Genomic DNA, 144,179 nt, shown 5'->3' on the forward strand with positions numbered 1-144,179 from the left:
ACTCATCTTCAAAGCAATCTGCACAAATCCCATTAACAGCAATAACAGAATTTGTGTGAGTAACTCCCCAAACACCACTTTGAATGTTAAGCCCTTTACTTAATCCAATATCAGATAGAAACGATCTAAGGAAATGCAAAGACTTGATATTCTGGTTTGTGTTTCACAATGGACTGGAGACTCTCACACACAGAGACACACGCACATAGATACTGCAGCTTAACAGTTGTAAACGGAAACAGAAAAGCTGTTTCTTATTAAAGGAATTTAAAAGAAAAAAAGCGGGGGGGGAAGTAGAGAAAAAAAAAAACAGAAAGCAACTCCAAAATGTCTGTGCAAAAGCATCTCCATTCCCAGAAGATAAATAAAACCTTGAAACACATTTCTGAATATATCGTATCAGGTTTCAGAGGAATCGTGGTGGAAAACAACATCCCCTAACATTGGGTGCATCATTCAGCAGTCTATGATTAAATTTGCAGCCTCTTATCCACTTTCCATCATTTCTCAAGGGGGGGGTGTCAAGAGGATGGATCAGACTCCTTTCAGTGGTGCCCAACAATAAGATGAGGGACAATGGGCACAAACTGAAACACAGGCAGTTCCATCTGATTATGAGGAGAAACTTCTTTCCTTCGAGGTGCCAGAGCCTGGCCCAGGCTGCCCAGAGAGGTTGTGGAGTCTCCTTCTCTGGAGACATTCAAACCCGCCTGGACACATTCCTGTGTGATCTGCTCTGGTGACCCTGCGTTAGCAGGTGGGTTGGACTGGGGGATCTCCAGAGGTCCCTTCCAACCCCAAGCATTCTGTGATTCTGTGATTCTTTAGCCAACATAGATGTGAGCGAGTGGGTCACTGATTTACCCAGGCACAAGATGAGAACTCTGTGTTACGTAGCTTTATTTCCACAGATGACTTATTAAGAGACTCAAGGACAATGATGGCAGCACTAGGTATTGCAGGAGAGTTGGCATCATCTGCTGTAACCTCCAGAGCATCTGCTCTACATGCCCAGCTAAGGACTCATGATGGGAATTATTATCACAGTTGCTTACCTGAGATCTAATCCATCTGCACTGCAAATTCTCTGCTTTCACTTACATTAATTGCTACATTAGTCACTATTCATATTGAGCTTTTCAAAATGAAATGGCCATTCACTGGCAACAGCTCCCTGGTTTTGCCTGAGAATATTATGCTTAATCATCCAAATGTCATCACTTTTTTATACGCTGTAGAAGTGCCGGGGAACCGCTTGTTGCTGGAGGTGTTATTTTGACACCCATCCGAAGGTCGGGTTAAAGAAATGCCAAATACGAATATGATTTGTCTAATTGGTCCTGCCTTGTAGAGGGGAAACAGTCAAGCTAACACCTCAAGGTGTCCTGCAGCACTATTTTTCTCTGGGTTTAAGATTTTATGACTTATTAGAGAAGACAATGTAATTACAACTTCACCTGAGATGCAGTTATAAAATCAACTTATGGTAATTGAGTACAGACACTACAGCAAGAAGTGTATCATTCTTAAGTAAATATTGTAGCAGTAGAGGGATTTTGCAAATCATTACATTTCACTGAAAGGCATGAATCTTGAAATTAAAAAAGCAATAATAATGCCAACAAAAGTAGCAGTAGTAGCAACAATATGGTTATTAAAAACAGTAATTATTTGTCTTGAAAGTCTTTCTAAAAACCCTAGGAATTAAATATAGCTACCTGTTTTCTTTGTTGATGCTGTATGCAGAAAAGAAAGATGATGTTTCCTCAGAGACCTGAAAATCCAACTTTATTTCTGTACGTGTTTTTTTATGGGATAGCTGACTACATGTTGGTGTTCATACTGCTGCTTACATGAGTGCTTGATTGTGTCCAGAAATCAGGTGAAGTATGGAGAAATCTTTCTGAAATTAATTGTGCATTAAAACCTGCAGCACTAAAAGTGGAGGTGTCTCCAAAATCTTGGCCTGTGATGTCAGAAGCAAGGCTGGTAGATCTTTGTATTCCCTGAGGAAATCACATATGGCAACTATATTTCAAGTGTTGGTCATTAATTTCAAGGAGCTCAGTTGGAACACCCTGCCAGCGTTTTGCTAAAATCACTTTGCATTACATTCTTCAAAAATTAGCTCTTGCCAGAGCTCTGAGAATGTCTTCCCTGAGTTTGGGCAGAAATTTAAAAAACGGTGTCTGACCTTTGCATTGCTTTTAAATGACTACGCAATAAGCTACAGGGAGATTCATGGATTTATTTTCACCCCGGATTCTGAAGAATATCATAAAACATTCAAGCTTTTGCTCTTTTAGTTTTATGTCACCATCAGACTTAGCTCAGAATTATTTCCTTGTATAAATCCTTCCCGTTCTCTACATCACCCTTCAGTGAGGACTTCTGTGGTCTAGCAAGCCATAAGTCAACGCACATCACCATCCATTGTTTGGACAAGCCATTTCTCTGACCATCTGAAGTTTTGTCCTTCCCAAAGCACAGGCTGTGGTTACAGTGTCATAGTAAGTAACACAGGATTTCCATCCCAAGACTTTGTAGACATCATAAAAAATAATCTCAGTTGTTTGGTCCTTTTGTAAATCACTCTGAATGCATTTGCTTGCCCATGGTTGTATTTTTGCCAGCTAAAGAATAGCCAGCTTTGATGAACTAAGAGAAATGGTGGACCACAGAAAGACAAATTTTGTTCCTCCCTTTTTGCTGTATCCATGAGAGGAATCCAAAGGGGACTGATGGAGAAAAACAACACCAACCAACCAACCAACTAACCAATCAATCAACCAGCCAACCAACCAACCAATCAACCAGCCAACCAACCAACCAATCAACCAGCCAAGCAAGCAAGCAAGCAACCAACCAACCAACCAGAGGATCATCTGAGTTCTTGTTAGCCAATTCTGTAGACTTTGTGCTCGCTGTCTCCCATGCACACATCAATGGATGCTGTCTTGGGGTGTGCACTACCCCAGTTTCACTGTGGCAGAGGGGATGGGTGATGAGACCAAGGCCAAATGCCTGGTTGCCAAGCTACTCCAACCAATAGAGATTTTCCAAGCAGGACTCAGGATGCTATTGAGAGATCTGAAAGGCGAGATGACTCACTTGGAAAGCTGGAACTTATGCTCCTCAACACAGCCTGTAACTGCAGAGAAAATGTTATATGAAATGTAGGAAATACAGGATTTTCTTTTGCCAAGCATGTTGCTACCTTTGCAGGCCACCTTTTGGACACCACAGAAAGATCTGTTCCACCACTGCAGGATGGTCCTCCTCATGTCCAGTGGCTGCTGCATATCTTGGGAAGTTTTGCTTTCTGTGTCTCTAATCCATGTGCTGTGGCCCTTCTCTAATTCTTGACCTCCCATCAGCTCATCTCTCGTTCCATCCTTTGCTTGTTGCTCATTGCATTACCTTCATTCCTGTCTTTCACCCTGCTCTGTCACTCTCCTGAAAGGTCCTCAAATGCTCTTGTGTCCCCTCACCCACCCACCATCTGTCTTGTTTCATGTTTGAGGCTCTTAAGGACATGGTTTAGTGCAAGAGTTAGGTTACGGTTGGACTCAATGATCTTAACGGCCTCTTCCAATCAGAATGATTATACAATTCCATACTGGGTAGAATGTGGACGTAAACCTGAACCCCGCAGCTTGGCATCTATGGAGGGTTGAGCTAGAGGTTGTGTAGCACCTCCCTGGAGGTTTGGGGGCTCAGGGAGGGCAAGACTGTGGTCCAGTTTGGACACATTTATCAGCGTTTGGGGTGGGGTGTATGCAGAGCACACAGATGTGGAGACACATCTGGACAGGAACCTTCACTGCCTGGAAGTCACGCCGTTGTGTGTCCATTGTGCTTTGAGGGATGCAACCACAGCTAACGTCTATCTACGCCCATCCATGTAGACTGGCTACTGGATCAGGTTCACCCTATCTTAGTATTAACCTAAACCAAGAGTTCACCTCTTTTAGATGTCCTCCAAAGGCACTGATAAGAGGCAGTTCCCTACAGCGATATGATTTGGTCAATGCAAAGCTTAACTGTAGGTGCTTCTGTAGGTGTCTAACACCTCAACGGACAAATCCAGACTGGCCCATCCTAGAAGATGCCTGTGGCCACTCAAGATGAAGATAAGTTGGCATTTGCAGTGAACCCAAGCGGATGACTTTCTCACCTTATCTCCTCAGGGATGAACCAAACAATAAAACAACCCTCACTGCCCAGCCCAAGAAAAAAACTACACCAGAGAGAGAGATATGATTTATTGTTACTTTATTAACAATGTGGCTTACAATTGTTTCAAGTAAAAAGGGGATTTATTTGATTTTGAATAAAAATTAAAATATAACTCTGAATATAGATTTTCACTTATTTACATGAAAACATATATACAGAATAGAATCTTACAGCAAACTAACATGCCCTTTGCCCTGTGAACTTTAAAAAGTAAAAACACCAGCATCGATTGATTTATATGTATATATATATACACATACATATACACACACATATATATATACATATATATCTCTAACACACCAAAGGGATTATATACACAAAGTTTGAATCAAATCTTCAGTACAAACTGGAATGCAAAACAATTTGAGGGTTTCCAATGTGCATCACCATGAATTGACCATAACTGCTGGTTGTGGAGTTAGTTTCTTTTGTTCCCTAAGAGACAGGAGTGTTTAAGTGCTTGTCTTGTCCCACCATGGTACATAACAAGACTCAACTCTATTCACAGCCTGCACTTGAGACTCTCACTTCTGCTGGACCATACTGCACCAAATATCTGGTTGTATTTGACATCCTTGCCTGTGTACATGAAACTGTTCCCCAGGTAAGTGTTTTCTAGCAAGCAGGTCCCTGAAGGTGAATAACTGCACATATCAGCATATCCTGACCAGGTTTGGTGGAATAGGGATTGGGAAACTCAATTAATACATTTATAAGCAGATGTAGTGACCATAATCTCCAGTGAGACTGGAGCAGCAACAAGCAGGTGGGGTGACTTTGGAATGATCATTTTCATCCTGTCACATCATAATAGAGTGTTTTGTAGACCCACAATTTGAACTCAGGGTAATGGCACCTTTTTCTATGGGAGAGAGCTTGAGTTTTAGCCCTGACATTTCCTATGGAGGTCTGAAAAGGTGCAAGAGCAAGTTCTTCAGCCCCCACACCCAAAAGACACACAGGAGTTCGGTATAAGGAAGAAAGTGCTTTTTCCCCTATTATTAATTCAAGGAGCTTAGAGCCACCTGAGCCAAATCTGTGTATCTCCACTGGGAAAATGGAATATGAACCTTTCAGCATTGTAGCTTTGAGTGTACTGCCGAATTCTTTCCTTCATCTCATGTGGCTCCTGTTGGGGCTCAAAAGACCTTTGCTGTGAAAAAAAGCCTTCAGGAATGATGCTCGTGGACCACAGCTGTGCTTCCCTGTCGTGAGAGGTCCCTCTCCACAAAGATCTCTGAAGTCTAGAACTCCAATGTCTCCCCTTTGCTGAAACTCTTCCTCCTCTCTCCCACATCCTTGGCAGTCAACAAGACAAAGAATATCTGTGGGTAGGTAGCCATACAGCAGTCGACCTGCTCCATTAGGCTACGTGACCTCTCCAGCAATAGTGTCACTGGAAACATCTGTCCTCCCACAGTGAGCTATGGGGAACATCTGCCCTTCAGGCTGCACAGACTCCTTCGGCAAGGTGTTGAAACAAGACCTCCTTGTCTCACCTGACCTAACTGCTTGTCAACAAAATGACTCCATGCTTATCTACAGCGTGACGATGGATAAAGATGCATTTTGCTGGTTTGTTGTGCCACGGGGCATTACGGATGCTGGAGTTTTACATCAGGAACATGAGACATTTTTCAAGGTAAGAATTAACATGAGAGACTAAAACAAGAGAAAGGCCATGAGTATTTTAAACTATGACCCATGCTGGTTTTGTGCAGTTCACATGTCGTCTTCTGCAAAAGAATTCCAGCTCATGGCACCAAACCACTGCAAAACCACTCTTCTGCAGGACAGCTGACATTAAAAGGACTACTGGGCTATAGAACTTCCATATTTGATGACTGACTCATATTCTAAATTCGGCCATTAAGAGTATTTGCACTTCTCACTGGAGTATTGTACCAAAGTATAAATGAGAATAGTAAATGCTTCTGCTACTTTATTGGGAGTTCATGAGCACCTAAGGACACTAGTTCCCTCTTCTTAAGTCTGGCAGCTTTCAGCTGGATTTCTGCCTGCTAGGAGAAGAAGTGATTTAAATCCTATGTTAATTAACTGCACATTTTTTGACTTTCAAGCGAAAAAATGTGATGCAGATCCGGTCCCACAGCCCATCCACCAACCTCAGTTACTCCTGGATCAAATCCTGAGTAACAGATTCCCTTTGTTCTGGGTCAGTTGATGTTATGAAGAGTATTATTGAGGAGAATATATACATGCACCCCATTTTGAAAGAGTTTTTACGTAAATACACTGTAGAAAACTTCTCCAAAAGTCATGACTGGGGTTGGGGAGGGTGGTATTTGTTGAGTATATCTCAGTTAAAAAAATCCACAGTCACAAGAAACAAATAAAATCCTAATGCTTAAGATGTTGCTGATTACAGAAAATATTTCCTGGAGTAGAGAATCAGCTTCTCAATCCTAAGCAATGGAAAATACAGCGTGACATGTCTTAGCACCAAAATGGAGCCCTTGAGACTACACTTATCCACATGTTATAAAGCTGGTTTTGATGGTGCTCAGTTGCAGCATGTTCTTATCTTTTGGCACTTGAATTTGGAGATGGGAGGAACAGTCTGAGTTCATCATCTTCCAGACACACTGAACCAGAAAAGCAAAAAGTATTTGAAGTGTCCTGATGGTACTGAGCTTCTGAAACACTGAGATGGCACCGCAGCTCTGCCAAATTCAATTCTGCACCATGAAAAAACAAAGGCAGGCTTTTCAAGCGGCCAAATGTTGATTGTAGCAGCCCAGTAGTCTCTGGTTTGCCTCCAAATAAGAGCTCCACACCACGCGACTGAGGACTGCAAAAGGTTGAAGGTTAAAGCCAAGGAATGGTGACTTTCCAGTTTAAGGCAAATTAACTGTTTACCCAGAGTGAAATACTAATGGGGTTTAGGTGTCTAACTTACTGAGAAACTTTGTAAATTCTCAGAGACATTCAAATACCTCTGACAGTGTGGGCCAGGCCACCTCAGCTAAGACATGCATCTGGTAGATGCTTCACTATGGGAAGGGTGTGTAATAACTGGCTTTGATTTGAGTGGTTACCCAAACCACAAGTCACTTCTAGGAGGTTTTCTGCAGCCTGCAGGACCAAACTATCAAGGGCTATTGGATGTGTTTAACACAGTGGAGCTGGAAATTGTGATATTCTTCTCAGAGCTGAGAGGCCATCATGGCTTTGAGAGGTAGAAAAATAACGGGTTTGGTCATCCTGGCACTTAGGAAAAAAAAATGGGAGTGTGGAGACAGGAGCTGTGTTTTCAAGTTGGAAAAGAGAGTTCTGAAACCAAGGAGAGCATTTTTCTTCAAGGTGGAAGAAGAGCATCCATGACAACCAGAGGAAGGCAGGACAACCAGCTACAGAATCATGGACATGCCCCTTAGTTAGTGCTTTAATCTAATTTCAGAGGCTGGTGCCTTGGGCCTGCAGACTGGGAATTGGCTGATTTTGTCAAGGAAAGTGTTGAGGGCATCGGGAAGGGAGGAGGGACCTGCCCATGGACCTGTTCAATCTGAGTGCAAGCTCAAAACAAGCCAGTGCAGATGAAGATGGGCAGGTACCACATACTCTTCAACCCCCTACTTTTGCTCCAGAAATGCCCATCCTTGGTTGTATGCCTGAAGAGAGGCAAATAACAGATGCCTACACACCCTTCTTATGGGAACAAAGGGGTCTGTGAGAATGTGGTGAAATTCAGCATCCAACAGCCCCAAAACGATGGCAGGGTTGCTCCTCAGCCCTTGGTAATGGTCTTGGAGAACCATGAGTTCAGCATTTCCCTTTTGTAGCTAATAACACAACAAAGTTCAGGCCTGGATGCCAAATTCAGAAGAGCTGGGGAGAAAGATGTGGCTTCACCAATGTCATCGGTGTATCTGTGATGTTGCACCAGCTCTGAATTTAACTTAGAACCGGGGCTAAACCAAGAAATCTTCCAGTGGCTTATACTTCTAGGTTGCAAAGTAAAGTGATATTTTACCCCAGCAAGATCGGGTTTCCAATCTCCTTTGAATTACATTACGCCAAAGCCTTGCTAATGTTCCAGAATTGAAATGAAGTCCAAGCAAGAGTTAAGTAGTTTGTTCTGATCTCTGCTCAAGCTGTAAGTGACAATCCGAGCACACTGTCCAGTTAAACTATGCACCATCCTTTTTCCACATGCTTAATAAGTTGTCCAAGAAGTTCAGCTCCAGCTTTTCTGGAAGGCAATCAGTGCAACAGATAACAGTAGCCCAATCCCCTATTTCTTCCCAACCTGCAGACTAAAAGAAATAATAAAGCGTTTACCACCCAAGGTAAATGGACAGAAAGCAACACGACACTGAAGAACAATAAACTGAAAGACAAACAATGAGGAGAGGGAAACCTGAGGAAATAAAAGAGCCGGTGCAAGATAAAATTAAAACTCTTTTTGTTTGTTTAATAGGTTAGTTTTAGATATGATTTAACTTCCCTGAACAATCAACCAGTAAAGACTCCCATGTGCTGGGCTCCATGCTTCACACATCTCTTGCCTGGTCAACATCAGAGCTGGTTGCTCTCAGTCTGCGGTTGTTTGCTTCCCAACCGTGCCTCCATGAGTAGTTAGCTGCCATAGGAATATCTACAGTTACAAGGCTGATGGAGAAAACAACGATGTTTTTGCAACGTGTCCCAGGAAGCGTCAAATGTCTCTGACAAATCCCAGTAGCCAGAAAGTCTAAGAACGTCAGAGCAGCCAAGGATGCTCAGAAGAAGGTGGATGCGGTAAGTAAAGGACCAGGGCTGGGATGCTGTTTAGCAAACAGCCATTCTTCTTCCCTTCCTTGAAATGTCCTCCTGTGCCCATTCTCCTGACAGCAGTCTTTCAGGAGACTCATTTTGCTCTCATTTTTCTGGGCACAATCCTTTTGTCTTCATAGACGAAAGAGGGAGCAATGTTTTTAGGGGACTCTAAGAGTAATCTGAAGTAGTAACCAAACCAGATGCACAGAGCCCACTGCTCCTGTCTGTAGAAAAGCCAGTCTGAAGCCCAGTTTTTGAATGTCTACACCAGTACAGAACCCTATTCCTGGAATTCTGAGAAAAGAAAGAAAACTATTTGATGCAGAAGTGACTACTTTTCCCTTCAGTTGATTAAAACTTGAGCAACGAGATCTTCAGTGCAAGACAACAGCTGAGAACAGATCCAGTCCTGCTGATCCCCCATGTGAGAAAGTTTTGGTGAAGTCTCAGGAATTGGCTGCAGTGGTTGCACCCATCACATTCCTCAGTGGCAAATCAGGAAACTCACTGAAAAACAGACTAGAAATTCCCCAGTGATGCGTGGCAAACAGAGTCAATGCTTCTTGCCTAACACATGCTCTAGGGCAGATTTGGATGCAGTCCACAACATTTATTTCTGAGGCTTTCCCACTTTAATCCAAAGAACTTAAGGAGGAAACTGATGAAGGAGAAAGCAGCAGCTACAGCCTGATGTTAGTCAGTGGGTTCTTCTGAGCACACGGTGGTCAGCAGGATTATCTGATCCAAGTTTGCTGTCACCATATGGTACGTGCTTGAGGTGGGGGTTATGTGGCCATGAGCACTGTTTTCAGATTGAGGGCGAGAAATGACATTTCTTCTTGAAGAGGTCTTCACCGAGTGGGCTTTGGCATCACAGCATGGTAACACAACTCTGTACGATTTCCAAGCTGAGTTCCCTGAGGCCAGGAAACAGGTCTGTTTATGGTTTGAGAAACAAAGTCTGCCAAAATCAGTGTTTTCCTACGAAACCAGGCTAAAACTCAGCACAAACCAATCAATTCACTTTCTGAGGGAAGGATTCACTTGTACCTTAAAGTGAGAGCAAAATTCAGATTTGGTCTCAGTTTGGTTCTTGCTTTTGGGAGAATTTTACATCACCGGGACACTGCCCACCTCTGCTGAGTTACAACAAATTCAGACTCAACACGTGAGACGAATGGGGTCGTATAACCCTGTAAAGTAAATGTGAAATACTTCTCCTATAAATACAACTGAATCAAACTCAAGGCGTCCAACTCATTTCTTCACCCTCTCTGATGCTCACCCTACTTGGCATGAAGCAATCCCCCAGTTCCACTAGCCAAGGGTGGCAACAGGACAATCTGGGGGCTTTATTGTGTTGGGCTGGATCCTCAGCTGGTCTAAAGCACCATGGTGTACGCCGCCTGAAAAGACAGATGCTTTTTATACCTACCTAGCAAACAGATTCACGAAGGTGCAAATGAAACCAGAATTCACTCAACAGTCTCATCATTGAATCTGAACAGACCTTTTTTTTTTATTACCCTGTGGGGCTCAGAGTCAGGTCTTTAAAGTGACTTGGATTTAAGAGGATGGGCTTGACTATGAAAGCTTTCATGTATGTTCTGTACAAGACAGCAGCACTGTACAGACCCCATCACAAGGACAGTCAGCTTATTGTGCACAGCCAGCACAGCTCAGGACATGTTCCTGTGGTTCTGCACCCCTGTCAGTTCACTGAAGCTTTGTCTGATACCGTACAGAGACCATGGGTTGATTCCTCTTTCATAAACCACGCAGAAATAATAATCAGTGTGTGACTGGTCTAACACTTTTTCCTTTAGTAGGATTGGAGAGGCATGAAAAAAACCCAACATTGACGACTAAGATCAAATTTGCAGTAAACCCCAAGTAATGCTACGAATGATCACTTGTATTTCAATATGAAAGAAGCGTGTCAGAGTTGGCTAAAAGAATTGTTCAAGTCCAGAAACTGACCTAGACAAATCATCATCATCCAGAAATGTCCGACCCTTCTTGGGAATGTGTCTGCCATTGGTGGCTTTGTTTTAACAAACAACAAACCATCTGATCCATGCTGGCTTTGCACCGCTGCATAACGAGTTGGCTCGTGAGGAGAGACGCCAGCAGTCTTTCAGTGTGCTTTACAACTACAGAAAAATTAGTTCAATTTGTTGCTAGTTTTTTTGCTGTGTTTTTGTTTTTTCTTTCCCTACGGATTAATTCCCAGTGCTTCCAATTCCATGTGTTCTTGGAAAAGAAAAGGGATAAGGGAAAAAAAAAAGAAACACCTTGAACAAGTTGAAATATTAAAAAAGAGAAGGAACAAGGAGAACGGAAAGAAATGGAGAAGTGCAGTCAGTTGGCGTATTGTGCATAGAAAGCAACTTTTACTCGCTCGATCTGGTGGCACAGTTTGATGGCTGGACCAAGCTTCAGCTCCATGCATTCTTGCACCGTGGGCAGTGTCAGCAACAGAAGGGCTTGGCCATCGATGTCCTGGGGAAGGAAAAGACAGGGAAAATGGTTTTGTTTGTGGGCTCTGCAAGGCAGAAAGCATATCCAGGTCAGTGTTTTCAGCACAAATGCAAAACATAGCCCCACACTAGCTACTATGAACAAAATTAACTCTATCCCAGCCAAAAGCAGCACAGGGAGGATCAAGGTCTAACTGCAGAAAAAACACTGTAACTCACAGGCAACATAAACTCCCAGGACAGCCCTGATTAGGTTGCATTAAACACAAGGGGGATTTGGACACCTTAAGCCCTGCTTTGATCAGGACTGTCTACAGCTCAGGTTCTTCCTCCACCTTAGCTTGATGTCATGGCCCATTGCACCAGAGCTTCCTCGCAAATCACAAGGAAAAGCTCCAGTCATCTGTGTTTGATTAAAGTCCCCATAAAACTCTTTGGCAAAGGAGAGATGGGGTTGGCTTTCAAGCTCTGGGCTTTATTCCAGGCTGATTAAGAAATGGTTGGAGCACGCTGTGACACCGCGACTCCAGCATCTTGCTACAGACTGTTTCAGCCTTGCTCTAGACTCGCACTTCAACTTCTCCCAGCAAAAGCAGCTGCACTTGGGCACAGAGTTATTCATGGTGAAGAACCAGAGATAGTTCAATGTGTAGTTGGCCATTTCACTGACTGCCATCGGCTATGGCCTAATTAACCACACTTGCTTCCTTCTAACTATGATTTCTTTGCGCTGCCCTTTACTTTCAGCAGTGGCTGTTACTCATTAGCCAAGGAATGGCTGTTTCTATATAAATTTTACACGTTCACACTGACTTGAGATAAAAAGCATTGGCTTCTGCTCCTGCAAACTTACGTGCTTAATGAGGAGATGCTTGGCATATCCTAAAATTAGATCATCCAAGGACCTGACTACCAGATCTTCAGAGGGATGAAGATAGTAAGTAGGTATCTACATAACTGGAGCATCTAGGTGTTGGTGCCAAAAATCAGGCAGCAAATTTGGGGTTCAAGAAGTAGTTTTCTGCTTCCCGGCCTGCTATTTTAAACCAGGGTGGAATCCATGTGGCCAGGAGAGACAGCTTGCTAGGCACCAAATAACCACTACCTGTTGGTACAATGTGCCTGTGTGACACCAGGATGGTGCTGCGGACCTTGGCATGTGCAAGGTCCAAGACTCCTGCTTTTCACAAGCACTCCATCTGGGGTGTTTCTGCTCTCTCTGAGGATCTGGCAAGGCTCTGACTCAAGCTTGCAAGGGCTTCCATGCTTTGCCAAAATTTGTACTACAGCTTGGTCTGAGGGGATCTAAAGTCTGATCCTAATCTCTCTGTCATAGCTCAAGGCCCAGCTAGTAAGGTAGTATGTGCTGCCCTTTCTTTCGTGATGTGAATAAGCACCACAGACACAGAGAGAGGAGTTACATTAAGACCTCTACCTGCTCTTGAAATATTTTGGCAAGCGGTGCACAGTCAGTCAGTTTAATAAACCTCACAACATCAGTCACAGTCCACTCCAATGGATTACTGTCCAGGATGAGCTTCTCTTCCTCTTCTTGCTTAATTTCCTACAAAAAGAGAGAAAGCTCTCATAAAGAAAACTACGTTTGTGGTGAACCAGGGCAGGGATGTCCTCCTCAGATGAGCAAGGCTTGGCACCGAAGGTTAATTTAGGAAGAATATTTCTATTGATTAGGAGGGGGAGCCTCATACTCACCTCCTTGACTTGCACACACTTCTCCGTCTCGCCGTAGGAGTGGGGTTGTGGTCTCCGGCTCCGTCGGGCTCTCTCCGTGGGAGCAGGTCTGTCCAACTCGGTGCTGCTCCGCAAGGTGACGGCTCGCCGGGGCCTGGCGGAGGGGACCTCGGCGGAGGAGGTATCCGTCTGGTCATCCCGGAGCTCTGAGCTCGTTTCTTCGCTTCCCGTCTCGTCCTCCATCGCGTCCGGCTCGTCGTCTTCGCTCTCCTGCACAAGGACCACCAGAGAAACAGCGTCCGGGCTCGGAGATTAATACAGCAGCAAATCGAAAGGCACCGGGTCAAACTGCATGCCCCTGCCCACGACAGTCCAGGGTAACATTTATTTTAATGGAATTACCTCATTTTCATTACAGTGCTAAGCAGATTAGCCCTCAATTTAGATTTGTTACAAAATGTAGAACTAAAAAAGAAAACCACGGTGGACAAATCCTTTTTTTCCTGATTCTTACAAAAGGTCAACAGCAATCACTCATCTGGCATGAAATGTTCCTCTGTTGGGCTTGTCTCTCAAACCTTGTGGCGCTGCAGATGTGCACAAGGAAGGGAAATTAAAATATTAAAAGTATGAAACAAAACTCAGGTCACTCAAGATGAAATACAACCAGAAACAGGCTTGAATTTAAACCTTTGCCTTGCTTCAAATTGTCATGGGTGTCACTGCTGTTGAAAGGAAGGAAATTTTAGTGCCTCTTAAAAATATCTAGATCCACAAGTGCATATTTGTACTTAATTTCTTAGCTGTATTTCTGTAAAACCCAGGACAAAGGATTTCACCCAGATCTGCTTTCAGCCCAATAGCTAACTGCTGAAGGTGAAGCACGTATTTCCATTTAGAGGATATTATACCAGATTCTTGTTATTTCTGTCACACAGAAGCTGCAAGCACACGCAAACTGATGGAAACTGTGTATTTTGAGCTTTATATATACATAAGTGGCCTAAAAGGCTTCGACAGCTTAGCTCTGATCAAAGTGTGAGCACGCATCCAAGACATACGCGTAGGTCTTAAATGAAAGAGCAATTTTAGACAAAGTTAGTTATGTTGGCTGAAAGGCTGAAAAACTTGGCTCATGGTTGATTTAGGCTTAGCGTGAGTTTAAATTCCTTTGAAGCACGTATAATTTAAGGAAATGAAGCAGAACTGCACCTAAATGAGGACCAAGTCATGAGGATGCAAGCAATCAACTGGAAGCTGACTAAAATATCCCTTTCCAGCTGAACCAGAGGGATTTTAAGTAAATCAGTTTTGCTTCACACTGCACAGGGCAGAAATCACTGACACTCAGCTAAAGCAAGGAAACCACACGTGAACTTTGTCATTAGTATCGTGGGAAAACCACCTGGGAACGGTCCACACAGAACTAAGTCTGCTCTAGGTTGCATGTGGACATGAACCACTGCTGAAGCTGGGATCCTGTCATGTCACCCAGCACACTGGAAAGAATGAGGCCTCAAATACCATACATTTGGGACACAAACCATTTGCTCGCATTCTACAGCTTCTAGAACTTCTCTTGCTTTGATGTTGTGAACCAGAAAGTATTACAAATGATTAATGAAAAAAATGTAAGTACTTGAAACCATAACGGTCCACGAGTTATTATAACACTTGGAGATCCTAGACATGAATCACAAACCTCCTTCACTCTGCTAGATGCTGTGCAAAGCATCTAACAGGCTCATCTGCCTGCCCACGGGCTTGTAAGGAAGCAAAAGAAAACACAGATGTAATATTAGACAGCATGTGAGCATTATGAAGGTGGGAGCAAAAACTCCTTTTAGTTATCTCTAGAATAGACAAAGGTAAAAGTTGCCAATGTGTACCAATAAAACCAGTCTGACCTTAAAGAACAGAGTACCAAGGAGAGATTCAAAATGGAAAATGGAAGTGTTGAGGTTTGCTGAGAACTCCCTCAAAAGGAAGATGAAGATGGGTGGGACAAAAAAGCACCAAGGGGCTTTAGCTGATTTATCCCAGTGCAACACGTACCTCTGCAGAGCCTGCAGCATTCAAATCGACAGCTGATGACCTCCTTTTCTTCTGCACAAAGATGGATTTCCGCCTTTTTCTGCGCCTGGCTGGCTTGACATGTCCACTTTTCATGTTGTTATTTTCCCCAATTGGTGGCTTAATGATTTTTTTCCTCTTCCCATAATAATAAGCTGGAGAAATGAAGCAAAACTTTACCCGCCAAGAGAAGGAAACTTTGGCTTGCTTCTTGCTCCTGATTCAGTACTGCACTCTAGGTGCACTTTTATGAGACACTTTAAAACACATTGATTTGGAAAAAATGTGCAGTGTAAATATAAGATGTCATCTTGGACTAGCACAAGAGTGTTACAGCTCTCGTGTAATACACATTTATTGGTGATGAGTGAGGAGTTCAGAATTTAACCCTATAATATGTATTCAGGCAGAGCTTCCACTAAGCCAAGCAGCGGTTTGGAAGGAGAGAGGCCAAGATGTTTCAGATTTGATCCATTGTCCTTCTGCATGAGTTAACAGTCTTAGAGACACTTTCAGTTGCTTATGTTTTCAGCAAAGGGTGAACAGGGCCAGCTACCTTGATTTATGTATGTTTGTTGAATGCATAGAGGAATAGGCTCTTCAACTTTCAACCTTCAACTATTTTGTGGCCCGAGTTGAAATTAAGCATGTGAGAGGCCTTTGACTCTTACCTGTGCTACTCAGATAGGGTAACAACTAAAATGACACTTGGCACCCATGTCAAAGTTCATAACTGAACTGAGCCTTTCATCCAACTGATGGAGTTTTGAGGAACAATTCATCCAGCCACACACAACCATCAGCTTTGAGATGACACAATCTCAGCTGAAGCTTTCCTAGCTGTGTTCCTCCAGCTCTTCTTTTGCTACCAGTGGGAGCCAGGGGTCTAGCTCAGGTGTAGACCTCTATGTAAACCCACATTCAGTGATCTAAATATCTCCCTGAGCCCATTTCTCCTTCTTCTCTGGCACCAAACAGAAGATAATTCCATTGAATCAATCATATTTTCTTGTAGCCTTTGTGGAAGAAGGACAGCACTCGCTTTCACTTTCCTGACTTAAGGGTCAGTAATATCAGTAACACAGAGAACAAAAAGTGCTGAACACACACCTAACTTCAGCCTTCCTGAATAGGAAGGAACACGTTTAATTATTAAACATTCTAAGCAGAGAGATTCAATGCTCCCAAACTGTGCCAAGCACCTGAGCATTTTGATACTGGCCTGTGCTGGTGCATTTGCTGGAAACTCTTCAATGAGTGGGACAAGTTTCATTTCACCCAATGAAGCTGCCGCAGATGTAAAAGTTTAAATCTCAGCTGGCCACTGCAGGTTCCTTTTATGTGCTCCTTATATTAACTTGGCATATAAATAAAAGACTTCCAAAAAGTAATTACTTTAAAATAGATATGTTGGGATGGAGAGAGATGGACAGTTTTATGGACAGGTCTGTCTCTCTGTACAGAATACTAAGGGACACTATGGTGGGTCTGGTCAGGATTAAATAACTGCTCCTAGATGAGATGAATCCTACTCAATATCAATGTGTTACACAACTCCTGTTCTTCATCACTAGCTCATGGACAGTCTGCCATTGCTCTGACTCTCAGCTAGCGAGAAGAAGTATTTTGGCTGATACTCACTGTACTTGGTTTTAGTATGAATGGAGCAGTTTTCCGGGCAGACTTCAGCCACCAGCACAGGACTGAACAAGTTGGGACAGCACTCCAACTTTGCACAGACTCTTCTGCAGAAATCCGCCACCTGATCCGATGTCCGCACAATCTTAACAGTCGCCCTGTATGTCTTCCCTCTGTATCTAGAAAAGAGTGCAAGGTCGCATGTCACCAATCACGCAATGTCCTTTGATGCTACAGACCAGACTCTCCTCTGTTAGGGAGATACCTTCCCTAATGACTTTTGGGAGAGCGCCTCTCTTGGGAAGGCAGGCAGAACAGGTCTACTTGTCTTAGTGGCTCCATTTCAGAGGGACTTAGGGAAGGAAAGGCAGGGTGAAATGAATCAGAGGTGTGGACACGATTCAGGAAGGAATGCATGTGCAGACTGGACAGATCTGTTGATAGGGCAAGAGATGAAAAACATCACAGCAGACTTGGTGAGGATACTACACAGGACAGCAAGCTCATACCATGAACTGATGCAAAGTTTTTGGGAGAGGGATGTAGCCTCTCTTCATATATTGACCTGTGATAAGAAGTTTTTAAGTCTTGCAGAGCTTTGTGGTCACCACTGTGTGTGTGAGTTGCATTGGACACTGTCTCTATAAGCCCCCAATATACCTTTGGTCGTCTTCACTGCCATCTTTCTCGAGGCAGCTCTCATATCATGTTCCAGCTCAGAACAAGCCCACAGTTTCATTGTGGCAACTGCAGTCCCTGGGATACAGACATTGTGTAGAAGCATCCAAGGGAAACTGTACTGACTGCCATATGGGGACCTGATGACTTCGCCACTATGAGATGTGGGCAATACAAAATCCAAGGAGCTCATTGGGAGTCTCTTGAGTTGTTTAATGCGATCACAGCAACAGACCCTAAAAGGTCTGTTTTAGGGCCATAAAAATCAGAGAGATGGAACACGTCCCCTGTGAAGACATGGGAGGTGTTCTCAGCCCAGAGAAGAGAAGGCTCCAGGGAAACCTTACTGTGGCCTTTCTGTACTTAAATGGGGCCTATAAAAAGATGGGTACCGACTTTTTAGCAGGGCCTGTAGTGATAGGACAAGGGATAATGGTTTTAAACTTAAAAACGGGAGATTCAGGCTGGACACGAGGAAGATATTTTTGACACTGAGGGTGGTGAGAGCCTGGCCCAGGTTGCCCAAGAGGTGGTGGATGAACCATCCCTGGAGACATCCCAGGCCAGGCTGGATGGGGCTCTGAGCAATCTGAGCTGGTGAAGATGTCTCTGCTCATGGCAGGGGTGGCACTGGATGAGCTTGGAAGGTCCCTTCCAACCCAAACTGTTCTATGATTCTAAAAACTGATTCCTACCGGGAATGCTCAGGGCAGAAATCTGCAATGAAAGGTTTGTCTTAAATTTGCTGTCCATATGCTACTAAAACATTTACTTCAGTGTTTTATATGAAGTGTTTCTGAGTGATAAACAGCTAAGAAAGATACAGTTACATCCCTGCTGTAATACACTGTAGATGTGAACTCCGAAAAACCAATTATCCCCATAATTTATTAAACAGCAGCACCAAGCTATTGTAAACAGGGAGATAAGGTTTTTAAAACATCTCTTAGGTGTCCCGAGGAATGCAACACAAGAGGCAATCATGCAAGAGGCTGGTGCTAAGGAATTATAAATGTGGTTAGAGGAGAGAAAAGTAACACACACAAAAGAGGGAGAGACAGCGAAAGAAAGATTAGTGGATGGGAGGGAATGAAAGACAAAGATACAGACATCAGGGAAAATGAGACAAGACATTTGGGAGTGTATTAAAAGCCACAGTTCCCTAGCAGGGAATCAGCTGCTGACAGTCAGATATGGAAGAGGAGAAGAAGGTGAAACAAAGGAGATGTGTCCGGACAGGTAAAATACACAGCGTGTGTCTGGACTCTTCTACCTCTCCAAAGGTTTTACTGAGTTGCACAAAGCAACTGAGAAACCACCTTTTGCTGCTCTCCCTCCCAAAATCTCTTTCTGGAAACACTGGGGTATGGGAAAAAAGTTGGAAACTGTGGTACATGAAGTGTTATAGAGGGGTATCCAAATGAAACGTGGGTCTGAGAACAGCCCAGTCCAACCAACCCCATGTCACAAAAGACTTGATCCAAACTATCACCTCAACATGAAACTCCCCCATTACCTACATGAGCATTTCTGCAAGGCACCAGGATCTGATACCCCATTTGGTGCCTGACCAAGGACTCCAGGTCATGGAGGCAATCCTGGTTTAATTGATCTGAATGAATGAATGAATGAATGGATGGATGAATTAATTACTTAATCAGTCAACTCTTCATGCTCCCTGGCAGACCTGGACAGATGATGTAAAATGGAAAAAGTGTTCCTTCCAGGTACAGAGCACTGTTATCCCAGCTTCCCTATGAAATAGCTGCACAGACAGGCTGGCTAAAGAGGGTTTGGCAATACCTAATACCAAAAGAGCAAATTCCACAGTCATTTAAATATATCTACTTATAAGTATTCTACATTTCTTCTCAATGTGTTTGAAAAGACTCCTGCCTTTATTACTTCTCCAGGAGCCATCAAGTTTAATGATGGACTAGATCATTAGGTCAGTAAGTCCAACTCCTGTGACACGTTGCAGAATTTCATCGTGTTACCTTCAACTCAACCCAAACAACTTTGGCTGGGCTAAAGCATCACTTCCAAAAAACCACCAGCCTCTCCTCAAGGGTCTCCACACTGGAAGAATTCCAGCAGCAGGACCACCTGTACCTAAACCTCATGAGCTGATGCCTCATTTTATGCCCAGATGTGTCTGAATTTAACTTACATTTATTTGTCCTTGTTCTGACTTTCACCACTAGGATGAAAAGACTGCATCTGGTTTTGTTTCCCTGCAAAAGCTCTGTAATCAAATTGCCTCTTGATCTTCTTTCTTATGAGCTAAGAAAGCTGCCTGATGGGTATTATTCAAGGATGGCTGACTTTTTCTAACTGTGCTTCCTATTGTGTTTGGCTGCCCAGAAAGGACTCATTGTACTGAAGTGCCTGGTGAAAGAAAAAGATGAAACTAGGAAAATGAACAACTGACTGATTTCACAATCTGGTTTGAACGCAACACACACACTAATTAACAGAATGGATGGCAAAATGGAGATCAACACGACTGCAGAAATCAGTCTCAATAACCCAAGGTGTTAGTACTGGCCGCAATAATATTTTTTTTTACATGATTTTAGGCTTGGCAGCAACTCTTGCAACTATAAACCAGGTTCTACTAATATTTTCCATATTCCTCACACACTAAAGGTTTTCAACACTAACACCACCAAATGTAATCTGAGCTGTTCTAGAACAGCCATGTGGGAAGAGTTCCTTTGGATATAATCAGAAAACCCTTTTCTGTTAGCATCGCTCGAAAAATTACCAATTACTAGTATTCCTATTCATGTTTTCATACTAGGACTCCTGTCTTCCCAACCACTTGTAAGCAGTAAGTAACCTGCACACACAGCATGGAAGCACTGGAAACTTGGAAAACAGCTGTGTCAAGCATAGCATTTTCAGTTTTCTTAGAAATTACTGTTCTTTTAAAAAATGCTTTTCAGCTAAAGCTAAATAAATCTTCCTTTCCTCTTCCTCCGCCCTCAGATCCCCAAACTGGAGAAACTCTTATGGCTGAAACTATTTCCATGAAAAATAGACACAGTATCTTTGCTGATCCATTAGTGACAATATTAAGCTAAGAGCACTTTGCTGGCAATATCATTCTACTGTTGAAGGTTCCTTTGGTGATAAAATAGATCAGAGGCTCCTGAGAACAAAATGACTTCTAGGAGCCACAGTGAGGGACCATTGTGTGATGCCACAAAAAGTTGTGTGCTAAAGACACTTCAAACAGCCAGAAAATTAAGACTACCCTCATTTTCAAAAGTCAGTTACGACAATCCTTGAGATCAGTTTGAACAACTCAGTGGCTAAAAGCCTCAATTGCCTTTTGAGGGACCAAAAAATGTCTATTTTTCTGCAAAAAAAAAAAAAATCCAATTTGTCTTACTAGCTTAAAGTCTGCCAAACATGAGAAGTTATTTTCCTCTAAAGTTATTTAATCACCCAGTGACATTCTGTACTCTTGAAGGATTCAGAAAGGGCTCTGGAATTGTTCTGGTTCTAAGGACATCTCTCATTAAGTCTCCTCCTGATTAAGGAAAGAAGGGGTTTAAGTAATTTCATTGGTGCTAATGACCTCTACCTCCAAGATTTCACACAGAAGGCCACCTGGTCACACTAATTCACCCTCACGGTGCCTCAAGAAGTATGTGGCAGAGCTGATGTGGAAGGCAATCCAAATCATATGAGCTGTAGTTTTATATTGACCTTTTGAGGAGCACCGTTAAGAACTGGCTGTCACTTGGACTTCATATAATTGATTGCAACCCTTTGGGTTCAGTTGTCCAGTGCACCCACCATGCACATGTTCAACCCACATCTCCAAAGCTTGGCTATAAGGACACTACGGGAGACTGTGTCAAAAATCTTGCGAAGATCAATACAAATAACTCCCAATGTTTTTCCCTCAACCACCAAACTAGTTATCTCAGCACATCAGGCACAACGTGCCCTTTGTAAATCCATGCTGGTTCTTGCCAGTCGCCTATTGGTCCCGCATGTTCTTGGAAATGGCCTCCAGGAGGATTTGCCTAATAACCTTCCCAGGAATGTTACGCTGATGACCTGCAGTTACTTGGATCCTCCTTCTTGCCCTTCCTGAGAAGGGGTGTGATGTTTGCCTTTCTCCAGACATTAGAAAGCTTCCCTGATCATGATAAACTTTCAGATGTGACAGTGAGTGGCCTTGCAATGACGTTGGATGGTTTTCTCAAGCAGATCTGGCTGCATCCCATCTGGTTCCACGCACTTGCACACATCCCATTTGCTTATCACCTCTCTAGCTTCTTTACCATTTACTGTGGGTAACACTTCACTCCCTCAAACAGTAACAGGGACCTGGGAGGCCTGAGAGCAACCCTTGTCAGCAAAGGCTGAGGCAAAGGAGACTTCAAACACCTCAGCATCACCCATCACAAGTGCAAGGCAGTCTTCTGAAGCATCTACAGTGAAAATACTTCCTTTGAAATGCAGCCTCATAAATAAGCAATGCTGTCTGTGATTGGGGTAAGCATCATTCCTGAGTTCAGCTACTGGATTTGGCCAGCTCTCAAAATTTCATTTAATGGAGTCCAGGAATATTCATCTTTCTTATTTTGATGAACTGAGCTTCATACAAGATCCGGGAGATAACTTTCTGTGCACACTGATACTGTTTAAGCCCAAAGTCCTGAAAAAATGGGTAAGTCCAGACAACCCCACATACAGCCCTTAGAAACAGCCCTTAGAAAGCATAAAGTCCCTTCAGCATTTTATGTACAATTGGAAAGTCAAATCTAGATGTAGGCACTGAACTTAAAGCATCAAAACTATAAGGGTTGAACGCCGATAGCTTTGCCTGGTCCTCATGGGAATTCAGAGGATCAGGCCTGACATTTCCAGCTCATCATCACCAATAAATCAGGTTTGACTATTTTCACAAAGTGCCAGCAGCGCTGATGGGAAGCGACTACCATCACACACTGCAGACACATCTCTTTGGACAATCTAAATTGTTTATCTTCTTTGCAAGGCTAGTATAATTGATTCTGCGCTGGTCACACCTGACAGCGGAGTAAACTAAATGCAGGTTGCCCCAGGACTGAGATAATGCATTCCTGGCAGTGCACGGTTTGCCGTTTGGGACAGTGGGGAAAAACAACCTTCTCTTCACCGTCTTCCTCCCTCCCCTTCTGCAGCCATCACTGCAAACAAACAACAACATTGTCAAGATCCAAGGAGTTGTCAGCTTACATCAGAAGGGCGGCAGTGACACGACATGTCACATCACAGCGCAGACGCTCCAGCTGGCTGTTGAGCTGTCATCATTAGCAGCAAGACACCATCGGGAGCTGGTGTAGGTGGAAGTTGGTATAGACAGGCGTTTGCTCGTTACGGGTCTCTGTTTAAGATTCTGGAGCACAACTGTCTGTCATACCTGATGTCATGTGTCATCTGCCGTTTGCGCATCCCAGGGTATCCGATTTCACGAGCATGTTTTCTTTTCTGCTTCTGCACAACCTGATGCAATTAAACCCCCAATACACTTCTTGATGGAGCTGCTGAACCAAACTCAGGAAGGATAAAAGAACAAAGTCCTAGTGTAGTCAAACAGTCTTAGGTCATGTCTGGCCCCTGTCACCCACTCTTAGAAGTACTCAAACTACCCGCAGGCAAGCTGGTATGACCAGCCAGCACCACTCTATGAGTCTCAACAGCAACAAGCTGCCGTCCAGCCCCGTGAGCTCTGTCTCCTCGGAGGACAATGCCACACTGAATGAGAATACATTTGGATGCTTAGAAGTCACTCCAAAACCTGCTATCCCAGCTCTGAGCCTGTAATGATCCGTTCTGTGGCTTGATGAAGTTGAAAGAGGCTGCTTGACTGACTGAAGAGCTGAGATTGCTGCCTCCTGGGGTAGCCAGCACACAGGAACATGTACACAGTCTGTGGCTGGCTGGCCAACACAAAATACAACACCTCTCTGCTGGAAAGCATTGGTATATTTTTAGCTGTCAAGTTATGTAAATATAAGGTATATCGCAGCAGGCTGGCTGCCCCGCTAAAGAGATGGGAGGAGGAGGCAGACAAAGGAATGAATGGGTCATGGGGGGAAGTAATGGGGATGGAGATGCTCATTACAGGATGATTAGCACATCAGGTAACAGTGAGGGAGAGTAAGTGGTTGATGTGATACAGATGAGTGACAATCTCTAGAGGCCCACGTACTCATAACTGAGTTGGTCTTGGTGTATCAAGCTGCCTGGGGTTCTCAGTGGACTGGGCTGTAGACATAGCTGACAAGACACCCCAGCACTTAATGATCAGTTAAACATTTTCCAGGCTGTCTCCCATTAGAAATAAGGATTGCAGCCTGTAAGCTCAATTCTTTGCAGGACAGGACATTAAGCTGGGCCATTACATCTTGATTTCACAACTGCTAAGTACTTGTAGAAGTGCATTATCTGATATTTGCCAGTACAAGGTGTGGGAGCTTGGAATCAATGAAGAACACGTCATAGACAATGATTTGTTTTTAATGAAAAAATGCATGCGCAAGGATGACTTTCAGATTTACATCCACAAAAACACAAAAACATGACTTTCTGCATAGGTGAAAGAAGCAAATTAAAAATAGGATTTTCTAGTAGCTTTTCATTTCTGATTACAATCTTCCTTTAGAAAAGCAGTTTCTGAGTACGCAGAATATAACGTTCTCAATTCTCTCCCTCAACCAGAGCACACATGAGTGTTCTGCAAGATCTGCATGGCCAAAGATCAAATACAATAGCAATCAATAGCGCCGTATTTGACAGCCAATCATTTCAAATAACCGAGAGAAAATTGCTTGTATTTGAAAAGGAGTAACAGCGCTCAGTACAAAGGATGAGATTCACTCCATTTAACTTCAGTACTCAAAAAGTCAAGGTGACCAAGTTAGTCAATGGAGAGATGTCTCCAAAGAACTATTTGTTGACATCCAACTTGAAGTGGGTAAGAATTGCTCTTTGGAGGGACTCTGGAGAGAGGTGAGATTCCTCTCCTTCAGAAAGACAATGGTTGTTGAAATACATCCTAAGTGTAGTGCCCGTTATAAAAAGAAGACATAAATGGATAAATTTTGAAGCTGGAAGGGGAAATTGAGTATTTTCTAGATACACATATTTCTTAAACATTATTTAGATGAGAATTGAAGCATATATTCTAGAAAGGCCTCCAATCTTGATCTGAATCCCAGATCTGCTAGTATTTTGTCCTAATCCCTCTCCTGCTTTAAACTGTGCCCCAGCTATTTTGTTTGCACTTGGTTTTTGTGGCATTCATTCTTGTCAGGTTTTTCTGCACTAGAGTGACAGGCTCTATATTAAAAGCAGTAATACTCCTACATTTTGGAAGCCAGGAAGTGAGTTAATTCAACAATAGCCAAGCTTATAGGAACAGCTTATCATGAAACTCAGGACTCCCCTGAGTAAACATGGCATTTTTCATCAAAATCTGGATGGATGCTTAGAGAAACACAATAGAAATGAACCATTCAGGTGAATATTTCATTTGCTTAAGTTGCTACAGAATGAGATGACTAATTCAATGAAGCAAGATGATAATTAGAAAAGTGAAACTCTCACAATAAAAAAAACCCTTTTGTTCCTTTTTTTTTTTTCCTCTGCCAGTCAGTTCCATTTTTTAAGCCTTCCGAATAAAAGAACACATGCTGAAGACTTACTTTGCTTTAAGTGTTTCCTCTTGGAAATTCCACTGAGGGTCTTCCACTAGCTGCAGTTCTCGTAAAACACTCCCTGGCTTGTAAGCTGCATTGATCACCATGCTGAGAACCTATTGAGAGACAAAACCGACAACACCGATGGGTTCAAAAAGTCGTTCTTGACCACACTGAATATGATCCCAGGTGCTGCATAGGCAGGAGCAGCTTCCAGGTGCCACCTTATGTTCAAGGCTGCACAGGGTAAGTGCTAGATGCAAAGAGAAGAGGTCCCAGATTGGATCAATGTGCTAAACATACTGTAGATAACACATTGATCTGATACGGTGACTGCATTAAGTGCTGCCAGCTAAGCCCAAAGAACTCCTGATAATCAGTATTTTCCTTTGAGACAGACCTTCTCACCCATAGAAGATTCCATTCCCTGCATCCGCACTGGCTCAATTTAATAAAAAATGAAAATAATTCTGATGGTTCAACCAGGTACAAAGTCACGTGCACCATTACGCACTGACTACTAAAGAGGAAACTCACACACACACCTGAGGTCAGCAATATGCTTAAGCATCTGAGTACTGCGTGCCTTGGCTTCATTAACAGAATGTTAATCAAGTTTACACAAAAAGAGCTTGCAGGAAGTGTCCCTGAAACCCAGTGTGTGTCCACTCCGTACAACAAAACGTGCCAATCCATTTAATCCAAAGTCCCTGAGAATAAAAATGATTCCTACTATTGACTCAGGGAACCCCAGCTTTAATAGTCTACACTTGGCCTAAGGAGATAAATACAAGAAAAACAAATCTCTTAGCAGCACCAGACCATGTGTTTGAACACTCTGCATCGTATGTATGTGAATGACCCCATAGCGAGTCTGGATTGGTTTTGATATAATTTAGCTCTTTACCTAACACCTGTTCTTAATTCTTCGGAGGCTCACAAATGATGTCGGTAGGATGAGCTTTAAGCTTCCCCAGAACCCATAAATGTGGTTCATCAGATATGAAAACCTGACGAGGTTATATTGCAAAGAGCAAAAACAGCAATGTGTTCATGTTTTGGGCATTTATTCCTGGTTTTTATGACTTTTTTTTTTTTTTTTTAATTCCGCAACCTGAGGATTTTCTAGTGTTTTGAAAACCTCATAGGATTAATTATTTTCAGGCAAAGGCTTCATTTAATGCTGCATAGTACCATGCAAAATGGCAGTGGTTTGAGTTGACTGTCTAGGTTATTTATTAGAAGCAAACTTTCATTTATCATTGGGCCCTTGGAAACATTACTTGAGCCGCTTTTAAGAAAGTGCAATTAGAGACACCTAAAGCAATGCCCAATAACAGCACCAGTGTTTTATGAAGCTCTGAGCACCTGTACATCTCAAGTACTCTATGAGGAAGGGTAGGAGCATATTCCCTTTCTCACACAAGGGGAAACTACAACACAGATTCACCCACAGCTCTTCATCTGGTTCCCATCTCATCACATAACCCACTATACTGATTTCTAAGAGACATGGATTCCCAAGAGAAAAAAATAAAGCTCTGAGTGAGCCCATCCAGTTGTTCATCCACATGCTTTCTTGCCTGCTACTCAACATATAAAATGATGGGGCAATGGGCTCTGACACAAGACACTACGATGGACATGAGGAAGAAATTTTTTAACATGAGGGTGGTGAAACACTGGCCCAGGTTGGCCAGAGAGATGGTGGATGAACCATCCCTGCAGACATCCCAGGCCAGGCTGGACGGGGTTCTGAGCAACCTGAGCTGGTGAAGAGGTCCCTGCTCATGGCAGGGGTGGCACTGGATGAGCTTTGAAGGCCCCTTCCATCCCAAGCCATTCTATCATTCTATGACACGGAGATATGATGCAGGGAAGCCAAAGATGAGTTTTCAAAAAAGCATCACATGCCAGGATAGCTCCCATGCTCATTCACAACCCATCAGACGTGCTCTCCTCCCGAACAGCACATCCAGGGAGTCATCTAATGCCTACATGGGAGCTTGTTGGGAAAGTTCTCCTTCAGAATCCTTCTCCACCCAGGAGCAGAAAGCAAGCATCTCTTACTGACCAATTCCCACAAACAAGGCTGCCCTGCTCCGTTTTCAGGTTGATGGTGTTTGTAAGAGTTGTCAGAACAGTTAGGAAATGAGCAAGAAAATAAAAGCTGACCCTGCAAACAACAGTGTGGCCCTGCCTGGGCATTATCCCAGACACCTAATCAACCCCAGCCTTGCAAAGACACCCACACCAGGACTTTTGTCAAAGCTGGCTTGTCATCAGCAGGATTCTGTAAACTTCTAAACTCATTTTACAAAAGAGTGTTTTGTAAGAGCAATAATTTCCCTTTAAAGGAATAAAAAAAAGTGTTGTTTTTATATTTTTTAAAAAAAAAAACAACACACCAAACTTCTGGTTTTTACTCTTCTTGTATCTCAAAAAGTCACTGAGTTTGGCATTCTACCCTGCAGCAGGAGTCCATCATCATGCTAACAGTGTTATCTTCTAACAACATTATCACTTCATATTACACACTATTAAACACTAGGGAGAAAAAAGAACACTTAGATTCTTGTGGAGAAAATAACCATGATTAAAGCAAAACAGTGAAGAAAACAGCTTCCAGCTTTCTCTGGAGAGGGAAAGTCACTTCACCCACAACAGACTGGTCAAATCTTGATCTGATTCACTCAATTCCCTTTGGCTGGAGTGTGACCAGTCTGAGATTTTGGTAGCTGTATTTTTAGCCCTCCCCATCAGGAACAGCCAGCGATGCCTTGGAGCAGAGAGATGGATTAGACAACATCAGCATTTGATGCTACGCATCTATGAAGATTTGCTTTGACACAGTTGAACTTTGGATTTTCAGGGTCAAGTAGGCTGGAGTCACATCAGTGAGAATGAAACGTGAGAATGATCACACAGCACCACCACAAGCCTCTACCCAACCTTATAGCACCTGGCATCTTAGCTGTAAAGATTTCCATGCCATAGATTTTCAAGTGCACAAGGGCCCTTTTCTGAGCATGTCATAAAATCGTAGAATCATCAAGGTTGGAAAAGACCATTAAAATCATCAAGTCCAACTGTAGATGCCTTGGAACTGGATCTTCCAGAGGCCAATAACAGGTTTAGATGTGCCTGATGCCATCAGGCAGTTCAGCACCTTTCTTCCCATCATAGGTTTTTGGTACTCACACATTTCCCATCTCTCCACCACTATTAATTAATGGTCCCAACGCTGGATGAAGTTTTCTCAGGAGATATCACTGATGAACTGCAGTTTAAAATACCATTACACTTCTCCTGATGTTCAAGATCAGCATCCTTGTGAGGAGAAACTAAATATCCCCCCTCTTTCTGAGATGTGAGCCCACATCTTTTACTTATCAGGATAGATCCTGACTCCCAGGACAGCCTCAGGTAGGAAAATAAGAAGTTATTTTATTTTCCTTTGAATAATGACGTGCCTGTAGGACAGAGAGGGAAGGAAAAAAAGAATTCTTTGGGATTTCTTCATTAGAAGGTCAAGCACCCAGAACTGAGCTTTTGCCATAGTCAAGGCTGTAGGACTGTTGACATGTTTACAATAGTCCATGACATTTCAAAAATATCAATAGCCAGTTCCTAAATTGAAGGAACCATTAGAGATGAAGTCCAGAGAGCAGTCTTAAAGAGGATGTTATTTAATCCTCTTTCAGAAATGCAATTTATTTTCCAGACTATAGAAGGTTTCTGCCATTCCAACATCGTACCTGATCACTGAAGATAACGCTATCAGCCTGGCTCAATCATACACCTAAGGCTCAGCACAAGCTACTTAATTTTCTTAGCACCATGATTTAATTATGCAAATTTCTCCTAGGAAGTCATAATGTGCTTCAAAATAAACCAGTTGCAAAGTGCAATAGCCTTCCTTCACAAACGCTGGCTGATTTCTCCTGTTTGCTTCAGCTGGACAGTCACATTACTATTAAGTCCATTTACTTTTTAAATAGAGAATGAACAAAGTGTCTTAAAAATAGTAAGAACAGTAAGCAATGAGGCTAATTAATCCTTACAGTATATTCCCCTAAAATATGGTGGCTTATAGATCATCTGAAGTCTTAAAAACGTCTCATTTTGGCTAAACAGCGTTGCCGTGGTAAGTTGTTGGCATGAGTGGAAGAACCGTTAAGACTTTTTATTTTTACATTCTGACCCAAGAACTGAATCTAAAGTTGACAATGTGTTTATTTTAATTTAACTTAGATTTAGCATTTATTCTGTATTTTAGCTACTACACAGTCACCATTTCTCAGCCCAGCTGCACTTGTTGGATGGCAATAGTTGATGTCTTCACTGTATTTGGCTCTAAGTTTCAACTTATTTTCCAAACAAGCATCTCAGGAATGAGATAAGCTTTGCAGCTATTAACAGGAATTACCACCTCATTTGCCTCTTGGGATGAAAGAAACCACAATAAACCACCGGTCTCAGCAGAGACTTGCGCTGGCACCAGGAATAATGAACAGCCAAGCTTAAAAAAATAAGTTTGGCGCTAGATAATACAAGAGGTACCTGTCGCTCACCTAAGGCGCTTACAGATGCAAGGATACATGAACACAAAGGGAATTTAAATCAGTATTTTTGAACATACTACCAAGTAAGTTCAACTGCTATCAAGATTTTCCAGGGAAATGTTGCTCACAGGCTGCCATTCTGGAAGGTACCTTAGCAGCTTCCTTCTGCTGAGCTCACAACCTCTGGACCCAACACTAGGACAAAGGAACTGGGCAGAAATCAGGGAGATGCACTAACAACACAGAACTCGGTAGAAACGCCTGTTCTTTTGGAAAAGAGGTGCTGCACAAAAGCAAACCTATCTGTTCTGCTTTTGTCCCAACATCCCAGGTGACAACAGCCCAGACTATTCAAACGGAAGGTGTTCCTACTCCACACTACAAGGGTATCTCCCAACCTTGTGTAATCCAGAGCTAGGTAGCACTGACCCACAGCTATCTCACTACCAGCATGCAGGCGAGTAGCACCAGGGTGTCTGGAGCTGGATTCACAATGAACCTTCAAAAAAAAAGAGGCTGAGGGGAGACCTTCTCACTCTCTACAACTACCTGGAAGGAGGCTGGAGCATGGGGGGTGTTGGTCTCTTCTCCCAAGTAGCAAGCGCTAGGACCAGAGGAAATGGCCTCAAGTTGCACCGGGGAGGTTCAGACTGGATATTAGGAACAATTTATTCACGGACAGGGTTGTCAGGCATTGGAACAGGCTGCCCAGGGCAGTGGTGGAGTCACCATCCCTGGAGGGGTTTAAAAAACACACAGATGAGGTTCTTAGGACATGGTTTAGTGCCAGCGTTGGATTAATGGTTGGACTCAATCTTGAGGGACTCCTCCAAACAAAATGATTCTGTGATTCACTGCACCAGTGACTGAGCTAAGGAAGGAGAAGACCTTGTGGGAAATGAGGGCTGAGGAGCATCATGAACTCCAGTTGTGCCACATTTTTTGTTACATCCCTCATGACTGTGTGTGAAGGAAGGCAGAGGATGGGAAGCTATAATACTCCCTCAGCACCCAGGCAGGACCAAGGTCTCCCACCACCTGGTGCTAGTGGGCAGAAGACATCTGCTCTTTTCTTGCTTTAGTGCTAACCCAGGAGAAGGAATGGGATAGGAGGACTAAGCTGTCCAGCTGTTTTTAGTCTGGAGTTTCCATCAGTGCCAAAGAGAGCAGCATCTCCACCATGGAGACTGCTGCCCACTGTGAACTTGCTGGAGACCAGCACAGGTTTTTACTAGACCATCTCTAAAGGCAGTGAGTTGTGGCTGGAGACCAGGGTGATTTAAACAGCTCTCGCCAGACCACTACTGACTCTGCTCTTCCTTCATAGCTGTTGTTTTGAGTTGTCTTCCCCACCCTCCCCTGTGTGTTACTTAAGTAAAGCACATGTATAATTTATCTATTCCAAACTAGTTATGCTGATGCATAATTTACAATGGCCTGAACTTTTGCTATGTAGTGGAAGAGAGATAATTATAACGTATTTGCAGTCTTGGGGCCACATTGTCAGCGGATGTAAAGCAAGACAAAAGCATCAAGCTCAGCACTGAGGTTGGGTTTAGAAGGTTGCGGACCCTTGTGAACTCGTCAACTGTGCAATGCCTTGTGGCTGTGGTCTTGGGCTGGAGGAAACCTCTCCTGTGCTGCTCTCACTGCTCAGCTCTGCAGCCCTTTTTGGTGCTCTGGCAGCTGCTACAGATCTTTATAAGGTTCAACAAGGCCAAGCACAAGGTCCTGCACCTGGGTTGGGGCAACCCCTGGTATCGAGGCAGGCTGGGAGATGAAGGGATTGAGAAGAGCCCTGTGGAGAATGACTTAGACGTGCTGGTGGATGGAAGATTGGACACAACCCCGCCATGTGCACTTGCAGCCCAGAAGCCAATGGTGTCCTGGGCTGCATCACAAGGAACATGGGCAGCAGGTCAGGGAGGTGATTCTGCCCCTCTGCTCCGTTCTGGTGAGACCCCACCTGCAGTGCTGGTCCAGCTCTGGGGTCCTCAGCACAGGACACACTTGGACCTGCTGGAGAGGGGCAGAGGAGCCACAGGAATGATCCGAGGCTGGAACAGCTCTGCTGGGAGGACAGGCTGAGAGAGCTGGGGTGTTCAGCTGGAGAAGAGAAAGCTCTAGGGAGACCGTATTGTGGCCTTTCTGGACTTAAAAGGGGCCGATAAGAAAGATGGGAACAGACTTTTTAGCAGGGCCTGTTGTGATAGGATGAGGGGTGATGTTTTTAAACTAAAAGAGGACAGGTTCAGGCTGGACATGAGGAATAAATTTTTTTACACTGTGGGTAGTGAGAGCCTGGCCCAGGTTGGCCAGAGAGGTGGTGGATGAACCATCCCTGGAGACATCCCAGGCCAAGCTGGACGGGGCTCTGAGCAACCCGATCTGGGTGAAGATGTCCCTGCTCATGGCAGGGGTGGCACTGGATGAGCTTTGAAGGTCCCTTCCAACCCAAACCATTCTGTGGTATCAATGCAGGAGGGTCATCTTTGCCACTTCTTCCCTATTCCATGTGCTGGGTACCCCTATCCTCCACATTGTCCATGTTTCTTTGAGCTGCTAACACCTCCCTCATCTCATCAGCAGTTGACATGAACCAGGTATATCACCCAGGTGTACCCGTGAAAAGGCACAGCAAAAGAAAACAGGCTTTCTGTAGGAAACTCAGGCTGTTTTCCACAGTTGGTAATTGGTCCCACTGTTAGGAATCTAGAGAAGCTGAGGTCAGTCTATGCAGCAAAGTCGTAAGATACTACGGGAGGACCTGGCAGAAGCTTTTCACTGCTTATGTTTTCAAAATCTAAATTCCATGAGGAAAAGAGGAAGAAACATTAGCATAAGTATTGCCTGTGCCTGCCTCATGTTTCCCCCATGTTGCTTTTTCATTGCCTGTTTTTCAAGTGGCAGCAGATTGTTAACGCTCCCCATCAGCAAGACACTATGGACTTGCTTTCAAATCTAGCAGCTGTAAACTCCTGCTCTGCCACCAGTTTATCCTCCTTTCTGCTGCGGGCTACTTTTGACTTGCTCCTTTGAGACTCAAGTGTCCCATCTTCATAGGCAGCTGGATTATTGTGCTCTCTTCATGTGCTACTGTGGATAAAGCAGTGCATATAGGTGATGTGGAGGTGAATGGGGACACAGAAGTCACTCTGCAGCACAGTACAGATGTGCTTTCAAAAGTGGTGGGTGATGTGGGAGGAATCTCACCTTTTCAGTGTTTAGGTTAAGGGCTGGGATTCATCTCGTTTCAGACAACTGCAGTCATCCTGAGCTGAGCACTGAGGGTCTTGCAAACACATCTGATAAATGGAGACCTAGAAGTTCCCATGCTTTTCCCCCAAGGGCAGAAGGAGCCCTTCCTTCACATCAAGCACTCTTTGAGAACAGGAGCTGAGGAGAGACTTTCTCACCCTGTACAACTGCCTGAAAGGAGGTTGTAGCACGGAGGGTGTTGGTCTCTTCTCCCAAGTAGCAAGTGATAGGACATGGCCTCAGGTTGCACCAGGGGAGGTTCAGATTGGGTATCAGGAAAAATTTCTTCAGGGAAAGGGTTGTCAGGTATTGGAACAGGCTGCCCAGGGCTGTCACCATCCCTGAAGGGTTTTAAAAGGCGTTTAGATGAGGTTCTTAGGGACATGGTTTAGTGCTAGAGTTAGGTTATGGTTGGACTCGGTGATCCCAAAGGTCTCTTCCAACTGAAATGATTCTGTGATTCTAAATCTGCTGGCGCAACAGCAGCATGGATGCGAAGGAACAGGTTGATGTCAACAATCACAGAGGTCCTCTTTGGGGATGACTCTGGTCAGAACATTAATACTGTTGCACTCAGTTAGATGAAACTTGCTCCCAACCACAAACTCCCCACATTTCAAAAATGTCACCTCTCCCGTCAAAACCCACAAAGCATATACCAACCCTCTCTTCCCAGCTTGAAGTTTTGAGTTATGGAAACCACTACATAGCTCCAGGACAATTTTAGGTGCCTTTTTTTCAAAGTCTGGACCTGGCAACCCATGATCCATGCTTTCTCCTGAAATTCCCCCAAAAGATAGCTGATCCATACCTCTTTGAGGACCAGCACACACTTGCCAGGCCCGACAGACTGAGGTAGCTCTGCTATTCTGCCTTTGTTTAAATATGGACCTGAGAAGCAGCGGTGGTTGATGTAGAGCTGGGGGCAGCAGTATCTCCCATTGATGGTGCCTGCAAGGAGAAAGTAGCATTGACATGCATGTAGCACTTCTGTACAATAAATTAAGAGCCCTTTTTCTTCCTCCTAGATGTGGGAAGGAGGGAAGAAGAGTAAATGAGGCACAAAGAAGTCTCTCCTGGGACAGGAGGTACAGAAGCCTCTGCTACTCAAATCCATCCAACACGGGAAAAGTGATTGCTTTTAATAGTAACTAATTTGTCTGCAGACCCTCCCAAAAGGAGAATCTGGAATGGATTTCATTCGTAACATGGCCCAAAGCTCTTCCATAGCTTGCACTGGAGGCAAATGGGAAAGACTAAGTTGCAACTTGCCAGACAGGGAATGTATTGGCTGCCTCTCACAAATACGGAATCGGCTCAGGGTGAAAATTCAGGTGGAGGGCTCAACAAACCCCTCTTCATCTACTGTCCAACCCAGTAAGCACTGAGGTGCTGTTGCCCAGACCCAACGTGGAACTACAGAGCAGTTTTCTTTGTCTGGGGTAATTACCCTGGGCTCTTTTATAGCCCAGGAAGCAAAATGGGTACTTCTAAATGCAGTTCATGTGCTATCCAAGTGGTTATCCACTTTTTGGTTATCATACCCAAAAAGAGCCTGTTTCTCCCCATTTGATTGTAACAGAGCTCTGGGATGTTGGCTCAGATGGCAACACGTGCTTCGCAGTTTGCGAAATAAAGTGAGTTAAATCCTGCCCCTCCTGCAGAGTCTATACAATTAACCGGATGAATATTGCATTCTCAGAGCTAAAGGGGAGAAAAAAATTACTTTAGCAGAAGTAGCAGCCATGACACACAGTCCTGATGCTAACATAGGGACCCATTAAGTCCTGGTGCAAGCAATTTCACTGATGCCAATTAAAAAGTCACATCGATCTCCACCAGAGTTTCATTAGCCCAGTCCTAACATCATTAGCTGGAATGGGCAAGCTGCAGGGGAACTCTGATAACCCCAGCAAGATACGATGCTCACACATGGAGGACCAGACCCTCACATGCTGTCCATCAGAAACTCTTCGCGATGTTGGTGAGTCCACACCGCCTTACATCCCCTGAGGATGTGGTCACATCTCCCCACCCATATGACATGCTCATTCCCTTTTTGGGGTCATCCCAAATAAGGATCCTGCTGGTGCCGAGCAACCTCACCTGTTGTGTCGGGCTGAGGAATCGGGCAGAGGTCATGAGGTATTTTCTCAACAGGCACTGTGGATGGTAACCTGTTAAACAGCAATTTGGTGTATTTAATAGCGTCAGACAAGGCAAAGGTGCAGAACCAGCCTTCAGAATGGACCAAGAGATGCACCAAGACCTGCTCAGAGTGAGGAACAGGGATGCCTCAAATGCAACCCCATTTCCACACAGTTTATCATAGCCCAAGGCCAGCATATTGCCGAAGAATGAGCCAGGTCCAGCCCTCCTCCAAAAATACACTCTGGTCTGTGAGCTTTAGCCCTTCAGGCTGCAAATATTCACCCTTAAATCCCTTAAATTCTAGTTTCTAGAAACTGCAAGGGCTAGATCAGGAAATGCCCTCCTGGTGCATGTCCGTCTTCCATAAGCATCCCTTACTGGCCATCAGACACTGGCTATACAGTCGCAGCTAGTAAAATATTTCTATTTCAAAGACTTTTAAGCATGCTTACAAATATTTTCAATTTAAAATAATCCCCTTGCCAACTCTCCTGTGGTACCTGGGTAGTAGTTAGCAAAGTCACTCAGTTGCTGTTTATTATCTCCCCTGGAAGGCCCGATGCATCACTGTAAAAATATCACCTTAAAACCAAAAAACTTACTGCTTTTCTGGTTGCACAACTGCAATTCTTCTCTTCCTTCGCACTGCAAAAATGAAGCAAGGAAGAAAATAACCAGTTTTGTATTCTTCCATCCTAAACAGTATACCCATAATGCATAAAAAGCTATATAAATGCGCCGACTATAAAATGACTTCTAACACAATGAAATGGTACTTAATTACTATCACCATCTTTTCTTGGTATTTTTTAAGTAAGTCACTACATCATTAAAACCTACTTTAAAGATGTAATAATACACTTAATCTTTCCTCTGGAATGCTAATACCATGTTTTATGGGAACAGTATAAAAAAATTAAAATAAAAACACAAATATTTTTCCATACAGAAACACATATGGATAAAATTACATTTTACAAGCATGATTACCTCCAGCATAATTTATCCCTAGCTATAAATTGCCATAAAGCTGCATAATGTTGCCATAGCAGTATTCTCCCAAATCAGGCCCCGGCTGCCTGATTTTTAACTTAAGCATATTTAACTCTTCAAAAGGGTTGGCACATTTTAAAATTTGCCTTTCAAATGTTAATTAATATAAACAGAGAGGCTAATTTTCGTCTGGTGGCTTAAGATCAGGGCTGGATAGTTTCTGTGAGGAACGGAACACCACCCAGCCACTGAGCACTCATGAGCTGCCTTCAAATGCAAATGGAAAGGGAAGAACTTGGTCTTAATATGCACTGGAGGCAGGACAAAACACCACAGGCTTAATTGTTCTGGGAGAGATTTAAATTAAACACCAGGGAAACCTCTGAGCAGTGAAATAACGGGATAGATACACTGGGAAGGGGCAGAAGCTCCATCACAGGAGGCCAGCAAATATTTCTCTGTTTAGATGGAGCAGATCCTCTTTATGTCCACTCCACCCTATATTTTATGTTTCTTTTTTTCTAATTTGAGGTCCTGTGTCCTTAATTCACTCAACTGGCCAGGTGAACTTGGCTCAGCACAACAAAACCTGGTTTTGGTCTGACAACCCCACCACAAGCCCACAAGCCACACTGCAATCCCAAACCACATTAACAGCCTTTCCTAGTGCAAACAATCCCATTTTTAGAGGGACTGATCCCTCAGACAAGTACAAATTGCATAATACCAGTGCTGCAGAGTCTGGTCACTAACTAGATTTATTACTATTTATTACAGTACACTTACAGCCTGGTTACTAGTCTGCTAGTTAGGTTGGTGGTTTCAAGAATTGGATTATAGCTATAAGACAAACTCTCTGATAAATCTGTAGATGTAATATCTACGCTGCTTGAGGTTTCCATGTACTTACAAACAGCTTTGTGTGGTGGAGTCAGGTTATAAGCATTCGCTTCACACCAGCCAACAGGGAAAATGTCCATAGACTCTACATCAACTATGTACTCTGGAGAGGGCATCTGTAAACCTATAAATACAAATTTATCATGTAATTTAGACATGGGAATACTGAGCTCAGAGCCATTCAAGCATTCATCATGAACCAAGGGAAGCAGATGATGGAACACATGAAAATAAATCTGCTTCCCTGCATCAAAATCAGGCATCACTTCATCTTCCATTTTTCAGACAGCGATGATAAGGCTGTCCGATTTACAGTGCGATTCCAGAGAAAATCCTCATTAAGAGCACTCTAAGGGTGCGCAGTGAAGCAGTGAAAAGTCAGAATGGTTAAACATGCATGAATCTCCCCACCAAGATGGTCTGATTGACTCTCAGGTTTTTCTGCATAAGCAATTTAGCAGAACTTTTTGGGTGGTTGCTCTTAATGGTAACAGGGTGTATATGGGATTCAACAGGATGGTACCTAATGTGACAGACCTTGAAACGTTTTTGTGTAGTTGTGCCCTTTGAGTCACTGTTTTCAAGGGCGAGCAATGGCCACCCTTCTGTCTAAAGGTGCCATGAATTCTTCTGCACATGAAACACGAGCTGATCACCCACCGAGGGAGCAACAATATAACCCCAGCTGAGACAGATGCACTAATATCTCTGGCATAATACTGACTCCAAAATTCCACTGAAAACCTTTGCTTCAAGCAATTATCTTCCAGTTTGGTTATTATCCTTTAGAAGACACTCTCCTGTCTTGGTTTACGTGGCTCGCACTCAAAGGCCATTGCAGCAAATGGAAATATTCCCACGGGCTTTGAGGTCATTTGAAAACAACTTTGGGTGCCGAGTCAAGATCCTGTTTAGTTACTCCAGTTCTGTGCCTGGCCAGCAAGTTCACCCCCCTCTGTCATTTCCACCCTAGGACCTATAGCTCCAGCACCAGCATGAGATAATCTAATAAAAGAGACCAAACGATCAGCAGCTTCCCCTGCAGTGTCCTCGCCTTTGCGTCTGTTACAGCATCTTTGCCTCCTGCTTAATGCAGCAGTGTTTGCTGCACACAGCTACACGACTATGGGGAACTTCCCACTAATGAATGTTCATCAAGGGCTTACGGTGTAATTGAAACAGTAATTGAACTCTGCGATGCGAATGGTACCCAGGCTGAGATGCAGTGTTTGGATCCGTCTCGTCTCTAGTAATAAACTTGCTGCACTCTGAGTGTGCGTGGTTGTAGGAAAACCCAAACCAAGCAGGAAAATAGGTGCTGGTGCTTGTGTGGCTGCAGGAAATAACTTGAAAAAATGAAATAATCATAGAATCATAGAATGCTAGGGATTGGAAGTGACCTCGAAAGCTCATCCAGTCCAATCCCCCTGCTGGAGCAGGAACACTCAGATGAGGTTACACAGAAACGTGTACAGGCGGGTTTGAATGTCTGCAGAGTAGGAGACTGCACAACCCCCCTGGGCAGCCTGGGCCAGGCTCTGCCACCCTCACCATGAAGAAGTTTCTTCTCAAGTTTAAGTGGAACCTCTTATGTTCCAGCTTAAACCCATTATCCCTTGTCCTATCATTGTTTGTCACCGAGAAGAGCCTGGCTCCATCCTCATGACACTCACCCTTTGTATATTTATAAATATTAATAAGGTCACCCCTCAGTCTCCTCTTCTCCAAACTAAAGAGACCCAGCTCCCTCAGCCTTTCCTCACACGGGAGATGCTCCACTTCCTTCAGCATCTTTGCTGCCCTGCGCTGGACTCTCTCCAGCAGTTCCCTGTCCTGCTGGAACTGAGGGGCCACAACTGGACACAAGATTCCAGGTGTGGTCTCCCCAGGGCAGAGTAGAGAGGAAGGAGAACCTCTCTGACCTACTGACCACCCCGCTTCTAACCCACCCCAGGTACCATTGGCCTTCCTGGCCACAAGGGCACAGTGCTGGCTCATGGTCATCCTGCTGTCCCCAGGACCCCCAGGTCCCGCTCCCCTACACCACTCTCTAGTGGATAATTCCCCAACTTATACTGGAACCTGGGGTTGTTAATAATGGTGTCTGCACAGATTCATGGATGTCTTCATGGTATTCCTCTGAGTCTTGCGTTGTGTTCACACATTGTTCACTGAAGATAGTCTCTGTTTCACTGGGAGGTGGGGAAGGGATGAAGGCACATGATACAGGACACAACCTGCCCATATGAGCAGCGGAGCATCAATGCAAAGTCTCAGCCCCTGGTATTCCCTGCAAAACCATTTCCCTCCACGAGGAAGCATCAAGAGGTCACTCTCTCAATTTGAACCTGATGAAAGCTGCACTCACCAGTGGGCATAATGTTTTCAGCTAACACCACAAATCCAGCCAAGGAGCTGATGTGAGAACTGCTGAAGTCAGTGAAGACGTGCATGAAGTGAGTAAGACATGGAGCAAGCCCTAAACAGAGCAAGACATCAACACAGTCCTTACCAAAATTTCACCAAACGTGACAAAATCCACTATTATCATCACTGTAACTGTTCTATGGTGTCATTCCGACCCAATAAACAGATGAAATGTACTTTCCTGCTTGCAAACAACAATTCATGTGACAGGAAAATTTTGGTTTTAAATTTACAGCTGTAGCCACCCAAATGAGGAAGGAAGCACCATGATGTCTGTTCTCCTGCAACATCACTGCTCCTCTTGAACAATATACAGCTACTCTGTCCTCCTTGGTAATGCTTCTTCCTTCTGGCAATCGACAGCCCTGCCTTCCACTTCCAATATCTTACTGATTCGTTTGGCCTCACTCATATAAGCAGAAAACAGCTCGTTTGAGACTCATTAGTTTCATTTTATGCTGACATTCTCCCAGACTAAGAAATGTCTGTAAGACTTGAGATGTCAAATGGAAAAGAAGAGAATGGAGAGACTGGAAATAGGGTGAGGAAAACACCTATCTCCTGCTACAAATCCTGGGCAGAACAACTCTGGAAAACTCTCAAAGGGAAAATTATGGAAGACCTCCTTGGAGAAGTGATTAGCAAGAGGGTTTTCCTCAAATTCCTAAGCTGTGCAAAGACTGAACATTATTACTTGTATAAATCCATACCAGGAACGCTTCGGCTTTAAAATCTAAAATGAACCAGTAAAAATTAACAATGCAGATGATGAGTAATAAAGAAGCAGGAAGTGATGGGATGAGCACAGCCTTGGATCAGCTCTGCGCTTCTCTTCCACCACGGGGGAACTATACTGCTGCTCATTAAATGCTCGCCCTGAAGTTTACAGACTTCTGCTACTGTACAAAGCGTGATTTATTAAGCAATGTTCCCTCACATCTAACTCGACGCTGCTTAACTACTGCGTCCTGGTTTATGGCCACAGCTTGGGCTGTCAAACAGCGAAAATGGGAGGGTGACAATGAAAGCTTCAGACGTGCCCATGATGGATGGTGGGACCCGAGGTCTTCAGCAATGGGCTCCCATGGTAGCTGGGGAGCCTTGGTGCTACCAGAATATAAATAACCAGTTAGAAACAATAGTGTATTAATGGACTAAAAAAAAAATGCCATAGTTCAAGCCACATCTATTTTACAACTCTGCAAGCAGAGTGGGTTTTTTTAATGCTTAGTTTTAGTGTAACACTGTGCATACTGTGGTCATGTATTTCAACAGCAGCGAAGACTTCGTTTTATTTTTGCAGTCTTTTGCATCCTTTCCTTTTACTACAGATCATTTTGTTTGAGATATAAAACAGGCGTAAATCATCTATATATCAGAATTCAAAAGACAAGGAGATGCACACAGGGGTTTTTTAATGACAAGTTGTAAGAAACATTCTTTAAGTAATTAAAAGACAGGGAGAAAGAGATGAGGGAGGGAAGCAAGGTGTGTGGCACTCTCCCTGCCCTCTATCCAGGCTCTTGGAGGACTAGTTGATTTAAAAACCCAAGAAACAGCACTTCCTATTCACTGTAATGGGTAAAAGTTTATTGAACACCAAGGATTCCCAAACTCCATAAAATGTGCATATGAAAGTGAAGGCACTTCGCCATTTAAGAAGGGGAGCTGCCAAAACAGGTCGGATTCCTTGACCAGATGGGTATAAATTTGGTAAGAGCCTTAGTAACAACTCAATTTCAAACAAGTGTTGATTCCAGCTCTTTACCAAAATAATTGCCTTCTGTCCAGACCAGGCTGCAGATGAGGTTTTGCTGCCTTGAGTCACAAGTCAACCAGTTATCTTAGACAACAAAAAAACCCAAAGCTTGCTACTGCACGTAGCTCTACTAAAAACAAAGATGCAATGTCATACCTGCCCTGTACACTGGACATAAACAGAATCACAGAGTGGCTGGGGTTGGAAAGGACCTCTGGAGATCATCCAGTCCAACCCACCTGCTAATGCAGGATCACCAGAGCAGATCACACAGGAATGTGTCCAGGTGGGTTTGAATGTCTCCAGAGAAGGAGACTCCACAGCCTCTCTGGGCAGCCTGGGCCAGGCTCTGGCACCTCAAAGGAAAGAAGTTTCTCCTCATATTCAGATGGAACCTCCTGTGCTTCACTCTGTACCCGTTGCCCCTCATCCTGTCACTGGGCACCACTGAACAGAGTCTGGTCCATACTCTTTACACCCACCCAGGTGATATTTATAAACATTGATGAGATCCCCTCTCTCAGCTTCTCTTCTCCAGCTAACAGTCCCATCTCTCTCAGTCTCTCCTCATCAGAAAGATGCTCCAGACCCCTCATCATCTCCGTAGCCACTGCTGGACTCTCTCCAGTAACTCCTTGTTCTTCTTAAACTGGAGAGCCCAGAACTGGACACAGTACTCCAGATGGGGCCTCACCCAGAGGTGACAAACTGCGTGGGGTGACAGCTATACGTCAGGGATGGAGACGATGACAGCCCAGCTCTCCTACATCTCCCACCTCTGCTGCATTCGGGCACACACCTGCAGCTCTGCTCTCCCCACATCCCATCCAACCCAAACCACCAGGCTTCATAGCGAAGACACAAGAAGCACAAATGATCTGCCCTGTCAAGCTTTAGGTCAGGAGGAATCTCTCTTCAGGCAGCAATTGAGTTATAAACCCCCAAGAATGGAATTTATCGCAAAAGCATCGGGAAAGCTTTGTTTACCATAGAATAGAGCTAAACACTGCAGAACATCTGCTTCTGTTGTATTTTAGAGCAAGCTGCTAGCACAGATGAGGTACTCTGGGCTACCTGACGAGGTGTTTACTAAATTTCAGGGCTTTGATTAGAGACCTTTCCTGTTGTACAAATGGCACTGCACACTGTCAGCTGCTGAAATACTTCTTAGGTTATTACAATCAATGCAGTATGACGCTGAAGGTGATGTGCCGGCTGATGATGAAGCCATACAGTTAGTATCCATCTGGCTTTCACCATCTCCCAGCAATAAAACACTGAGACCTGAGTACTTTGCAGAGAAAGGATCTGCATCTTTTGTGCAGATCAAACTTGAACCTTCATCTCACACGGGATTTCTTCAAGAACCTCTTGTCAAGACCCCTGTTCCTCTGTCCTTTCCTGAAATCCTATGCTAGACTATGGTTTGTACTCCCATTAAACCTTTCCTAGCTGTTTTACCCTGGAAAGGTCAAAATAAACTTCATAAAGCTCTGAGAACTAGGGTTCAAACTGCTTTTGCAGAAACAATCTTGACAGCAGACCAGACTTAATGCAGTTCAGCAGAATTACTCATGAGCCAGCATACTGACCCCATGGGCCAGCAGAGAAGACATGGGTGACTCCTTTCCTCCCTCCCCCTGCTACAGAGCTCCCATGGAGCAAGCAGGTGTCACTGACTTCAGCAAAGGGAAGACTTGCTCTGTTCCCTTTTGATTCTGCTCTCTGCAGGGCAACTCTGTAAGCTGGAGCTCAGCACAAGCTTCATTTCTCCCCAACCTTTCCTCGTCTTAGGAGTCTGGAGTACCAAAAACATACACTACTCCCTGAGCTGCAGAAGGTGTTGATCTCTTCTCCCAAGGAGCAAATGACAGGACAAGAGGAAATGGCCTCAAGTTGCACCAGGGGAAGTTTAGATTGGATATTAGGAAAAAATTCTTCCCAGAAAGGGCTGTCAGGCATTTGAACAGGCTGCCCAGGGCAGTGATGGAGTCACCATCCCTGAAGGGGTTTAAAAAGCACATAGACAAGGTTCTTAGGGACATAGTTTAGTGCTAGGGTTAGGTTATGGTTGGTCTTGATGATCCTGAGGGTGTCTTCCAACTGAAATGATTCTATGATTCTATAATATGACTGCACCTTGCTTTCCTTCCAGGTCACCAAGATATCATGCCATTGTATTATTGTAATATGTCTTGGGGTTGTACGTAGCAAGTATTTGAGATATTGCTCTTTCATTGGCCCAGTATCTCAAGGATGCCTTGAAATATCTAGTGGCATAAGCAGAGCCGCACAGTATCAACCGCAAGTGATCGCAAGCAAAGGGGTGGAGGTGTTTTAACATCACACCTCCCTGAACCATCACGGTAACTTGGGCAAATGCATTTTGTTTTGCAAATGGCAGGGTTCCAGCAAGATGACTTTTGTCTGTATCAGGGCTAGCAACACGTCTGCCTTGGCATTCATCAAGAGGCAGAAACACAGATTTTACAGAGACTGGGGATGAGCAGGACTACAAGCCACCAGAAGTGTCTTTGATGTTTTCATGATTCTTCAGAAGAAAGCAAAGAAGTGTATTACATTTGCAGCTGATGCTGACTCAATTACTATTGATTTCAGAGGGAAAGTGGAGCTCTTATATCCCTTATAGATGAAGCCAGTAGCTTCAAAAAATAGTATGTTACCTTGATGGGTAAAAATTAACCTATTTTGCGACAACGATGGATTCTACAACAAGTTTATGGTTTATCACAGTGTCCATCAAAACACTTACCTGTGTGTGGCTTTCTGCTCTCTGTGGCTTTAAAAATAACACTGGCTTTAAAGCCATAATAAGAAGAATCTCTCTGTTGTTCTAAATTACACTTACTTAAGAAGTCTCTGCCCAGTTGAATTGAGAAAGAAAGTCCCAAGAGCAAAACCACTTAAAAATGAGCTCATCTACACCTCCTTTCAGGAAAGGTGGAAATGGAAGTTTTGCTATGGTATCATGTTCTGCTAGTTTTACAGCACTCTCCTAAATACCGCTGGTACCGTGGTGATGTTCTCCATGGGGTGATGGCTTTCTAAACTCTCTGTAATAGAGCTGCCTGCAAGAGCTCTCTTAGATCAGCAAAGGAAATTATACAATCAAAGGAGGGAGAGATGTGAGCATGTGATGGTCATGGTGAGGAAGAGCATATATTGCAGAAGTTTCATGGACCTAGGTCAAAGAAGGAGTGAAAGAATGAGGGAGGGAAGGAGGATGTTTGTAGGGGGACAGGAGATCCCATGAGAGCATGTTGGGAACCACAGTGGAAGTCTCAGCTGCACAAGTGAGGCAAACGTACATTCCCAGATGGAGATCTATCATGATGGCAAGGAGGAGGTTTCTGTCATCAATGGAGACCACGCTGATAGAATCCACATGGATGGGAGGGTGGAAGCTCTTGTGGCTCCCTGAGGCAGAGAGCAGGGTAAGATAATTCTTTAATAACATACTATTGGTTGATGTGTGTAAAATGGAAAGGCTGGAGAAAGCAGTTATGTGGAGAGGATGAAGGATAAAATTCAGAGAGTGTCTGAGTGAACCACACAAACACAAGCAGACTTTATACCACGTACCTTCAAGGCGAAGCCACATTAACCGTCCTTTAACTGAGGTGACAGAAGCAACACATATCTCTGCAGGGTTCCTGGGGTTCACCGCCTCCAGCTTCATGTTCTTAGTAAAGCCACGGCTGAAGGATGTCTGAAAGAGTCAAGAGCCAACACTGAAATATGGCACTGCAGCACTGCAGACTTTAACTGGGCTGTCCACTGGGAAGCATAAATTCAACATGGTTTGCTTTTCACTGGAAGTGCAGAATACACTGAAGAACATAAAGGCGTCCAGATTCAAAAGGGAGCTGCCCTTGTCACCCATATGAAAAAACAATGATGACAACAAATCAGGAAGGAATGTATTTCATGGTTTACTCTAACCCCTAACTCTCAGAGACTGAGAGACTCAGAGGTTACTCTACACCAGCTCCACGTATATCTGAATGCTTGCTAGTGATGCATTTGCTGTTCACCATTGCTGATGGGAAATTACACAGAGGGTTCCCAGATCTGCTGTGCTTGAGCACCTCCCACCTTCCTAGGAGAAACCTTGTAAAGTAAATAACCCATCTTGCCTGAGACCAGAGAAACTCCTTCAGACATTTAGTTGCCCAGGCTAACTGAGGATGGAGAAATCTGAGTAACTTATTCAAGTATGTTTTTCTTCAAGGAGTATTTTAAACTCCATGTACAAAGTCCTTCTCTGTTGACTTCAGGTACATAAGTTCATCAGTTGTAGGTGGGTGCAGATGGAGCCAGTTGTGTTCACTGCCACAGCAGTAACTCTGAACACTTAAATACAACCTAAATACAACTTACATGCACTTAAACCAAAGAAACAGGTCTTTCACAGGTTATTTGAGGCTCCCACTGCCCCCTCACTCTTCTCCAGTGAAGGCAAAGCCAGGTCTGATGTTAGAGCAATGCTCCCCAAACAAGTGGTCATCACCCCAACTACAAAACATGGAACTAAAATGTGCAGTCATGAGCTTGTAAGAATGCAGCATCCCCCATTGTACTAAGAGTTTGGGTGTCCTAAGAGAAGCTGACCAGCTCCTCCTGCACCTGCCAGAGCCAGGGTGGCTGAGCCATAACGTAACAAACCAGAGCTCCTGTTTGCAGCCACTGCAGGTGATCCCAAGTGCGGAGCGATCCCCAAACCCTACAACCCTCTCCAAAACCTTCCCCACCAGCCTCAAGCTACTCTTCATCCACTTTCATCCCTACCTTCTGTCCCTTCCAGTGTCCCCTCTCCTTTCACTTCTGCTCAGTCCCTTCCCAACATCTCCACCACCAGAAAACACACTAATGCAATACCTGTGGCCATGCCATGGCTTCTTTTCCTTGCATCTTCGTCCCCTTTGTCCCACCTATTCTGCAACACACTAGCTCTGAACACTTGCATCTCTCTTTTTGCACACAGTAGCACAAAAAGGCTCCCCCTTGCAGCTGAGATTTTGGCTAACAATAATTAGGATGGGTAATAATTGTCACCGACTCAAAATGACATCAACATCTCATCTAGCAACCCCATGTGAACAACTGGAAGCCAGATTCAAATTAAGTCCTTCTGCTATTTGTAGCACCTCTGGTCATAGGCACTTCACCTTCACCAATCACTGGGAGCTCTTTGTGAGACTAAAACTTATGGATTTGGTCTTTTTTTCATCAAGGGGCCTCCCAAGAATGTGCTGCTAGTCTCAAACATTGCTTGGACTGCCACAAGCCTTGCTCAGCACATGGATCAGCTTCACCCTGTAAAAGCTGCCTCTGGCCAGGACTGCAGAAAAGCAGGGTGAGTTTGTTAAAATGCCTTTTATGTTGCCTAACAAGGAAATGTCATTTATCATCACACCGGCTCCTTTCATTGCAATTCGGTGCTGGAGGCTAATTTACACAGAATCAATGGCAAAATAGTTAGCTGGGAGTTTATTTTACTAAGCATTTGGTCATGTCGATCCATTTCATAAATGCCTCTCCTTGTTAAATATCTCCCCTTGGGGAAACAGTTACAGCATATCCACTTCTAGCACCTCGTCTGGCTGCACTAGATGGAAGATGTGTTTGCAAAACACCTTCTATCAAAGAGCCGCTCACAGCCATGAAATAAATGGACCGACCTGCCAGGGAGGTTGTGCAAGAGACAACAGTGAGATTACATCTCTCTGCAGAGAACTGTGTCATTGAGTGAAAGAATAACAGACACTTGTTCATCTGATAAATGTTTCCCTAAAAAGAAAAGGGGGGGGGGGGAAGTGCTTAGACCTGATTTAATCTTTGGAGGATATTACGCAGAGACTCTTGTCAAAGCTGCCAGTGTTGAGAGCATAGATCCATTACTTGACAAAATGAGAAGAAATATAAAGAAGAGGGAGGGGTGGTTGCAGAAGAGATGCAGCAGTTGTCTTACTCTGTTGGTGTGATGTAGCATTGCCCAGCTTCCCTCAGTACTTTCAGAAATCTTCACTTAAAGCCCCTTGAGGCAGAGGGTTTTGCGTAGGACAACACAATAAATGGGGCAAAGAAATCTCAACTCTGATTGGATTCCCAGGTCAAACTCTGTTCATGACACCAGCCTTCTGAATTCATCAACAAGAAGTGTTCACATTCATCAGTTCACCGTCAAAGGTCTGTTCCAAGCCAGGCTGCCCTTGGGCCACCATAGATGAGGAAGATCATGTGAAAACACAGCTGGTGTCTTCTGAGACAGTCTCAGTTCTGCTTTTCATAAACATCTTCTGAGTACAGGCAAAAGCTACGTAACTCCCAGATGAACCTGCCCATCCACTGTTCACAACACAGCTTTATTTTGCAAACCCTTCTTCACTCATTTTAGGTACTACCGCATTTTCAGTTATTGATGGGATCTCAACTTCCATCAGTTGATGGGAGCGTGAAGAGCACTACATTATTGTAAAAGACAGAGGCTACATCTGCCTTTCACCAAGTGACAAACACTTGTGGGATCAAGCCATGCCAGACTGCCATTGCCATAAAAAAGCCTGCAAAAGACTATTTCCAAAGCTCTTAATGGCCTACAGTGTAATGATGTGCTGCTCACTCACATCACTCTTGACATACCAAGGAGAACATGAACCATCCCCAAGACCAGAGTATCCATGCACATTAATCACTCTTCTCACACTCTGAGCTCAACAGTTGCAATCTTAGCTTTTTAAACACATTTGGTTTGGTTAAACATATCCCTTCAGAAATAAGAGAAAACACCCAACATGTGAAAAGGGCCAGATGATATCATGCAATTTTCTTTACCCAGTGTTTGTTTTTATTTAATAGGACTTGAATTATTTGTAAAAGTCAGTTGAGATCCTTCTTGCGCTAAGTGCTGTACAAAATCAGGGAGGAGATGAGAAGCAGAAAATCTAAATGAATCAGATAAAGAGCAATACAGTATTTTTTCTCTTTTAGGGATGGAGACCTGAAACATTTCTCCAGCTTCCTTCCTATGAGACACTAATAGTGGTCCAGGGGAACCTCCCAAAGCCTTGCTGCAGCTTTTCTGTGCAAGTGACCGTGTTTCATGTGATCAACAGGAGCGACACAAACGCAAAAAGAGAACTTACATTTCTAAAGCACAGGTGAGGCGCCGCCTCCGCTCCACACTGCTTCTGGTAGTCTGCCCAGTCGAAGTCCTGGCCAGAGTAACCTGCGGGGTGACAAAACAGAACGTGTCATCACCCTCTGCTTCACACCAGAGAGAGAGCATGGAATGGGCCCCAAGGAGACAACTGTGTGTTCCAGCATCCCATCCCACCTCAGTGACCGCTGCACGATTAGTTCTCTGGACACCTGTTTATACACCATGAGAGCCAGCGCTTCTCCAGCCCCCACTCACACACCTTCTGTATTTTGCTTTGAAAACCCTGCATCTTCATTAAAAAGTAATAAAACATATTTATTTTCCTTATTTTCTCTTTCCTGTGAGCATCTCCCAGAATTTAATAAACCCCTAACTACCTAATTTTCCAGATGAGACTAATCATAGACTTCTTTCTCTTTCCTTTAGCTATCTAAAAGATGAGGTGATGGAGCTGGACATCAAGGGTCCCTCAGCAGTGGACAAGCACAGTCAGAAGCTTGTGTTTGCAAAACACCTTCTATCAAAGAGCCGCTCATAGCCATGAAATAAATGGACCAACCTGCCAGGGAGGTTGTGCAAGAGACAACAGTGTCCACCTTCTCCCTCAAAGCACGAGATAAATTCTACTGTCTCTTCATTGATAGGGGTGTACCCTACATGACTGACTTCCCAGCAGCTCAGTGTACGAGGGCTGAAACCCATCACACTAAGCATGTCATCCAAGGTTATATGGAAATTAAGAGCAGAGCAGGAAAATAACCCAGATTTCCCAGCTCCCGGGCTAATGTCTCAGTAGCTAGATGATCCCTTCAGCCTCTACTTCTATGAAAGAAAATGAAGCAACATTGATTTATGTGGGCATCTTTCAAACAGACCCATCACAGAGAGACAAAACAGAAATATGCTCATCGATTCTTCTTACCTGGCTATTTAGGCAATAAAATCTGGGGACAGAAAGATGGTGGGTTTTTTTTCTTTTGGTTTTGTTTTGGGTTTTTTTGTCTGTCTCAGCCTGTTTTTAGGTGCTTGAAACCAGTGAGTGCTAATAGCATCCAGAGCCCTGTGATGATACTGTTGACACTGTAATAACATTATTGAAGAACTCTCACTGGAAAGTTTCGGGAGTCACCTAACAGCCAAATTCTCCCCTCCATCTCCTTGCCTGGCGTCTCGGCTTGCCCTCATTTCACAGAACATCCCTCACTGCCTTTTTCATTGAGAGGCAAAAAGGAACACTCGAGATCAGATGGGAATGAATCATTTATGACAATGAAAATAGTGAAATTCTTTTGTAGGCAAGAAGGGACTGGAATACTGAGTGGAGTCACCTGTCAGTCACACAGATCCAAAAAAGGAGGTAAAAAATTCAAAAATAAAAATCCCAGGTACACTGCTAAGGTGCAAGTATCTGGGATAAGATGAACTTCTGCTTCTAATGATTGCACACATACAAATAAATTGAGATAAAGCAGAGAGGGTCCTAAAAGGTTCCTGTCTCTGTGGGGCATCAAAGTGCACAATAATTCAGAAGCTAGAAATAAACATGCACAGGCAGGTAAAAAAGGGCAGTTACTTATAATGTACATTTTTCATACCAAAAAAATATCCTTGCACTGTTTTTTAACAAGTTTTTGCAACAGTATTTTCTTTCTTGCTGCTTCTCCATCTCCTTTTTGCTCTCCAGTTGTTTGCCAGATATTTTTCAGCTCCATAAAATGAAATGGAAAACAGGAGAAGTGCACATCACGTCAGAAGGGGCTTCATCTGATCGCATACAGATTTTTGCAGTGGAGACGTCTCCTTGGATTCAGCATAGAAACGGGGAGATCTAGAGGCCACCTGTCTGCCCATGTGTCTGTCCTTCTGCACAAGGAGCAGAATTGCCATATGAAAGTCCCTCTCACTCTCCATTGACTCCAGAAGCTGCTAAAGTGATGGTCTGAGGTGGGGACAGCCACAACATAGTTGTCTACATTAAATGACCTGTGGTCCACCCCAGTTGCCAGGGCACGGTGCCCTCAGGGACCCAAAAATCCTCCTACACCCTGCACACTCTCGTATCTACAATTTAAACTCCTTACGGGCAGGTTTTGAATCTTAATCGCAAGCTACACAAAGTCTTGGCAGAGTGGATGGAAAAGGCACGTTGACAAGGTTTAAGTGAGGCATAAAAACTTGACTGAGTTGTCACCACAACTGTTGGCTTGTCCCTACACCATTGAAATCACTGGGAAACCTTCTGCTGATGACCTCAGCAGGACCGAAACCCAGGAGGGCAGTCAGAATTGGCTACAACTCGCTTCAGCAGCCCAATGAGGATGACTCCAAGAGGACCATACTCAAGAACTGACTTCAAGTAAGCCTGGACCTGTATATGGCCTTTCCATGGAGCACCATGGTATAAACCAAATGCCATTAACATAGGGCATTCACATACTATGATCCTTTCAGGCTCAGCCCAAGTGACAACACTCAAAGCTTTGCTTGAGTGATCCACCAAATATGTAAAAACTCATTGTGTTTTCTATCTTGACTCTCAGCATAGAGAAGCCCAGCAGTTCAATCAGAAGCAAATATAAAAATAAAAATGTACTGCAAGTTTTGCAAGTGTCATTTTCCTAGCAAGCCTTACAACTAGGAGCGATACCGATATGTTTTTCTCCCCTCTTAATAGCTGATAAAAAGGAACAACGGTTGTCACTCTAAAGGGAAGCGGTCTACAAATCCAGCTTTAATAAATATAAACAGCACTTGTTCAATATTTATACAGCAGCAGTAAATGGGTATTCATTTTTGGCACTGTACAGGAAAACACTGCTCTCTATTTCTAGTAGCAAATGTTTGCACCTCCTGTTCGTGACTCATCTACTGTGTGTTTGGCTTCAACAAAGGCCTGATAGGCAAAAAGGCAAGAGAATGGATACTGGAGAAATAAAGGACTCTGAACCCAAATACCCCAACCTGGCATATTGTTCCAGTGTAATAAAATCGGTTCATTTTAAATTCAGAGAACCTTCTTGTCAACAACAAACTAACCAAAAAAGCCAACAAAGAAATACAATACAGCAAATAAGATTATTTTTTTTTTCACAAAAAGGACTTCTTGTTCTTTTGCTCCACTTCTTGCCTTTCAACAGCGAGAGCCATTTGGGCAACACTAACTATTGCCAACATGTTATCTGTTAAGGATAATGTTGGTTGTGAATGCATGAGCACTGGGGGAGGAGGAGGGTGGTCAATTCTGGTGTAAGATGGGGCAATTTTGGACACCCCAGAGCAGGTTAGAGCTGTCCTGTGATTTGGGTGGAAATGGTGGGATTTCCTCCTCTTTCTGCAGGCCTGCTCATTAGCAGCCAGCTCACACCACAGCCTTCCTCACTTTCACAGCGTTGCAGCCCTCGCATATAAGTACCGGTTATTTCTTCATCAAACCTGGTATTATTCTGCTCAGAGAAGACCGGCTCACTCAATGGGGGTCTGGATGCTTTATTTTTTGGTCGTTTGTGATTTTTTTGTTACTGTTTGTTTTCAAAAAAATTGTTCCAATGTCTGATCACATTTCAGTGACTCAAAGAGCGTGTCTGCCAACAGAAGAGGTATTTCACACCAAAGGTGCTAATATGTAGTTTGGACACGCAGCCTTCATACCCAGTGTGTAAGAAATACAGGAATATATAGTGTGCATCTATCCGCCACTTGCTTGGTGCCTTTTTAATAGCTTCCCTCCAGGATTTCCAATCTGACAACAGAAAGCAAATTCTATTTTCATCAGGGGAATACAGGGAGACTTCCTACACTTTCTCAGGAGGCCAAGTGAACCCTAGTCACCAGACATCACACCAGATACCTACTTGCCCCTTAGACTTTACTGGCTGGGTTGAGAAATACCCATATGACAGATGCTATAGCCACTTCTAAAAAGTGCATGTACTTGACCTGTAAAACACCATCTCAGACAGCCTTTGTACCAGCACAGATTGGAAATTATTAGGCCATGACCCTGTAAAGAGAAATGTCTGGCCTATGATCTTTAGTTAATTAGCTGGCCTGAGGGATGCTGCATGTGAATTTGGGGTGGGGAAAAAAAAAACACCAACAAACAATGAAAAAACACAAACAAACACCACACATACAAAAAAACATGCCAAACAAAAAAATCCCACCACGCAGCCAAAAAAAATCATTCCATGTACTTTCATTTTTATTCACTTTTCTGGCCAATATCATTGAGCACTCATAGAGACATTATCATTACACCTGGATTTAAGTAGGAGGGGGCTAAAGCATCCAGACAGCACATTTATTTCAGTAAAAGCAACAGAGTAACCACGGATGCATCCTATGCAGCTGCATGCACAGGACTCCAGGACTTTGGTGGGAATTCCCAATTACATATGTTGAAAAGACACTTTGGATATACATAAGAGGACTCTGAATGTGTTAGGGAATAACCCTGTCTTCCCCAGGCATCGCAGCAGCATACTTCTTCCAAAATTAAGACAAATCCACATGCACAAAACTTAGTGGATTTTTTTTTCGGGGGGGGGTGTTATTTATATTTCTCCCAAGCAACAGGGTTGCTCTGAGTTTAGCTGGCAGGGTACAAGGTGGTTTCAATACAGAAGACATTTAGATTTAGGAGCTTTCCTTGGGCTCAGTGTTTTACCAGTGTGGATGCTGTAGTGGAACTGGCTGTTTTCCCTCTAGTATGATAAGACTTTTAATGTTCCTTTTGCTCTCTACACACATGAAGCATCACTAAGATGCATTTTACAGGAATTCACCAGGTTTTGTTGCAGCCTCCTTCAGGCTACAAAGCACATGGACACCAATTCGCCAGCAAGATGCGTTTGCAGAGATGTTCTCGGGGAGAGACTCTTAGCAGGGCCTGTTGTGATAGGACAAGGGGTGATGGTTTTAAACTAAAGAGGGGAGATTCAGGCCAGACATGAGGAAGAAATTGTTGGCCCTGAGGGTGGTGAGAGCCTGGCCCAGGTTGGCCAGAGAAGTGGTAGATGAACCATCCCTGGAGACATCCCAGGCCAGGCTGGACGGGGCTCTGAGCAACCTGAGCTGGTGAAGATGTCCCTGCTCATGGCAGGGGTTGGACTAGGTGGACCTTTAAAGGTCCCTTCCAAGCCAAACTATTCTATGATTTCATGATTCATGGGGTGGTATGAGCCACAACAGACCCAGGGACTCGAGCTATTTTGGCCCAAGAAACTTAGGGTGAAGCTCTGCAGTGAACAGCATCACAGTTTTAAAGGCAATAATAACACAAAAACTTCCTTCAGAGGAAGCCTGCAAACCACCATGAAGGAATACGAACCCTTGGGAGGTGTGAGACTGACTCCGTTTTTAAGGCACCACTGTATTGGCAAGATCCCTAAGGAATCCGCATGGCAAAGCATTGAGATTTTGCTGGGTTCAGGTCTCAAGTCATCAATGGTCACTTGTAAATAATGATTGTTAAAAACCTAAGGGGTGAAAAAGAAGAAAACAAAACCAGAAGTTAATTTTGCAGTAATATTAGGCAACGTGAAAAGCTGAAACAGACAGGCTCTGGAATCAAACTGCTCCTGAAAATAACCCGCTCTTGCCTAACACTTTTCATCAAAGTGCTTCTAGCAAAAATACCAAAGCCTGAGTTTTAGAGATGGGTAAACTGAGGCAAGGGAGAGTGCTGGGGTTCAGGGTCACTCAGGGTACCCATAGCTGCTCAGGGACTGCAGGTGATCCTGGAGTCCCCACAGCCCTCCCCTCTTGCCTTGGAGAGTGTGGATTAAATATCCAGTTACCACCTCCATCCAGCTGTTGCATTTCAGAAGGTTTCCCAGATGTGCAGGGAAAATACAGACACATGAAGGGGACGCAGAGATAAAACAGGGATAACTTTATTTTTGCAAAGAAGTGGTAGAAGGACATGCTCATCCCCATTTGATCTAAGTGCACATCATCAGATGGTGAGGCTTGTGGGAAAGAAACAATTCATTAATTAGGAACAACCAAGGATTTTAAACATATTTCTCACTGTGTTCTCCAGTCAATGATGAACCACTCTTGAGTTTGCCTAAATGTGGTGAAGATCAGTAAGAGGTTCCTAATTAGGCTCTTTTCATCCGGCCTTTCTGGGAACTCACCTTGGTCACTGATGCAGGACAGATATGAAATGGCTCCCTCACATTCACCGCCTCCAGCTTCATCCCCACAGTGAAGAAGTGGTTCCGCAAGTCAGCATGGTCCTGTCAAAGCGATGGGCAAGAGGAACACACATTGTGTCAGCACCATCCACCAAGGAGGGGTTGATAAATTTCCAAATCTATTTGAAATGTGTCACTTCGCTGATTGAAACTTCGTCACTTAGCTGATTACCAGATTGATTTCCAGCTCCAACTGGGTACTCCTGATCCTATGTTCTTTTCATGCCAAACCACTCATAGAAAGAGAGGGGACAACCTCGCTCCTAGAGGACAGATCTGCAGGACCAAGCTCATCATACCTAAAGCACAACGTGCACCCACCTCATCAGCAGCATCTAACTTGAACTTAGTCAGCAAGGAGATCGTGTTCACCAAAATGAGGACCTGTCTGAGACACAGCTCCTGGAAAATCTCCCCTGGCCAGAGCCTCTTCACCTCTGACAGCCACCACCATCTGAGAGCAAACAGAGGTCCAGAGGTGCCAGGACCCAACCTGAGGTCCCCCAGGGTAATGCACAGCACGGGTGAAAACACCTCAGGATGGCCCTGATTTATCCTGATGGATGTCCAGCCTCTTCTGGGCACCAAAATAAGGGCCTGGGCTGGATTCCATGTGCTGCAAGATGAGGTCTTTTCTCCAGACAGGAGACTAAAGGTGGACTAAGGCGACCATGAACTCAGACCCATGTGGGCAATAAGAGAACATGTTGGTGGGAAAACAGGCAACTGTGTTCAAGTACATGCCCACCACAACACTTTCACCTGGGATCAAAGCTGGCTGCACACACAAGTGCTGGGGATGGCAGCAGGATGAAGTCCCAAGACTCAGAAGAAACTTAGATTCAGCTCCCTGACAGGCCATTCGTTTAGTGTTTAACATCTATCAAAACATTCCATCCCTCGTGATCCCTGTCTAATAGACATATAAGCTGGTATCTTAATTCCAGAGTAATTATCATATTTTGTGTTCATTCAACTAAAATGTCCTACAGTGTTTCTGGATCACCTGCGCATTAGCGAATAAAAGCCTAAAAAGAGATAACGTTATATTTAACACGCACATACTAGACGATTCCAAACTACAGGCAGAAACCTTGCTATCTCATAAACCGTTAGCAATGTCATTCCCATCTACATTCATTGCTACATGTTGTATTCTTGTTCCAAAATGATTTTCTATTGATCTGAAGTTCTGTGTCATTAGGCTTTCTTTTCCCAAGAAGTGCCTTCCCTCGTACACTTAACGACTTCTATTTTGGGACCTCACATTCCTGCTGTCATTAGAGATAAGGATTTTTACAAGCCCCAACCATGGCTAAATGAATTGTTTTCATCTTACCAACCTGCAATGTGACAGAGCCTTTTAAGTGAGAACCAAAAAGCAGCCAAAAAAATCATTATGAATTTAGTCACACAGCAGAACTAAGACAGCACTGATGGGAATACTGAGGAAGATTAAGCAATGAAGGCCCAAAACCTTGAGGAAAGAGCAGATATTCAGGAGTCTGGGTGTCCTGCATGAGGATCCACATCCAGTGTCTCTTAAATCTTGGGGTGAGGTTGTAAAGAAAAGGCAACTTTGCAAAATATACATCTGGAAGCAAGCTTAGACTGCAGCATCTTCCCATCAAAAGTTCTGGGATTCAATTCACGCTCATATCCAGCTTCGATACATAATAAGCCAAGATGCACCAAATCACTTAATCATGTTTATCTTTAAACACGCAAGTAGTTTCATCAACTTTAAGCAATTTGTTGATTGAGACCAAAATATATCGAGACCAAACCGTATTGCGTCTCATTTTTATTTGAATCCGTTTCTTTGGTTCTGCTTGTTTTGGCCTTTTTCAAACGAAAAAAATAATCAGGTAAGGGGATGGGGGGGAAGCTAACAACATTTAAAGCTATTTCACTTCAAAAGCATACCCCGTTTTCTCCACATGCTATGTACTTTAGGATCAAATATCCCTTCTCATTCAGCATAGCATGTAAATATCTTCCTCATTAAATTAATAGCAAGAGCGAACTCGCAAGGGCAGTTACGGGATCTCGGGTATTTCTCCTTTCTGAGGGTCAAAATCCTCTTTGAAGCAGGAATGTACATTTGTTCGGAGCAGGGCTGCAGAAGTAAAAAGCTTGTCTGTGTTAAATGTCATTTTTGAGATGGGAAAGCTTTCATGGAGAAAAAGCCTTTGTATTGTACCTCTGGCAAATGGTCAGAGTCTGGATATTTGATCTCTCTCATGTATTTGCTAAAGAGAGGCAGCAAAATTTACCAAAGCAGCCTTAGAATTTTGCAGCCACAAAGGGACAAAAAAAATCCCGATGCTGTTCTCCCGTTCCAGTGCTGGAGCTGCCTCAGCCAGCAGGGAATTACTCAGGATTAGGCATATGCTCCTCTTCAAAACTCCCATTAATTTACATAATTTCTAAGAATAGGTTACACACAAGTGAAGGCAAAGCTTTTAATTAGTATTAGACTCAAAGTGATACACTGGATAATGAACTGCTCTCTCCTCCCTTTATTCATGTTGACAGGAAAGATGCCTGTTTAATAAAAGCAGCTACAAGAATAGGGCTGGAGGGGTGAGACGTTCCCCTCGTCATCGCCAGGCTCTGCAGTTAACAAAAAGAAATGCCTGAAACAATTACGGGTGGCAGAATCCCACCCTTCACCACTATCCACAGCATTCAAAGACACCTACAAGAACATCATCAGCCATTATTTTCTAGCAACTTCTCCAAATGAGTTTCAGTTTTCTTTGAAATGGAGATGAATAAGCAAAATATTTTTGACCACCTGGAGCATTTTACAGCCTCGTGCTTGGTGAAACTTCACTTCTACTGGCAGTCAGTGCTTCCCAGGAGCAGCCCCACTCACCACATGGATTTGTCATAGAATCATCGAACAGTTTGGGTTGGAAGGGACCTTCAAAGCTCATCCAGTGCCACCCCTGCCATGAGCAGGGACATCTTCACCCAGATCGGGTTGCTCAGAGCCCCGTCCAGCCTGGCCTGGGATGTCTCCAGGGATGGTTCATCCACCACCTCTCTGGACAACCTGGGCCAGTTTCATCACGCTCAGTGTAAACAATTTCCTCCTCATTTCTACCAGCAGATTGTCTGTCCTGTGGTTCAGGAGCCCTGAGCAGATGATGGAAAATACCCTCTGACTGCTGGAGAACAACCCAGTGAGCTGGATCAACAGTCGACAAGGATGCAGAAGAATCCGTCGGAGCAGAGAGAAAAACCGTACCAAGGAAAGTACAACGAATTAACGAGCTACAAGCACCGCAGTCGCTCATTCAAAGGGTCACAATCTCTAACATGATGGATTACAGCCTGTGATGGCACTCACAGGTAATAAATGGAAAATTGCATAACCCCGCTCTGAACGTCTGTCACTTACAGCCCAAGCCCACTGGCAAAAGCCAGACCTGTCACAGCTCTCACTACAAACCCCAAGAAGCAATTAAACCCAGCCCCACACTCATCATTTTAGAGCAGTTTGCATTTGTAAATTGGCCAGCAAGCACAAGCTGAGACCCTTCGGGCCACCTGAAAAACAGCCCCGCTTCGATACGCATCTGCATCATTATCTCTATCTTCAGACACCATGTGTTTCTGCGACCTTTCTGCAAAAATCCTGATGGGCTTCGCAACAGCTCACTGGAACCAGCATCACCTGCAGAGCTGAAAGCTGGCATGTCTGAAGGTCAAAAAACAAGTCAGCAATGCTGCTGGGAGGAGAAATAGGCTCCTAATTCCCAATCCTTTTCTGTAGGTACTGAGATAGCTGCATAATTTTATCCTTTATAGGTAACGAAACACAAGCAGTGCAGGTTTCAAAAATGTCAGGTGACTTGGGAGCCTAAATGTCATTCCAAAAGAGATCCACAATTAGATTTACAAAAGTACTCAGACTATTAAGGGTGCAGAGAGACTTTAGGGAGGTACCTGTGTGGGTGACATGCTGAAGTCCTACTAATAAAGTCACCAAGCATTTGCTTTAGGTCTTGAACACAAAAAGATACACTTAAAAATCATCATAGTCATTTGCCCTTTCTGGTACCGAAACACCTTGCTAAATATGGCTTATGAGTATTTCTGTTCAACAAAAGCAATTTAAGAGCAAATAAACTCAAATCTGTCATGTTATAGCAGCATTCTTGCCACTAAAGGGTGAAGGTCAGGTAATTCTTCAGTGCACTGGGTAATGCAGATAGAGCAGGAGGACTTGGCTAAGCTGCTTTTGCTGTCGACATTGAGGGAAGCCACACTATGGGCTGGTTGCTCAAGCCGCATCCACAAACCCAAGGAAGAACACTGCCTTCAGATTATGAAATGCTCATTTTTAGCCCATTCTGCTCAACATACAACACTGGAGTCACCTCATTTTAAACCTAGCAGTTTACACAGTGTACAGATAAGAGGAAAAGGCTCTAATTTGAACTCTGATTTTCAAATGCCCTAAAATTCAGCGCTCTTTTGGTCCAGGATAGTCAGATTCACACCTACTGTAAGAATGCAACTTTCTGCAAAAATTCAGAACTAAGTCTGAATGCTGAAAAGCTGCAAAGATGAGAAGCTGATAAGAAACACTGAGTGCTTAATAAATTACTGACCCGAGCCTCCTTTAATCCTCACCAACTGTAACAGTGCGAAATGCTGTTGCCTTTAGTCACATCTCTCCTGGTTTACCCTACTGAAAGGCACAGAAGAAGTGGGCCCCATCTGGTATGATTGGAAACATATTATTTGATTCAGTTTTTGTTTTCAAAGAAATCACTTCCCCCAGTGTTTTCGCTAATTCTCCAAGAAACTAGCTGCTTCTAATAGCCTAATTTTAATCACAAAGCTCATGTGTGGTAACCAGTCACAAACACACTAATAACAGTGGTTAAACTGCCTCTACAGGAATCTGGCATTTGTTTTTTAATTGAGAAAAAAATAAATAAAGAAACCTTCCCAAATGCAATCTTCAGCATTATTTGCAGATGAATCTGTCTTGTTTGCGATTCATCAGCTCCCTTTGCTAAACATGGAGCAATTTTCCCTGAAGACACACTCACCGCAGGGAGACAAAAATCCCCTGGTAAGACACAACTCGGGCAAACTGTCCCTCGATTTGACAAATGCAGCCATGGGAAGACCAAAATGTAGAGATGTGGCGTGGGATGAAGAGGAATGGGTGCCGGGAATGAAGCTTTAGAGATACCGTGACCCTGAAGTAATGAGCAGGAGAGCCAGCTACAAACTGCACCTACTAAAGAGCCCCTTAAAAACTGCAGATGCATCTGCCTAGGATCAAATTTAGTCCTACAGATTTTTAAGCTTCTCTTGTTGAATAAAAAAGAGTTACCATAGAAACGGCAACATAGCAGAGTAGCCGGTCTAAATCCAAATACACCTTCTCCGTATGGCTTGGCCTGCTGCAGATGGCATTAGGGCAAAGATCTCCTCCTACGCAGCACCTGCTTTGATTTGCTCGGGCAGTGGAAAAACGGGCAGAAGAGGTAAAAGAGACAGATATGCAACCAATCAGGGATTTTTTTGCATTCGTTTCCTGGGGTTTTTAACGTCTTACAGCATTCAGCACTACCACAGCACTCCCCAAGCATTTGCTAAGGAACCCTTGTTGCATGGGTCCCAGTTCACAGGTGGTAAAGTCAAGTGGAAAACACAAGTGAGAACACCAGCTTGAGTGCTCAAAAGGAAAACCATCAGTGTCTCTTTTCACACCCCTAAATAAGTATCTCGGCTGCAAAGCGGGACTGAGTCCTCACGGGCACTTCTTTGGACCAAGTCTGCCCTTTGTAACGTCATGGCAGTAATCGCTACTGAAAAATCAATGGGAAATTGTTAGAGGAGAGAGGATCAGAATAAATTCAGTGCACATTCTGGGCTGCAACCACCCTGCAAAACAGCTATGGACCACAGTTGGTATTGGCTTTATTTGAGAATAATAATTCATCTTTAGGTGGATGGTCCCTGCATTGGGGCAGACTCTTGCTGTACGTGCAGATGAGTCCGTGGAAAACACGGGCATGCCCAAGGATGAGGGAGGCAAGAGCTCAGGTCGTCATCCACAAACTCACCCATACTGAGCCTGGATGCAATACATAAACTGGATCAGGTCCTTTTGTAAACCTCCCACCACCCAGAGAGACCCTTGGGACCTAACAGAGAAAGAAAACCACACGTGCTGAATGTGCAGTGTTTTTACACTGAGGGTGGTGAGAGCCTGGCCCAGGTTGCCCAGAGAGGTGGTGGATGAACCATCCCTGGAGACATCCCAGGCCAGGCTGGACGGGGCTCTGAGCAACCCGATCTGGGTGAAGATGTCCCTGCTCATGGCAGGGGTGGCACTGGATGAGCTTTGAAGGTCCCTTCCAACCCAAATTATTCTATGATTCTACAACCAGAGGGAGAAGGAAGGCTGAGGGTCCCAGTTCTCACTCAGCCCATCTACTTTGAACTGTCTTTGGCTTTTTCCCTTTCAACCCTGACTTTCAAACAGTGCTGCCAAACAGACCCTGGAGGCATCTCAGATGGGGCTTGGCTTCATTCTCCTCCTTGGATTGCTCTCCCCACCCTCTTCCTTACCAAGCCCATAGTCAAGAGGGACCTGTAGAGAGGTGAAAACTTCTCCCTGGTCCACAAAGGGACCACCAAACTCCATCAAACACAAGTGGCACCTTTGATATCGGAGACATCCTTGCTCCCAAGAGCCATAAAGGCAACGACATTTATAAGGACCTTTGAGCTATACTCCTAACAATGGTTATTAGGTATTAAAAAGATAAATGGTTTCATGAGCTTGGGAAAGGAGCGGGTCAGAAGGCAGCTGAACAACAGAAGGGTTCTGACACTGTGCACATCTCCCAGTCAGGCAAATAGCAGTCAGGGAGAAGGGCTGCTGAGTGCTATGGGTGCGCAAGAATAGATGGAGTATAAATAACGTGGCAGCCTGCAAACAGGGTGACTCACAGGTTATTAAATCACAGCGTGTGCAACGAGGACCAGCCAAGCCATAAGTACCTGCAGGGGCTGGAGATTGCTTGTGTTGGGATTTGGCTTCCAAGTGAAACCACAAGCACGTCCGCTTTAAGCTACTGTATCAGCACATGCCCATCTATTGAGGGGGCTGAAGACAGAAAAACTCTGTTTGACTTCCAGTTTATTTATCCAGCCAGTTCAGGACTGTCTGAGCAGAAAGTAGCCCTTGGGTTTCTTTGTCTCACACTTAAACTCCTCCAGAATACCAAATAATGGAAGAAAACACCCTAAATCACCTGAAGGGTTTATTAAACTTCAGGGAGAAGTTGTCCTCTTTAAAATAAAAATAAAAAAATAAAAATCACAGTCTTGGAGAAATAGTTCATCTTACTCTTATAATGGAAATTCACAATTCATCTAATAGAAAAATCACATTTGAGAGGGGGCCAGGGAGTCCTGTTTAATATTTCTCCTCAAACTTTTGAAGGCGAAACTTAAACTAAGTCCTGAATTTCAGGGGGCAGCTCTCACCAGGGTGATGGGTGGTCCTCCATCACTCTCCTTAAGAGATATCTGTCCCAACTGATTCCTTCCATGTCATTAGTCTAAGCATTAATTAATACAATTACTGATCACAGGAAACATCCAAGAGCTCCAGTTAGAAATAGGGGAACACTGGGCTGGGCATAGTGTAGAACAGTAGGTGTTTTGGTTTTGGTGTTTTTTTGCCAGAGAGAGAACAATTTCAAGCTGGAAAAAAAACAACCACAACGTTAGGAAAAGAGGACCAGAAGGTGCAGACAAGAGGAATGGGACCAAAGGCTATAAATCAGGAGTTGCCACCTGTCTTAGATAACACCTCTCCCTCCTAAGCATCTGTGCTCTTCAAGCCGTTTAACAAATTTTGGGTTAGCTATGTGGTTGGTGACAGCTCCATCCAAGCTACTCGTCAGGACCCACTTTATAGCAATCAGAGTGACCTGGGAATAGGGTGCCCATATACAACATCTACAGAAAGATGATGACTGCCCTAAATCCTAGGTAGGATGTAGTTGCCCAAACAGAGGCGAAAGACACCTGGGGATCCACGACATCTGAAAGGGATCCAGAGATATGGCACAGGAGACCAGGGGGAGCATAGTCAGAGAAGATCCCCAGCACACTATCTGCCTCTCTCTAGGAAACTAAATCCCATTATCTGTTTCCAGCATTCAACCCACCCAAGCTACAAGGCTGTAACTCTAAAAAATGCATTGATTCATAAATATTAGGGCTAGAAGGTGCTGAGTTTGGAGTCTGGCTTCCTGAGGGAAGGCTCTCTCTTAGAGAGCACCAGCAATGCCACCACTGAAGCATCTGCTGAAATTGTCTCATTTAACTTGAAATCAGGTCCCAGTAACAGTTTGACCACCCTTATTCATACGGAATCCCTGGGCATTTTGTAAGGTGTCCTCTGAAGCCTAAGCCACCATTTATGACCAGTACCTAGACAAGCATGGGGGATTCCTACAGCACCCTGAAAACAGAGCAGAGACAGCAAAGGACATATCTCCGTGTGCTGTGGCCTTTCAGAAGGATTTGTGCTACTAAAGCATTCAAATACCCTTGAAAATCCTGTCTGTATTTAATTTTCTTCAAGGATCAACATGTTTTCTGAAAAGAACAGGATGACAAAATAGTGGGTGTGTTGCAAAAAGCTTTTGTGAAGAAAAAACTTATTCCAGGGTGTGCGGTTTGCAAAACACTATGTTTAGTAGCTATATAATAGCAGCATTTTCTGGCAGTTGCACATCACGTTCCTTCTCAAAGCATTTTACAAACACTTTCAACATATGGACAAGTGTAAAATAGCACCAGGAAAAAAATGAAGATCTTGTTTGCAGCCTTCCCTCTGATTTTTGCAATGAGCTTGTGGGGTCTGGTGCTCTTCTCCTTAGACGCCAGGAGGGCTGCACTTTGGCAATGGATTTTTGGATCTGCTGCTGAAGACCACCACGTACAAATTCAGCTCTGCCGCACTTCTGAGCATTGGTAATTCAGGATCCATGGCTTATGAAGTCTCGGACAGAACCCAACCCTAATACACCAAAACCAAAGAGCTCCACCATCGACAGCAACGATGGGCTGATGGACCCATCGAAGGAGCCACTTCTCCCACTACTAATGTGGATCTGCTTTACCGGCAGCACCACCTGCGTCCAGTTTGATGGCACAATAGTGACGCTGCCCACATCCACTGTCAAAGGACAACATTGATTTTAATCCAGTCAAATGTTCACATGCTCACCCTGGGGACTGCTCATATCTGTGGAGCAAGAACACACTTATGTTCTCCTCACCGATGGATTTCTGCAGGAAAACGTGGAAAATACAGAACATAATTGCTCGGTGTGCAGTTTACCATGTCCATCAGAGTAAACACTTCCAGCTTTCCAGAAGATCTTTAACAGTTGCCAGCTGTCAAACCTTGTGTTTATATCTCATCTAACAAATGACAGTTGCAGTCGCATGGAGCCCCAGGTGCCACATAGCAGCACTACTTTTGTGCTGGTTTCGCAAAAAAAAATTGAAAAATAAAAAAAGACACCTTTGGATTCAACTCTTTTTGCTGGGATTTGGCATTCTCCTTGAAGGTCCCACACACAAATACCGGCTTATCTTGTATCTCATAGTCTCCTAAAGCCTCTCCTTAAGTCACGTTTAACTCGCTACTAGAGGAAGACATGCTCACAGGCATGGAGAAGCTCTTACATTTTCCTCCTTAAATAACAGGCACAAGATGAGGTTGATTCCACCTACATGGGCAGAATAAAGTGATGCCCACACACACACCATTTATTCAGTCTCCTGCCTTCCCAGAACCAGAACCTGGGGCTTAAATAACACCAGACACCGAACTCAGCTCTCCTTGCACTCAACTTTCACATTACAAATAAAGAAGCCCTATTGACCTAATCCTTCCTTTTTGTCATGTTTGGCCTCAAAGTAACTCTCTTCTAGGGCCATTCAAGCATTCCAATGTTTTACATTGTCTTCTAAGAGGAACATCTTTGCAAGCTCCATACACACAGCATGGCAACTGGGATTTGCTGAATTTAAATTTATGACCCTCATGCAATAATTAAAATAGGGGGTATAAGCCTGGCGTGCTGAGAAGAGGCAGCAAAACAGCTGTTAGTTATAAACTTTGAAAAAAAGGATGTTTTACGAGCCTCATCAGAAACATTCTTCACTCTTCCATATAGACAGGAATAAAATTTACACATTAGGCATTCTGTATTGTGATTTAATCCCTGCCCCACACAATGCATTTTTGATCTTGAAACTGCAAATGCAAACTTTAATAGAGTTGGCGGACTGAAGCGTTATATGAAGTAAACAGCAGAGAATCAAAACTCTCCGCACACCACTCCCATCGCAACACAGCGTTTCTCAAACCCACATCCATGCCAAAAGCCAAGGCATAAATATTCCCACTTCTCCCAGCCCAGCACAGCTTTCACACTGCAAGCAAACAAGATGCTGCCTGGGCCATGAGCAAAGCGTTCTAAATTAATGTTGCTAATTCAAGTGCATTTCAGCTGGGTGAGGAGCCAGGATTCCTCATGGGAAGATGCCAGCATGTCCCTGTAGAAAGGGTGAAGGTGGCACCAGGGGTTTGTGGCATGTCAGCCAGGTTGGGGCACAGAGTCATTCTGGTTGGAAAAGACCCTCAAGGTTGTCAAGTCCAACCATTAACCCAACACTGGTACTAAACCATGTCCTAAGAACATCGTCTACATGTGTTTTAAACCCCTGAAGGGATGGTGACTCCACAACTGCCCTGCGCAGCCTGTTCCAATGCCTGACAACCCCTTCCATGAATAAATTTTTCTTAATATCCAATCTGAACCTTCCCTGGTGCAACTTGAGGCCATTTCCTCTCATCCTATCACTTTTTCCTGGGGAGCAGAGCCCGACCCCCCTGGCTCCAAGCTCCTTTCAGGTAGTTCAGAGATCAGGAGGTCTCCCCTCAGCTCCTGTTCTCCAGCTGAACCCCCCAGGTCCCTCAGCCGCTCCCATCACACTTGTGCTCCAGCCCCTCACCAGCTCCGTTCCCTTCTCTAAACTCGCTCCAGCACCTTAAGGGCTTTGTTGTCATGAGGGGCCCAAAACTGACCCCAGAATTTGAGGTTTGGCCTCATCCATGCCCAGGACAGGGGGATGGTCACTGCGCTGGTCCTGCTGGCCACACCAGTGCTGACACAAGCCAGGATGCTGGTTGCCTTCTTAGCCACCTGGGCACACTGTTGGCTCATATTTAACCGCATGGTGGATGTTTGTGGCCGCATGGCGGATACTCAGGACGTGGTAGATGTCTTCCTCTAGTTGCACAGAGGTTTTGGGGTGACCCAGTGCAATGCTGCTTATGGGCAGGGAAAGAACCCAGAGGGACCCTATGCTGGATGAGCCAGCAATGGCAGGGGGGACAGACACTTCGGTCCACCAGGTCCCCAAGCAGGAGGTGACACCAGAGACAGAGTACACACCTCTCTGAGCATCCTCTTGCATCCACGGCCACGCTGCCCATCTCACCACAGCGAGGACATAACTGTTAGAAACCTTACAGGCACAGCTAGAAATTGGGATTATCTGGAGCCGTCATAATTAATAGCGGTGCAGATTTAGATGGGAAATTAAAGCTGCTGCCTCAGGGCTGGAGCACATCTCTAACTATTAAAAAACAGAGTGAGGAAAGAAAAAAGAAAAAAAGATTAAAAGATGTGGGAGCAAAATGATCTCCCACTTCCACTACAGGTCCCTGAAGGAGGTTTCTCTGACTGGTGGTTCATGATCAGATGAAAATGTTGGTGCAAGGCTCACAAAAAGCTGCGTAGCTGACGACAACTTTCACATTTGTAGCCCTACAATTTCACAGTTGTAGACGATGCCTTTGCACAGGTCTAACAGAGTCAGAACACATTAAAAATAACCTTGGAGAAATCAGTGCTGATCACCCCCAGCCCCTATAAAACACTGCAAGAAATCCGTTCTCAGATGAAAATCTCCATGAGAGTAAAACTGCATTTTAGACAAATATCTCACTTGTGGCTTTCATGGTGATGCATTAAAGCAGCAACTGTTTTTACTGCAGAAGTTAAACATAAACCACTAAACATGATATTTATTCATTGTCAGGTTCTGTAACTGAAGGAAAAATGTGTGTCTTTTACCTTGAACACTTCCATTGGAAGAGGAAAATTTGCTGCATCGTTAAGGGATTTTTCCAGAGCGCATTTCCACTCGGATATAGTCTTCAGAGAATAAATATCTAAAGCAATGACAGAAGAAAAATAAAATCAAGAGGTGACTGTTTGGGGATCAAATGTTTTTGAAAGACTTAAGTTCCTATGTCATAAAAATGGATAGTACAAGTGAAATGAACAGTGTGTAAATTCTGAGCAGTATAGCGTGGATAAATTCAACACAAAAGCAACTAGCAGGGCCACATTTGAGGAAGATTTTGTTTTATATCCTGAAGTAAAACCCAGAAAAATACATGTCCTTCATTTCCTGTTGAAGAAACGACAACCGTGTTATCTCATTACTTGAAAATAACAAAAACTCTCCTTTGATTTTCAGTTCTCAAAAAAAATTATGTTTTCCAGTTTGAGGAGCCTCAGGTCTTCAGCCAATATTAGTTATATTTTAACAAAACCAGAAATACCTTTACCAAAGCTTCTGTTCATTTGAAAGAGATTATTATTATTATTATTATTATTATTATTATTATTATTATTAATTTATTGCAGGGTTGGAGTTTTTGTGGTGGGGGTAAGTGTGGGAAGGACCATTTCAGCTACATCTCTACCCAGGACTATTTGTTGGTACCACACACTCAAATCAGACTATCACACCAATTCAAAAACACTTATACTTATGAATCCTCATCATTATACTTCCAGGCAACATCTTCGTGCAGATTCACATTGCTTTCAGCATGTTTCTTTAAATAGGTTTAATATTATTAAACCATTATATTAACAAGCCCTTTATGGCTCAGTACAGTGAAATGTCTACGAATAATCAAAGGAAACAATGTAGGAAACAATACCATGATGAAGAACATTGTCTTGGATTTACTTCTGCCCTAGAAAACATATTGTTATCCTGCACATAACAAGTTATTGCAGAACATTCATATCAAGGTCTTAAAGAGACAAGATAGGTAGATAGATTGCAACAATTATTAAAATGGAAATGAACATTCACTCAATAAAAAACTTGAACCTTGATACAGAGTGAATAGTGAGGTTCTTCTTCTGTCAGTTTAGCTTCATGCACTTAGATCACAGTTCAATTTGGCCCAATTTGCATTTAAATTCTGTACATCTAATAACCGTATATATTTACTAGCTACCAAAGATTTACTGCTGTATCCTACAATTCCGAAGGAGGAAATAAAAATATGTACTAAAAAAAAGGAATTGGCAAGCACTGTTTTCACCTAGCACTGACAGTACAAGAGAATTTTATGCTCTGATCTCAACAGATTTAAGACCTTATCAAAACAGGATTTGCAGAATCACTCAGTGGAAGTGGGTGTATTTATACTTCCACTATATCAAACCTCACTACTTCAGAGCAGACATCAAGGATATGCATATGAATTTAAATACACTTAAAGGGAAACATTAACCTTTCAGGGCTATATTTTTAATTCATCAACTGCCTAGTTATTAACAGGAATATCCATTTCAAGTCTTTGTTTACAGTGTGTGCAGCAGTCACAAGTGTTAAGAAGTGCACTCGTTATCTAATTGTTCATTATTTTATAGCCTTGTTGCTCCAGTTCCCCCTTCCTTTTAGGAGCTCTGATCAGTTTGAAGCCCACGGAAAGCAACGACACCATTTTTTTCCCTTTTTTGACTTAAATGATGCCAAACAGGGAAATAATACAACATTATTTTATCCCAAGCTGCAGCCAGCCTGTTGTTTCAACTAACAAAAAGTCTGAGTTTTGGAAAACCCTGCTGTATGCTCCCTGGACACAGCAAACTAAACCCAGACCTTTGATTTCTATTGTGATGGCAGTGAAGCACAGGAAAGAAGAAGAAAGTGGCATTTGGGGTGACTTTGCTCAAAACCAGTGACAACAAGCAGCAACTTCTTTGGGAAGTGTGAACAAACTTTGAGAGATTTAAGACAATTCCAATGGTTTCAATAAACAGCAAGCAATATCATATGTGCATTTAATTACTTGCAGCTCGCTTAGGTTGGTAAGTACATAGACACTAAATCACACAGTTAAAAGAGCATAAAGCATTTTGTTTAAGTGACGGGGTTGCAGGTAATTGAACAAAGTGTACCGTGTCAATTTGTGTTTAGGTTAACAAGGAGTGAGCAATTAAAATGACTGCCAATTTGTCTTTAAATAGAACGTAACATAAAATTAGATGATCCTTTCCTACATAAGCAGTCGAGGCAAGACCATCAGTGGGTCTGTGTCAAGCGGCCTCTGCTAATTTGCACTAGCAAGGAGGCTTATTTTGGATTCAGATATATATCTGGAGAAGACAGAACCCTCTTGCACATTAAGTGGGGGCTGGAACGTGGACAGTTTTCAGAAAAGAGACATTTCCACCCAAAATACTGCAGACATTTGGATCCATGGGATCTCCTTTATATGAAATGCTCTTGAAATCTTGAGAAGACTGACCGCAAACTGCTGTGCCAAGTGAAACTCAACTTGGAAGGTTCTACAGGTGGATCAACACAGAAAAATCATGTCCCAGACACAGAGGGAAATAAAGATAAATGAGCACACACAGCACCCAAGTCAAGGGCAGGCAAAGCACTGCAACAACCTGCAGAACTGACTTGCAGATGAACATCTGCATTTGACAGCAATTGAACACACAGCCTGACTTGGGAGGAACTGCATGTCCTCGGTATCTATTCAGAGGAGATTCATAACAGCTTTGATATGCAGTCTAAGGCTGTTCCTGTTATCAATCAAGGAATCACTCAGCTGGCTTCAGATGCTCAAGTTAGACAACCGGGTCTGTGTTCCTTACTTTCAACCCACAAGGGGAAAAAACAGGCTTATGAAGATGTCATTTCATCTAGCCTATGCTAGACATGTTTTAGGCATCCCCCTTTCTCCATTGATCATAAAGAGAAAGCAATAGCTCATGCTGAGCTGTCTTTTTGAGGTCTACACTACAGCAGGTGAATTTAATCCCTGGTGTGTAAAAAGCCAACATACTGCCCACACACTACCTCTCTTTCCCAAGAAGGTCCATACTAAGTCTTTCACATAATGAAGGTCTTCCTAGTCCATATTCTATTTACTACAGAGGTCAATAGGATGTAAGCAGGCAGAGATGTGTCCCTGGCACACTCTCCTGGCCTGGGGTCCATAGGAAATTGCATCCTTTGACAATTTGTGGTTTAATAGCTTCATCCCTGAGTTTCTTTAGAGTCCTCTGCTGCCACCTTCTCATCCTGACAACTCACGACTGCTTGCCTACTTGTTTGCTCCCAGATTTCTTTTGCAGACCCTTTAATTTGAAATAGATCCCCTAAGACCAGCCACTTGGCCTCTTCCCTCTTGCTCCTCTGGGTTAATGTGATACCACAACTGTCTCATGAGCTTTATTCATCCATTGTGCTTTGTGAACATGTTGTTGTTGGGTGGACATCAAACGGCTGATATAGTCCACAATGTCAGAGCTGGTGGAACCAGCATTCTTGCCTCTGGAAAATCATCAAGTTCCCTTTTCTGACTGGCTATTTCCTGCAGCGCAGAGCCTGAAAACTGGGTAGACCAGAAGTAGGGAGCATTCATGAGAAGACCTGTGATGAAATTGAAAGGCTCAGACCCAAAGGGTCTTTTCTCAGCCAACTCCTGTGAGATACAACTTTAGGAGATGTAATGACCACCTATTTAATTCATTGGAAGTCAGGAAGGCACTGAATTTATTAATAACAATATTCACTAAAAAGTGAATGACCAGAGAAAATGACAAAGAGAGGAAACAGATACCAGATGAAGACAGTTGAGAACACAAGAGAAAGAAATTTTTAAAGCAGTTAAATCAAGGAAAGGGGAGAAGAAACCTAAACAACTTCAGCAAAGAGTCCAATAAGAAGTTCTGAGACAAGACAACTGAAAAACTGAACATTAAAAAAAAGGTGGAGGAAGGAATCCATAGAGAAGGAAGTACAACTGGATAAAAAGAGAAAAGAGTAGAAAGACAATACAATAAACAAAGAGGAAGCACAAATCTCATTTGGGCTGTTTCTGTATTGATTCACCAAACCTATATAGGCCAAGAGGGTTCAAAGATAGTCAATGAAAAAGTGTTTCTCTGTAACACAAATACTCTGTAAAGTAACAGACTGAGTGATATTCATGCTCTCCAGCATGTGTATCTAATTAAGAAGTGATGTGGAACATTGATTCCTACCAACTAGTGAAGAAAAACACAGGCTTCCAAAAAGCATTTGAGATCCCAACTTGGACCCAAGACCCAGATAGAGTTCTGAACACAACAACTGCAAGTATTGGGCTAACTGCTCTGTGAAGGACAGATGTGATGGACAGCAGTCATAGCAGAAATATCCACCCAAAGGAGGGCTACCTTTCTGCTATCATTTGACACCCATGGGAAAACTTCACCCATGACACAAGAAAAACAAGTCACGGACCTGGACAAGTTCTTCACCTACACAGGAAAAGGTGGAATAGGTCTGCTGGGCCAAAACTTGTGCATTAACCAAGAAAGGACTTCATCTCTCAAGGGAAACAGTAGTCCTAGGGCATCTGGCTTGGAGGTGCAAACAGCTAGCAACTGGTGGCCATGCCCCACAGGACTTAACAGATTTGTGGCCCCAGGTATAAGTTAAAGATTTACAAAAAATAGAGATACTGCCCACTTTCTGCACCAAAGAAGACCATGCAATAGCCCAAGCTGTCATGTTTAACAAGATCCCCGCCTCCAAGAGAAGTCAAGTCAACCAACTTGACTCAACTAATCCAGCCAACTCAAGTCAGACCAACACAGAGCCAAACACCTTGAGAAGAGAGAAATGCAATCACCCAGAAACTTTCACAAGGTTTTGACCACTATTACTAGTGTGGTGGAGATAATTCACCTGCCCCGCTGTAATGGGTTATAACCCGGATGGAAGTACAACTCCAAAAGCTCCAGAAGCTGACAGTGAATGTCTCTGCAAGCATTTTTCCAAGATGCTGCAGGCAGCTGAGCCTCTGCTGTGCCCTGTGGTCCCTTGGCCTTATGCTGCTTGTTAAACCTTAGTAAACCTTATTTTTTCCCCCGCACTCAGCCCTGCACTCCTCCTTGCACTGCTGGTGTGATCCTGCTCCTTTTGCCAAACCCAGTCCTAATGCTTGGAGTCTGATTCCAGCTGACCCCTAAACTCAGTTCTTGCCCAGCCTCCTGGCCCAGCCTGCTTGATCCCGACTCTTCTGCCCAGCTCAGGTTCCTTGAACTTCTCCCGCTCCTGGATTTGGGACTTCCAGTTCCTGACCTCAGACTGACTTAACTGCAGTCCCTATCTTCCTCCTTCCCAGCTGGTTTGAACACTAAACCCAACTCCAGAAAGCTGCAATCTCCTGATCTTGAATCTGGTCTGACTACTCGCAGAGAATCCAGTCCCTTGGAGAAACTGCAGGACAAAATCTTCGGTCTTTTAAATCTGAAAGACCCATCTACACTTACTCAAAGGAGTATTTTCTTACTTTATAGCAACAGGCATCCCATAGCTCCTCAATGGGTGAGCTGACATGGACAGACGGACAAACCCAACACTCTCACTGCACTTTCTGACTGGTTACACACAAGATAGAATCACAGAATCGACTGGGTTGGAAAGGACCTCAGAGATCATCGAGTCCAACCCTTGGTCCAACTCTAGTCTGTTTACTAGATCATGGCACTAAGTGCCATGTCCAATCTCAGTTTAAAAACCTCCAGGGACGGCGAGTCCAGCACCTCCCTGGGCAGCCATTCCAATGCCTGACCACTCTCTCTGTAAAGAATTTCTTCCTAATATCCAGCCTAAACTTCCCCTGGCAGAGTTGAAGCCCATGCCCCCTTGTCCTATTGCTGACTGCCTGGGAGAAGAGATCAATCCCCACCTGGCTAAAACTTCCCTTCAGATAGTTCTAGAGAGTGATGAGGTCACCTCTGAGCCTCCTCTTCTCCAGCCTAAACAAGCCCAGCTTCCTCAGCCTCTCCCCATAGGTCTTGTGTTCAAGTCCCTTCCCCAGCCTTGTTGCTCTTCTCTGGACCTGCTCCAGCACTTCAATGTCTTTCCTGAACTGAGGGGCCCAGAACTGAACACAACACTCCACGTGTGGCCTCCCCAATGCAGAGCACAGGGGAAGGATCACTGCCCTTGTCCTGCTGACCACGCTATTTTTGATACAGGACAGGATTCCATTGGCCTTTTTGGCCACCTGGGCACACTGTTGGCTCATGTTGAGCTTCCTGCCAATTAGTCCCCCCAGGTCCCTTTCTGCCTGATTGCTCTCCAGCCACTCTGTGCCCAGCCTGGAGCGCTGCAGGGGGTTGTTGTGGCCAAAGTGCAGCACCTGGCGGGTCTCACTTGGCAGCTGTACAGCGATGCTACAGCAGAATATGAAAAACCTGTGTTAGAAGGACCATGAGGGTCCCAAAACACTTTCTCAAGCCCTGGGAAATTTCATGGAGGTGTACTGCTACCCAAGAGAAACGTGAGTGACCACAAGAAGACAAATGGGCAAGTGGTCTTTGGGTGAAGGGAAAGCAAATGAAGCCTAATATATGCTCACAGGTGTCACCTAGGACTTAATTTGGGCAGTAGAAGACTGGCTCCCAGTGAGGCCTCCACCAGGATGTCTACAGTATGGTCAGGAAGACCTGGCCACTGAAACACCACTGCAAAGGGCTGGGCAAGCAGGAACATCCTTGGACTATCCCCATCGAGTCTGCTTCTTGGTGGAAAACTACACAAAACTGCTTTTCTTAGATGCTGCTTCCTTCCGGGAGTGAGCTAAGCCAAACTGAATTTATTAAATACATTTAATACAGTTTACCTGACTGATTTTGAATGTAAATTAGGTGACTCTCACATGTCATCTGTGTCACAGCTAGAAACTACTGGCAAAGCAATGTGAATACTGGAGAAGAAGAAAAGGGTTGCACGAGTATCTCAAAACATCAGTAAACAGCATGAAAGAGAGAGAGTATTTTTAGGAGGCTCTTTACCTGCAGGTGGATCCATTCTGTATTTATTCTCTTGACACCAACCGACTGGTCGAAGTCTGCAATCCAAGTAAAACAACCACTGGTCATAGGATTCAGTCTCCTCCAATCCCACATAGCGAAGGCGTAATCTTCCTCCAACATTTTCAACCACACTAACTATCCAGTACTGAAAGGGATTCTGGGAATCCTGCAGCTCTATTAAGGAATCAACTGTAATGAGGTCTACAGGGTTTTTTCCTCGCAGAGGCTGTTTGAATAGAAGCAAAACTCCTTATTTTAAACTTTATTTGAAGACTTCTCAAGGAAACAGATGACAGCAGAAGATTATTTTTGTTTTTCACACCATCATCCAAGCGATCAGCAAACAGTCTGTTCTTCTTCTATTTTACCCAATGTCTTCCAAGTGCAAATTCAGAAGTAAAACAGAAAACAACAGTTGTGCTAATTTCTCAACCGACATCATCAACAACAACAAAAAAGGAATAATAAAAGGTGGAACAGCTCATAATGCACATTCACTTAAGTTGCTCCTGAACAACCTGAAGCCCAGTTAAGCTGGAGGATTTCAAACCAAATTCTCATTGATTGCAGCTGATAATAACCAATCACAGGACTAGACACTGGCATTTACCTAAAAGGCAATTACTTTGGGCATGACACTAAAATTGCCCTCTGTGCAGATCAGTCCCCCCAAAAGCTTTATCTCATTTCTACTGTTGTATAAAGCAAATTATCCCCCACCAACATGGATGAAAGAGTCTACGGTGGTTACTCCAAAGCCAAGGGCAGGTTCTCACCAGCACAAATGGCCTTGGCATCAAAGCCCAAGGTGCACAGGATTTGCTGGACCAAGCCACCAAGCCCAAGAAACCCCAGTAAATGAGGTTATTTGCTTACATATAGTATTTTCTGTGATCCCAGTTTTGCAACAGTCTGCACATGTGCTTAACTTTACACCTGCAGAGCTGCCAACTGCAGGCATTAAAAAACCATGAGATGCTTTGCAGAATGATACCTTGGGGGCTTAGTATTTTTGTTTTGTGATTGTGAGCATCTCTGTGTTGTCAAGCTTTTCTCCACTAATGTAGTGGTTAAGTTTCTTTACAAATAAAAAAAAAAAAAGGCCAATTCTTATGCAATTTCTTGATTCCAGGGTTTTAAGAGCAGCACTAAAAAACACCCCAAGAGTTGGAAGCATTGGTCCCCACAGGAGATGCTAAGCACAGGCAAAATATATTTTTAAAAAAGGGCTTTTGTTTGTGTTTTTCCCACTCCTACTTAATTAAACAATATAAACATTTCACAGTATTTTTTAAAAATATTAATTCTGTAAATCAGAGTAAGTCTAGGATCGTTCTTTCTAGGAGTGGCTATGGAATAAAAGAGAGGAAAAAGCCTTATTTTTCAAAAAAGTTCTCTTCCATATTGGATTTAGAAAATATTCAAGACTTTGAAATGAAACCAATTTTGATTACATCTCTCTTAAGCCAAAAATGCAGGCAACAGAATGAGAATTTGGTTAAAAATGTAATTAAAATTTACTATAACCTTATCACATGTACAGTTTTAACCAGCTTTATGATTAATAGCTATTTCTCCGAACAATGTATTTGCCATTATAAGCCACTCCTCTACAATGTAAGTGACCTTCAAATATTATTTCATGGCAAAATGCAGTGTAAAAATTGAATAATATAACTGATTCAATGCTCTTTTTTTCCCTCATACAACTGCTTCATTGCAACAAAACGTTCTTTAATATAAACAATGGTGTAATCATTTAACTCATTATAATAAATCCCTGGCTGTTCAAAAGCGAATATTGTTTCTCTGATTTGTGTGCTAAATTTTAAGCCAATGAGTTGTCACTTACCCCTGAGAACTGAATGGGTAAAATTAATAATTGGCTTGCATGAAATATTAACATTTACCATAATGCAAGAACTCTTTATATGCATAGCTAGCATGTTAAAAAAAAAAAAGGTATCACTACATATTGATTTAACAGTATAACAACAATCTGCAGCACTCACGAGCAGCAAATCTGTCGACAGGGGGTTACATACATCGCACAACACAGACAGCACTAAGCACGTATATTACATAAAACACCAGGAAAAGGTCAGAAACTGTTTCAAGCCAATGCACTGTTTTCCCTCTCTGCATTTCTGCCTGGAGCTGCCTCTTTTCTCTGCCTGCAGAAAGGGAATGGAGAGATTGGCGGTGGCATTTGCCATCGTGATGGGTGTTGGACACAACAGCTTTTTGCATGTGCCACCTGGGAGCGGTCCAGGAACAGGGATGCAGCTGGCCTGAGGATGTGCACTATTCTGGGTGTGCAAGGGATGTTCGGCTAACAGGTTGGGGGAAAAAAGTAACCCTGATGGTACACTATTAATTCTCCCTGCCAGGCAGCTCGTACTGCAAAGCTGCAAGGAAACAGGGCACAGTCATGGCAGGTGGAAGTAACCAGGGATAAAATGATCAAAAACAGTGCCTGCATGCACACTTTCTTCCAAAAAGCCAACTTGAGTGCTTACACAAAGGTAAACCACCTGTATGCCTTCACTCCCGGCCTAAATACAGAGTCACAGAGAGAATAATCTCCTGCAGGATGGGCTGTCTCCTCTCCAAATGCCTGCACAGCATCCATGCAAGAGCAGGGTAGGTCCTGATGGAGAAGGTGCCCTGCTCCCACAGCTTCAAGGTGAATCTGCAGGATTTTTGTCCAACATCTTAAGGCAAGCTGAGGCTGTCCCAGGTGCAAGTTGCCCCTGTGAATATACTGCGCAGACTGGGCTCTTGGTCATAGGGGTGAATCTAAAAAAATCAGCCTCTTCTTCTCTCTTGACTACTGACAACTGAGGCCACCTCACCTGACTTCCCTGCTAAATATGACTGCTCTGTTTAGGTGGAGAAAACATCCTTGAGGGAGGTTATTTCCACACACACATAAATCCCCATCAACCTGCTAAACCCTCTTCAAACTATGTCCTGACCTGAAAACTCAGCTCATTATTTTGGTGGATCTAAGGGGTACTAAGAGGTTGTGTCCTTCCTACGGACTCCCTCAATGCTCTTCTCCACCACCCAGCCTTTTTTGAATACCTAGCTTTCTAAGCAGCACTTTCCGGCTTCAAGGCAAAACAAACTACCCATCACTGGGTCAGAAGTAGATCCAACAGAATCAAAGGCAACGTTGCCACCAACTTTTGGCCAGCAATGCCGCTGCCAGCACATGGATGCTGCAAACACACAGCCCGACACTTTGGAAGCACAAACACGGCTGCAGCATGCACATCGTGACACTGTTATCGGATAGAAACTGCAATCTAATACATACGCCTTCCAGTAAATTTGCAGGTGCAGTCCGGGCGCCAGTCAGATCATGTATTAGAAACTCCGTCCAGTCCATGTATTTCTCTTTGATCGCTGGGGAGGGAGAGGAAAGAAAACAAATGCTTAGCACAGCACACTGCAATGAACATGCCTTGTGTGTTTTAGAAACATTTTGTTCAGGTTTTACCAGCTCTAAAGTTTCAGATACAATTGTAATCCAGACCAGAATAAAAGACAGTTTATTGTCCAGTTACTTGGGCAACCCATGCAGATGGTTACATCCCAAAATCAGGCTGAGAGCGTTGGGGTTGTTTATCGTGGAGACAAGAAAGCTCCAGGGAGACCTTACTGAGGCCTTTCAGTACTTAAAAGGGATTTATAAATAGGATGGGGACAGACTTTTTAGCACGACCTGTTGCAATAGGACAAGGGGTGACGGTTTTCAACTAAAGGTGGGAAGATTCAGGCTGGACATAAGGAAGGAATTGTTGACCCTGAGGGTGGTGAGAGCCTGGCCCAGGTTGCCCAGAGAGGTGGTGGATGAACCATCCCTGCAGACATCCCAGGCCAGGCTGGACGGGGCTCTGAGCAACCTGAGCTGGTGAAGATGTCCCTGCTCATGGCAGGTGTGGCACTGGATGAGCTTTGAAGGTCCCTTCCAACCTACTCTGTGATTCTACTAAAGAAGGGAAGATGTTGGTCCACTTGACAGTGACAGTGATTTACAACAGTGTGCCTTATCATCTCTATCTCCCCCATTCAAAACCCGCCACTGCTTGTGTACCCACTTGTATCCAGCTTACTGCATAGGTTCAGATATGATTTATAAGGTCTCTTTGTCTGTTCACTAATGAACTCAGAGAAAACAAAAAAAAAAAACCCTGTGCAAACTTTCAGTTGCTCGACAGGACAATAGAAACTCCATGTGCATCCCCTCACAAAGCACAAAAATCAACCCTCAGAACATCGTATGTCAGCTATGATGTCAATACACTTGTAAGAAAAAAGACTTAAAAGAATTTACCAGGAATATCTATTTATTTAAAAAAAAAATGTTTTAATAACTTCTGAGCTAAACACTGCAAGCGTGCATTACTTTAGGGATCTGTATCCACACAGTTCCGTAAGATTTGAACTGTTACATACAAATGTTGCCTCTAGGATTCAAATTCTGGTTCAGTTCCCGTTGAAATCAGTTGAAGTTGGGCATCAAAAGGCAGTTCAACAAACCTCAGCTTTACAGACTCAGATGCCACTTCAAATACATTACGCATTTGAAATCAAAAACCCAGAAACCAGACTTCAATTCCACCTGCATGTAAATGGGAATTAAATTTCAAAACAAACATTTTTCTCTCCCAAAAAAATCTTTCTTTTGTGTGAGATAACCAACAGTGGTATAGTGACGTTGCTAACATAGCAACGCTTATGGAAGGGAAAAATCACAAGCATTTCAAAATTAAAACATGTCATCTGAACAAACAACTGGATACATGGTTTAAAGACCATTAACCCACAGGGGAGCCCAGGAAAGGCTCTAATTAACCACCACAGGTCCAAAATAATTAAATTATAGCAGTCCTTATGTTTTGCTCAAAGGAAATGCCATGTTAGTCACTCAAGAGTAATCCAGTCTGAAGCACTTTATGCTTTCACATAGATCAGGGTGGGATTTCTAAATGTTTTAAAAGTTCAGTGGCTGTGGTTTGCAGCCCTTCCCAGAGATGGGTGTCAGCTACTGCAACACCTCAACAATGCAGAACCTGAGCTGTGGGACCTCTCAGAAGGTACGACCTCTGTGGTTGGAGCAGGAGGACTTCGGACTGCAAATCCAAACAGCAATGGGAGCACAAATGTTGACAGCTTTATGCCCAAACCAAACCTGAGCCTTCTCAGAACGCATCCTCAAGCCAAAAATTGAATTAAAGAAATGCAAAGGGAAAGCACTGGGTTTGCCCAAGGACACATCACAGAATCACAGAATCACAGAGTGTCAGGGATTGGACCTCGAAAGCTCATCCAGTGCAATCGCCTCGCCGGAGCAGGAACACCCAGATGAGGTTACACAGGAAGGTGTCCAGGCGGGTTGGAATGTCTGCAGAGAAGGAGACTCCACAACCTCCCTGGGCAGCCTGGGCCAGGCTCTGACACCCTCACCAGGAAGAAGTTTCTTCTCAAATTTAAGTGGAACCTCCTGTGTTCCAGTTTGAACCCATTACCCCTTGTCCTATCATTGGTTGTTACTGAGAAGAGCCTGGCTCCATCCTCCTGACACTCACCCTTTATATATCTGTAAACATTAATAAGGTCACCCCTCAATCTCCTCTTGTCCAGCTCCAGAGCCTCAGCTCCCTCAGCCTTTCCTCACACGGGAGATGCTCCACTCCCTTCAGCATCTCTGTTGCCCTGCGTTGGACTCTCTCCAGCAGTTCCCTGTCCTGCTGGAACTGAGGGGCCACAACTGGACACAATATTCCAGATGTTGTCTGACCAGGGCAGAGTGGAAGGGAAGAAGAACCTCTCTCAACCTAATAACCACCCCCCTTCTAATCCACCCCAGGTACCATTTGCCTTCCAGGACACAAAGGCCCAGTGCTGGCTCATGGTCATCCATACATGACATGGCCACAAAACCTGGCACAACATGCTCATGGTTGTGCTTGCTTCCAGATCACAGGTACTTGGCACACTTGGACTCTGGCCCATGCTCAGTTCATACCCTAAATACCTTGTTGGCCACAGACAAAGACAGAAGCTATGCACAGCAGACCACACATCAGACCTCATTTCTGAGTTGTGCATTTTCCCCCAAAGCCAGTTCTCCCAGTGTCACCTGAACTATACATTCAGTTTATAGATCTAAATTACCTTGAAAATGCATTTAAATGTATTTAAAATTATCAAACTTTAAAGTGCTGGACTTGAGCCTCTATAAAATAAAACCTAAGCTAGCCTGGAACTGCTCAAAGTCTTTTGCAGCACTGATTCTACATGATTTCCAGAATATTTATGACCTTTACATTATTTAAGAGGAAGGAATAGCCTGAGAATAAATGGTTTATACATGGCATTTCCTCTCTCAACATTCCTGATGCGTTCACCTCAACAGTTCCTGTCCATCTACATTAGAATAAAGAACACAAGCTTAATTTTGGCATCAGCAAGAAGAAAGTAATTGCCGTAATAAATGAGGCTGGAGTCCCTCTAGTTCAGACTTCTGCCTCTTGCTGCAAATAGCATTGGGTGCATCAGAGAAAGGTGCAAGTTGAACTTCATTTTGGCTCATACTCATGAAGTTGTCAGCCAAATTTTGAATGCCAGAGCTTCATTACTAAGGAATGACAAATGTGATAAAAAGAACACGGTTCAAACTTCCAAAGCTGGCAGGAGGCAGGGGGGAAGGAGGGGGAAATAGGATTTTCAAAGTTGACAACAGATTTCAGGCGCCTTTATTTCCAGATGCCCAATTTGAGATGTCTTATGTGCCCGATTCACAGATCTCTCTGTCTGTCAGTCAGTCCCCCTTCCAATGCCTCTCAAAAAAAAAAAAGAGAAAAATAAATCTTGCCCTTTTTAAAAAGACTTGCACCTCACAGCTTTTAGACACCAAGATAAGATGGGGCCCTGTGCCGGAGGCACCCTGAGGTTAGTTTAAGGGACAACAGGGTCCAAAACAACTTTTATTAAACCTGTGAGAAACCGGGTTTTAGCATTCCAAAAGTAACTTAAATACAGGTTCGGATATCAGTTGAGGAAAATTATTAAGGGGCAGCAACTAATACAACAGGCGGTCCACAGAGTGCATGCACATGGCTTCACCAAAACAATGCCGGAGCCGTCCCTGAGTCCCGGAGAAGTACACACTTGCCTAAACATGGTGATGGATTAAAGAGATACACGTACTCGTAGTGAGTACGGGAAGTGTACGCTCGCGATTCTGCGAGGGTAAATTTATAATACACTCACAATCCTGCGAGGGTTAATTTACTCACACGTGCAAATGTGCACGGAATATTACACGTGCTTATGTGGAAGCACGGGAGGAAAATACACTCGCGATTGTGCGAGGAAATAATTTATACACGTGCTCATGTTGTGCACGGAAAGTTACACGTGCAAATGTGCACGGAAAGTACACGTGCTTGTATTAAGCACAGAAAGTAAGCGTGCAGACGTGCACAGAAAGTTACACGTGCTTATGTGGAAGCACGGGAGGAAAATACACCCGCGATTATGCGAGGATTAATTTTACACGTGCTCATATTGAGCATGGGAAGTTACACGTGCAAATGTGCACGGAAAGTATAAATATACTCGCAATCCTGCGAGAGGTTTTACTCACACCCGTGGCGGGAAGGCAAGCGGAGTCTCCATCCCGAGGGGGCTCTCGGCGGCAGCATCTCTCTCGTGCTCCGAGAGACCCGCGACAATTGGCGGAGTCTCGACGAGAATCCCATTTTTATATTGGCTGATCAGATCTGACTGTAGGCATTCTAGAAGCTTCTCTGCACCCCCACACTGGCTGTGGGTGCCCCTGAAGCCTCCAAACATCCCCCACACTGGCCGCAGGTGCCCAGCGGCTCAGTGGTGCCTCGGCACTCCCTTCTCCTAATGGCCCTGGCCAGGGTGCTCTGGGGCCAAAGAAAAGAAGCTGTTAGCCTCAAGTAGCAGAGAGAGAGGGAGATGTGCCTACTCTTTCCATACTGAAGGAGGGAGGGGGAGACAGGGGGGTTTGCATCCTGCCACAGGCCCTCTCCACATTCAAATATGGATTATGGTCTTCCAAAGTCCAAAAGTCTCAAGGTGAAGTTTGTTTTCAGACTAAAAAGACTCAGCTAAAAAAAAAACCAAACAAAACAAAAACTGACCAATCAACTAAACAACAACAAAAAAGAAAACCAAACAAACAAAAAATCAAAACAAAACAAACAAACAAAAAAAAAAACACAGGAAAAAACCCCAAAAACTTACTCCCACTTTTTGAGTGCTTTCAGAACCATCCTTACCAAGCAAATCTCATATACGGTGTTTTGCTTTATTTTATTCTTCTTTTGTGGTGTCAATAAAAGGACTGTGGAAACCTCTGGGAGACAACGGGTTGCAATGGAAGTTTTAGGAACAAGGATTTACAGTTTTTTGTGCGCCTGTAGGGCACACTCAGGCTTCTCAGTACTACAGTTCAAGTCATTATAATGCAAATATTAATTTTTGATAGTAATGAAGTGAACCTGAATGATCACAGTATCTGGAAAAGCCTTTGAGGACCAAGAAAAATGTTAAACAAGAATATTCAAACAAAGGGAAATCTGCTGGGTAAATGGGAATGGCCGGCAGGGTAACGCATGGGTGCCCAACCTGAGCATCCATCCCAGGAAATGCTGGTGCTTCTCTGGTGGATCACGCTCAGCACTTGCGAATTGAAACACCGATGTTCAGTCTCTAATTCACATTTTCATTTCCAATGGGTGGGATGAGAAGATGGATAGGACAAAGGATCCTTTTTCCGCAGGGACCTAAGCTCCACTAGTATTGCTACTTTCAAAACAATTTTTTCCTTCCTTAAATAACGTTGGCGAGTCATGAATGGCCCGTGGGGCTCAGATACCTATATTTTCTCTCTCTTTCAATGGACCCATCTTCCCAGAAGACCTCTGTGACCTTCCCTCACCCACAACCTGTCAAGCTGAATGCAGCTTCAGGACCTCAGCTAACATCATGGGAGGCACGGGAAACACAAGAAATAAAGCAAAAGAAATGTCCTCCTCAAATCCCTTCAAAGAGATCCATGTCGTGAGGGAGGTAGGTCCTTCTATAGAAGACAAAATCCACAGAAGACAAAATGCGTCGTTCAAATCTTCAAATGAAAATACTCTTGACGAGCCCACCCCGACCACAAAGTGTGATGGGCACAAGGACTAATTTACAAGCACATGATTAATCTCACCCTAATTCACACCACCCTAGCTCTTACTCAGCTGCGTAGACTCAAAAGGTGGTAAGAAATCTTCATGCTAAGACAGTCCTTGGTACTTCTGCCTGGATGGCACAGGAAGAAACATCCCTCATTCTTCTCTTTATCCAGGGAGGAAACACTCCTCATTCTTCTCAATCCAGGGAGCTGACAAAGCTGCAAGAAAGACTTTTACCAATGCATAAAGCCCTCTCCAAGAAAGGCTAAGGTCTTAAAACTACATGTCCCTTTGCACACCAACCCTTCCCTCACCAGGCACAGCTCATCTGTGAAGACAGCACCTTAGAATCATAGAATTCAACAAGAGACAATGCCCTCAGACATGTGGTGTGAACCTTGGGGTTGTCATATGCAGGGACAGGAGTTAGAGTCGATTACCCTTGTGGGTCTCTTCCAGCTCAGGATATTCTATGATTCCATTAGAATAATTTAGGCCAGAAGGACCTTCAAAGATCATCTGTTCCAACCCCCTGCCATGAGCAGGGACATCTTCACACAGATCAGGTTGCTCAGAGCCCTGTCCAGCCTGGCCTGGGATGTCTCCAGGGATGGTTCATCTACCACCTCTCTGGGCAACCTGGGTCAGTGTCTCACCACCCTCAGTGTAAAAAATTTCTTCCTCATGTCTGGCCTGAATCTCCCTCCTTTACTTTAAAACCATCACCCCTTGTTCTGTCACAACAGGCCCTGCTAAAAGGTCTGTCCTCATCTTTCTTATCAGCCCCTTTTAAGTACAGGAAGGCTGCAATAAGGTCTCTCCTGAGCCTTCTCCAGGCTGGACAACCCCAAGTCTCTCAGCCTGTCCTCACACGAGAGGTGTCCCTTCCCTCTGATATTGCTGTGGCTCCTCTGGCCCCTCTCCAACAGGTCCATGTCTGTCCTGTGCTGAGGACCCAGAGCTGGACACAGTACTCCAGGTGGGGTCTTTCCAGAATCACCTCCATCAATCTTTGAAAAGACTGTCACCCACACCACAGTGGGGCTCCACACAGGCCAAATAACTAATAAAGCATTTGAGTTATTCAACTTATATTGGGGCTAATTTGGAAAACATATCCCATGTAGCAATGGCTTGCTTGACCAAGACTACTGTAACATAACCACAGTGGCTGGTCCTCTAGAGCATGAGGCTTTGATGCTCTACAAGGTCACAGCTTGACCAAGAGTCCCAATATCGCAACACATCCATCTTCGTGCCAGTCCCATGGTCTTGCATGGGGTCTGAGAAGTGACCAGCAGGAGATGGTGCAACAGTCTGAGACCCTGGGGACCAACTGCGTTCAAATTCATCATAGTGAGGGGAAATGATTCAAAAAAAGCAGAGACACAGCAGCAGAAAAAAAGACTCAGTTTAGTGATCCCACCAATGCAAAGGCCACGGTGTGAGCTGAACTGAATGATTAAACAGTAAATAATCCAGAGCAGAGACAGGCATTAGCAACAATCTCACCATGGAAAAAGCATCAGTCAGAGATTGCACCATATTAGACACAGTACAACCCAAATATGGGGCATGTATCACACAAAGTGATGCTCCAGAAATGCCAGTGCTCCTGTAACTGCTTTTTTTTCCACGTTTAGCAGCCCCATTTGGAGCTGCAGCTTGTGAACGCAGATGTGCCTGTTTCTTTTGGGTCGGGTTCAGTTCATCTGGGTGCTGGCGTGGGTGAGTGGTTTCACACCTCTGCAGCTCCAAGGCCAAAGGCTTTACAGCATCTTCCTGCCATAAAAATGCCACAGAACCACCTGCCTCAGAGCAAAGCAGCCCAAAAGAGAGGCCAGATCTGCATGGTGCTGGGCCAAAGTGTATCCACAGCAGAGCTCTGCTCCAGATTGCATTCATGCAGGACTAAATGCACAGAGAGGAAAAGCCATCTGGATCTAGATCACCACAAAAAGACCTGAGAAAGATCCCACATTTCTCCCTCCAGTTCCTGAGAAGCAGCTGTAGTGGTGCAACAACTCCCAGACTCAGGACCAGACTGGGATGGTTGAGGTTGAGCCAAGGCTTGGCCTCCTCCTAAGAGACCTCAGTGAAATTATCCACACCTGGAAAAGCACAAACCAACTATCCCTGTCCTTCTGAAGTCTTTGTGGCACACAACCTTTGTGCCTTCTGCAGGAAAATACAAAGCCCTCCTGCCTCCTTCAATGAGAAATATTCGTTTCAGAGAGCAGCTTCTAGTTTGACAGATATTACAGCAGATTCTTAAATTAGAAAGAAAAAGGACCCTTCCACATTAAGACTCTATTTACTTCCACAGAAGTGATGGTACAGGTTGTAAAACTGAGCACCCCTTCCACAGGGCTGAACTCTATCAAAAAACAGATCACGCCCAATATCCCTCAAATAATAATAATTCTTCCCACTTCTTTCTCTGCTTGATTCACTCTGCCCTCAACCTCTCTGACTCCCATTCCTCTCTCTCCTTTCAACTCCCTGCCATTTTCTCACTTTTACTCATTTGTCTCATTTTCCCATTCAAACGACCCTGGGCTGTGGCTGGACCTGAATGCTCCTGGGCATGAATGAACCTGGGCACCACGGCAGCAGCTGAGGGCCAGGGGCTGCTGCAACCTCTGGTCGATTCGCAAAGTAACCATTAGAGCTTCTCACCGTGTGCCAGGTTTTCCCTGCTTTTAGCCATCAGTTGCTCAAAAACAGCCCTTTCCTATTGCACTGTGCATACTTGAATCCTGGGGTCAGTTTTGGGCCCCTCATGACCAGAAACACCTTGAGGTGCTGGAGCGAGTTGAGAGAAGGGAATGGAACTGGGGAAGGGGCTGGAGCACAGGTGTGATGGGAGCGGCTGAGGGACCTGGGGGGTTCAGCTGGAGAACAGGAGCTGAGGGGAGACCTTCTGATCTCTGAACTGCCTGAAAGGAGCTTGGAGCATGGAGGGGTCGGGCTCTGCTCCCCAGGAACAAGCGACAGGATGAGATGAAACGGCCTCAAGTTGCGCCAGGGGAGGTTTACATTGGATATTGGGAACAATTTCTTCTCGGAAAGGGTTGTCGGGCATTGGAACAGGCTGCCCAGGGCAGTGGTGGAGTCACCATCCCTGGAGGGGTTTAAAGATGCGGAGATGAGGTTCTTACGAACATGGTTTAGTGACAGTGTTACGTTAACGCTTGGATCCAATGATCTTGAGGGTCTCTTCCAACTAAAATGATTCTATGATTCTATATTGACCACAAAAAGCATGCAAATAGTGGTTAGAAAAGGCCAGAATACTGCAACCCCTGCATCACTGCATCCCCGTTATCCCACTAACTGGAGAGGCAGGACAGCGGCTTCATTCCCAGCTTACAACTGGCTACCCCTGCAATCCTGCAAATCCCTGTGCCCTGCCTCAGCCACAGACATAATGGTTTCAGATTTATCTGCCTCTCTAGAGAAATAAGAGATTAAAAGAACATTTACAGTTCCATGAAAGCACTGAGTCACAAGCACTCCATTCAATGAATATGAGATACCATTATGACATTACCAACTCTTGAGATTTTATCTAGTCTCCTTGTAGTTGCTGTTTTTCTTAAAGCCACCATTTCCAGGGTCATGTGTCTATATGAAAATCCTCAATTTCTAATTTTTTTTTTTTTTTGGAAGTACACTGCAAAATGCAAGAAAAACCTTGAAATATGAAAGATGAAAAGGACAGTAGAAAGAATATGAGTGCTTTTTTTTTTGCTTTTTAGTGATTTTTGGGGGGTTTTTTACCCCCAAACCACTCCCTTGACTGACAAGACCAAGGCTCAGGAATTCAAACTACTGCAATCAGTTAGCAAAACTAATAGTAGCATAAATACCTTATGTGGTTCCAGCATCTCAGAAACACCTTTATGTACTCAGTGGATTCTCTTGCCCTTCCCAGATACAACACAAGGCAGAAGAAGCACAAAGAGAGATGGAACTGGCCAAGTCCAAGTTTCCAGCCACTGGGACCACCGAGCAAAATAATGCATGAAAATACAAAATAATACATAATGCATGATTCAATATCTATGCCTGCCTATCCGTCTGTCTGTCTATCTATCTATCTATCTACCTATCTATCTATCATTTGAGCATCTTCAGTATAAACTTGCAGACATCAGGACAAGCTAACACAAGCCACCAGTAACAGGGCCCAGGACAAGTAATAACATCAAATTATGTTCATTTTTGTCCTTACCATGAAAAAAAAAGAAAATCCAAACAATGATGTTCTTCATGTTGTTGGGGGTTTTTTGTGGTGTTTTTGGTTTCCTTTTTTTTACTAAAACAAAAGAACCAGCAACCTGTCAACACCTCTACTGGATAATCTCCCCTGGACCCCACTGACCTCTACACAACAGAGTTTCAATTTTCTCATATGTGAAGATCTTCATCTTAAACAGCTTTATAAAATGGTCTAGAATATTTGGGATAAATCTGCTAAGTGACTACACTCTCATTGTGACAACTATTCTTATTATTAAAAATTTAACCCCTCCCAAGGACTGGAATGAACAAAAACAGTTAAAGAAATTATAGCTGGACAGAACCTGGGCAATTCTTGTCATTCCGTTACGAAATATGCTAAAATACCAGGATCTCACAAAATAAAATTATAAACATGTAATTCAAGATGTTCAAAAGTTTACATATATGTTATATATATGTTATATATTTATTTAAGATATGCTTTTTTAAAAAGGTAAATAGCATATTGCAAAAATGTAGAAACCTTATCATATTGATATTTTCTTTTAATTTGAAAGTTGTCACACATTTGATGGAATATTTATGAGTTATAGAAGTCATAACATATAAATGTTAGAACTATGTATAAAGGTCTAAATGACAGAGTCAAAATGAGATGTCTCTATATCAAAACAACATAGAATGCGAAAACAATTTGTTTAGACTTCACCCATCAAAACAATTCATCAAAACTGACACGTTCTCACAAAATATTTCTGTTTTGATAAAACAGCATTTTGACAGAAAATGGCTGAATCCAAACATTTTTACTCGGTTTGCTGAACCGTATATGCCCTTGTGAACCAGACTGGATGTGAAAACAGGACGGGGGGTTGAGTCCTGTCCTTGCCCCTGTACCCCAAAACAAAGGGCTCAGGCTGTGTCCATGCTGCTTCTGAAGCCTCCCCAAGTCCCCCATTGGGCATTTCCAAAATAAAATAAATATAAACCAAATTTTTAAAAAGCTACTTAGTGATTTAATGGCGTCTTCTATAAAAAGCACTGTTCATGTTGGGTTCTTTTGTGAGCTCCCTAGAAAAAGCCAAACGGAGCTGGAGATATCTTCAAACAAATTTCTTACTTAAAACTTCAAACAATCATCTGTTCTCACACCAGCAGAGTTCTGCAGCTTGAATCGGATCACAAAATAATGAAAATGCAGTCCAAAAAAAGGAAAAGCATCAAAAGCTGTTGATCTGATTTCCTAATGATGTGGCCATAAATATCAGGAGATATCCAATTCAGAGCTCAGCCATCACCTTCTGTATACCTACCCTAAACATGGAAAGCCTTCAAAGATAATATTATATATATAGGAGATTTGCATGGAAACCAGAAGTTATAAGCAACTGTCCATCAAAGAACATATGTGCTCAAAATACTTTTCTGCAGTCAGAAGAACATTGTGATGCCATTCATATGAATTTACAACAGGCCAATAAACAGGTGTTAGGAGGAAATGTGATATCTGTAGGAGAACAAGTAGCTCTTGTACACTGTTAGAAGATGCCGCTTTAAGCTATCAATTGATCTACTAGCTCTTATAACTGCAAATTATTTAATAAATTTCAAGAAATAAAACTGGAAATGGGTAAATTTCAAATTAATGCTATTTGTTTAGCCTACATGAGCCACTTCATATACTATAAATATTCTGCATGTTTTTTCAGTTGTCTTCAAAATACTTGGTGTGCTTTGGTCTTTCAGACTGCCCAAAACACTCTGATCCCATTTCTAAGAGAAAACTACCCATGCTGCTCTTTTTATGGTCTTGACCCAAGAAAGGGCCAATGTGAAGACTGTAATCCTTGCACACCCAATTCTGCATGCACCCCTTGATGAGAAAAAGAGAAGTAAAAACAAAGAAAGGAGCGAACACATGCTTTGCGTTCACATGTGAAGAATTCCCTTTATTTTTTTCAACGCAATTACACTGAATTTGAGTATAATGTGACTGTTACCCTTCCTGCTGCCATTCAAAGTTTCCAGAAATGATCCACTTATATTCTCTCAGCTGAAACAAGCAACTTCACGCGCAAAAAATTGTCTTACTGTCCACAGGAGGCTTCACTTCCTAACATCCTTTGAGTCCCTCACAGACATACACAATATTCCCCTCAGGTTTCTCTAGTCCTTAATTAACCATTATCTTTTTAACAATAAAAAAAAGCAGCGGGTGGGTTGGGAGTTGCTTTTCATTTCTTCAAGCTTGCCCCAGCCCGTGCTACATCTCCAATCCAGCTATTGGAACTAGGGGTGGAAGACGGAAGGGACGTGGAGGTTGGATGCTATGGGAGAAAAGTGTGTCTTTGTGCAACCAGGTTGAGTGGATGCTATTAAAATTAATTAATTTTTTCTTTTAATGATGCAACACCCTGCAGCAACCCTCTCCATGAACTCAGCACAGCTCAGGAAAGCCAGAAGGACTCTTTGCCAAGCAAGAAATAACTGGCAGGACAGTCACCACCAGCAACTGCTGAGACACTTCTATGCAGCTGGTTCAGCTGCCTTCACCCAAACACAACATTATGGAAAAAAACACCCACTCTTCCTGAGAGCATGTCGCTACGGCTCTCTGCTTGCAAGTTAAACTGCCCAGGATCAGAAGAGAAATTTGCCTAATAAATCCCAACGGCATGGTGACCTGGGTGCCATTAACCCCTATCACTCTGCCTTGATTGACTGAGAACAACGGCCTCAGGTACCCATTCTGCGCGCAAGCTGCAATAAATTATCTACTCATAAGTACTGTGATTAATCATTTCCCCTCAGTTAAAGTCAATACTCTACTTGTACTGAGTTATTTAAAAGAAACAAACAAACAAAAGGATAAAAAGGAGAGGTATGTTGATAGTGGGAAGGAGCTCTGCTCTATCTTGGTCTACAACTACCTGAAAGGAGGTTGTAGAATGGAAGGTGTTGGTCTCTTCTCCCAAGTAGCAAGTGATAAGACAAGAGGAAATGGCCTCAAGTTGCACCAGGGGAGGTTTAGATTGGATATCATGAAAAATTTCTTCATGGAAAGGGTTGTCAGGCATTGGAACAGGCTGCGCAGGGCAGTGGTGGAGTCACCATCCCTAGAGGGGTTTAAAAGGTGTTCAGAACAGATTCTTAGGGACACGGTTCAGTGCTAGAGTTAGGTTATGGTTGGACTCAATGATCCTCAGGGTCTCTTCCAACCCAAATGATTCTATGACTCTATGATTATCTATCAATTGCAATAAGATTACATAGAAAAAAAACAGTGGCAAATTTATCAGCTCTATTTGTGCTTGTCACGTCCCTTCGCTGTAAGAAGACTTGATGCAAGCCCAGCCAGGGACCACCAAGATGCAGCCCTGCTCTCCCTGGGGAGGAGGGAGAGAAAGACATGGGTGGGAGATGACAAGAGGTGATAGAAACTAATCTCTTCGCACCCTTAACCTTGCAAGGGTCCAACCAATTAATTCACCTGGTCCTTCAACATAGCGCCAACTCACCTGTGGCTACCCAGCCTCAACAGAGTGGTATTCAAGGATGAAACATTCATATTTTCAGAGTATTTACCATGCATAGCCATGTTGGGTTTTTTTTATTTTTTAAGTGTTTTCACATTAATTTCACATGCAGCACAATTCTGAAATCTCGACATCCAGATTAGGTACCAAAAAACAGAAACAGCTTCATTACACTGCCCTGAATTGGGAAGAGCAGCCATCTGGCTATGTACTCAGGAAAACAAAAGATCCTCTAGACATAAACATTTTCACTTGGGTCAGTTATCTGTTCTCTTGTATATGCAGGCATGAATGAAGACTGATATTCTGATTTTGCTATAGCATCCAACATAGCAAAAAAGGGTGAATCTTTTTCTTGATTACCTAGGCAATAAGAGGAAACCTGATGCATCACCACAAAGGCGATTCACTCAGAGCAAGTGGTTTTAACTTCTCCAAAATTTCTTACTTTCATAGAGATTGTACACCCTTTACGGCTAGCAATAACATTGCTCTCTGTCCAATACAATTCTAGGTACAAGGTAACTAAATTTCATTTTTATCAATGACAGTCTTAAAAATTAAACAGGAATGATCAACTTAAATGGTCTCAGTTGTGTACACACAGAGATAAGAGTTTCAGAAAGGTATTTCTGAAAGCCAGGCAATGCCCAGGGTTTGAAAGCTCTGAACAAACTATATAACCACAGGGGTTCCTCCATCATTAGTATCAATGTCCATTAGGGTGACGGCTCACTGTGAAAATGAGCATCCCAACTCCACGGCTCTCGCCACTTAACCCCAAGCCTCCACATACGTTCCTTGATTATTTTTTAACTCCTCTTGCATTAAGGACCGCGCTCAGTGCGCAGAAGACACGTATCATGTGTGATGAGAGCTCAAACTCCCTGTCTTCAGACCCAGGAGTCTTAATGAACGCCTTGTGAAATCAGCAGCTATGGAGCATTCAGGGAGGGGGGGAACCCGGTATTTTGATTGTAATTTCTAAATCCATTTTTATCCCATGGAGATAAAGAAGTAATAATAATAAAATTATGAGAACTCTGTTTTCCAGGCAAAATCAGTGCATTAACCAAAATGTTAGAAGCAACCCAGGTCACAGACCACAGAGGGTGGCTGCAGGACATGGGTTATGTGTGCGCCTATATGAGACACAGGCACAAACACAAGATTCCTTGCACAAAACCGCATTTAGCAAGCAGCTGCTCAGATATTTCCTTCCAAGTTGTAGCCTCTGTGGGTGAAAAGGAAGAAGGCTTTTTTGCTGTTCCAGGTAGACAGAGACAGAATCCCAGAATCATAAATTATTTTGGTTGGAAAAGAACTTTAAGAGCACCGAGTCCAACCAAACTCTGTGAACTCCATCACTAAACCATGTCCCTAAAAACCTCGTCTATGTGTCTTTTAAACCCCTTCAGGGATTGTGACTTCACCACTCTCTGGGCAGCCTGTTCCAATGCCCGACAGCCCTTTCCGTGAAGAAATTTGCAGATGCTTCATAAAATCCTGACTTAAGAGTTTCAAAAGGGAGGATGTACGCATGCTGCTTGCCCATCATCACCCTGGTAAAGCCCACGTACAGCACTCCGTGTGCTCCCTGTGTAATATCTCCAGAAAAGAAACACACAGATAGAAAAAAATGTGTGTCTACACAGCAAAATGCAATAATTCCTAAATAAAGCCCCATTTAAGTAGCATTCAGAACCACAGCCAGAACTATTGCAATATAGTTCATACTCCGAACCGATATCTTTGACCACACACTGGAGTTGTTATGAATTAGTACAGGGATCTCTCACATAATACTGCATTTCACCAGATCTCTCTGATGGTAGAAAGTGGAGATAGTGAAGGAAAGAAGGTCTGGAGGTTACCTGATCCTGATCCAAATGCTCTCCCCTTGGCTCGCCCTTGCAAATGGACACAAGACGCACTTTTATGTCCTAGCCCTCTGGGACCTCACAGGCCAGCCCCAAATGGATTCTGTGGCATAACAACATCCAAAAGTTATGGGCCATTTTGTAAGGGGATGTTATCGCAGTATAAATATTGTGCCCAAGGCTCTGACCTCACGCCTCCAAACCCTATCCAATTATCTCACATACTAAGTGCCTTTTCTCACTTCTAAATCCCGTGGTCACTTTCTGAAGGCTGTTCTTGGAGACAGCTCTGTAAAACGCAACAAATTTACAGCAGCACAATGTTCTTATATAAAGCATCAACCAGTTCACTGCACAATTACCTTTTTTTCCCTGGCAATGCCAATAGTCTACGGAAAATATCCACTATGAATAAAAACACCAAAACACAGAAGACATATAGAGGGACTGATGTCCAAGAAAATCATTCTGGGTTTGCTGGGTTTTTGTTCGTTGTGGGGTTTTTGCCTTTTTTTTCCTTTTTTCATCTTCTACAGAAATATGAGAATTAGTGGGGATGATATTTGCAATTTATTATACGCACTGTATTGTTTGATATACTACAGAAGAATAATTGAAACAACTTCTTAGCTCTAGTGGGAAAAATCAATTAAAAATTTTTAAAAAGACACAAGTTTTGGTTAATGTTTAAAGGTGGTTTGTTTGTTTTCTATTATTGAATTTATCAGATATGCATGAGACCCAGCAAATAGCCAAAAAGCACATTTTTCACTTTTTCTGCCCTAAAACAGCCAGGGCAAGTCTAGATTCACTACACCCTACATAACCTATCCAAAATTTAGCATCTAGTCTCACATTGAAGACACAAGCAGCGATTTGAAAGAAAAAGCCATTACTAGTTCCAGCCTGGACCCCTCAACCCAAGGATGAAGATGCATCTTGGAGATGAGGAATACCTGGTGGGGAAACCCTCGTGGGACACGGGCAGGATTCTGGGGCCATCGTGGTCAAGTTGGCGAAGAACAGTGCTGTGAGGTACAAGCAGCAAAGCCAGATGCACTAAGTTAGGGATCTGACTATGGTTCTTCCCAAATCTCACAGGGCATGGGACACTACTGGAAGTAAACCATTGTCATGACCCAAGAGAGAGCCGGCACACTCCTGAATTGTCAGGGAAATAGCCAACAAGCCTCATTCACCACGACTTCACCTTCTGACAACCCATGAAGCAGAAACATATGTTTAAACAAAACAAACAACAAAAAATAAACGAACAAATAAGGAACTCATTTTGCGCTTTGCAATGCGTTCTTTAATTCACCAGAATCATATTGCCAGTTTCTAACGATCGAATCCCATTTAATCATTTTGGAGCCACTTAGCTGCATTATATAAGTGCCACAAATTAGGACCTATGGGGGACTTAGGGGCGTTCATCACGCACCCTTCCCAAAATCAGTGGTACATTCTGAGCCCAGCCAGGCCCCATAAAGTGCTTAACATCCTATGCACAAGATCTACGTTCATAATCATCATCGCAACACCATCGAAGAAACATCACATCAAGGCTCCTTTTGCGCTTGCTAAACATGTGTTTTCCCTACTTGAAGCTAGAAAAGGGCTTCAACTATAAATCCAAGGATGAAAAAAATCCCCCTAAACGGTCTGAATCGGAGATCAACATGGAACACCATGCAAGGCATCATCTGAAATGAAAATAAGGACGTGTTGTGAGATTTGAAATGCCAGCAGCTTTGCCATAATGCTCCAAATCTCCTTTGAATTCTACAACTTCAGTATCTCCATCACTCCGGGACACGCTGACTGGAGATGACAACGCTCTGATGAACCCAAGTGCCTTCCCTGTTAAATTGAGGGCTCCCAAATATTAGCGCAGAGCCACGGTTCATTCAGCTGGTTTGTGAGCTCTTCATCTCATCTTCAGCACACGTTTCCTCCAAGATTTTTTTTTACTTCTTTGTTTCTAAATAAATTTTGTAGGTGTTCTACAGGAAGGACGGCTTCCAAATGGAGCCACCTCCTGATGCCCAGGCTGACAAGCTCAAAGGCAACAGCAGAATGGCTTAAAGCAAAGCAAGACCTTATGGAAGAGCTTCAGTAGCCAAATGCCCAGGGTGTAGATGCCTCACACAGCCAGTGACCTTCCCAGGACTGCTTAGCATGGGAGAATTAACAGAATTTCTCTTTAGGCACTATCCTCATCATGGCACAGCCTCTTCTTTAAAACTTGTACAATATATAGCAGGATGTTTTCCTATGTTTGGCAAAGTTTTCCTGGGATACATATTCTAGATTAATTCCAGTGCTTCAGGAAGTAGCTGCATCTTTACACCACAACCTGAAAATGTTGACTTTCCCCTCATTTCTTCATCCATTTCCAACAGTTACAGTGAGAGAAAAAGCTTGTTTATGCTACAAACGCAGGAGGTGGATGCTCTGCCTCACAACACAAAATAAACCATTAATCAGGAAGGGTTTCAGCATGTCCTTAAGGTTATTTGCTTGTTGTGGTGTTTGGGCATTTTTGTGACCAAAATCAAACAGAAATGAGAGCATACACACAGACACAGAAACAAATCATTTCGCAATTCAGAGTAAAAGCTTTCCGATGTCAGGCAAACAGGTCAGAATTGACACAGAATTTGGAATCTGGGTTAGAGGAATTGATTTTGAATTGCCATCAGGAAAATTATTTATAGGAGCATCACTTAAATCTCTGCACTGCACAACAGATACCTCCACGTGCTCCAGGAGCATATGGTCTGCTTCAGGAAGCAAGCCCTTTCCATGGTGACTGGAAGCCCACGTTATCATGTGTAACAAGGGAAAAATCAAATGCAAGTCACAGCTGGCTTGGGATCATGCTGGCGCTTGCATCTGCCACTAGCAGCTACCCAAGTTCTCTATATGCATGTTCCTCATGAGCAAAATCTGAGGTGCCCCTCTGTGCATCTGAAGGAACACTGCTGAAGACATGATACTAGACACATTGGCTTGTCCTTTGCCTAACAGAGCACAGAAAATCCTCTGTCGGCTCAGCTCTACTCGATATAATTTGATCTTCAACCTGAACAAAAAGGTCCACTGCAGGAATGTGTACATCAGCTCTGGCATATGCTGGATCAAGTCTCTTGTGCTATTTGCTCTTCCCAGCTCCAACAACAATGCACAGAAAGTCACCTCCTTCTCTGATATAAAGACCCCAAACTGGGCCTAACTTAAATATGAATGACAGGGGGTTTTTTAAGTCTCCACAGATGTCTCCAATAGTGATTATTTAAGTGTGTCAATATTTTACATATTGTATCACCGCATTAACTACACAGGCCTAGTCTTATAGTTGAGATGGAATTCCATTCCAAAACTCCTCTGGTGGAAATTATAGGAGACAGGGGAAGGGAAATTTCATCCAATTACTAAGAATGTCTACTCAAAATATCTCAAAATAATAATTTTTAAAGAACATCTTGTAAAAAACTCATTCAGCTGGACATTAGTTAAGTTGACCATATCAAAAAAGAGTGCTTTGCATCCACTGTTATGCTTTCAGGGTCAATCCTCCCATTATTTCACAGTTTCTGGGTTTCCTATCTACAAAGCTTCGGAGCACAAGTCCCAGGAGGTGGTATGAGTGTGAAAGAACAACTCTGGATATTCACTGCTGGATATTCAAGGTGTGGAGATCTCCTGAGTCAGGAGTGAGGCACACACTTCAGGACTATTTGCTTGAATAATTACATTATTCAGGGGTATTTGCTTGAATAATGACATTGTAGTCTCTTCAATGATAACTCACCAAGTCTACAAATGGGGCTGTAAGTCTTGTGCTTGACGGTGAACAGATCCTCAGCTGTCCTATGTTTTGTTCTGTATTTATACCATTTGCACTAAATAGTTGGATGATGTCAAACGGTGGCTCAACACGGAGCAACAGGGTCAGTACTTCTAAAACTTACTGTCTCCTCAGCCACATTTTTTATTCCGAGCCTCATCGGGACTTTAGTTGTAAAATAATTTACGTATTTCCATTGCTTAGCATTTAAGTGTCTTAGAAGGAGTATTTTGCTGTTTTGTGCAATGGATGGAAGAAGTTTTTTGCAACAATCATCAAGGGCAGATTTTATTTGAAATGGTCTCAAAGGTACCTTTCAAAAATCCACCCCATTTCACCTGCTGCTAAAGAATAGGGAAATCTCATGAAATCTCTACTCACAGAAAAGCCTTATGTCTGTTCACAGCCTTTTCCTTGGAAATACAGGTTCTCATTCACAGTCTCTGCCTCACGCTGCAATTACTCTATTCCTCCTGCATCTTTGTTCCTCCAGCACAACTTGTACCAAATATCAGATCCAAAATCCATGGGTTTGTCACAGCAGAGGCTGCAGCGTTATCCTGTGGACTGTCACCAGGATTGCGAGCAGCAGAAGGCAAAGCCGTGGGGTCTCAACTCCTCATCTTAAGCCCTTCAAGCATCCTGAGTGGAAATGGAGTTCCACCAAAATGTTCTCTCCTTGCAGGAGCTCAGGAGCCGCAGCAGAAATTGGTTCTGCCAACACTTTGGGTTGGATCAGCTCAGAACTACTGCAAGGAGTTTTGCTCCATCAGCCTTTGCTGAAGATGAACCCTTCTGCTTGGGTTTTGATCTATATAGACATAATCTCACATATTGCCTGACACTAAAAAAAATATATACTAAAGAACACAGGTCTACATGGGTTTGGACAATCAAACTTTCCTCGGTTTCTATTGCAACCTTTTTTGTCACTGCCCATAGTGTTGCACAAACCTCATGGGGACATACCCCACCCAGCCAAGAGGGATAAACTTCATTTCCCAATGCTGCTCAGTACAAAATCAAGTGGTTCCAGATCAGTGGTTGTGGGAGAGAAAAAAAAAAGTAAATAAAATAAAAAGCCATTTTCACTCATTTTCACGGCAAAAGAAGCTGAGAAATGCCCCATTCCATGCACCTGCGTCCGACCCCACCAGCACATGCAAGGTGCATCAGTGTCCAAGTTCAAGCAGATCCTCAGATCATTTAGCAGCCCTACCCACAGACCGCTTTACTGCCCCAACCACCCTTGCTTTTACCTCCCTATTGTGTCTTCATTGCTCTTCACTTGCATGGTCCAGCTGTGAAACAATCAATTGGCTACAGTCCTGTGCTCCCAAAGAAAAACCATGTCTCTGAGCTGGAGGAACATTTCAATTTCCCTGCATAAATCTGTGCAGCAATCCATCGCAGAAGTGTGCAAGCCTCGCTTCCCACATGGGACCAGACTCCAGAGCACTTTTAGCTAACTCTGGTCCTTCAAGCAAGCAGCAAAGTGGGTGCTGAAGACTTTCAAAACCCAGAAGTTGCCTGCTCACTTGCATTCGGAAATAACCATCATGCGCAAGTGATCTCTGGAACATTTAATTATCTGCTGGATAAGGAAAACCTCAGCTGGGGTCCCGTAACACCTATGGATGGGATGGTAGAGAATGGCTGACTCTTCAACTGTAGGATAAGGAGAAAGTCAGACTGTGCTCCCTGCCTTGAAAACCCAGATGTGCACTAAAGGGGCTGGATGAAACTAATCGTTCTTTGATATTCAAGCATCTTCCAAACAGAACAGGTATCAGGAGAACAAACAGATTCGAGTACAGTGCTGTGTACAGAAATGAACTAATATCAAGCTTGACTGAAAAAGTTGATTAAATTAGTTTAATTTAAAAGCCCAAACAAACCCTGAAGGAGGTTCTTTGTTTATTGCTTTTTACCAACAGCATGCGTTGCCAAAGAAGCACCATGTGGGCATGAAATATTTATTCATTAAATCTTTCATAAAGCTCCACACTATTGGTTTCACTCAGGATATATTTATAACTTGTCAAAGTCCACAAACAAAAAAAAACCAACACACTGCTTTTCTTTCCCCCACCTCCAACTCCCTCCAGACTGTTTATAAAAGGATTAGGCTTTCAGTTTTCATTGCAATAAGCCTGATCCTCAGCACCACTCTTGCTTGTACACAAGGTGCTGCTTCTTCAATCACAACAAGACAGTTGTAGTTAAAATAGTTCAGCCTTCCTTGTACCACCCAAAAGGGACTGTTAGAGTGCTACAAACCACACTGCTGCTTTATGTGTTCCTGCCAAGGGAATGGCAACATCATTCATCTATGGAGGAAGGCACCATGCACCGGTAGCAATACATGGAAAGAAAAGTCAGGACAGACAGTCCACCCAAGCAAGGGAAAAGCAGTCAGAAAGTGCATTTATTTCAGTTTCGGTATGTCCGAGTCATTTTTTATCAAACCTCACTCCATTAGTGAAACCTCTTCTTGAACCCCTCTTTGGCCATCAGCCAACCTGCAGATTAAACCCACGCTCCACGTTGGGTTAATAACACACTAGTGTAAACCGTGCTATATTATCCTCAGCATATGTAATTTTGTTTCACTAGTTTTATAGCTCAGTCCAATACAGGGTTGAGGAGTGGTTATACCCAGAAATACAAATGAAAGCACTTTGCGCCCATAAGTGTGCGAAAATATAGGATCTGCATTAGGACTGTGTGGGGACAATTGCATCAGTGAAACTGTCACGTCTCTAAGAAGTTGCACTAATGCCCCTTCTGGGTGCAGGCCAAATCTAATTTCCCCAAATAATCCTCAGCAATAAAAGAAGCACCTCAAAACAGATGCTGAGCAGGCACTTCAGGTGCAATGCGGGATCCTATGCGGTTTTGGTGGCCACTGCCACTGCGTGCATCCCCTTCTCATTGGAGCATGGGCTGTCTGGCCAGCCCTGCTTCTGTTTCCCTTGCTCTGTTTGTTTGCGAGAATAAATAAATATAAATACAGCATAAGCAGATGTCGTTGTCCCTGGAAACTAGGCTTGCTGGGCATGTTTCTGCTGAAACGGCTTCTTACTGGAAAATCAGGTTTTGATTAAAGTGTGTGCTTTTCTTGCTTTTAATAAACAGAGCCTACTTCATGTGAAAGCTTTGGGCCTTTATTTTCTTTTGCCTGGAAACCTAAACTATCTTACATGGCTTTGTTTTTTTCAAATCCTCAGAAAGGGCTGGGTTCCCCAGGCACAAGAGCACCTTGGACGGCATCAAGGAGACATTTTTTGCAATGAGGGTGGTGAGAGCCTGTCCCAGGTTGGCCAGAGAGGTGGTGGATGAACCATCCATGGAGACATCCCAGGCCAGGCTGGACGGGGCTCTGAGCAACCTGAGCTGGTGAAGATGTCCCTGCTCATGGCAAGGGTGGCACTGGATGAGCTTTGAAGGTCCCTTCAAACCCAAACCATTCTATCACCTCATGATGACTCCACAAGGAGAAACCAGACCCTCATGAGATGAAGTCTAACGCAGGCAAAAGAGCAAGGAGGCACCAGCACCCAGGTATGAATCCCACAAGGCAGTGCTGCAACTCAAGTCAATGTTTTGGGTATTTAATCCCCGAAACAACTGTCCTGACATTTTTGAGGGGAAAAACAATGACTTTAATCCAAAGGAAAACACTGATGAGAACAAGCAGCGGATTCACATGTATGGTTTTTGTGAAGGGGAACAACACCTTTTCTAAGCCAGTTCCACCAAAAACTCAATAGAGAAGCACAAAGAGTGACCCCTTCACCTCACGGGAAATCTTCCCCTTAGCAGAGAGCCTGACAGCATCCATGGCCATGTACCTAAACCATGGGGACACTGCAGAGGCAAAGCTGGCAGCCTCGTGATAGATATGTTCCCTATGGACCACCTCTACCACACTCCTGAAAGGCTTGAAGCAAAAGGACCTATGTTTAACCAAACATTGATTTTTCCCGTCAACAGCCTCCATTACTCATGGTGGTCCCAGATAAAGTCAGAGCAGCACACATCCAGAACTTCCCACTCACACAGTGTTTCTTTGTACGAGTTTCACAACAGGAACACCGAGATAAATCACTTACTCCCAAGCCCACCTGACGAACCTGCCAGCACTCCAGCCCTGCAAGGCCCTCTGCAACTATGCCTCTAGACCCGAAAAACTGTATTAAAAGGAAAACAAAACGGAAAAGCTTGACTTCAAACCCAGCAGACCTCAAGATCCTCAAAAAGTCTGCATTTGATAGTCTACAACTCAAAAACCTTATGCAAAGCCTGTCCCACTGGCCAGGCTGTGCCACATTTGGACAGTAGTTCAACAATTACTCACACTCCTGAAAGACACGTGGTGGCCTGGTACACTCAGTTTACCCCCAAAGGGCCTCACTTAGCAATATTAAGTCTTTTGTAAGTAACTAAAGCCAGCAGCACATGCAAAAGATCTGCAGTTTCACACAATAGTGAAAAAAAACATTTTCCCTATCAAGAAAGCGTTACACCGATGCCACACAAGCAATGAACTAATTCTGAGTCACGTCAAGGAAGGGGAGGAAAAACTACTGTGGGTTTTGTAAGGAAAATACGTTCTTCTCAGGAGCGAGTCTGCAAGGGGTTATATGGGCTGGTGGGGATGCTGAGCCATGACGTGCTCCAGTGCTTTCAGTTCTGCCAGCTCCCCAGAGACAAGTCAACTGGCACAGCTCCTACTAGGGCAAATTTCAGCCCAAACTCCCCAGGCACTTCAGCCAAACTAGGACATTATTTTTACCTTCCTCTCTCCCCTTCTCTGCCATCATTAGGAGAGCAAAGAAAAAATAAAGCTATTTTTTATGTGCTCGTTAAGTATAATCTGCTAAATGTTCTATGCCAATGCATAAAGCTGCCTACTATGCTAATAGAATATTTAATTGACATTTATTTGCTGACTAGTTATTTATGCTAACGTCACCCCTGCATAATTAATACTCTGCTAAAGTCGACTTGAAAAGCACACAAAACACTGCACTAGGAGTCATTCGCAGTATTTGAAATGAAGAAATCCTGCAATCTATTTACATTAGGTTAGTCTAAACTTGGTTTTGATCAAATAAGAGGATACAGATTTAGCAAAGAAGATACATTAAAAAAAAAATCTATATACTACTTTAGAAATATCCACAGTCCTTGACAGTACAACCTGCCAAAGAAGATTTCCGAGTTTCATTTTACTTGGCTCGAGGGCCCAGTTCTTAGCTGATGTAAAACACCATAAGCTCAGTGAATGTCTACTGATTTTCTCCAGCCTCAAGCTCTTAGGAAGTAATATTTCAGGTGAGCCTTAAGTGAAACAGCTAAACCGGGGCCAGACCTGCTCTCAATTATACCAGTAGAAAAGCAAACTCATCTCAGATCTAAGCTGGTGAAGGAGAGCCAACTCTATACAAGGATAAAAGTCCACCCTGCCAATGTGATCCCTCTACCTCCATTGTAACCACAGACCTGCAGGCATAGTTTGAGTTTTATTTCCTCTGGGATGAAATTACCTGGGGAAAGTTGGCTTTGGTTAAATTTAAAAAAATAAATAAAAAAAATAAAATAAAATAAAATAAAGCCATGATCGTATTTCCTGAGAAGCTCTGGAGGCCCTCATCTATTCTCAGAAACATTACCTCTGTGTCACTCTCTGTGGACAAGCTTTGCAGACACAAGTGGCCTCCAGGCATGATGCTGAAAGGCAAATCTTGAATCTTGAAGGCCAAGGCTTACTCTTCTCTTCACTCCTGTCTCTCCATCTTCCCTTAATGCTCCTGTTCCCATCCCCTGTGCCGTATTTTGTCTCAATCCCACTGCATTCTGCTGTAGCTCAACCCCAGCCTCTGTTCTAACTACTACACCCATGGATGAGTTCACCTGAGCACTAACAAAATGGAAAAATTGTCTCAAAGTTAACTTATTCCTTCAGTCTACCTATCAATCTGCCTGACACACAAATAGGCTGTGTAATGCAACCGACCATCTTTTGACTATGCAGAATCTGGTGAGTCCTGATGCTAAAAGTTCTGGCGTGGCCAACCAGATCCACTTCTCCCCGGCTTTACACCAGGGATCTCAATAGAGCAGGATATGGCTCCGTGATATATTCAGATAATTATATTTTAAACCCAAAAACAAACAACAACAACAAAAATACATGTTGTCATTTGAAGGCAACCCAGCTTGCTATGGCACAAGCTTTATCTCCTTTCTCATCCATATGCTGTCCAGAATCAGACAGAGTACTTTGAATCTGAGTGGAATTCCCCTCCTTTGGCCTAGATCTAGGTTAAAAGTTAACCTGACCTGAGCAAAACACAAAAACCTGTTTCAAATGGTGACCAAATGATGATATGCACAGAAAGTCTGGGCAAGAAAATGCTTTATGTCCACCACTCCCAATGGCATATTTCACTTGATGAAGGTCAGCTCCATTCACAAGGGATTCACACCACCCCAGGATCAGACTTTTCAGCTTTAACCCTCCTTATATCAGTGTAACAGAGAAGACTGCTTTCCAACACATAATCACAGTACAATTGATCATCTTGATCACCAAACGTAAAGGTGTTCAGAGGTTTTCCCATCTGTATCAGTTCATTGTAAAATCAAAATACGGACCTGGCTCTCTCCTTGTTGTATTTCTAGCTCACCATGCAGATCTGCACACAGAAATGCCCTATTTGAATTTCCATCTGTCAATAACATTAAAGCAGAACCACCGCGGCAATTACAAGAGTACACAATAATCTTGTCGTCCAGTGTCTTTAGCGCATCCCAGACTGCATTAAGATAGTGCCAGGAGAGATTCGGCTCTGTTGGCTCAGCTGTAAATTCGCAATCTGTACAAAAAAACACCCAAGTGTCAATCGAAAGACGTTCCTGCTCTCCGCGTGGTTCACAATGCATAATTTAGCTACTACACTTGTCAGGTTCTCCACGCTGCTCTTCTACTCGATGGTAAACGTGTTCCTGGACCCAACTGTCATCAGCAAAGGAAAACAGCACATGGAAATAACAGGCTAAAGGAGGCAAGAGACCTCTTTTCCTTTCACAGTTAAAGGAATTGCTGGTAAGGGAAAGTTAAGTTAGACTTTAATTTTTAATGCTCAATGAGTAAAACATCTCAAGGGATGGAGGATGTTGAAAAAGCAGCCACATCAGCTCGGTGGTGAGGAGGAGGACAGCACTTGGGTAAGACATAGGAGGAGATTAAGGTTGTCCCTGTTTCCAGGCAGGCTAATATAATGGGGAAACTTTAACTAACTGATGGGAAGTCTATCACAGAATCACAGAATGTCAGGGATTTGAAGGGACTTCGAAAGCTCATCCAGTGCAATCCCCTCATGGAGCAGGAACACCCAGATGAGGTTACACAGAAAGGTGTCCAGGCGGGTTGGAATGTCTGCAGAGAAGGAGACTCCACAACCCCCCTGGGCAGCCTGGACCAGGCTCTGCCATCCTTACCATGAAGAAGTTTCTTCTCAAATTTAAGTAGAACCTTTTGTGTTCCAGTTTGAACCCATTACCCCTTGTCCTATCACTGGTTGTCACCGAGAAGAGCCTGGCTCCATCCTCCTGACACTCACCCTTTATATATCTGTAAACATTAATGCTACATCCCACCCATATAGTGCAGAAAACAAATCCTACTACACCACCACAGCCTGGCCACTGTCAAGGAACTCTGAAGCAAGTTGTCCTTCCTCATATGAATTACAGCTGCTGAAGGGCCTTGTCAGTAAGGATGAAAATGTCACACTGAGCTACATCAGACAGTAGTTACCCACAGGTCTACACCACGGCTAATATGCAATAAAATACAAATTTCTGTCCCAGGACGTGACTTTAGAGCTGATCAGTGCCAAAGCTACAGACCATAAGGACAGCTTCACACTTGCTTCAGCTAGTTCATGAATAAACATCCAACTCATTCAAATGAGTTCTATATTAACTCATTTAAATAATTTTCATTTTGCTTTGAATGGTAAACAGATCTATTCTGCCAGCACAGTGTTGAGTTTGCAATTCAAATTACACACCGATTTGTAATGAGAAAAATATAATTAATGGCAAAGCTTGAAGTAACTACAATTTTATTCCTTTGATTTCCTGCAGGGAAGGAGGGAGCGGAGGGTGAAACTCACCAACACACACGCACTTACACCATTCTTTCATAAGCCAATACATTATATTGCAAACTCAACTATTTGGCTTGAGCAGTCCTATTCTAGTGCATAGCACCATAATGTCATGGGAGGACGTAACATGACTTGACATTATACTCACAGGCACTGTGATGCAATACTAACATCACCCAATTAATAATCATGTAACACTGTAAATTAAATTACTTCCTTCTATTGGGATCATAAATAATAATTATTTGGCAGCTGCCCCTTGAAAACTCTGTGTCTGCTGAACATTAAATCAAGCTCTATTGATTAGCTAAACTGAACCACCAAATTCTTTCGCATTTCTCTCCCATCTAATGAAATTCTTCATCCTATCACTCTGTGCCATTCTTGTCTGGCATTACAAGACAAGCGTCGATCAGTGCAATATGATTCGTAAGCAGAAACAGAGCATTGTCTCAGTGCTGGTATTCTGCCCATTAAACAAGTCTTTCTTGGCCTATCTGCTTTTTAACCAAAGCCTTCAAATCCTGACGACAGACAACTGGCTCTGGACACACTGTTTGCACGTAACCATGATGTGCAGAATCAGGCCCCTAGAAAATGGGTTCGTGCAATTTGGAGCTGGCTTTTCATTTCTTCCAAAGGTTTGACAACAAAATAGTGTGCAATGCTAAAATGGCAAAAAACCTCCACAGAGTTCCTACACCCATGAGTAAAGGCTCAGGGAGTTGTGGGTGTTCAGCTTGAAGAAGAGAAGCTCTGGGGAGACCTCATTATGGCCTTTCTGTACTTAAATGGGGCCAATAAGAAAGATGGGGACAGACTTTTTAGCAGGGCATGTTACGACAGGACAAGATGGTTTTAAGCTAAAGAAGGGGAGATTCAGGCTGGATATGAGGAAGAAAATTTTTACACTGAGGGTGGTAAGACCCTGGCCCAGGTTGGCCAGAGATGTGGTGGATGAACCATCCCTGGAGACATCCCAGGCCAGGCTGGATGGGGCTTTGAGCAACCTGAGCTGGTGAAGATGTCCCTGTTCATGGCAGGGGTGGCACTGGATGAGCTTTGAAGGTCCCTTCAACCCAAACTATTCTATGATTCATACTGAAGATCACTTTCTGTACGACCAATGTAAAGTCTGATCCTGCAGCCTTCACAAGCTAAAACTCTCAGCACTGCAATTAAATTTGACTCCTTCACTGATCAGCAAAGCAATTAAGCACAGGATAAACTCCAGATATCTGTGTACAGTAAGTCTAGCATTCACAAGATACTTTTTTTAAGCTGGTCAGAGCTCAGTTCTTGCTATAGAAGACAAAGGGCACTCTCGAAAATGCAGCTTCTACCCTATGGGGTCCCAATGGGAGCTATGAGAAAACCCACCTCTGACCACAGGCTGAACCCTGTGGGCAAACACCCAGAGGAGCTCTGCAATTTATGAGCACGCTTAGGACCTCTCTCTTTTCCAGGTGAGAAAAGTCCTGAAGAGTCAAATCCTCCTGGGCATTTTAGATGCCTCATTTCAAAATACAGCTCAAGCTCTTAAATGCTTAAATATATTTTCAAATTACAACCTACACATTTAGTTTATTCTTTCTGAAAACTACATTAAAACATATTCAGCAGAGTTTATTCACTGAGAATCATAGAATCATAGAAAGACCTGAGTTGGAGGGGACCCACAAGGATCATCGAGTCCAACTCTTGTCCCTGCATATGACAACTCCACAGTTCAGTAGATATGTTTTGGGACTGGCTACTCAAAACTCTGAGAAAGTAACTGCAGCTAGAAATGAATACTCTGGAAAATCTGGCTCTCAAATTCCTCATTTATAAACCTGAATTTTTGCCCTTTGTTTATGAAATTTCCCAGATAATCAGTTCACCTCAAAATGAATTATTTCCTCATTGAAGAAGAGAGAAAACAGTCAAAACCAAACCAGAACGTTATTTAGTTATATAACCTAAACACGCAGATCTTTTACAAGTGCATGAACAGCTTTCATTGAAGGATGTGAGCCTTGGCTCCTTAGAAGGACTTAAACCATGAGAGTGGGGAAAAAAGCCAAACAAACCAAAACCAAACAAAAATAATATTATATTAAATTAAATTTTTAAAAAAGGCAGTTGATCAAATTTAACACCCTGGTGTATAGTTATATCACTCAGCAAAAGAAAAAAGGAGGTACGATGCACTGCACATTTGCAGTCACTCAAGCAAGACGATTCAGACAAAGTCGCCATAACCTAAAGAGCAGATTCCAACATTTCCATGAAAAGCACTTGCCTCCGGTTATAAGACAATCATTATTTTCTATTACAATGGTTGATAAGATCTCTCACCCCTTGACCCTGGCATTTTGAGACTTCATTTACAGCACTGTACACCTTACTGGTAATATTGATTATAATCCATGTAGTAAAATGTAGTTTAAGAGACCAATAAAATAAAATACTTAACCCCTCTCACATCAGCTTGATTTACTAGTGTTAAAGCAACAGATTTCTTAGACATATTTGTCTTCAAGACAACTTTTTTATTTTAAGCAAACAATCCTGTTTATTCAAAATACACAGACCAGAACAAAAAGATAAGCTTAGCTCAGAGTTTGGCTTATGCAGGGCAGGAATATCAGTTCTGATTCAAAGACTGTGTCTACAGTTCACTGGGAAATAAGGCAACACCTGCACCAGGAGAAATCACACATGGCACACACTGGCACATATACGTTTATCAATGGCCACATGTAACAGAAAGTAGAAGAATAACTTCAGCAGCAAAATCCTTAAATGAGACTTTTCTTAAATGCGTACACAAGCTGGAGGCTAAATGTTCATCTCTTCTTCCCTTCATTCAGAATAAATAGGATATAAGGCAGGAATGCACATAAGTAAGAGCGACAATCATAGCTCTGCTTGGAGCTACGTAGTGGTAAGGATACACAGCTGTTCTGTTGTTGTTTACAGCTGAAAATAAACCCAGAAATAAACAAAAGAAAACAACCCAACACATTTTTCTTACACATTGACGATCAAATTGTATTAACAACCTGTTCCACATGGGCAACTCCGTAACCTACCGCTCTTGCATTTAGCTTTTATGCACCTAAAAGCTGATAATCAGTATGTGCCCTAAGCTATAATGACCAAGTTTTCTTGCCTTTAATCACGTGTATCTACAATCGGAGTCAAAAGCTCCAAGAATCTGGCAATGGAAGGTTTTAAACTTTCAGGGCAAAACACTTGAGTGCACAGCCAGCTTCCGAGTTTGGTTACACCCAAGCTGATCTTGCTTATTTCAGTTTGTTCTCACTCTGAATTTCATCCTTCCTTCCTACAAGAATAGGACAATTTTCTCCCCTAACTGAAAATCACAGCTTTACAATTTAGCGGTACGCTTCCTTGTTAAGACAGCTTCCTATAGAAGCGCCTTCTGTTGTTACCAACTAGGGCAAAAACATCTTTTCTAGAGGCTGACTGGCAAAATGAATCACCCATTCACCCATGGGGACCTGACCCTGATTGCACCATCCAACACCACTTGAGGATCTGGAGCACCCATTCCAGATCGACTGGGAGTCTGGAGACGAACCACTAGTCCAACACTAGAGCATGACCTTAATAAAACACACACAACTCACCATCTGGAGGCATCAGGACCTTGTTATTCTGCGTACACCAGCCAACGGGGTGAAGATCTGCTGTCATCACGTCACACCAGAAATCTGCCCTCCGGTCGTCTCCATAGCCACAGTAACGAAGCAGTAAGAGCTGTCCACACGTTGTAATGATCGTAGCCACCCAATATGTGTCTGGATTGCTCTTGTTGGCCACTTCTAATTTCATCCCTGGTTGGAAACTGCTTTGAAGGCTGATTTCAACCTTACAAAATGAGACAGGCATGGTGTTACCTTTCCTTCTTTGCAGGGAGACCCCCCCACACCTCCCCAGAGGAGCAAGATAATGCTGCCCTTAATTGCAGCTCTAGGATAGGACATGACGGTGCTCCTTAATCCAACTACCTCCTTCACAATCTGTCTGGAGAGGACCATTCCTACCTCACTGGAATATACTCTATCATGCAAGGTCCTGTATGCTCTACAGAAGCCCTCCAGCAGCAGTAACCTCAGCTGCACTACATCTGAGAGAGGTTTAGTACCCATCTTAGCACCATAAATCTCACTAATGCCTGGGAAAAGGCACTATAACTCAAGCGAAGTTGCATTTCCCACTGCACAACTCCATCATGTAAATCACAGGACACATGCAAGGTAGAAAGGCAGGTACTAAGTACCTCTAGGAGTTAAGCCCAACCACAATTATTAGTCATATAACAACAGTGAAGCACCTCTTGAGGCCTGACAAGCACCAAAGGCTGAACGCTGTACCAAGCAGACCAAGGAGAGCATATACACTAAATCCGTACCCAGCAGCTCAAGCCTCGAGCACCCCAGTAAATAAAGTATAATGATCCGTCGCTGAAAGAAGCAAAATGGTCGGAGTCACTGTCTTGCTATCTCATGAAGATGTCACATCTGTCTATCTCACCAGTGACAGGTCACATGCAGCTTGCCTTCTCAGGACACTGGAGATGCCAGTGATGCTCTTCTAGGACATGGCAAAGACTGTTGCTAAACACTAGGGCCTGCTGTGGGCACATCATTTGGTGTCTTCCAAGGGCCAGTGGCATGTCTCTAGCCACTGTTGATGAAGAAGAGGTGGATGCCAGTCCACTGGTTCAGCTGCCAGGCTTGTCTTCAGAAGACCATCCAAAACTTAGCCTGTACTTCCTATGAGATGCTTAAGGATGGGTTCTTACAGGCTTCTTAGTACCTTATCTCCTACTGAAACCAGAGAGATTGCAAAGCCTGGTTTAAGCCTTTCTATGATTAACTTCTCATTTAAATGGCAGGTTAAAATCACTCTTTTACTCACAAAGATTAATACAATATGGTCTATTTGGCCAACCTGAGGACTGCACAGACTTGGGGCTGCCAAGTTCGAGAGAAAACACTCTTCTGGTGTGTCAGCAGCAGTCCCTCACTCATCCCACTCCAGGGCATGACACAATCAGTATCAATGCCCGGAGCCACAGAATACTTGAGGTTGGAAGAGACCTTTGGAGATCGTCTAAGATGGAAGATCTGTGACATTTACTACTTAGTCACAAGATAAGGTCTTAGCCCTTGCGATGCTAAGGTCCTCATAAATAACCCAGGATACATGTTCACTCGTAGTTTTTCTCCTCACACTCACCGTAAGTAAAGATCAAAGTGGTATTCTAGTGGATCAAAGTGGTATTCTAGTGGCAAGGGACTCGTGACTGAAAATCACATGAAGAGTGGAATCAGACAGATAACATTATCTTCTCCGACGGCTTTCAGGTTCCTGGCCAACCCAGGGTTTTTTGAGGATCAAAAAGCACAGTCACCAAAGACCGCTCCCAGCACTAAGTTGTGTCACATCAGTAGTCCCAGGATTGAGGGTCTGTGAGACACCACAGTCAGCAGGATCAGCAGGATGAGGTGGGCATCTCCACACACCTAAAGGCATCCTTCAGGGCTTCACGAAGCACAAAACTTTCACTTGTATTTCAGTTCAGGCCTGGAGCAGAAATCTGGGACAAGATGTTCTCTGCAGAGAGCTGCTGGATCAAGGATACACTCTACAATAAGTACTACCCTGTAATTCTCCGGTATAGAGAATTATGGTCCTTCATCCTGCAATACTCCACTGCTGTTAAAATGGAAGCAAAATAGGGAATGAAGGATTTTATTATTTTTTTGGATGCAGATGGAAGAGAGAATTTTCATCACTGCAGCTCCTCACCCCTTCAAAACAAGCCAAGAAATCACCTGGAGACAGTGGTAGTTTATTGGCTTGACAGCAGGCATGCAAATAAAGACCTGAAGTAGCAACAGGTTCTTCAGGAAGCTTTCTCACTGCAGCACAACTACACTGTTCCCAAAGGACATCTCTGCCAGCAAACAGGCTTTATGTAGAGCAACCCAGAGCATCCACAGCTAAAACTCCTCTCTTCATGACAAAGATGTCCACATCCTCTGGAGCATGCAGACCAGCCAAGTGAAGCTGGGAGAAGCGCCGGCACAGCTGATCAGCAGAACAGGCTCCTTGCTACATCTGATGGGGCAGGTAGGAGGATGAGCAGCACTATCCTCATGGAACTTGCAGCTCAGGACGGAGAACCAGCATGACTTGTCACGGCTTGACACAGATGCAGGCATCATCACATCTCCCCATTAGGCCCCAACACCTCTTGACAACACCGTCTTGTGGCTGAATGACAAAAGATGTCCTGGAAAAATCTACTGATGTGGTCACATGTGCACGCCCTTGACTGTGATAAAGAACTCATACATCAACTACATTTCTGTCCCATGTCCTATGTGACATCACACACATGTAGCTGAATAGAAGAGGTTAAACAGCTGGTGGTGGATGGAGAAGCTGGTCCCAAACAACAGTATCATTGACTGTGATGGACTCTACTTGGAGACAGAGTCCTTTCTTCACGCGATGCTCTGATCTTCATCAGTCAAGATTTCAGACACTTTGCATGCTACTTTTGCTAACATGGACCAGAGCCACAGACCATGCTGTCACTACCATGGCTGCCTATATGAACCACATTCATTCTGCAAGGGTATCACCCACCCAAATACTTGGTTCTCATGCTCCTGAGACAAGATTTTCAGGCTGGAGGCTGAGAGATGGCTTCCTATGGGCCCTGCTAGTCAGTAAATCACGCATTAAGAGGACAATTTTGGACAAATAAGGCATTCTGTGAGATGAATCTCTACAGGTTGGGATGGACAGCAATGAATAGAGAAGAAAAAACAGATGAAGAGGAAAAAAAAAAAACAAACCATGAGTGCATTATAAGCAAAAGGTGAGAAACAGAAACCCTCAAAAATGGAAAATTTGAACCCAAGGCAGAGGACAAGGCAGTGGCATAGACAGTGCTCTGAGCTACAACTGTAGATGATGCAAATACACAGAGTTCACCTAACACCAGATCAGGGGTCATTCCTAAGCAGGGTGCAGCATGCACAGAGAGATGATTTCTCCCCAAAACAACGAGGCCCCATGTCAGTTCTACAGGGACCCCCTGAAAACCAGAAGAGGGAACGTGTGCAATGCCCACAAGGCTCAGACGAAGCACGTACGTGTTTGAAGGAGGTGTGGGGAGCAGCGCTGGCTCCTGTTTCCTCCAGGAACTCATCCCAGTTGAAGTCTGCGTCCTCAAAGCTGGAGCCCTCATCTATTCCAAAAAAACAAAAAAAGACAGAAAGAAAAGCAGCCTAAAACACAGCCAAAGAAGGCAAAAGTTGTGTCAAAGAGTTCAGGGTGAGAATAGCAACCAGTATAAACATCAACACAATGGAAAACAGACAGCTTGTTTTAAAGATCCGTGCTTATCTGTTTTGAGCAACTCTTACTATGTTTTCAGCAGGCTTTGGGACTTTAACAGTCAATATTTTGAGACCAGAAATGACTCTGCTTTCAGGGCAGTGGAGGAACAAACCCGTCACACAGCAACAGGCACTTGTGGTCTTTTATTTTGCATTTGATGACTGTCTTGCTGCAAGGGAGGTGGCTGCCTGTGCACTATCACAAGGCCTCGCTCGTGCCCCAAAAGTGGGTCACCCAGCACTGTTAAATCACCGCAGTGTCCTAGTGGTAATATTAGAAGTTCCTTCTGTTGGCTCAGTAGTGTGTAGAACAAAAACCCCAACACTGGGGGATGAGAAACCCCATTTTCAATCCTGCCACCCTTCCCCTCCTTCCTCAGCATGCCTCCATCTAGAAATCTCAGCTGAGGTCCTCACATACCCCTCCTCCTCCAAGACTACTGCTGCTTTCCCCCCAAATCCCTCAGCACCCCTCACCAGACCATTGTTGCCTTCTTGCTCCCTGCACTTGTTCTTGCCCCATTTCAGATTTGGGTCTCTGCATCCCACCTACCCCATGTACAACACTCCCTCACACAATCCTTCCCCACAGTGATGGACTTTTGGCATTACTATGCTTTCTTTTATTCAGTTTCATTGGGTTTTTTTTATAACCATGCTGACTTGAGTGGAGCTGAGGCCTCAAACCATCGCTGAAACACACACAGCAATAATTAAAAATAAATCTTCTTTTACTTACAGAAAATCAGCCAAATCTGATTGTTTTCATTCTGTTCCCAAGTAATCTTGCAAACCCAGTTTCATCCCCAGAGCAAAAATATTTACAGTCTAGCAATGAGCTCTTTGCAATAAGCATTTATCAGGCAAACTCTGCAAGACCCTTACCTGCCCAAACATTTATCAGCGTGGGCATGATGTAATTAAAGTGACTCATGACAAACTGAATTAAGAAAGCTCCCCAGACAATTTTATGAAGAAAAAGGCAGGGTTAATTTATTGCAATTATTGCTACAGGTCTCCGGTTTTCAGGATCAGAAAATTATGTTGTGCAATGGGAATCTTTCATCATTAAAAGGGGAAGACATTGGTTTTGTTTGCTGCCTATAGGGTCAGACACATGTAGGTGAGGGCAAAAAAGTGGAGAAGAAGAGGGTTTTTGAGACAGAGCTGGTGGAGGGTAAAGATCTGTCTGGAAGTTCAAAGTGGAACATGGAGCTGTCAACACTGTTCATGGTTCCTTGCATTAAACTCAAATAACCTGCTCAAATATGAAGGTGTAAATCAACATTTACTCCTGTGATACAGTGGCTACCAGATGACTTTTTAACTCAGCAAGACAAGAAATAACCCAGCCCTATGATTACGACCTGAAAATAGACAAATTCAATGTAGAATAAGGGATGGGCTTTGCTTTGTTTCTTGCAATCGCTGCAAAAACCTCCAGGCACAAAGGCTGGCTCTACTTGAGATATTTGACCCACAACGAGGGGTTTGTTCATTCTTGACTGAAGATAAGCCACAGCTTAACCACAAGGTAGGAGCTTAGTGCAAAAATTGCTAAGAGTTTCACTCCTCTGTATCATCCACACAAGCAACTTAGAAGATGAGGGAAATTTTTCAGCCTTAATGTCTGCAACCCCGTGGAGCTGATGTTTCAGAGAAGGGCCAGGTCCAGAGATTTCAAAGGCTGTAACTCAAAAATAAAGTATGTTAGGCTGTGATTAGATGAGCAGACATGGCTATCCATCCCAGGTTTAAAATTACTCCAATGCTTAAGTAACTTTTTAGCCTGAGCACAACCAATCCTCGTCCCACTAAAAGTCAGAAGCACCTGACATGAAAAGCTAAAAGTGCATCCCCTCTGCCTGGTTGCACCTTGCTTCTGCATCCATCTGTGCTTGTGGTTTTGGGATAGGCTGCTCAACAACCTCAAGGACATCTTCACCTTGGGACATCTGACATGGACAGGACATTTCCATGTCAGCCCTGGGCCCTCTTCTGCTCAGATACTTCCATTTCAGGGCATGAAGTATTTCCCTCAGACCACACTGCTCTCTGTATATTTTGAGTTTTTACTCCTGATTTCAGCTTTAACCTGGCTGGGTGAGTCCAGGCAAGTTGTCTCCTTTTCTCCAGCCTTCCTCAGTAGTCTTATGGGAAACAGTCATTCCACAGATCAGCAGAAGCAGAGAATTTGGGCAGTTAAGAATACAACCTCCAGCCTTTCCAGGGAGAAATGTTCTATACTGGGCACTGGGGAGGCCAAACCTCAAATCCTGGGGTCAGTTTTGGGCCCCTCACAAGAAAGGCCTTGAGGTGCTGGAGTGAGTTGAGAGAAGGGAACGGAGCTGGTGAGGGGCTGGAGCACAAGTGTGATGGGAGCGGCTGAGGGACCTGGGGGGTTCAGCTGGAGAACAGGAGCTGAGGGGAGACCTTCTGATCTCTGAACTGCCTGAAAGGAGCTTGGAGCATGGAGGGGGTTGGTCTCTTCTCCTAAGTAACAAATGATAGGATGAGAGGAAACAGCCTCATGTTGTGGCAGGGGAGGTTTACATTGGATATTAGGAAAAATTTCTTACGGGAAAGGGTTTTCAGGCATTGGAACAGGCTGCCCAGGGCAGTGGTGGAGTCACCGTCCCTGGAGGGTTTTAAAAGATGCGATGAGGTTCTTAGGGACATGGTTTAGTGTCAGTGTTGAGTTAACTCGATGATCTTGAGCGTCTTTTCCAACCAAAACGATTCTGTGATTCTATAACAGCACATTAATTAAGTTAGCATTACAGATGCTAGTTATGGATGCAACAAGTCCTCCTGTTCTTCATAATCTTATTACCCGTGACCTACTTGGCCACATGCTGACGGAGACACTCACTGGCCCCACTGTTCCCACAGCCCCACCAGCAGGTTGATCCACAGGCAGCCCAGCAAAACTCAAACCAGCACCTGTTTAAAAAAAAATATCACCCAGATCTCTCCTTTCTAAACCCAAACAGAGAGGCCTTAAGACCCCAGAAGGCAGAGGCAGGAGAGTTGCAGCCTTCCCTTCAGTTCCTTTGTCCCTGACACATCACAAGTCTGACTCCTTTACTGTGTTTTATCTGCAGACTTGATCAGGAAATTACTTTTACAAGGTCTGTAAAAATCGTGTCAGAGCGCTCATTTATCATGGTATCAGTGTTTTATTTTGCTTCGTTTTATCACAAAGGATTTTGAAGGGACTGTAAGTTTCCAAAATGTTTTTCATGGACTTTGTTGATTTCTAGAAATCTGGCATCCAGAGCAGAGTCAGCACGGCCCAGGGATACCAGCCCAAGGGAACCAACCCCATCCATGCATGCAATGGGGCTGTACACAAATCTCCTCATCCATCAAAAAAGCCCTACTGGTGAGGATGACACCTCTTGATGATCTCTCTCAACTGCCTGGAGATTCCCCGTTTAAAATGCAGATAGAGAAATGCAAAGTCTCTCTTAATATACGACAACAAAGGTTGTGTCCACTTGAGAACTGGTTATCACAAAGCTGATCTGTTTGCTGCTCCTCAAGTCACATCTCCAAGAGAAAAGCCCTGGCTCCGCTGGAGAGCTGCAAAACCCCAGGTGCCAAAATTTCACTGAGCACCCTGTGAGATGACAAATTTGGCGTTAGGTGTGTTTTACTTATCAGCTCCCTTTCCACTTATTGGCACTTAGGCCCAGTGCTCTTTCTTAATGAAAGAGTCAAGGCTGGCCAGCCTGCAATATGGTGATGTATAAACAAACCCAGGATGGCAAATAAAATCAACAAGTCATTAACTGTGAGCCTCTCAATGGCTTTAAAGTGCTTGTGCATCGACACTATAAAATTGCAACTGTTTTAGCTGTTAACAGCCCCCCAGGACACTTGGCTATGGGAAATAAAGGGGATAAAATACCTAAACCCTGTAGCTCTGGAAACACAGATTTTTCCCAGACTCACTGAAAGGGAACATATTTGTGGAAATTGCTCAGCTGTCCTATAATGCCATATATATTGATGACTTTTTGACTGAACAGAGAACTGTAATGCTTTAGCAGTTGACACACCAAGCAATCCTATGGGTGGATTCTGTTCAAACACAAACCTCTGGCATGGCCTTGGGAGGGTCACCCAGATCCATAGAAATGTAGGCACCGCAGGCCAATTCCTCTCATTCCAAAAACAATGTCTATGGTTGAACCAACTGAATCTCATCCTAGAGGCTCCTAGCTCTCTCCCATAGATATAAATGGATCAATGGTGACTAGGATCAGGCTGCAGGTGTCCACTCTGGAAATGTCTGAATTAGAGGACAGGAATCAAGAGAGGGTCTTGCATCACATGAGCAACAAGAATTGAGATGTTCCCCTCTGCTCCAGCCAGGATTTGCTTTCTTCATCCTCAGTGGGGAGAAACAGGCAGCTCCAGATGGCAACTCAACCCAAAGGCGACCCAGTACCTTGGTTAAAATGGCATGACCTGCTTCCTGCAGCTGCATCTTTTCCTTCACTGGTGATACAGGCACCATCAGATGACCAGGTTTTATAAGGTGCTTTAAGACACTACAGCTCCAGATTCAGATATTTAACTCTAGATGACAATCTATGGTAGGACAAGGGGCAATGGGTTCAAACTGGAACACAAGAGGTTCCACTTAAACCTGAGAAGAAACTTCTTCTCAGTGAGGGTAACAGAGCCTGAACAGGCTGCCCAGGGGGGTTGTGGAGTCTCCTTCTCTGGAGACATTCCAATCCACCTGGACACCTTCCTGTGTAACCTCATCTGTGTGTTCCTGCTCCATGGGGGGATTGGACTAGATGATCTTTCGAGGTCCCTTCCAATCCCTGACATTCTGTGATTCTGTGTGACCCTCAGTGGTCATCTCTATGAGTCACACCATAGAAGGAAGGCTCTTTCATGTCTATCGGAGAATCCAGGGTAATATTTATGTTCTTATAAAAGGTAACACAAGAGTGTCCTGCTTTCTTTAGGTAGGATGAATCTAGGTTTCTCATCACAACCCCTCCACACCTGCACATCCTCCCCTTCACACAGAGACAGTGCACTTTTCCTGTATGCTTTTCCTCCTCCTGTCTAGAAATATTGACTAGATGAGGGCAACCACCTGTGATTCCCACCAGGTAAGTTCCTATCACCTAACTATTTCTGGTTCAGGGGTTCCCTTGAGACAAACATGGTTTCTAAGCAGTTAGTACACTCCATATCTCTTCCATGAGCATGTCCGATTTCCATTTGAAGCCATTTGAAACAATCAGAACTCCTGTAAATAGAATGGAAAAAACCCCAAAATTTTGGCTGGGCTAACAACCCCACAACACAGGAAAGTTTCCGCCTGTGTCCCAACTAACACGCAGAGCTCAAGAGCCCAGTTGAACCTATAAGCATCATAGTAAGCAGAAATGGACCACCCCACGTTTCAAGCACATCTTCACTGCAATACAGGTAGTCTGCATTACTTACAGGACATCCCTGTCATTTTTCCCTACCTTTGCTGACATCTTGAAACCCACCCGCATTTCCATCTCAATTGCACAAGCATAATGCAGTTGATTGTTAAGAGCTGCCCAGGTGATCACTGAGAACCTGCAGGTCAAGTATCCCACTTCTGTTTATTATTTCCATGGTAAAATTTGCAGAAGATGGCTGCATTGCACAAGGGGCTGTGCAAGACAGCTCATCCTCACTCTAAAAAGCCCACGGTCACCTCAAGAACCACAGCTTGTCATAGAGTCATACAATAGTGTGGGTTGGAAGGGACCTTCACAGCTCACCCAGTGCCATCCCTGCCATGAGCAGGGACATCTTCACCAGATCAGGTTGCTCAGAGCCCCGTCCAGCCTGGCCTGGGATGTCTCCAGGGATGGTTCATCCACCACCTCTCTGGCCAACCTGGGACAGTGCTTCACCATCCTCAATGTAAAAAATTTCTTCCTCCTTTCTAGCCTGGATCTCCCCTCTTCTAGTTTAAAACCATCACCCCTTGTCCTGTCGTAACAGGTCCTGCTAAAACGTCTGTCCCCATCTTTCTTATAGGCCCCTTTTAAGTACTTTATAGTTTAACAGGCATGGGATCCCATTGCTGTGAGTCTCTGCCCCAGTCCCCCAACTCATTAGTGAACACAGCAGTGATTCAAAGACCAGCCACAGCTTTCCAATGGGTGGTGTGCAGGGAGACAGGAAAATCACCGAGTCACTACAAGAAGTAAAGAAACCCAAGGCTGGGTGGCCGAATTTCTGAGGTGCTGAGGAAAAAACAGTAAAAATTAAATTAAAACCATAGCTTTTCGAAGGACTTCAGCACAGCACTGACCAATAGAGCACAAAGAATATCACTGAAGACAAAAGATGCAAAATACACTGAAGGCAAAGTATTAAGAGTTTTAAAGCTGTCACCCCAACAATGCTACAGTTGTGTTTGAGGAGTGATGAATCAGTGATTCACCACTGCTGAGGGCACCTATTTCCATGGAAGTAGACTCAAGGCACCCCTTCAGGAGGTCCACCTGCAAGCACAGAATTTAATCTGCCATTTACAACTCTGGACCTTTTTGTCAAGAATAGCTCTTACAGAATTGTGAGTTCTGGAACAGCATTCAAGTATCTGAGCACAAACACAAGTACTATAATGCAAAACCAAACCCTTTTGCACAGATTGACTGATAGCTCAGTGTTGCTCTCCACAAATTCATGAGTTGAGCTCTCCCACGCAAACATAGAGCAAGGATGAAGTTACAAGTTATAGCTGAGCCCAATTAACAACACGGTGCTCTTGGTCACTCCTCTTCCTCCAGCCAGTTCAACTCACAAAGCCAGCAGAAATTATTGACCTTTGTTTTCTGGATTAGCTTTCTGCTGGGTTAGAGAGTTGACTGACTCAGCCCAGGGTGTGATGGGTAGCAGAGGTGGTGCAAGAGAAGAGATGGTATAAAGAGAGGTCTCCCATTCTGGCATCACAAAGGAGGTAAAATGGATCTAGCCCTAATGTGCAACTTCACCGTAAGACACAGTCTCCCCATGTTAAGGCTAAACATGACAAGTTAAAGTGCCTAATTCCAGAAGAAATCACCAAAAGCTAGCATTTATTTTTCTGTATCTACCATGATGATGGCCAAATTTAGTGCAGTGAATCTTCACCTCTAAGTGCCCACCCCAGAGCGTTACAGAGCATCCAGTCAAACCCACGAGCAGAAGGACAACATGCGACCAGCTCTCAGTTGGCTGGACTAGTGTTTGTGAAGCCCTCTCACATGAAGCACTCAAAAAAATTCCAGAGGAATGTTCTGGGAGAGGGTTTCCATTGCTTTTTAGTTAAATTTTGAATAGATGTAGAAGATATCCAGAAGAAGAAAAGCTCAAATTTCCCAACTCATCAACCAAGGGACAGTCTAATGCATAAGACCCAAAAAAGGCCGTCAAGCTGTACAACCATTCCCAACGCTCCTCTGGTAACACGGATGATCCCACCCCTACCAGTGACCAGTTGGAGGGCTGTACCAGTGAAGACCACCCACGGCAGTGATAGAGAGCTCACCTGAATCAAACTGCTCCATGTCACCATTGGCCGGGCTCTGACCTTTCTCTGGGGACAGATGCTGGGTCTCTTGCATGGTGGCGATGAAAGACGCCCTTGTCTCCATGGTTCAGAGGAAGAGTCTTTGCCCTCCTAATTCATCCTGCAGCAGCGAGCACCTAGAGGACAAGCTAAAAGAGAAAGAAAAAAAATGAGTGATTTTTTTCTACCCACACCAACTCATTCCCTCAGCCTTTTCTAACAGTTTTCAAATTATAACCCTTTGATCCAGCGCTCTCCTGCAAGGTGAAGCTAGTGTTGCATGAGGAACCACAACAACGGACAACCCCCCTTAGCAGTAATTATATGAAAGCAGCAGTAACAACAATAACAACATACAAGATAATGAGGTAATAAACTAAACCCACAGTATTCAACACAAAGGATTCACATCTCAAAGCTCAGTCCTTCTCCCTGTATCACCAACAGAGAGGGAAGGACCAGCCCATAAGGTGGTACAACCTATTCCATGAAAGGCCAACTCAACCACCCTCCAGCGAGTCCAGCTCTTGGCATCCAACTTTTCGATGGCTAACACTGTGTGACTTATATCTCACTCCATACATATTCAAGCTTCCCAAAGGGGATATATTTGTGACAACGAAACAGAGGAAACACTGAAAGAAGAATACTTGATATAGACAAGAATAACTCTAGAAAATAAAAGTTTAGCATGCAAAACGCAGATAACCCAATGAAATAGCATGGGTTGCAACTGTTTTTCTAATGATGACTGACCTAAGGTAACTGCACCAGTCAGCACCATGCAGGGTAGCAAATATTAGCTCAGGTGTAGATTATGTCATGTTGGGTTATGTTGCCAGAGGCGATTCTTCTAGAAGGAGTGAGCACAGTAAATACAAAGTGGAATAAAAACACGCGGAGATGAAAAATGATATGAGAAAGGGAATACAGACTGACTAGACCCTGAATCAGACACCAGGCTAAATGAGAACTATATTTCTAGCTACAGTAAGCCACCAAGACAAGCAATGCCCAGAGATACACTCTTAGGAGTAGATTAAAAAGAACTCCAAAGTGAGCTTTTCAGTAAAGCTCTTTGAGTTGTTGATGAATTATGAGGTGCCAAAGGAGGGCTGAAAAAGAGAAACCAAGAGCTCGGGTTATGGGCACAGAGGGAACAAGCTATTCTCACAATATACGCTAAAGCAAAGGCACATAGTAGGGGAGGTGTGTGTCCAGAATATATGATGTGCAGGACTGGCACTGCGTATTAGTGAGTGAATCCCACTTGCATGACAGAGACGACTACTCCAGCAGCTTCGGCACCAAATGCCCTGCAAGAAGCGTGAGTTAAAGTAGGAAAAGAGTTTTACTGCCAGAGGCCAAGCTAAGCAGGAGGTAACAAGACTGTAAAAATATTATGAGGTTTTTTCAACTTTTACTACTCGAGAAGCATATTCAGGATGACTAGATATGACAGTTATAAAATAGAAAGAGGGAAACTGCTCTGTCATTGCACAGATTTTAAGGCTGTTCCAATGAAAACAGCAAGGAAGAAATGAACATGTGCGAGCGGCTACAGGAGAGACTGAAAAAGATGAGGAGCATGTCAAGTGTAAGTGGAATATCCATTAACTGAACCATGGTGGGACTGTTTGCTGGAGTGATAACAACAGCATCACAGCGACTGCAATTAAACCACACTAAAACCATGGGTGTTTCACAAATCATCACTGGTAAAAGCGAATTACCAAGGCCAGTGATACAACGGAGACTGTAAACCAATTCAGTGCAATATGCTTTTTGCTCTCTTTGCAAAGTGCTTAGTATACTTGAAGCATTCCATAAATAATAACAATCATTTCCCCACTGCAATGGCCACTACAGCACTTCATCTTTATTCTTTTTTGTCATGAGCCTTGCTAATGAATTAATGTGTATTATATACTATGAGTATTTTGAGTGCCACTAACCTCAGAACATATATCTCATTCATCCCCAGTGTATATTAAGTTTCAATTAACTACGAAACTAGAAGCAATCAGTCTACTGAAAGTCAAAAAAAACCCCACACTTTTCCTTTGGTAGTGAAAACTTGTGTAAATATCATTAATAATAAATTGGTTAAGTATCAGGATCTTACATGAAGCTCGTTAAATGTGAGAGGAGGGGAGGTTTTAGCAGAAGTTAAACCTCGGGTGGATTCAGCTGTTTTCATTTTTCCTAGGACATGACAATGTTGGAAGGTAATCTTGATCTATTTTAAGAAAAAAATTCAAAAATCAGATAGAAACTGAGAGATCAATTTAAACATAACAAATAATCATCTTAAACAGAACTCAGGGGTAACAATATAAACACCAAGAAGAAAGATAAGTTATTTGGTAGTCTAGTTAAATCTTGTGATGCCTCTGTGATGCTGATAAGACAAAGCTATGAACCGATAAAAAGCTGAACGTGTCCAATCAGACAACAACGGTATCTGTTGTTTCTTACACAATCAAGCCCCAAATCTGCTACCAGGCCCATGAGAACAGCCCGTCCCCTGGGTCAAAGAATTTCTCATCAGAAATAGAAAATGGATGGAAAAACCACCTGAGGTGTTCACAACATGGCTGGGATCCATCCTCAGTGGCCACGTCTGGGCTGGGCTTGACCCCACTTCGATTCGAAGGGGGCAGTGCAGACTCTCCTAGCCAGATTCAGCAATGTCATCAACATTTTTGTTTAACAGAATCACAGAATTCATCAAATCATTTTGGTTGGAAGAGACCTTTAAGATCATGGAGTCCAACACCGCCAAGTCCACCCCTAAACCATGTCCCTAAGAACCTCATCTGCCTGTCTTTTAAACACCTCCAGGGATGGCAACTGAGGTTTGTTTAACTCTATTTTAATGTATTTTTTCCTTGAGCTGTGGACAACTTACTCTTTTTGAAATGTCACCCCAAGAAAACTGGATCTGTCAGAGGCTATAGCTTATCTTCTTATTTTGGGAATAAATGACCTCCTATCATAAATTGTAAACTAGCTCAGCATTTTCCTAATACTATGTTGACAACAAGACAAAACTCCAATGCAAACATAAGCTTCCAGATAGCTCTGAGTCTTGGTGTTGGTATAACTAACTAGTAAAGAAAGCTGACATACGGTATTAATTTTTCATTTCTTATTAATTGCTGCTAATTAACACTTCAAACAGAGTCCCCAGCCCTACTGTTAACAGTAGTATGCCGACTGGCCTGCAATCATCAACGTTAAACCAGCAACACACACCGCTGTACTCGGATTTCTCTGTCAATCTGAAGAAATGTGTGTCCACTGGAAACCAAATGAAGGACCACAAGGCACATTACCAGCCTGTAAACTAAGGGATGGGAAAAAGCAGCAAGAGAGGCTCAAGGTGACACTACACTAGGCAGGAACACAAAGAAATAATATTATGAAATGCATTTGAAAGAGCAGGGAGGGGGAAAATTCCCTGTTTTCATATCCCTTGTTCATTCTTTCTGCACAGTGGTGGTTCAAACCCATCCCATTCTTCCCCCACGCAGCTCCCACTCCCCTGGTATTTAATTCAGATCCAGACTCTTAATTCACAAGCAGAAAAAGCCAGCCAATATTAAAAAAATTAAAAAACCTCTTTTATTTCCTTCTTCCCACGGCTGTCAGTCTCAGCGGCACCATTATCTCAAACATGCTGCCTTGTCATCTCTATCAATATTGGCTCTTTGTGTAAGTGCCGGCGTTGGCTTCCTCGCACCATTTTACATTTCTCGTCTACTGTCGACTCCATCCTGTTTTTTCTTCCTTTGGAGTAAGTCCTCTTTGTAAGTAAGTCCTTTGGAGAGGACTCCTACCCACACACAAAAATCCAGCACCATAGGGATCTCCCTTATTGTTATTCCTGAAAAACTTACTTTCTCCCTCCAACGCATGCTTTGTTAATTGGGATTGACATTAAAAAGACAAGATGCGGGAAGAGAAGATGCAAAAATATTCCTACATCCTTGAAAGCTCCTGTCTGGATAGTGCATCAGTTGTGCCATTGTAATGGTAGAGAGGGAGAAATCCCCCCGTGTTCCCAACGATCTGGCCCCTGCTTCCAATATTTAGTAACATTCATTGATTTAAGATGGTCCCACGACTCAGTAAGGAGCCACTTGATGAGTACAGCAGGGCTGCCAGCATGACCACACATCCTTGGTGAAGAGCCCCTACCAAGGATGTGGTTGATGGGAAGGTGGGCCCATGGGCAGCTCCAGGGCTCACTGCGGTTCCAGAGCTCAACCCTAAGTTATGTTGGGATATCAGGACTCTGCATTTATTTCTTCCGCCAAGTTGGACGGAAGCTGAGTAGGGGCGGTCCCAGTAGACCTTTGTGGTGAATGAATCGGCTAGTTTCACCCAGCTCCCCCAAAGCCAGGAGCAACCACATGCGATTTCACATAGTGTTTACCATCTTCAAGCCTTTTGCAGGACCATGAGTGAAAAAGCCACTGCAAAGCGATCAGTGAAATCATTTTAAAAAAATGGGACCAGATCCACCAGCCTGAACAATTAGGAAATTGCAGGAAATGGTGCTGAGGCTCTCAGGAAGCAGGACAGGACCATGCTGCCCTGCCTCAGCCTGATCCCAGAGATGAGATGGTCATTCCAGTTGTCTCCTCTTCCGTCCTACTTCCAGAACGTGACTTTTTTTTATGTCCCTGCTAACATCCCCCATCTGGCCAAATGGCTTTACATGAGGTAAAACAGAGGCACCTAGCCCTGAGCAGATGGAGCAAAAGCCTAGACGGGACACAGATGATACCAGACCAGGTCCTGACTCCATTGTTGACTTCACCTCGGGGTTTTCCAGCACAGCAAATCCCCATGGAACAGCACTACAAGAAACAATGCCCACCAAACATACTCACCTCAGGTGGGATTTGCGCCACCTAGCTAACCTAGAGAAAGCACTTCCAAAGGACGATTTTCGTGGCCTAAGTCAGACACCCAAAATTCAGATGAGATGAATGACCCTCAGGGAGTGCCTGGGCTTGCACAGCACCTGTTAAGATTTTAGACACCCAAATTTGCCAGCAAACAAACTGAAGAAGTGAGATGCTCAGATGCCGTATGTTACTGGCCCTGTATGTGGAGCAGGGTGAAGGGGAACTCAGACCTCTGGAACTAGAGCTAGGATGCATGAGTTGGCCACCACAAGACTGAATCATGCTCTCCCTCCTCAGGTGACCCACCAAGGCATCTTCTCACCCATGGGACACAATATGAGACCAAGCATCATCTAAGAGACAAGGCAAAAAGCACCAACTTGATATCCTGCCCACCCTCAAGCGTTCTTCTCCATGGCATCTCCTTTCTCTTTCGAGACTCCAACCTTCATCAGGAGGGCCTGACCCAATGTTATGCTCTTTCAGCCTCTGTTTGCCTCCACTGGCATAGCCTGGAGATACTCATGTCCCAGTGGATCCCAGTAAACACTGAGATCAGTCTTCCCAACAGCCACACTGCAAATCATAACACACACAACCTCTGATTTTTACAGCTCAGAGCAAGTCAACAGTGGTGCCGAGTCTCAAAGTCCATCATTTGCTTTAAGCAATTAAGGTAACCTTTGCCAATGCTCAGAGACCACCTCCAAGAGCATGCAGGCAATGTAAAGCAATAAATGTACTCTCCAGCTCCCCAAAAAGGCTACTTCCTCGGCAATGCTGCAAATCATCTCATTGCATTTAACACAAGGATGCACGGGACTAACACTGTGGCTAGAAGGAAGTCTGCTCCCCTAGACAGAGGTCCCTACATAAAACAATATTTCACGCAGGATTGCTGGTGGCAGTCTGCCACAATATTTACACCCCCTGAGCATCTGCACAATGCAAACGGAGGCTCATTTGGAAGGGCTATTGAACACATCAACGAAAAATTTCACCTCCTAGAGAAAGAGCCTGTCTCTCCTTGCAGACAAAGTACCAGTTGGAAACTTTTTAAGGATCACTTCTTCCAAATTCCAGTCCTTTTTTATTATTATTTATTGGAGAGTTTCCCTCACCAAATGTTTTCACTTATATCAAGTCACAATTTCTTTTATATTGAACACCCCCGCAGGATTTCATTAGGAGCAAATTACTGCTTTGCACAGGGCTGTGTTGGTTCAGATGTACTCTGGGGTGGAAGAAACAAATCCCATCTAATCCAGAGAACTAGGAGCCTTCAAAATATTCAAATATATATTCCACTAGGCTAGGCTGGATGGGGCTTTGAGCAACCCATTCTAGTGGAAGGTGTCCCTGCCCACAGCAAGGGGGTTGGAAATAGATGATCTTTAAGGTCGCTTCCAACCCAAACCATTCTATGATTCTATGATGTAAAAACCAGCTGAATGGGGAAAGAGTATAATCTCTTTTCCATGTTCTCAGTGGATCAAAGAGGAAGACTTGGATTTAAACTGAAGGAGGGGATATTTTATTTGGGCATGAGAAGAAATCGCTCATAATGCATCTGGTGAAGAAGTGGGACAGATTGTGGGAAGGGCACAGAGCCTTGCTTTTTGGAGGGGTTAGGAAGCTCTTCTGTCCAGAACAGATCTTGGCACAGTTAATCCTGCCCTGGGTTAAGAGATGGTCTATACAAGCCACGGAGGTCACTTCCAGCCCTCCTGCTCCAGCCACTCTGTAGGGCTTACCTTTCTGCTCTTGAAGTCAAGCATCAGTTTCATTTGTGCAGCAGCACATAATGTAAATGACTAAGCCTGGAGGGAAAACTTGCAAAAATGGGAAACTAGGGAACAATCAGAGAAAGGAAGGTCTGGATGGTCTGGTCCACCCCTAAGGGGAAGAAAGACAGGAACCAAACTCCTCTGAAGACACATGATGGATAAGGGTTTATGTGAGATGGTGACAGCTCTTTGTAACTCAGCAGGTCCTTGTTCTGCTCTCTTCTTGCACTGGTACCAAATGCCTCATGCTTTTTACACCGACAGAGACAGACCTGCTGCACAAGGCAATTTTTCTCATCCTCCCTACCTGGCACACCCCAGAGTCCAGGATACACACAGAGATAAGCAGCAGTAAAATAAGATAACAGAAAGTAAAATGCACCTAATTACAGAAAGTAACTTGTTTGCAGTGAAAATCCCTGCAGAGTTAGGGAAGAAAAAAAATGAGAGAGATGACAGGCAGGCACACAGATGTCTGACTGAGGTACACATCCCACTCTTTGCTGCCCTATGTCTAAATACAACCTGAGGATCTAGAGTTGGACTTAAAGCAAAAAGCTGACAAAAACTTCACGAAGGAATAGATCAAACCTCTAAAATTAAAAATACTTTTTCATTAAATTTCCCTTCTATACAGCAATGCAATAAGGCATTGCTGCCACACCTGTACCCCGCCATCGCCCCTTCTAACCCTCCATGTCCCCACCGTGAGCATCCCATGCAGCACATGTGCATGGTGCAATCCTGTCCTCCATTCCCACATGACCTGGCTGGGAAAAGCTCCCAGATTCAGATGCCAACAGCAGGATGTGGCCCAAAACCACCCTCTGGTGCTGCCACAGACTGACAGGCCAGGAGAGTGGGTGCCTCTCCCTTGCCCTGCGCTTGTGTTACTGATGCGCATCCAAGTAGCTGTAAAATCCCTGCCTGTCACAGCACGGATGTTTTACATCCTCTGTGCACAGATATAAATGTCAGCATAAGGTGCCAGGCCGGAGAGAGGGAGGTCGACAGGTACTAAACTGTCTCGGTTCCAGCTGTTCTGTCACCTCCTAGGTGGCTGTCACCTTCTCCATGATTCAACAGGCTATTTCCATGATGCAGCTCTGCGTTGGCAAAGCACTTCTACCTCTGCTAAGGATCGAAGGTACAACAACCACTTTGGGAATATGGCATGTTTAAGATTAGGCATCTTCTAAAGCTCTCAGATGAATCTTCCTATAAGGACAGGTTGAGAGAGTTAGGTTGTTCAGCCTGGAGAAGAGAAGCTCCGGGGAGACTTTATTACAGCCTTTTTGTACTTAAAAGAGGCCGATAAGAAAGATGGGGCCTATTGTGATAGGACAAGGGGTGATGGTTTTAAACTAAAGGAGAGGAGATCCAGGCCAGACATGAGGAAGACATTTTTGACACTGAAGGTGGTGAGAGCCTGTCCTGGGTTGGCCAGAGAGGTGGTAGATGAACCATCCCTGGAGACATCCCAGGCCAGGCTGGACGGGGCTCTGAGCAACCTGAGCTGGTGAAGATGTCCCTGCTCATGGCAGGGGTGGCACTGGATGAGCTTTGAAGGTCCCTTCCAACCCAAACTATTCTGTGATTCTATTAATATGATCAAGGGCACGAAGAATGAATCAATATCCCCAGTGCTCTCTACAACAAACCAAAAACGTGCAGGTTTGCACAGTGGCAACATCAACCATCTGCAATGCCTTGTCTTCTCCCACCTCCATGCTTGAAACAGAGCTGATATGAGGAAGCCTTAGATGGGTAACACGAACATGCATGGCTACGTATCATCCCTAAACATCTCATGTGATGCTCTTCATCTCCAAACACCAGCCATGTGAATCAAAAAAAAAATCAGTCAGGCCCCCTGAATGGGACCAATCAGCCAAGTGATAGAAATCGCCCAGTGGGAAACACAAAACACTATTTTCACTGACTTAATTTAGGGCCCAATTCAGAAGTCCCTCATCAGCCAAAACTCCCATCTCCTGGGGCAATCAGTTCTGCCTTCTATGTTGCGGCGTTTTGCTGTAGTCGGAGCTGTTTTCCAAAAAAAACATGCAACATGCAGACCAGAATCCAGGAAACATCTGCCATCTGATACCAACACTTTTTAGGAAAAATGACATTTTAGGTCTTGGCACTGTTTGCTTCATTTAAGCAGCACAGTTGATCAGCATTTGGGCTTAGTCCTACATACATTTACATCCCTCTCAGCACTTTACATCCAGAAGCAGCTTCGCCGACTGGCAGGATATGCCAAAGGAAAAGATATCCACCCCTCACAGCCATCTCCTGCTACCCCTTGGTACATCAGCAGAAAGAAGAGGACCCTTCGCTTCACCAAGGGCACATGAGGGCATCCAGGAGACCCCTGCCAAGGTCCATCCAGAAGTAAATTCCACAAGACATCTGAACCCAGAGCCCTGCAAGTCACTTTCACGGTGTTAATTCCACCCCGTTTCTCTAAGACAAGACAAATCAGACTCCCTTTCGTTCCACAAGTGGCCTCTAAGAGGTGCCATGGTGCACATGTGAGCTGCTCCAGGACATCCAGGTTTTAACGTCCTACTACCACTTATACAATGGTACATCGTGGAGCCTGGTCCTACACCTGCACTGAGCTTCCACCCTGGACCCTGCTCAAAATATCATCCAAGAAACAGTTAAATATTATATGTTTGTGCTCTTTCTTTAAAGGGATAATTTTAATGCATCCAGGAAAGCTATTGCTTTCCACCCAAAAGTATCCGCAAGGGACTTACGACTCCTTAGACTTTAAGGATCCTCAGCCCATGGTCATCTTGCCTGATCTCCTACGTGGCAAGGGCAAACAATAATGTCCCCTCCCGGATTTTAGTGGAGGGAATCTATCTTCCTTGCTAAGCAACTAAACACAAAACTTCTCAATAACTTACATTCAAACTGGGTCTCAGGACTTTACCCAGGAAAATAGGACTCCCTTTGCACAAGCCAGCCCAGAGATGTTAAAGGTATTAATCATGAAAGAAATTGTGGTTGATAGTAAAAATAGCAAGGATTCTACACATGCCTTTTTTTAAGCCTCACAGCTACTCAAAAATGATCTCTCAGTCAGCCATCAAAATCTGCTTGGGTTTTGTTTTGTTTCTATTTCTTTATTATTAATATTTCATTTTAGAGCAAATGCTTCTGATTCATAAAAATGGAATAACTGTGAGAACACTTTCCAAACCAGGCCTCTCAAGAATGCTTTGTTTAGGTCTTGCAAAAGGCCAATGCCAAAATAAACTTTTTCAGGAGTTTTTTTAATGCCAGTGACAGAGTCTTGACTCCTATTTCTCTATTTCCCTGTTTTGAAACTCAACCATTTTTAATCACTGTAGGAATCACACCTGAGATACACAAAAAGCAAAGAGAAATCTTCTGGCAGAAAACCCATAAGATGGATTTGACTGGTTTCATCAGAGATGACTATTATGCAAAGATCAACAGTTTCAAATTGTGAGATTTAAATATTGACAAGGCACCATCAGCTACTCTAATCCTAAAAAAACTTGCTCCTGAAGACCGGCACATTACAGTGACAGAACCAAGTCAGTATTTGCAAACAGCATCACTATTAACATTCATTTCCAGCACTAAGAACCCTGCTGCACCAGCTAATATACTCTGTATGTGTCAATGAGAAAGGACCTCTGATACCTCTATCACCTTCAGGTCACCTAAAATGTGATCCCGCTGGTCACCACATTAATTTTCTCTGTGCATCTCCAAAAGCTTTGGCTCCTCTGCTTCAAGTTTTGGCTGCTTATCCCAGGTTTTGGGGCTTTCCACAATGCTTTGACATTGTCATGTGGACACAGTCAGGGACCAGCCACCTCCTTCAACCACCACCACCCCTGAACCCCCCAAAGCTGCTTTCCACACCTCCCTTTACCCCACACCAACCTGAATTTAGCAAAAGGTCCTTAAAGAACCAAGACAGCACATTCTCTATCATGCCCTGTCCTTCAGCAAGGAAATGTCATGTCCCCTCACTGATGCTGTCATTATATCATCCCAGCAACCCCATGGCTGAAAACAGGCCAGAAACAGTGACCCAAAATACTTCTACATATTTAACAGGCCAGCAGCACAAGCCCAGGGTGTGGGTAAAAGCAACCCTAGTTTAAAGAGTTGACAGTCACAGCGTTTATTCTGTTTCTAGTAACACTACCATAAAGTTTTCATAAATGCTACATTAAAACATCAACTTTCTGTCCAGCCAGTCAATTATCGCTCATAATCACAGCTATATACTTTCTCCCACAGATGTTCTTACATCTGTGTGAAACACTCCACCTCTGCAACATCCTTATGACATCTGTTGGATATCTGTAAATGTTTTCTCAATATATAACTGAAATTATACTGCCTTGCTTATAATGCATGTACTGCCCCGTGCACCCCCTTAAATAATTAAAAAGGTATTTCCTCGTTGTTTACAATGTACTAGTCGCTGATAGCTCTTTGCCATATCTATTTAAACAGCTTTTAGGTTTTCACTTAGTAACAGATTACACCAAACCTCCATCTTATCACAGGAGTTATTAGGACCTAATCCTTTATAAGCACTAAAGTTATTAGACTTGCGAGAATATTTTCTTCCCTTACATAAATAATCTGTTGGAACGAAAAAGAAAAGAAGAGGAATAAAAAGCCACTTGCATCCCTGCTCACCCAAGCAACAGTCCCAACCCTGGAAAGAAAACCTGCCTCACCTGCTCCTCCTTCACCCCCAGCAAAGGAAACCAAATTTGTTTGTAACTAAATTTCTCGTGACGAGAAGCAAATTGCACTAAATCCTGGCCAGCAATTCCCTGCCACTGCAGGAAAAAAGTCCTCAGCAGGTGGGACCAGAGCTAAGCCTAATGCAGCTCTGCTGGTGCATCAGCAGGGGTGTGCACCGGCTTCGTGCTGCAACGGGACCCCCTTCTTCGACAGAAATAAGAGCAAAGATGAGGGGAGCAAAGTGGTCCCATAAACACAGCCCCTTTGGCTGATGTGGGTGTCCCCAGACTGGCAAAGAGCCAAGGCTGGGGGAGATTTGGGGGGGGGGGGGGGGCAGAAGGTCACCCCATCTTGCATGGGGTGTCGGTTGTAGAGTCTGATACAGGCAATGCTGACGCAAAGTGAGGTGTTCCTGTCAGAAAGCGCAGTTTGCAAGGAAAGAGCCATTTTAGGTTGGTTTGTGTGTTTGTTTCCGTTTTTAAGCAGATCGCTCCATGGCAAAGAAAAACAAGTGAAGCAAGGGAAGATGGGCAAGATCCTGGGTACAGGTGGATCTCCAGGGACCTTTGCACCCTCCATCCCCATGTCCACATCACGCAACCAGGCAAAGCTGCCCCTCTGCTCAGGCACCAAGTTTATCTTCTACAACATCTTCTTCCCCAAGAGCAAACTGATTTTAAAAGCTGTCCTGTCCAAGGAGCAGCAAACTTGGGGATAGAGAGATGTACGGAGAGGGATTGCTTCTATTTTGCAATGGCTCCATCCCTTCTCACCCCCACAGGTTGACATATTTTGCCACCCAAGTCCCACCACTGTTTGACAGCTGCCTTCCAAGATGCTCTGCTTATAAGTAATGCTGTTTTCTAGTATTTTGATAAGAAATCACAATCCTCCGCAGCCTGGTGTTCTCCTCTACCCCCCTCTCCACTACCATACCCTGTGGTGCAAGTTTGCTGGTTCCCTGAGTGGCAAAACTTGGTCCTGGCAAGGACTTGGGGCTGGGGAAATAGGGTGGGAAGATGGAATACAGCCCTTTTGGAAGGGGAAACTTCAACCTGCGTGACAAGGTGAGCAAACAGCATCTCCAACCACTCCTGCTAAATAAAAGCATGGTGGGTTTCTGGAGAGCATCTCCAAGAGGTGCAGGGAATTGGGTTGGCACATCAGCTCCCTTATCACCCCAGAATCTTCTGTGGCTTCTCCATCCGCACCCAGGCATCGACAGCCTGTGATGCTGGAGCTTCCCATCACCTCCTATGGCTACTAAACACAGACATTCCAAAGCTAACATCTTGCAACCATGAAGAAACAATCCAAAAACAGCAGCTATGAAGTTGCCCCCTGCATGGGAACAAGGGAAGTTTCTCCTGCTTCTGAGACAGCCTCACTCCTCCACTCCCCTGGAAAACACATTTGCAAAAAGCAGCTGGGAAGGGCACAAACAACTCCCTGCAAACTCCTCGCAAACTCCTATTTGCTTGCTTTGCAAAAACTGCGATTCGCCTCCATTGCCGTGGGCTTTTTAGGGTCTCTCTGCAAGAGATGCTGATTGTGGCACACACTGGTAAAGTCACTTGTTTGGCAGCCCAAATTCCCATGCAATTTCAGAGCTTTTTTGCTAAACAACAGGAAAAAAAAAAACCCTAAAACAAAACAACCCACATCCCCGGTTGACTGCACCGAGGCAAGCAGGGAAGGCTTGACAGCTCCAACAGGACATCTCATCCCACGACATGTCTACAGTTAATGCAAAATAAATCATCGCTGTGTCTCTCGGCATTTTATTACTTTTTTCCCCCCCTCCTTTCTCATGGCATGTTTGCAATTTTGGCATTCAAAGGCAAATCAGCCGAGCTCCCAAGTCCACATGCCCCTTCTCATGGTTCCTTCCCAGCACACACAAATGTCCTACACTTTTCCCACCAGCGAGTCCTGCCAGGGGCGGGGGGGGACCCCAAGGACGGATCCCATCCTTCTCCCTCCACATTAAATCCACCAGCGCACCTCTCCGAGCGACAAAAGAGAGTTGAACCAAACGTGTGGCACGGCGGCTTTCCCCCTCTTTCTCCTCGCAAAATGTTTATTTTCAGTTTTTAAAGACACCTTAACCCGCCATGTTGAACTGACAAGCTTTATAAATATTCATTTACCGCAGTTCGGGAGCGCTACGGGAAAAATATGTACAGATCGGGGCTGCACATTTTGGCACAGCTGATTGCTTTCTTTTCTCTTTTTCTCCCCCTCCGCCTTTTGCAGCAGCTTTGCTTTTTTCTCCCACTCTCCCCTGCAGATTCAGAAGAAACCCACCCGCACACCCAAAATAACTCTTTCCGAGACGTGCATCACCCGAGTAAATGTGAAAAGAGGTCGCGCAAGCATTTCTTAGGAAAGTACTGAAATGATACATACTACTTTAAAAAATGTGAGCATCTAAAATGCCATACGCTGAGATAAGAAGAAAACCCTCGCACGCTTGGGATTAATTGCATAGGCACTGCAAACCCTGCCCGTGGTAACTCCGGGAAGGCACCGCGGGGGGAGCGGGACCCCCGGACCCGAGCGCAGGTACCGGCGGCTCCCGCCGGGGGATCTGCCCGAGCAGCCCCGACAACCCGCACGGCAACACTTCGCAACAACTCCCACCGCCTTTTCTTCCCTTTGGAGAGGGGAGAAAAAGAAAAGAGGAAAAAAAAAAACCAAAAAAACACGACACCCACACTCAAGTTCCTCTGCTTAAAAAAAAAAAAAAAATTAAAAGAAAATAAATTTTAAAAAAAAAGGGAAAAAAAAAGGGAAAAAGAAAAAAGGGGAAAAAAAACCAGGAAAAAATAAAAAAAGGAAAAAGAAAAAAAAGCGCTTTCTGATAAATCTCGGAAGACGAAAAGCCGAAAAGCGACTCTCTCCACCCAAGCGGTGCAGAACCCAATAAATAAAATAAAGGGAAACGCCAGGCGGGAGGGTTGGGGGAAAGGGGGGGCTGCCGGGCGCGGTACCTTACCTGGGTAAGTTTGCCTTTTTTTGGCTGTTTTTTAATATATTTATTTTTAATTTTCCGCGCCTCGGCGCAGAGACCCCGCGGTGCGCGGCGCTGCGCGGAGCCGACCCGTCCCTCCGCCCGCACTCGCGGCAGACTCATTCCAATATGGCATCCGCGCAGTGCGCATGCCTGCCACTCTTTTTAGGGCTTTTTTTTTTCAAGCAGCCAACTCCTTCAGTGACCTTTTTCAGCAGTTTCATAAAAACGTAAAAAATCACATACACATCCCAACCACCATCGCGTCGATTCCGCCGCTCTCCGCATCCGCGGCGCCTCCGCGCACGGAGCTTTGCCTCCACCCGGGAAATGGACTTAAATAACCGCGGGGGATATTGAAATTCACTCGTGAAATCGATGCGGTTCTGCCGCGCTGCGCGCTGCGCAGCGGTAACGCGGTCTCGCCGTCCGCGCGTTAAATACCATGAAATACCATAAAGCATTTTATACCGCCGGCAAAGTGGGAGCTTTGCCTCCCATCTTCCCCTCCTCATCGTTCTCCCCAACCTCTTTTTTTTTTCGGTTTCTCCCCTTATTTCGTGTTCGCGAAGAAACTTCCAGGGAGGGAGATGGAGGAAGAAGGGAGAACAAAAATGCAGCGCGTCTCCGCCCGTCCCCCCCGCTTCGCCAGGCTCCTGCATTACCTGTTTACTCCCTGTTGCATAAAGTAAACCTTAAAAACAAGCAAGGCAAGGCACAAAGCAAGATGCAAAATCAACTGGTGCGCACCCTCCGCCCCTCCCGCACAACTTTCTGTCGTTTGCACGTTTGAAGGGGTTTTTTTGTTGTTGTTATTTCTTTATTTAGCGGTTGCAGGGGATTCACGGCAGAGTTGCGCTGCACGTCGGCTGTGCTCGTGTGGGGGTGTTCGCACGTACAACCACACTGCGGGATTTTTCTGATTTGTTTTTATTCTCCTTTCGAGAAAATCTGCCCCGATGCAGAGCTGGAAAATCTGGCCAGACACCATATCCGATGGCCCCCGCACCGACTGTTGCTACCCCTGGGGATGCCACAAAAAAATCCCCGGGGGCAGAATGGGGTTAAAAGTCCCCTCTGTAGCCGGGATTATTCAGGATGCTCCAACCAGGGGTGCACCGTCGGCTCTGGGGCTTTCCCACCCGGGTTTGCTCAGTGAGTGTATTTTGCAGGGATTTTGCTCCCTCCCTCAAAGCGCTGTCCAGGGGCTGCATAATACTATTTACTGTGGATTTTTGGAGCCCCAAATCCCTTCTCGCAGGGGCTGCATCCCTGATAAGGCTGAGGATGCGGGCGGGTGCATTCGGAGCATCCTCTGGGATGAGGGATGGCGCAGTGCACACATATTCAACAGGTGGGGAGGAGAGTGGAGGGAAGGGGCATCCGTGCTTCAGGGCAACAACCAGTCCTGGGCTTTGTCTTTTCCACCTGTAAAATTCACCCCCAAGCGCTCACGTGTGTCTCCTCCCATGCCTGAGCTGTCAAGTTTTCATCTCAAAGATGCAACTGCTGCCTCCACTTGCTTTTCTCCGGTCATTTCTGAGACATAGTTTGAAGTTTCCAGCACCCTTTGCACTGGTTCCTGCTGGGGATTCATTGCTGAACCTCCCCAATCCCCTTCTTTTCCACTTTCCTCATACCCTTTATTTTCTACCAGCCTCTCACAGACACATTAGCAGACCACAGGGAGTTTGTGCAAGAAGATAAGTGAGGAGTGCAATAGAGATGAAGAAAGGTGTGACTTTTTTCTGGGATACAGTTATGAAGAAGACACTGAAGAATTAAGAGAAGAGCAAACACTGCAGATGTCGCATTTCTTCACCACAATCCACCTTCTTGCCATTCCCAGTCCATCTCTGAAAGGTCATGGAGATGGGTTCAGCCCCTCCTGTTCCAGCCGAGGTCCTAGAAATCATACAAATCAAGCAGCTTATATTTTTCAAGGCTTTGGGTTGGGTGGGATTTCCAAACAGCAAGAGAACATTGTCAGAACTTGAAAATAAGTCCAAAAACACAACAGGTGCCAGGGAAATGCTGAAGTCCCATTTCCCCAGATGATCACGGAAGTGGGTGACATTTTCAGCATGGTGACATTTCAGGTTTTCAGCACACTTTTGAAAAGGAGACGCTCTGCAAACACGATGTCTGTGTTCCCGCTCCTTTTAACCTCCTCTGAATTAGGTTACACTGGGATTCCTCCCTTTGCAGCATATTTTGATCTAAAGCTGGTGGCGGGTGACACTGCTGTCATCCAGCTTAGGGACACAGCCACAGTGGCTCTCACAGCAGTTCTGATATGTCTCCGTCGCTTTTCCATTAACACTGGACACCTTTGTGCTTTATTTCCATTCACACTTAAGTGCTCTTCGCAGGAGCTTTGGTTCCACTCACCTCTCTGGAGCTTCTTCCTCCCTCCTGGCTTCTGTTTTCTCTGTTCTGTCCTCTTTTATTTTCATTTAGAGACTATTCTGAAGCACCGACAGTTCATTTGGCCCTGTACATAGAGAGGTAGAAGAAAGAGATCTGAATTAGCTTTGTGGATGGTGTCCAAAGAGGTGGATTAAAAAAAAAGAAATAATAATAATATTTGAGGCTGAGGAAGAAAATCCCTTTGGAATTTTTCCTGAGTGGCTGCTACAAAAAGACTTTCAGATATGAATGAAAAGGTGTGGATTTATATCAGGTCTGATCTGAAGATGACTGTAACAGCTCTTGGCAGCAAAGGCTTTGGATCGTGCTCGTAGCTGAGAATATAAATTGGTTTAGTGGATATGAACTGCAGTAATAGCTGAGAGATTTGATTTTAACATTACCTTTCAGAGCATCACTGTGAAAAAAGAAAGCACTCAGAGGAATACTTAATTATCCCGGGACAGTATCCCAAGATATAACATCGATTGAATCCTTGTGGTGGAAAAAAAACCCCACCGTTACCTCCAGTTTTAGTCCCAGTGACGTTGTGTTCTCAGGGTGTATCTTCAATCCATTAAAAGCAACTCGTCTCTATTAATTTTACTGCTATCCATGCTGTTTAATGCCACATCTGTTGGCAGCTACGTGACACCCAAAATTGTGTTTCAAGTTGGGAGCAGAAGTTTCACATCTGAATTTTTTGTTGTTGTTTTTAACAAAAATATTTTCATGCAAATAGCGCTGATTAAAAAATGGAATTTGTCTGCACACCAAGAACCCAAGTTGTAATGATGGTCTATCTGCCCTTGCCTCCAGTGATCACACCCAAAGAATATAGCTGTTCACATCCCAGGTTTTCCATAGCTGAACAACAGAAACATGTCCAACCCAGTGAAATTCAAACAGTCCTATTACTTTAGATCAGTGTCACTCGCCCTTAGAAGAACGTAGCTGGAAGGAAAATTCACTGAAAGAGAACTGGTCTTGTTTCAAACAAAACCAGGACAATCCTATATCAGCAGTTCCTGATCTCTGGGGTAGATTTTCACTACACAAAACCCTTTCCGTTTTCCCATCTTCAGCAGGTTCAGGTTTTTGGAGGAGAGGTGGGGATGTAAAAAGATCCTCTACATAGAGAGACACAAGCATGCACACACAGAAAAACGTTACAACATGAACACTTCGAATTTCTCTCTGCTGGCCCAAAAAGATAAATTCCCTGGGGGACACCATAGGATTTGTAAATGGATGTGCACCTGGGCATCTGTTTCTGGCCCAAATTTAGTCAGAGTACCCCAAAAGCTTAACCCGCCTCTGGGATAAGGTCCGTATTTGTACACGGTGTCTAGACATGTTCATGAACATGAACACAAGGCACTAGCTTTGCGTGCAGAGCAAATGGTGAGGTCTGAGCCAACCTTTTCACAGGTAAAATGGCAAAATTCAGGCTCTGGAGGTTCACCTGTGATAAACAGTCTCAGACTGGGAGGAGTGATTCGGCAGCAGCCAGGCTGACACCCAGAGGAGCTCCACTTTGGGGAGATAGTTACTGGCTTTGAGATGCCGCCATCAAGTCGCATGGCACTGCAAGAAGGAGCAAGGCTGTGGAGCTGGCACTAGTGAATTATTGGGGGTGGTTCAAGGTATCAAAGCTGAGTGAGCTGAAGCAGAGACACTGTCTAACAGGAGCTTGGTGTCAGGAGGAGACCAGTGCCCCAGGGGAGGTTTAGATTGGATATTAGGAAAAATTTGTTCATGGAGAAGGTTGTCAAGCATTGCAACAGGCTGCCCGGGGAAGTGGACACCATCCCTGGAGGGGTTTAAAAGTTGCATAGATGAGGTTCTCAGGGACATGGGTTAGTGCCAGTGTTGAGTTAATGGTTGGATTCAATGATCTTGATCAACCAAAATGACTTTATGATTCTATGACATAGCGAAGCTACTCCGCATTTTCTCCCCTCCATGCAGCAAAATGTGGCCTTGAGCTTCTAAGTCTTACAGTATTCAACCCACCTCATACTCAATCTTTACGAGAGGAAAAGACACCGTAAGGCTCTTATTTCATTCCAGTTGATGCTGGCATTGTGTCTTGGGCCAGAGCTATCACTTACTTACACCTTTGTCTTCTTTTTATTCATAAACCTGAATTCAGAGAGAAGTTGGTCCCTGGAAGCTGGCCTTGAGATGCTGAAAGACTAGTTTCACAGTGCCATCTCCTGGAAAGAGAAACCACATTTAGGCTGCATTTTGGAGATGATACCTTTTTTAATCTGATTTATCGTTGTGTGTCAGGCACTTCAAAGGCAGGTGTTTAAGGCATGACCTAAAGAAGACATTAGCATAAGTGACTTTAATCCAAAGTTTAAACTGTCTCATTGCATTTTGCAGTAAAAGTCGTGCTTCTTAAATGTTGTGAACAGGAATGATATGACTGGTTTGGGATTTATAAAATGCTCACCAGGATGTAGTCTCACATCTCTTTGTACCTCTTCCTTGACAGCACTGGCGGTTGCAGAGGCAAAAATACGGTCCCTTGTTTTACCCCTTCTCCTGCAGCAGCTCAAAGGACTCTGTGGCAAAGGAATCGTCATCACCTCTCGAATGGGGGGTCTCAGGGCCAGGCACCCTCACAGCAACCAGCAACAGCTGCCCTGCAGACCCCTGACCACACAGCATGTGGAGACCCACATATCAATTCCACAGCCCAAAGCAGTCTTCATTGCAGCTTGCTCACCAAATTCTATCTATTTTCATTGCCTGTTGATTAGAAATTGCTGTGTGGGGCTTAGGACTATTCATCAGAGGGGCAGTGACTGGCTTTAACATGAACTGGAAAATCTGAACCAGTGCATCACGTCCGCAGCTCAGGAAAGCCTAGAAAGTGTGTTCTCAGTGCTAAACAATAGCTTTTCCACCTTAGCAATAAATGAAAAGGAAGCACATGTTATGTCCAATAAATCACAGCGCTGAGGGTCAATACTGAGGCACAGAGCTATGAGTCTTATTGATCACGCCTGCACTACGGAAGAGATCCGCTCCCATATCCAAAACTTGCTCTTTTCTACCAGCTATTAACAGCTTCCTTATTTATTTTGAGTATTTACAGGCTTTTTCTCAGCAAGAAAACAGCTCCTGGGTTGTTTAGCTTCTAAGAGCTGGTGTTGGGAAGGGAGGCTAGGGAAACTGAGACAGGAGGGGCTGAGCTCACACACACATGCAATCCTAAGGAAAGGCTGCAGTAATGGAAAGGGGTGCAGAGCTCTGAAGCAGTACAGCACAGCAGAGTGGTAATATTATAGCTTTCAAACTACAGGCGTGTTTCTACCCAACTCTGTGATGCTAAATAAGTCATTCGGTCATTTCCCCTCTCACTCCTTAGTACAGGAGTCTCCCCAATGGTATAACAAGACTAAAATTTCTGACCGACAAGGATAACCAGGAGCTCACGGCTTATTAAGAAAATGTAAATTCTGCCTCACATTTGCATTTCTCGTAGCTGAGAAATGATCCTGATGGGGGATCGGAGCACTTGGGTGAATTCTGCATCACAGCAATGCAAAATATTGGGTTGTTCTGGCTCTTCATGTGCCCTGCTTGAGGAGCAGACTCGAAAGCCAGATCAGGCACTTGCACGGTTTGGTACAGCATCCGATTTATGAGCTGAGCGGTTGTGTGGAGAAATGCCCTGGTACATTGATACAACTGCCCAAAAGTTCATCCACAACATGCTTTGTGCTCAAGTTTCTCTGGAAAACATCTCCTGTTGCAACAAAAACAACTAATCTTGCAATTATACACTTGTCTTTCTCATCCTTCCTTCCAGCCCAGGCTCACTGGCACCCCCAAAATAACAGTGAAGAATAAAATGGGCATATAAGGAAATTTTTTAATTGACAAAAACAAGGTGAAAATGATGCATTTGGAAGCATCTCCCTGAAGCTGGCTGTGAAACAGGCTTGTGGATGGCTTTTGCTCTTCTAACAGCTCCTTCTGTGTTAAGGAGGAAGATTAAGAATGAAATGCCACTAATTGCACATAAAGGCCCCAGCTCCCACAATAGTGTAAATGTACATTGTATTCCGCTTAATCTCCATCTGCCCCTAAGAGCATAATTGATTTTTTATTTTAATTTGAAGAAGCTGACACTTCTATTTCTTCACTGCCAGGTTGCTAAGCACATTTAATAAGAACATGTACAAGCAGAGGAGTCTACAATATGCCATTAAAGGTAATAGGTAACATATTTAAGGTCTTAATGAGCTCAGGACTGAGTATTTCAGTCCAGGGATCAGGAAAGAAGGTGTATAAATACTTTCCTTACTAGGACTCTGTTGAGCAAGATACGGTTGTGGGTTAATAAATAAAGAAGGAAATGGAATTTTTCTCATGAAGTCAATTTTTCAATCTCATTTCAGACCATGTCCCTTTGATAGTTCATGTCCTACCTGCAGGTTTACACTAGACTGACACCAGACCCTGGCTGACCTTTGATAAGTGATGGCCTCTGTGCCTCAGTTTCTCATTCTCTAAACTGTAGAGGAGTAGTGCCGCTTGATAAAGTGTTTGGAGATTTACTGCTGAAAAATGCTGGTATCTTGCGATTGAGCTTTGTCAGCCCAGTGAGCCTTTTACTCCAAAGCAAATCCTGCAGCCCCTTTCCTGTTACATCCCTTTGCTCTGCTCTCCAGAGCTGTGGCCATGCCGCTCCCTCCTGAGATAATAATAATATTAATTATAATATAATATAATATAATATAATATAATATAATATAATATAATATAATATAATATAATGTAATGTAATGTAACGTAACATAAGATAAGATAGATAAGATGTAAGATATTATATTATACACTGATATATTATATATATAATATAGTATAATAATATAATAGTCCTGAAGCCACATGCTTTTAAAAACGTCATGTGCTCACGTTGTGACCTGCGCCTCTGACAACCTACAAACCTTAAAAATACAGTTTCTTGAAAAGGAAGATTTTTAAAAATAATATTCCTGTCCAACTTGCACGCACCGATAATCCCCAGCTGCAACACGGTGATTTCTGCTCTCCAGCTTTTCCTCAACCTTAGCTAAAGTTTGCTGCTGGGCAGCTCACCAAGGTGTGCAGGGCCAGGGAGTGCAGTGAGAATGAGGAAGGCAGCAGTTATCACAGAATCGACTGGGTTGGAAAAGACCTCGGAGATCATCAGGTCCAACCCTTGGTCCAACTCCAGTCCATTGACTAGATCATGGTACTAAGTGCCATGTCCAATCTCAGTTTAAAAACCTCCAGGGATGGTGAGTCCAGCACCTCCCTGGGCAGCCATTCCAATGCCTGACCACTCTCTCTGCACAGAATTGCTTTCTAATATCCAGCCTAAATTTCCCCTGGCAGAGTTGAAGCCCATGGCCCCTTGTCCTATTGCTGATGCCTGGGAGAAGAGACCAATCCCCACCTGGCTAGAACTGCCCTTCAGGTAGTTCTAGAGAGTGCTGAGCTCACCTCTAAGCCTCCTCTTCTCCAGACTAAAGAAGCCCAGCTCCCTCAGCCTCTCCCCATAGGTCTTGTGTTCAAGTCCCTTATGATGACCCACATCAACTTTCAGCCCCTGTAGATATATCTTTTTCTTTTTTTTTTTAACAGAAAATAAAGTGCACCCATGTTAAATGAGATGCTTTCTCATTCTCACTTGAAGCTAGAGGACACACAGCAGAAAGGATGAGAGGAAATGGCCTCAAGTTGTGCCAGGAGAGGTCCGGACTGGATATTAGGAAAAATTTCATCACAGAAAACATTGTCGGGCATTGGAACAGGCTGCCCAGGGCAGTGGTGGGGTAACCATCCCTGGAGGAGTTTAAAAGACAGGGAGATGAAGTTCTTAGGGTCATGGTTTAGTGTCATTGTTGGGTTAACAGATGGACTCGATGATTTTGAAGGATCTTGAGCGAGATGGAAATCTAGGTGAATTAAAGCTGGGTCCATAGAGGTATTTAAGAGTTTAAATCTTTTTGTAAACAATAGGTATTAAGAATGTAGAAACATTTTTAAGAAACATGAAACACTGTAACCAGGCAGTTGCCTATTTTTATTATGACATTGATAACCTTTTCTCCACATTTGGACTCAATAAACCCACCCAGGACACACCTGGTTACATTCAAGCACCCTCAGGCTTGTACGGAGCCTTAGTAAGATCTGGTCCGACAGCAGCGTCTGCTCTATTTGAAATTTGCACTCGCTCTGAAATCACACAGAGACACTCAGCTCCTACGTCTGTCACAAATTTGCAGCCAAACCCAAAAAATTCAAGCTTGAAAAAAAATTGTAGCTGCTGCCACATGTAGAGTCAGGCAGCCAGGAAGGTGGAAGCCTGTAACACCCAACCCGGCTACCCAGAAATACCTGTAAAGGAGATGAGCACCAACTTCACACCCTGGACAACCTCTTTTAGAGATACTTCTTCACCTCCAAATACAGGAGTCCTTCCAGGGACACCTTATTGTGGCCTTTCCATACTTAAAAGGGGCTGATAAAAAGATGTGGACAGACCTTTTAGCAGGGCCTGTTGTGATAGGAGAAGGGGTGATGGTTTTAAACTAAAGGGGGGAAGATTTCAGGCCAGACATGAGGAAGACATTTTTGACACTGAGGGTGGTGAAACACTGGCCCAGGTTGGCCAGAGAGGTGGTGGATGAACCATCCCTGGAGACATCCCAGGCCAGGCTGGACGGGGCTCTGAGCAACCTGAGCTGGTGAAGATGTCCCTGCTCATGGCAGGGGGGGGAACTGGATGAGCTTTGAAGGTCCCATCCAACCCAAGCCATTCTGTGATTCCGTTCTATGTTTCTATGACACAAGCAGGGTACAAGTTACGGTGGAGATTTCACCAGCATGAGGTGGGTTGTTTGGGGTCTTCACCAGGTGTTACCAACAGATAGGAGAAATTTCTCCTCTCTCCCCATTTTTTGACCACATTGCATTATAAATATGAGGTATAAACGTAAAACCTTCCTGGCACAGTGTTTTGAGAAATGAATAGGTTTTAGTACTCTGAAAAATTTTTGTTTGAAAGAACATGTCTCTTTATGCAGGGGAATCACATATTTTCTTTGCTCAGTGCAAACGACTTTGGCTTTCTTGTTCACATGTACAATTTCACATTCTAAAATGAGAGGTTTTGCTGTGACAAATCTTCTTAGTACTTGTCTCAATGTCCTTAAACAAAAGGATGTTGCCCAGTCCTGTCAAGAGGAACCACTTGCTGAAAAGCATTGAGCTTAAAGTAGTGTTTAGGTAAACAAATCATGCTCACAGCCTAGCATTAATTGATTACTTTACTGTCTATGAAATATCCTATTT

General features: G+C 43.9%; 1 protein-coding gene across 1 annotated transcript; it reads right to left on the reverse strand.

Moving 5' to 3' along the window:
* Positions 1-11,382: 11,382 nt before the first annotated feature.
* On the reverse strand, positions 11,383-120,013 carry SFMBT2 (Scm like with four mbt domains 2; the record flags this gene model as incomplete). The annotated part of the gene is made up of 20 exons (XM_080349915.1): positions 11,383-11,523; positions 12,937-13,065; positions 13,215-13,463; positions 15,249-15,421; positions 16,908-17,083; positions 25,295-25,404; positions 33,923-34,062; positions 35,218-35,288; positions 35,865-35,907; positions 37,166-37,279; positions 44,945-45,071; positions 48,508-48,590; positions 53,854-54,001; positions 54,665-54,766; positions 66,937-67,034; positions 73,981-74,227; positions 77,324-77,412; positions 108,567-108,807; positions 112,113-112,207; positions 119,908-120,013. 20 exons carry the CDS (start codon positions 120,011-120,013, stop codon positions 11,383-11,385), a joined length of 2,682 nt encoding a protein of 893 aa, XP_080206041.1.
* Between the last annotated feature and the right edge of the window lie 24,166 nt (positions 120,014-144,179).

The sequence above is a fragment of the Nesoenas mayeri genome (genome assembly GCF_963082525.1).
Source record: "Nesoenas mayeri genome assembly, chromosome: 1".
In the NCBI taxonomy this organism is placed as follows: Eukaryota; Metazoa; Chordata; class Aves; order Columbiformes; family Columbidae; genus Nesoenas; species Nesoenas mayeri.